Source organism: Mauremys reevesii, linkage group 24, assembly GCF_016161935.1.
Source record: "Mauremys reevesii isolate NIE-2019 linkage group 24, ASM1616193v1, whole genome shotgun sequence".
Lineage (NCBI taxonomy): Eukaryota > Metazoa > Chordata > Testudines > Geoemydidae > Mauremys > Mauremys reevesii.
Window position 1 is genome coordinate 12669715 of NC_052646.1, and position 138150 is coordinate 12807864.

Here is a 138150-nt window from a genome sequence, read left to right on the forward strand (position 1 = left end):
ATCCCTCGGCCTCTGTAGAGTGTACCTGCGAGAACAGCAGAGGGGCAGGAGGAGCCCCCACAAACCCAGGCATAGGGTGCAGGTGCAGCTGGCCACCGGTGTCCCTATAAAGTGCAGCTCCCATTACAGCTTTGCCCTCGAACGGCCCCATCTCACTCCCTTCTGCCCTGTCCCCTGCCCTGCCCTGTCTCGGGGGCACCTTTGGCCATTGCTTCTGAAAAGGGGCTAGTGCTTTTGGGGTGCCAATGCCTGACACCCCAAAGAGGCCCTGTGTCCAGGAAGCGCCAAGCTCCCCCCCAAAAAAACTCAGGGGTCTCATTAAGACATCTGGGCACCTGGAAACCTTGGATCAAATTCACGAGGACTGTGGGAGGAGAAGAGTAGCTAAGTGCATCTTTTAAAAAGCTTCTGTGTGGGGGCCCAGACTCCTGGGTTCTTTCCCTGGCCCTGGGAGGGCAGTGGGGTCTAGTGGTTAGAGAAGGGGGTGGCTGGGAGCCAGGACTCCTGGGTTCTCTCCCTGGCACTGGGAGGGGAGCAGGGCCCAGTGCTTGCTCCGTATGTGCAATGCTGCACTGAGCACTCACCTCGGCACACAGGAGTTTGAGGGGAGCTCTCCTGGGGAGGGAGAGGGTACTGGGGGGGTCTTAGGATGCACTGGAGGGAGAGGATCCCTGCGCTGGCTCCCAGTCAACCCCCCCAATCCGGAGCAGCCCACTCCCCCCCCTGAGCTCTCTGGTGGGGCTGCCTCTTTCATGTACCGAACCCGCGCTGGCGTCGCTGCCTTTGTTGTGGGAGCAGAGCCAGGGGTTGGAGGGGTGGTGGGGACAGACACTTTCTCATGCACTTGAGAGACCTGGGAGCTCACTTCCCCCCCCTCAACTTCCTGCCTCGCAGACAACAAAGCGAAAACCCCAAACCCCACAGCGCTGTGCTGCAGAGGCCCTGCCCCCTGTGGCCTGGGCTCACGGCACCCCCCAGCCAGTCCAGGCCCTGCTCCCCCTTGAGATGAGTTCACAGCCCCCCTAGCTGGCCCAGGCCCTGCCCCCGCAGTCCGGGCTCACGCACCCACCCCCGGCTGGCCCAGGCCCTGCCCCCCGCAAGATGGGCTCACGGCCCCCCCGGCCGGCCCAGGCCCTGCCCCCCGCGAGATGGGCTCATGGCCCCCGGCCGGCCCAGGCCCTGCCCCCCGCGAGAGGGGCTCACGGCCCACGCCCAGGCCCTGGCCCCCACGCCCCGCCCCCCGGCCGGCCCAGGCCCTGGCCCCGCAGGCCGGTCTCACCCCCACCCCAGATGGCTCAGGCCCTGCCCCACGTGGGACAGGCAGGTTCACTGCCCCCCCTCAGCCAGCCCAGGCCTGGCTCACGGCCCCCTCAGCCGGCCCAGGCCCTGCCCCACACAGGACAGGCTAACGCCTCCCCCCCAATCTGGCTCAGGACCTGCCCCCCTTGGGAATGGCTCACGACCCTGCCCGATCCCCCTAGCTGGCCCAGGCCCACCCCCACGCCCACTCCCACCCCCCACTGAGACCCTGCTCCTGCCAATCTCCCCCTTCTATCTGCCCCTCTGCCCTGCGCTCCCGCCATCTCCTCTCCCAACACACTCTCCTGCCAGTCCCCACACCAATGCCCCCAACTCCTGCAAGGCCGCCACCTCTTCCCCGCAACCCCCAGCAACCCTCTGCCCTCCCCCACAACCGTCCCCCTCCATACACCCCTCCTGCCAGCCCCTTCCTCCAGGCACAGTCCCGACCAGGGCTGGCAAGAGGGGAGGGGAACGAGGGACAAATGTAGCCCCCAAATGTCTGTGTAACTAAAGTGAAATGGGAGGGAGAAGGGGTCCAAATTCCTCTCAACAGGCGTGTTCCCGCCATCCCTGACCATTGGGTCTGTGACCTTGGTGGCCATCATGTGCAGTCCCACCCCCTCTGCCCCACACACACTCCCACCATCCCTGAGCATTGGGTCTGAGATCCCGGCAGCCATCTTTTGCTGCCCCCCTCACCACACACACTCCCGCCATCCCTGAGCATTGGGTCTGTGACCCTGGCGGCCATTTTCTACAGTCCCCCTCACCCGTGCACGCTCCCGCCATCCCTGAGCATTGGGTCTGAGAGCCCGGTGGCCATCCTGTGCAGCCCCCCTCTCCACGCATACTCCTGCCATCACTGAGCATTGGGTCTGAGAGCCTGGCGGCCATCTTGTGCAGCCCCCCTCTCCACACATACTCCTGCCATCCCTGAGCATTGGGTCTGAGAGCCTGGCGGCCATCTTGTGCAGCCCATCCCCACTGATGATCTCCCTCTCCCCTTGTCGCCAGGAGGAAGAGCCCTGCGTCTGATGGAGGAGCTGACCCCCGACCGGCAGCGCCCCTGAGCCCCGTGGCAGGGAGATGGCGCGGCGGGTCAGGCTGCACAGCCCCTCGCACCCGGACCTGCTGCTGCACCGGGCCAGTGAGCTGAGGCATGTGCGGGCCCTGTGCGATGTGTTGGTGCGCGTGGGCCAGCAGGACTTCCCGGCCCACAGCTTGGTGCTGGCCTGCGCCAGCCGCACCCTGGCCCGGCTCCTCCTGCCACAGGGCCCCAGAAAGCTCTGCAATCTGGACTTCCTTGCGCCTGCCACCTTCAAGCACGCTCTGGACTTTGCCTACACCGGCAGCCTTGAGGTGGCACCTGAGGAGCTCGCCAGCCTCCTGGCCACTGCCCGGGATCTGGAGATGGAAGAGCTGGAGCAGGCGTGCCTCAGGGCACTGGGGACTGGAGGCCCTGATGGGACTGGCATTGGCGACAGGGCTGGCGGCCATGACTCAGTTGGCGTTGGGGACAGGACTGGTGGCTATGATGGGGTTGCCATTGGTGACAAGCCTGGTGGCCATGGTGGAGTTGGTGACAGGACTGGTGGCCATGACGGGGTTGCCATTGGCGACAGGGCTGATGGCCCTGACGAAGTGGGCATTGGCAACAGGACTAGCGGCCATGATGGAGTTGGCATTGGTGATTGGGCTGGTGGCCATGACAGGGTTGCCATTGACGACGGGGCTGGTGGCCATGATGGAGTTGTCATTGGTGACAGGGCTGGCAGCCATGACGGGGTTGGTGCCCAAGATGCGAGGAAGGAGACAGCGGATGGGATGTCCCATATGAAGTCACCAGGCAACCACGACCTAGTTTTATTGGCCGATGGGCCCTGCCTGGCCCTGGGTAGGCCAGACAGTAAGGGGAGCCAAATCCAAGATGGCAGCTTGGCACCCAGTTGGGTCCTGTTTGAACAGTCCTCCCTCAAGCCGCGGGAAAGCGTCATCACAGCTACGGCCCGGACACTGCCTCAGGAGCACTGCGCCCATCCCTGGCCGCCAGAGGCGCTCTGGGGGCCAGAGGGGGTGGTTTCTGGCTACCAGCCCTGCCCACCATTGCTCAGCTACCAGCTGCAGTCACTGCCTTCGCCCTTGGGCAACCTGGGGCCTGGGCACATGGCCCTCTCGGCATCGGTGGGTTTCCATGGCTACGTCCGACCCTTCCCCTGCGGGCTGGAGATGGGGAAGCCGGGCACCCCCAGTGGGATCACAGGCAGAGAGAAGCAACTGGAAGACCAGAGGTGAGCGGGGTGGGGGTGGGAGAGAAGCCATAGGTGATGGGAGTGGGTGGAGGGAGGCTGGGAGCAGGACTCCTGGGTTCTATCCCTGGCTGGCCCTGGGAGTGGAGTTGGGTCTAGTGAGTTAGAGCAGAGTGGGCTAGGAGCCAAGACTCTGGGGTTCTATCCCCAGTTCTGGGAGGGGGGTGGGGTCTAGTGGATTAGAGCAGGAGAGGGCTGGGAGCCAAGACTCCTGGGTTTTATCCCTGGAAGGGGAGTGGTTCCTAGTGGTTAGAGCAGGGGGGCTGCGAGCCCGGGGGGGGGGGATGATTCAGGCCATGAGGCTGCTGCTTTCCCTTCCCCTGTGGCTCCGGGGTGTACTGGCTCTCGGCCGTGGGTCCTATTCTGTGGGAACTGGGCATGTCACTCATTTCCTGCCTGGTCTCCTTGGGGCACCCTCCCGAAGGCAGGCATGGCAGGTGCTGTTGCAGCTCTGAGCAGGGCACCAGGGGCAGGCATGGACCAGCCAGAGGCTGCTCCTCGCTGGCGCCAGGCCAGCTGGATTAACCCTGGAGTAGGGGCACTGCAGCCTGGGGGTGCTGAGGGGAGGGAAAGCATTGTTTATGGGGGGAGCTCCTGAGTACCTCAGCCCTGGCCTGGCGCTGTGGGGGGAAATCCCCTGATCTCTCTGGTTTGCAGTTATGCCGGTCACGGTTCAGGGTCCCCCGCACTCCCAGTGACGCACAGACCCTGAGCCCAGCAGGTTCCTGCCCCAGAGAGCGGCGGAGCCCGAGATGAAACAGGTCCCATGGGAGGGGGTGGACGGGTGACTCGCCTGTGGGGTTTCCCCCAGCCGGCCCCACACCCACACGCCCGACTTCAAAGGGCTGAGTTGTTCCTAGATGACACATTCTTCCACCCCACCACCCCAGAGCCGTTCACATTTTCCTCTAGGCCAAATTACCTTAATTCGGAGGGTGAGGAAGTGAAGGGGTATCAGGGGGCTGTAGGGGTGGATCGGGGGAAGGGGGGACATGGGGTGTAGGGGTGGATCTAGGTGCGGGCAGTGGGGATATGAGGTTTAGGAGTGGATCGGGGCAGGGGGCTACGGGGTGTCGGGGTGGATCTCAGAGGATCAGAGGGGGATATGGGGTGTGGGGTTGGATCTGGGTGGGGCCAGGAGCTATGGGGGTAGGGGTGGATCAGGGACAGGTGGCTATGGGGTACAGGGTTGGATTGGGAGGGCAGGGGAGCTACTGTAGGGGTGGATCTGGGAGTAGCAGGGGGACATGAGGTGTAGGGTTGGTTTGGGGACCAGGGGGATATGGGGTTTAGTGGTGGATTAGGGCAGGGGGCTATGGGGTGCTGGGGTGGATCTGAGTGGGGGTAGTGGGAGATATGGGGTGTAGGGGTGGATCTGGGTGAAGCAGGGGGGATATGGGGTGAATCTATGTGGGGAAAGTGGGGGCAGTGGGAGAGATGGTGTGTAGGGGTGGATCAGGGAGCCGGGGATATGGGGTTTAGGGGTGGATCGGGCAGGGGGCTATGGGGTGTAGGGTCAATCTGGGTGGGAGCAGTGGGGGCAGTGGGAGATATAGGGTGTAGGAGTGGATTGGGGATCAGGGGGGATATGGGGTGTTGGGGTGGATCTGGGAGGAGCCGGGGGGAGATGGGGTGTAGGGGTGGATCTGGGAGGAGCAGGGGATATGGGGTGTAGGGGTGGATCTAGGTGTGGGCAGGGGAAATGGGGTGTAGGGGTGGATCTAGGTGTAGGCAGGGAGGGATATGGGTGTAGGGGTGGATTGGGGCAGAGGGGCTATTGTTGTAGGGGTCGATTGGGGGGTGGGGGGATATGGGTTGTGGGGGTGGATCTCAGGGTGCATATGGGGGCTGGACATTGGGCAGCCCCAGTTCACAGCTTCCTAGACCCAGAGGTTGTAAGATCAGAAGGGCTCATTGTGATCATGCTCTGCCCTCCTAGAGCCTCGCCCCGCACCCGCCTGTACCGACCCACAGCCTCTGGCTGAGCAGCTGCCGTGGTTTGAAGATGTGAACCTTTCACCCTGTGTGGGGCACACAGGGGGCCGGGGATCGCGCGGCGGCTCTTTCCTGTTTCCAGCCATGGGGCAGGATGCATGTACATTGCACACAGGGTACTGTGTGCCCTTCCCCCGCCCAGCCCTGCCCCAGCCCCTCGCCGTGGGACCAGCCCCCTCGCCCCGCACAGCGCCCCAGCCTGCACCCCTGTCACTTGGGCCGGGTCCCGAAGGGATGCCTGCTTTCTGGGCTGAATGGGTCTGGTTTCAGTTTCCAGCCTTCCATGGGGCAGGTCTTCCTCTGACGACCCAATTATTAGTGAGCCGTGCCCGTCGGCATGCACAGACTGCAGCCAAGTCGCCCCTCAACCTGCCCTGTGTGTAGCTAAATTGATCCCATGCCTGGAGTCTCTCCTCTCAGGCTCTTCTCCGACCCCCCTCCAATTTATCTACATCTCTTCTGGAAGGCTCCAGGGCTGGCCACAGGGTCCCAGCTGCACTCACACCAGGGCCAAGTATAGAAGTCAAACAGTCTCTGGGCTTCTTCTCCAGATTCCCCTGTTTATAGACGCCAGAGTCGCCTCTTTTGGAGCTGTCCCCCACTGACATTCTGTGGTCCCTGGTGGATAGACTGACATTTAGCCGTATTAAAACGCAGAGTGTTTGCTTGTGCCCTGTTTCCCAAGCCACCCCGATCGCGCTGAATCGGTGACATGCCCTCTTCGGTATTTCCCATTCTTCCAATTTTTGTGTAATCAGATACTTTATCAGGGATGATTTTATGTTTTCTTCCAGGCTGTTAAAGATGTTAAATAGCACAGGGCCAAGAGCATTTAGGATTCTTTTTTGTTCCCAATATACTTTAAAAACTCCTTCTCATTGTCCTTCTCTCCGCTGGCCACAGAGTGCGTCTGGCATCCTTTTGCTTCCCTTATCCAGTTTCTACAATACCAATCTTCTGAGTGATAGTCATTGCTCTCCACTCCCTCCTTTTCCCATTTGCTATGTATTCCCTTTTTGTGTTTTAGAGCCACTTGCACTTCCCCTGTAAGCTAGGTTGGTTTCAGAACTGGCCATTCTCTAGCTTGGCTTTCCTGGCACCTAGTAAAAGTGTTCTCAAACAATTCCTAAGGGTCATTCACATTTTTCTGCTGAAATCCTGTCTCCCAGCTATGATTTGTTGGTGCATGGAGCCCTCTAGTGCCCAGCTAGGGCAGGCACCGCGTTGCTCAGCCCTGAGCTCAGAGCTGGGCATCAGCTGGGGTTGTGGGGGTGTCATGGATGTGCAGAATTGGGGCCGTGCCCCAGGTTTGGAACAGTTCCTCGGTGGAGCCCCTACGATGTGCCAGACCCCCAAAGGGGCTCACGTCCTTCTGCCACATGGCCTCAGCGCCTCTAGGCTGCACCTCGGGCCCTTCTGCTTCACCCCATTCAGCATGGCCAATGGAGCCCGACTCACTGGAGGGCCTTGTCCACTCTGCCAGGACTGATGCCAGCTCCTGTGCCCCCCATCATGCACCTTCCCTCTTCTGAGGTCTCTGCCCAGCTCCCCTGCGGTGAGGTGGGGAAATCCCAGCTCCTCTGGGTCATGGGCTGGCTGGGGGCTACATCCTGGTGATCAGTTTTGCAGCTAAGTATCAGAGGGGTAGCCGTGTTAGTCTGGATCTGTAAAAGCAACAAAGAATCCTGTGGCACCTTATAGACTAACAGACGTTTTGCAGCATGAGCTTTCGTGGGTGAATACCCACTTCTTCGGATGCAAGTGATTCTTGCATCCGAAGAAGTGGGTATTCACCCACGAAAGCTCATGCTGCAAAACGTCTGTTAGTCTATAAGGTGCCACAGGATTCTTTGTTAGTTTTGCAGCTGTCTTTTTCAATTTCCCATTGACATGGGGTCGGTGAGTCCATTTTCATGACCTTGTTAACGACCCATCGCAGCTCAGCCGGCCAGGTGACACTTACAGCTTTGTCACCCAGCCTGCCCTGAGAGCAAAAACAGACCTTTACCCCACACCGGGCAGTCATGCACAGGGGAAACTGAGGCACACATAGAGGTCATAAAAATATTACGACAATTGCCACGTTGTCACAGGGGCCTGCTCCCCACATCTCTTCTTCTGCTGAGCAGTGCCCCTGGCCCGGCAGCTCCCCAGGGTTCGACTGCCACAGTGCTGTGTGTCTAGCACGTGCGTGTTGGGCCTGCATTACCCAGACAGGTGGGAATGGGTGCCTCTCAGCCCTGGCCTCCAGGGTTCCAGCTACCTGCATCCACCAAAACCAGCTGCAGCAAGAGTTCTAGAGCCCCAGTGAGCCAAGTACAGGTCTGTCACACCTTACGTGCATTTAACATGCGTGATTTCAGCTTTACGCGGTTGGCAAAAACAAAAACAAAAAGAGAAAAATAACAATTTAAATACTGTTTCTGTAGTGCGGGCAATTCCGCCCGCCATTCAACTCAATGTAATTTTGACTATACGCGGTTTTCACTTTACGAGCTAACCGTGGAACGGAACCCCCGCGTAAGATGAGACAGACCTGTAGATGTAGCGGGCCAGGCAGCAGGGTGCAGGCAGTCTGGGTGTGGTGCCTGGTGGGGTTCTAGATCATGCAGGAACAGCAGGGTTGCATTCTAGAGCACCACACAACTGGAGAGTGTTCTAGAGTCACAGGAGTGACTGGGTTCTAGAATGCTTCAGCATGTTGATGTCCCCATTCTGGAGGAAAATGCATGGCTGGGTGGGTTCTAGAGTGTCACAGACTCACAGATCGTGCCCACTCTTGGCCCCGTACGGTCCGTGGGGGGAACCCCCTTCAGTGTGACGATTCTTCTCAGGGGTCCACTCTCTCTTGGGGGTTAAGCCCCTCCACCTCTCAGAGCCTTAGAACACCTGTTTCTCGCTGTGGGCCCCCTCAGGGAGTCCACTCACTCTGGACCCCCGGAGCCTCCACTCCCCAAAGGGAATAATGCCCCCCTGATCTCTAGCCCGGAGCGACTCTCAATAAACTGGAGGGTTTATTGAGCATCTGAACACAACACAGGAAACTCTCAGGGCCTCAGGCCTGGCCTCCCTCAGCACAGGACATCCCAGTCTCCCCTGCATCCAGGTGGGCTCTGCCTGCTCCCCCTCTCCAGCCCAGAGCCCCCCTGCTTCCCAGCTGGGCATCCGATATCACCTCCCCCAAGCCCCGCCTCTGTCCATTGTCGGCTCTCCAGGTAAACAGGGTCACCGTGGCCTCCTCTCCTCTTTTCTGTCCTCTGGCCCCCTCTGGCTGGACCTGGCTAGGTCACTGGGGTCCTCTCTTCACAGTCCATTGTCCTCCCACTGGCCAGAACCAGCTGTGACTCCTGAGCTGGGCCTCCAGGTCACCATGTCGCCAGGTCACCAGTCACTGGGGTATCCATTCTCCAGGCCATTGGCCGGGGTCCCAAGTTCCCTCTCAGGTCCTCTGTAACAACAACTCCCTCTCCCATCACCTTGTTAAACCAGTAACACCCAGGGAAACTGAGTCCCACCCCCTCTGCATGCAAACCATTGGAAAAACAAGGAAAAAACAAGACAGTCCCCCACTTCATCACATCGAGCCACTCTGATCATCTGCTGGGAGGTTCTAGAGTGTTCCCTGGTGGTACTGACAGGTGGATTCTCATGTGGATGGTGCTGGGGGGGCAGCAATCTAGAGTGATACATGCAGCCAAGTTCTAGAAGTATGTGGTTATTAGAGTAAGAATTGGAGGTGTCTGGGTTGTGGAATGGCGTGTTCCAGGCACGGCCAGGTTCTGTGGCATATGGTGAGAGCAGCTGGGTTCCAAATCATTTGATGGGGGCTGCAAGATTCTAGGAGGATGGGGATTTGCAGGGTGAACTGTAGGGGGCTGCCAGATTCTAGAGGGATGGGGACTTACAGGGCTAGCTGTGGGGCTGCTGGGTTCTAGGGGGATGGGGATCTACAGGTTGAACTGTGGGAGCTGCCAGTTTCTAGGGGGATGGGATCTGCAGGGTGAACTGTGGGGGGTGTGGGCTGCTGGGTTTTAAGGGGAAGGGATTTGCAGGGTGAACTGTGTGGGGCTGCTGGGTTTTAGGGGGATGAGGACCTACAAGGTGAACTGTGAGGGCTGCTGGGTTCTATGGGAATGGGATCTGCAGGGTGAACTATGGGAGTGTCATGGACTCAAAGGTAGTACCCACACTTGGCCCCATAACGTCCCTGGGGGGAACCCCCTTCAGTGTGACAGCCCTTCCCGGGGGTGCACTCTCTCTCGGGGTTTAAGCCCCTCTGCCTCCTGGAACCGCACCTCTCTGAGCCTTGCATGCCTGTCTCTCACCGTGGGCCCCCTCAGGGAGTCCACTTGCTCTGGACCTTCAGGGCCTCCACTCCCAGAGGGAATAATGCCCCCCTGCTCTCTAGACCAGAGCGACTCTCAGCCAGCGTAAAACAGGAGGGTTTATTGAGCGTCTGAACACAGCACAGGAAACTCTCAGGCCCTATGGCCTGGCCTTCCTCAGCACAGGACATCTAAGTCTCTCCTGCATCCCGGTAGGCTCTGCCTGCTCTCTCGCTCCAGTTCAGAGCCCCTGAGCTTTCCAGCTGGGCATCCCGGCCCCAACAGCTCCTCCCCGTCCTTTGTCTTCTGTCCAGGTAAACAGGTCGCTGGGGCCCTCTCTCTTCAGTCCTTTGTTCCCCTCTGGCTGGAACTGGCTGGTCAGGTCACCAGGGCCCGCTCTCCTCAGCTCTTTGTCCTCCCACTGGCCAGAACCAGCTGACTGCCAAGCTGGGGTGGGCCTCTTAGTCACCAGGTCACTGGTTGTTAGGGTTCCCCAGCTCCAGGCTGTTGTTCAGGGGTCCTGGCTGATAGGCGAGGTCACCCCTGGTCCTCTGCAACAACAAACCCTCTCCCACCACCTTGTTAAACATGCAGCACACAGGGAAACTGAGGCACGCACACATTATTAATGTAAAACACTACAAAAATCCTCAACTTCTCCAGGGTGAACTGTGGGGGGCTTGCTGGGTTCTAGGGGGATGGGGTCCTGTAGGGTGAACTGAAGGGGCTGCTGGGTTGTCGGGGGATGGGATCTGCAGGATGAACTGTGGAGGGCCTTTGGGTACTCAGGGATGGGGATCTGCAGGGTGAACTGTGGGGGGCTGCCGGGGTCTAGGGGGATGGGGACCTGCAGGGTGAACTGTGGGGGGCTGCTGGATTTTAGAGGGACAAGATCTGCAGGGTGAACTGTGGGGGGCTGCCAGGTTCTAGGGGGATGGGGAACTGCAGGGTGAACTGTGGGGGGCTGCCGGGTTCCAGTGTGATGGGATCTTCAGGGTGAACTGTGGGGGTGTCATGGACTCAAAGGTCATGCCCACTCTTGGCCCCGTATGGTTCGTGGGGGGAACCCCCTTCGGTGTGACAGCCCTTCTCGGGGGTGCACTCTCTCTCAGGGGTTAAGCATGGAGACCTGCAGGGGATGGTGCACATTTGGGTTTTATATCTGGCACCCAGCTCCCTCCATGCTGCGAGCTGCGGTTTTCGAGCTCAGGGACACACCCACGCCCCAGGGCAGCTGGTACATGTATAAACAGCCCTGGAGCTGCGGCACGACTGCCTGCCGGCACGCACCAGCCGTAACCAGAGAGAGGGGGGTCCAGAGAGAGGGGTGGGAGCTCCCAGTGCTTGGCTGGAGCAAGACTGTCGCCTGTGGCTCAGGGCAGCGGTCGCGATGGGGCGATGGAGGGGGTCCCGGATACACAGGATCGGGGCCGTGCCCCAGCTTTTAACCTGTCCCTTGGATGAACTCATCAGCATCCCAGCCCCCCTCGGGTGGTCCCTGCCCCAGGCCCAGCCCTGCCCCTAAGTCTGGGGCTTTGCCCCAGGCCGTTCCCGTTCCCCCCACCCCAACCCCCCATGCTTAGCCCTGGGCCAGGGTCTCAGGGAGTCCTCTGGCTGTGGGGGGTTTCCATTGTGTTCTCAGCTTGTCCATCACTATGGGTCAGCTGGGCCAGCCCTTGAACGACCCCACCCCATGGCATCTCCTGCCTGCTCCGAGCGCGGACTTAACCCTTCAGCTCCTGCTTGGGAGCAATGGGACACGCACTTTGTCACAGAGGACCAGAGCAGTGGGAGGTTGGGGGGCGATAGGGGTCAGAGCAGTGGGGGGCTGGAGGATGATGGGATTCAGAGCGGTGGGGGGTCGGGAGGAACAGGGCCTGGATCCTGTCCCAAAGAGACACAGTCATCCCACAACAGGAGGCCACAGCTGATATCTTGGAGAACCCCAACTACCAGCCAACTCTGAACCCGTCGCTTCCTGGGCCCCCACTGCTCTGGGACACATGGTCCTCCCAGGTCTGGCTAATGGCACAAATATCATCGATGTCGGCTAGGGTAAAATTCTCCATCCCCCTAAGTAACTGATCCACCTGGCGCTGGTGCCTTGAGCCTGAAAGGTAGGACCAGGGACTTCTACAGCCCCAGAGGGGTGACAAAAGCAGGTTTCAACCTGGCATCTGGATCCAAAGGCACCTGCCAGTAGCCTTTGGTGAAATCCTTGGTCATGGGGTACCGAGTCCCCCACAACTTGTCTAGGATCTCATGAGGCCTAGGCATGGGCAGGCACCAGACATGGTGATGGCACTGAGCTTCCGATAGGCCACACAGAATCAGATTGACCCATCTTTCCTGGGGACCAGCAGCATGGGAGAGGCCCCCTGGGATTGTGGATGGCTGGATCACCCCAAAAGCCAGCATGTCTCTGACCTCTCCCTCCAGGGCCTGGGCTTTGTTCCCAGTTACTCTGAATGGGGCACACCTGATGGGAGGGCCGTCTCCACTCAGTGGATGGCTCAGTTAGTGACCCCGGGACAGTTGGAAAACAGCTGTTGGTACGAATGCAGCATCTCTCTGATCTCTGCCTGCTGGGCAGGGGTTAGCAGGACAGAGAGGCATATTGATTCCAGCAAGGGGCTGGCTCCTGTCTCAGGGAAGAGACCCACCAGGGGATCTTCCCCCTTCTCCAATTGGCCACACATGGCCAGTACCAGCCTCTCCCTGTCACAATACGGCTCCATCATGTTGACCTGGTACCCTCGGTGGCTGTGAGCCCACCACATCGTTTTCCTCATTCAGCTGCTGGATGACCTTGAAGGGCCCGTCCCAAGCAGCTTGCAGCTTATTCTTCCTCACTGAGATGAGAACCCTCACCTAGTCCCCGGTGCCATAGGCTGAGTGGTCGTATGAGACCTTCTGCCTCCCTTGGGCCCTGGCTAGGTTCTCCCTGGCCAGACCCATGAACTCAGCGAGCTTTTCCTAGAAAGTCAGTACATGCTCCACCACTGAATCTCCATCGGGGGAGCCTTCCCCACCCATTCATCCCTCACCAAGACCAGGGCCACCTTCTGAAAAGGCTCCTCTATGACAAGCAGGTGTCTCAAGGCTGCTTTACCCTTGCCCCAGGCTTTTTGCACCTCTGGACAAGGCAGGCCTGGTTGGCAGCTGTCCCGCCCTGGCTGTGGTTCCCCACATTCAGCTGGTGTCATGGATCCCGCTGGGCTCAGCTTCGCCCCTGCTGTCCTAGTGAGGGCAGGCAATGAGCCCTCTGCTTTGCTCACAGCATGAGAGCCAGCGTAAGCCACCTCCCGCCATGCAGGGCGTGGGAAGTATCTCTGCCCCACTCAGCTCCAGGGCACTGGTTACAGACAGGCAGGTATCCTGAGCCTAGCAGCTCCTCCTCCCTGCCAGCCAGGTCATTTGCATTTTTACTGACCACTTCAGTCTCAGCCGATTGGTTCCCTGGATTCAAATTCAAATCCTCGGCCGTTACAGGAGCAGGGGCTGGATCCTGTCCCAAAGAGACATAGTCATCCCCCATAGGCAGGGCGAGGGGCTTCATCCCTGGGACCTTCACCCTGGTCACAGCCCCTCAGCACCTGGTGAGGCTGCACCACCCGGGACCTGACAACCGTTCTCTCTGTCCCAGGGTCTCGCCACCCCAGGAATGTCTCCCCATTGACCACCACCTTCCACTGCACTGGGGATTCAAGGGGCCTGAGTAGGGTGACCAGATCGCAAGAGTGAAATATCAGGACACATTGGGCGAGCGGGGGCGGGCGGGGACGACACAGACAGACACAGGTGCACAGCCCCAACTGGAGCCAGAGGCACACTGGTCCGCCTGGCTCTGTGCTACCAGCGTGCCCCTTGCTGTTGGGGGTGGGCCCATGCTGCACCACACAGCTCCCCCGTCCAGCGCCCCCTGGATCCACTATGCCCAGAGCCCCCTACAACCCTTCCACCACAGATGCACAGTGCTGTGCACATACACCCAGCGCCCCCTGCCCACAGCCCCACCACAGCTGCCCAGCACCCCACACAGAACCCCCCACTCGCTAGTTACCCAATACACACAGATTTCCCCTCCCTCCCTTCCTTCCTCCCTCCCAGTGCCCTTCCCCACAGCCCTACCACAACTACCCAGTGCCCCACACGGACCCACACTGCCCAGTGCCCTGACACACACAGATCTGCCCCACTGCCCAGCACCCCCCAACAGGCCCCCACTGTCTAGCACCCCAAAACACACAAACCTCCCCACTGCCCAGCGCCCTCCACACCCTCACAGCCCAGCGCGCCACACACACCTCCCAGACACTCACTCCACCACTCACCAGCCCTGCCGGAGGTCTCTGGCTCCTAGGGTCAGAGCAGTGAGGGGAGTCTCCAGACTCTCCACGTGCTGCACCCGCCACAAGCGCGAGCTCCGTGGCTCCCATTGGCTGGGAAAAGCACCAATGGGAGTTGCCGGAGCCACGGAGCGGGGCTTGCAGGCGCCAGCAGCACGCAGAGCCCCCCACCCTAAGAGCCAGAGGGACCTGCCAGGGGGCGAGGTGGGGAGTCCCGGCACGGCTCATCTGGGCAGCTCCCATCCTGGGAAGCATCCGGCAGGCTGCTGGCTCCTAGAGTGGCAGGTTGGGTCTGGTGGAGGGGACAGAGGCTCTCTGCCTGGTCCCGGCGCCTGCAGGCCCCGCCCCTGCAGCACATGGCACTCCTGCCGGCGGGCGGAGGCGGGAGCTGCCCCAGGAAGTGGTGAGCGGCGGCGCCATGGGTGTGGTGCTGTGGCTGCAGTCGGACGGTCCCCGATACGGGGACAAAGGGCGTCCTGACCGCTGTAAGGTCGGGACACGGGACAAGTCCCCTAAAATCGGGACTGTCCTGGTAATATCGGGACGTCTGGTTACCCTAGGCCTGAGCCCAGGAGAGTCCATGCAGACATATATGCTGGGGCCAGGAGTGGGAGCCAGTTGGCCACCCCACCCATCTGGCTAAACAGCTCTATGGCCTTGGGACCCAGGAAGGGGACTATAGACACCGGAGCCTTTCTGCAGGGCCAGCCTGGTTCCAACTGCCAACCTCCCAAAGGCATTTATCTCTCCCCCCTCCTTAACCTGGGGCAGCGATTTAGTGTCGAGGTTCCCTGCAGAATTGGCACCTCAGGGTCCATCCCCACTCACCCCTGGATGGGTCCCTCTGCCTCTCAGCTCAGTCACATCGCCAGTTCCTGCTGCCTGTCTCTCCTGCTGTTCTGCTTCACGGCTTCCATGTCTCTCATGGTCCTCCGAGTCCTTCGATCTCAGCTCCAATTCCATCCGTCTCAGATCCTGGTGGAGACCCCCTGGTGTCGGGGACAGGGGTCTCCGGAACACCCAGCTGCTCCCAGCCTCTCTTGGGCCCCCAGCTGGGTCAGCAACCAGTGTGGGCCCTGGGGCGGTCTGGCTGCTCCCAGCCTCTCTCATGGCCCCAGCTGAGTCAATATCTGGCTCCTCAGAGCCACCCTCCTCTTTCAACTGAGCAGTCAGCTGTGCCTTAGTGAACTTTCCAATATGCAGCCCTCTCTCTGCACAGCTCTACAATCTCCTTCTTAAGGAGATGGTTATAGGCCTTCTCTGAGATGTTCCCAGGTGGTCACGGACTCACAGGCCTGTGGTCTCTCAGCTCCCATGATTCCTGGGAGGAACCCCCTCAGTGCGACAGCCCTTCTCGGGGGTCCACTCTCTCTCGGGATTTCAGCTGTAGGCTCCTCTGCCTCCTGGAACCTCACCTCTTGGACCCTTCAGCACGCCTGTCTCTCGCTAATCCCCCTTCGTTTTAGTGCTCCCCAGTCACTTACTGCAGGATGCTCTGTCCACTGGGTGCAGTTTATCCCACTTCTTCCACCAGTTATCATGGAGTCACTGGGTGATGCTCTGGAACTACTCCCTACGAAGCCAGTCAGGACTCTGGGGGAGCCTCCTCTCTCTGAGCAGACTGTCTCCAGGGCAAGAAGCTTACACAATGAGGAGGTCAGAATGGTTGGGGGCAATGGGAGTCAGAGCAGGGGGCTCGGGGGTGATGGGTCAGAGCAGTGGGAGGTTAGGGGGCAAAGGGGGGTTGGGGGCGATGGGGGTCAGAGCAGTGGGGAGGCCAGGGGGCGATGGGGTCAGAGCCATGTGAGGCTAGGGGATTGTGATGTTCCCCTCTGGGGTATCTGGACCGGTGATCTGCTAGGTCACGCTAATCCTTGACTCTGGGAGCCAGCCAGCCCTGCTCTGCTGTGAGAACCCCACTCCTGGGCTGTTCACGTACAGCCTCTGGCATGTCAGCTGCTCCTTGGCTTGTGCAACCGAATGACACTAGCCAATGTCTCCGGTCCCAGACACAACCCTAGGAAACACCTTCTTGCAGTGTCCAGTTATGCCCACTGGAGGCTGCAAGCTTATATCATTAGTTTGTCAATTTAACTAGGAAATTGATATGTCCCAGGCTTGTTATCCCAAGGGGAGTCTCTGACACGCTTCAGCCCAAACACACTGTTTAGTCTGCCTGAAGCAAACAGATTTATTAACTCCAAAGATAGATTTTAAGTGATTATAAGTCAAAACATAACAAGTCAGATTTGGTCAAATGAAATAAAAGCAAAACGCGCTCTAAGCTGCTCTTAACACTTCCAGTGCCCTTACAAACATAGATGCTTCTCCCCACAGGCTGGCTGGTTGCCCTTCAGCCAGGCTCTCCCCTTTGATCCCCCTTTGATCAGTCGCTTGGTGTGGTGTCTGTAGATGTAGGTGGAAGAGAGAGGAAGAGCCTGGCAAACATCCCTCCCTTTTCTCATGTCCTTTCTTCCCTCTTGGCTTCGCCCCCCCTCCACCTCATCGCCGTCCCAAACAGGCCGAAGGAAGGAGGTGACTCCCTTGAGAGTCCAACAGATCCTTTGTTGCTGCCTAGGCCAGTGTCCTTTGTTCCTTGAGGCTGGGCTGGGTTTGTCCCATACCTGCCCTGATGAGGTGTGAACTGCCCCTCTGCTCTTGGGGAGTTTTTGCCTGGGCTTGCCCTAAGCCATGAGGACACATTTTCAGCCTCATAACTACATACATGAAATTATAACCTATAACCTGTAACCGTACTGTAACATCACCGTAACAACCATGCCCAGTGCATCAGGAGCCTTCCAAAGACACCCGACATGACAAGCTTTGCACTGGATACCACACAATCCTGTTATAAAGATAAGCCGGGGGGTGTAGGGTGTTGCCCTGAGGTACAGAGCGTCACAGGAGCAATGGGGTCAGAGCTGGGGGGGGGGGGCTGGAGGTGATGGGGGGCTTTGAATGGAGATTCTGCCTGTTCCCATCCTGAGCCCTGTGGGTCATTTGCCATTTAACCCCTTGTTTCCCTCTGCTCAGGCTGCTGGCGGTTCCAGCCAAGTACTCGGGGTACGACCTCTGCCCCCAGCGGGGCCCAGATGCCCAGCACCTCCCACTGCTCTGCCACCCACGTAAGGAATCCCCTGTCCCCCCGCCCGCCTTGCTGTGCCACCCACATAAGGACCCCACCCTGTCCCCGCCCGCCGTGCGGGGCCACCCACATAAGGACCCCCACCCTGTCCCCCACTGTGCCACCCACATATGGACCTCCATCCTGCATCCCCGCTGTGCCACCCATGTAAGGACCCCACCCTGTCCCCACAGTGCCACCCACATAAGGTCCCCCGCCCTCTCCCTCAGTGTGCCACCCACATACGGACCCCCATCCTGCACCCCCGCTGTGCCACCCATGTATGGACCCCCACTGTGCCACTCACATAAGGACTCCCTGCCCCCATTGTGCCACTCCTGTACTGACCCCAGACCCTGCCCCCACTGTGCCACTCATATATGTGCCCCTCTGCCCCCGTGCCACCCACATATGGACCCCCCCCTCATTGTGCCACCCAGGTATGGACCCTGCCAACTGCCCCACCCTGCCCGTCTCCTCCCACTAGCAGCTCCTGGACCCTGACCCCAACGACCCACTGCCCCATTACCTCCCCCCGCCCTTCCCCCGCCCTTGCCCCTCACTGGCTCTACTGGGTCCCCCCCGACCTCACAGCCACCCTCCTGCCCTTGTCTCCTGAGTCCTCCAGCCCCACCCCAACTATCCCCTCTCCTCCGAGATCCTTGACCCCACCCTCGCTGCCCCTCCCCCAGTCTGCCCCACACCCCATCTGACAGTCGCTCCATCTCCCCAGGGCCCCAGTCGCTCCCGCTCCCCCGGTTCCGGGCCCAGCAGAGCTGTGACAAGGACCTGCCGCCTCTGAGCACAGCGCCCCCTGGAGGTGAGAGGGGCGGGAGGAGGGAGACCTGGGGCACTGACAGTGGGGGGGTCCCTGAGCTATGTCAGTGGGGGGGACCTTAGGGGGCAGGGACAGTGGTAGAGAGACCCTGGGGGGCAGGGACAGCGGGGGTGGGGGGTGCCCCAGGGGCAGGAACAGCGGGGCACCAGGGAGGCAGGTCTCCGCCCTGGGCAGAGGCGAGGAGGTGGATGTTTCGGTTGTTTCTACTGGGCACGTTGTTATTGTAGGGTCACCCGAGAGCAGTGGGGCTGGAAGACCCGGGTTGCATGGGCCCATAGGTCTGATTGGGGGGGGTGGAGGGTGGGAGCCAGCTGGGCTCACTGGGGAGGGACTGGTGGGGAGGGCTGGGCCCATCTTTGAGCTGTGTCTCTCCTGCTCCTCCCCAGAGCCAGCCACGGCGGCGTCAACCACGCTGTACTTGATGTACGGCCCACGGTGCCCCCCACGGGCCCTGCCGGCTGGCGCCTGGAGCTACATCTGCCAGCTGTGCCAGCGGCGGTTCCCCAGCCAGACGGCGCTGCGCAGACACAGCTGCAGCCACATGGGTACGGCCTGGGCCATGAGTGCTCTGCCCCTCCCCCATCCAGCTGGCACCCCTCACTCCCGATTCGCAGCCCCTGCTCCCCCAGCCCTGCCCCCACCCCCAACCCATCCAGCCGATGCCCCTCACTCCTGACCCACAACCCTTGCTCTCCCAGCCCCCCTCACTCCTGACCTGCAGCCCCTGCTCTCCCAGCCCCCCAATCCAGCCAGCGCCCCTCACTCCCGACCTGCAGCCCCTGCTCTCCCAATCCTGCCCTTCCCCCATCCCATTGGTGCCCCTCACTCCTGACCCATACCCCTGCTCCTCCAGCCCTACCCCCACCCTCTGCCTGTCCAGCCGGTGCCCCTCACTCCCGACCTGCAGGCCTGACCCTGGTGCCGTCCCTGCAGGCCAGCGGCTGTTGGAGCGGGAGTTCTGTGCCCGTGGGTTCCAGGCCGAGGCTGGGCTGCGGGGGCCCCGGCGGGCGTCCCCAGGTGAGAAGCCCTATGAGTGCGGCGAGTGCAGCAAGCGCTTCACCCTCAAGCACCAGATGGAGACGCACTATCGGGTGCACACTGGTGAGTGGGACCCCCCCAGCCACAGCGCTAGCCCCCCCACCCGGTGCGGGGTACCCCTCCCCCACTGGCATCAGCCCTCCCAGTGCCGTGTACCCTTCCTCCACGGGCGTCAGCCCCTCCCAGGGCTGTGTGCCCCTCTCCCATGGGCATCATCTCCCCCCACCAGTGCCGTGTGCCTCTCCCCCAGGGGCCTCAGCCCCTGGTGCTCCCTGGCTGTGTTGCACCCCTTCTAACTCCTGGGAACCGGGTACACGTACCTGCCTTGTGCCCCTGCAGGCTGGGGCATGGTTCCCACACCATCGCCCCCAGCCCTCCCCCCACTGGGAGTCGGGGGCACTCTGGTCCCCCCATCTCCCTGGGTCCTGCGGGGGCAGCCTTAATTTCTCCTGCCCCCAACCCTGCCATGGCCCTAACCCCTGTGCTGTCCCCAGGAAAGTGAGGCTGGGTCTGGGGGGGAGGGGCGGGCAGTGGGATAGGACTGGGGGAGGGGTGGGGAGCCAGGGCAGGGAAGGAGGTGGGAGGGGCTGGATACCCCCTCTCACAGCCCGTTGCCCCCTGCAGGCGAGAAGCCGTTCCAGTGCAAGCTCTGCCCCCAGCGCTCCCGTGACTACTCCGCCATGATCAAGCACCTGCGGACCCACGGTGGCGCCGCCCCCTATCGCTGCACCCTATGCCGCCAGTTCTGCCCCAGCCTGGCCGCCATGCAGAAGCACATGAAGGGCCATTGCCCCGAGGAGCTGCCCTCGGACTGGACGATCGAGACCACCTACCTCTACTCCTCCTCCACCTCCTCCTGAGCCGCCTGTGCTGGTGCAGGCACCGGGAGACTCATGCGTGGCACAGGGAGAGCGCGGAGACCAGCGTCGGCGTGGCAGACGGATCTGCAATGGTGCATGGCACAGGGAGGGCGCGGAGACCAGTGTCGGCGTGGCAGATGGATCCGCGATGGTGCATGGCACGGGGAGGGCGTGGGGACCAGCGTCGGCGTGGCAGACGGATCTGCAAGGGTGCGTGGCACAGGGAGAGTGCAGAGACCAGTGTCGGCGTGGCAGATGGATCCGCGATGGTGCATGGCACGGGGAGGGCGTGGGGACCAGCGTCGGTGTGGCAGACGGATCTGCAAGGGTGCGTGGCACAGGGAGAGTGCAGAGACCAGCGTCGGCGTGGCAGACGGATCTGCGATGGTGCGTGGCACGGGGAGGGTGTGGGGTGTAGCAGCACCTGGCATGGGGAGAGGGCACAGCTGGCCATGGCTGGACCTGCAGAACACAGATCCGTGGCTCGCTTTGCTGCCCGTCACACACAGCACGCCGGGAGCGCTGCCCGCTGGCTGGGAGTCATGCATGTGGCACGGGCACCATGGGCAGCTAGCTACTGAGGGCATGAACCTGCTGCAGGCCAGAGACGAGAGCCCACATGGAGTAGATCAGTCCCTGCTGTTCCCAGCTCACTCTGTAGGGGGGGCCGTATGTGTGCGGCCCCAACCTCTAACATCACCCTCAGCGTGGGGATGGGGAGACCCCAGTTATCGTGGGGGCGGGGGGTGTTAGGTGAACCCAGATCAGTGGGGACTCCTGCTGCTCAGTAGCTAACTGGGGGAGGGGGCATCTGTCAGCTTGGCAGGATCCCCTGCTCTACTTGGGGTCCCTACCCCAGATGGCCAGCAGAGAGCTGAGACTGGAGGGGAGGGATTCTGCCAGCCCCGGGCTGCAATGTCACAAGTGGCTGGGGAAGGGCCTGCCTTGATCACCACGGGTCACTCATTACCCAGCAGCGGGGTGGGACTCATTAGCCCGCAGGAATCCAGGCGACACTAAACTGTCCGGAGTCGCAAGCAGAGAACTGGGAAGTTATCCGGGGGGAGGGGGTGTAAGAACTGGCCCCAGGGCCAGGGACTGGAGAACTGGGGGGCGGGGAGGAATAGCTGGGGTTCATATGGCACTGCCCCTTCTATTCTGCCCCCCCCACCCCTTGGCCCGCTTTGAGTCCCCTGGCCCTGTGGATGCTGCACAGACCCCTCAAGAAGAGTGGGGTTCCCATTGCCATGGGCACTGCTCAGACCCCCCCATCACACTGGGCGCTGCACAAACACTGAGTCAGAGACGCTCCCTACCCCAAAGACCTTCCCGATCTGGACAGACGGAATCTCCCATTACTGGGGAAACCGAGGCTCAACGAGCCACAGCAACCGGAGTGCCTCACCTGCCAGTCCTTCATGTCCCGCTCTCGGCCTGGCTTTGCCAGCTGTGTTGCGGGGCCGATGGCCATTGCGTGTTGCATCCTGTCTCTTGCCCCTTTGTGACCGGGCCCCACAAGCCGTGTGTGGGGTGGGGTGGGGGCAGGGATCACATTTCCTATTAAACGTCTCAGGGATACTGAAGGTCTCTGTTATTTTCTGTTGATCACAAAAGTTCTGTCCCACCCCTGCCCGCAAGACCCTCTGTGGCGGCGCTTTAGACACGGGGCCTTCTCCCCCAGAAGCACCCATCTCCGGGAGTCCCGTGACTGCAGAGTCTCACAAATCCATTCAGACATCACTTCTCACCCACCGGGCAGTGGGTAATACAGCTGAGAAAGGTGCCCCATGGGGTCTCTGCTGTGTTTGTCCAGCACCCCGCACAGACTAGTTAAAAGGGGCATTTGTCATTTGTAGCGCGTGACGTCTCCAGTAAAAGAATGTTCTGCTACTGGGTGCAGGCCCTGCTGCCCCATCCCCTTACAGTGGGACCTCCTCAAGGAGAATCCCCAATGGCCATATGGGGCATATGACACATGGATCGGTGAGATGCCTACTGGCTGGACAACTACTGCAAAATCTGGGGCAGGGGCTGCTCGGCCCAGAACTACATTTCCCACAGTGCATTGCAACATCATGCAGCGCAATGCCTCCTGGGAGTTGAAACCTTTTATGCCCTTCAGCCCATGGGGTGGTAGTGATCAGTGTCTCAGAACTACATTTCCCATAGTGCCCTGGGCTAAGAGTGGGCAGGATGAGCCCAATGTATGCTGGGAGTTGTAGTCTAATTGCCACCCCCAGGCATTGTGAGTGGGAACTGAGGACTTAGGACAGCATTTCCCATGGTACATTGCTGCTGAGTCTGAATGGTGGGCACAGCTGTGCAGATACGGGACCTGCTGGGAGCTGACCTCGCGTTGCTGCATGGGGATGGAAAGGGAGCTGGGGCTGCATATCCCTTCATGCACTGCGTCTCCTACCTGGGCAATGCCTTCAGGGAGCTGTAGTCCTCTCCCCAGCAAAGTGCCATACAGGACTACAACTCCCATAGTGCATGGCGAAATCGCTGGACACCACCACCCCACACGCTTGGCAGCTGCAATGCCTGCTGGGAACTGTAGTCCCCCTCTATTGTCTGTGGATCGAGTTACATGGCGCCTCCCTCTCCAGACTCCATGCCCCATGGTGCCCTGGGGCCAGTGTGTGCCTCAATGCCTGCTGGGAATCGTAGTAACTTAATTACATCTTTCATGCGACAGGAAGAGAGGAGCTGGGGCCACCTATGCTAGGCTACAGGGTGTTTCTCCAAGTGGAGCAATGCCTTCCGGGAGCTGAAGTTTTCTCCCCTTCCTGCAGGCCAGAGAGGACTACAACTCCCATGGTGCATTGAAGAACAGCCCTCCCCCCATGGACTCCAATCCCCATGATGCAACGGAGTTTCTCTCTGAGGCTTTGTAGCGCCAATGCCTGCTGGGAGCTATTATTCATTCCATGTTGCACTCCTCCCCGCCTGGACTCCATCCCCCAGGGTGTCCGGCGGCCGGGCCAGGAGCGGCACCGCAATGCCTGATGGGGGCTGTAGTCCCCGCCCCGCTTTGGCCAATGGGCGCCACCCCCGCCCGGACTCCATTCCCCAGGTAGCCCCACGGCCGGCCCGGGCAGCAAGCGGAGCCGCAATGCTTGCTGGGGGCTGTAGTCCAGGCCCTGCTGCGGCCGATGGGCACCGCCCCCGCCCGGACTCCATCCCCCATGGTGCCCCGCGGCCGGGCCGGGCTGTTATTGCGGCGGCCCCGCCCCCCCCGGGCCAGGCCCCCCCCCAGCGATTAAAGATGGCGGCGGCGGCTGCGGCGGGCGGCGGTGGCTCCGCCTGGGCCCGGGGCCGCTTCCCCGGGCGGCCGGGCGGGGCCGCCCCTGCCCCGGGCCGGGCTGCGCGCGCGCCTGCCCCTGCGCGGCGGGTCCAGCGGGGACGGGCCCGGCCTGGGGACCCGGCGCTTCGGAGCCTTCTGGGCCTGGGCTGGAGCCTGCGCCGCCTGCAGGGCCTGTTGGGCGGGCAGCAGCGAGGAGGAGCCGGTGAGCGGTGGGGCTGGCTGGGGGAAGGGAGTTGGGCGGCTAGTTGGGGCGGGGTTGCAGGGCCTGAGGTGGGAACATGGGGGGTTGGGGCTGGGGAGCAGCTGAGCTTGGGCAAGGCTGGAGCTGCATCCTGGCGGAGATGAACGGGGCTGGGGGCTGATGGGCCTGGGGGTAGAAACTTGGTGGGGAGGGATCCGATAGGAAGGGAACTGGGCGTCTGGGAACTCATGGGGGGGGGGGGGCTGTGGGGAGAGGGCTGCAGCTGAGAGCCTGGGGTATAGTTGGGTGGGATGTGGCATGTAGGAGAGGTTGGGGGATGTGATGGGGCAGTAGGAGGTGGAGCTGGGGGGGAATGTTGGGGAAGCAGTTCGGTGGCTGGGACCCTGGGGTGCTGCTGGGGCAGGGGGTGTGAGCTGAGCCCCCAGGGTGGGGGGTTGGGTGAGGTTGTGCATTGGGGTGCTGGAACCCTAGGGCTGAGGGGGGACTGAACAGTTTCTGGAGGAACTGGGAAGTATAGGGAGAAGCTGCAGAGGGCATCCCTATGGGGAAAGGAGCTGGGGCCCCAGGGCTGGAGGTGTGGGGAAGGTTGAGGGGTGGGAGATCATGGAGGGTCTGTGACTCTGGGGCAGGGGCATCTTGGGGGTGAGCTGGGTGACCTGTGGGGGGTGGGTCCCTGTGGGAGGGGTATGTGCGGGTGCTGGTGGGGAGAGGGGAAAGTTAGGGGGCTTGGTGGACTCTCTAGAGCTGGGTTGAGGGGGCCCCTATGTGGGGCTGTGGCAGGGGCTGCTGTTTGTGGGGCTAGGGAGTTGTGGGGTGCAGCCCCCCAATGTGTAGAGGGGTTTGGCTGCTGCATGATAGGAGGTGGTACCTGGCCAGGGGAGCCCATCCTGAAGGAGTTGTGGGTGCCCCTTGCCTGAACAGTTCTGTCGGGCTGGGGTGGGGCAGACGAGGGTTGTTGGGGAGGAGCCCTGCCCCACATGGTGTGCGTTGGGCAGCAGGGGGCACACACAGTGCCCATCTCACCCTGGCTGACTGTAGCCAGCACTGGGCTCGGCTCATCCCGGCTTTTCCGTGCCCCCCTCTGGAGTTCGGCTTCAGAGTCTGGACAGCAACTTGCAACGCCACCCCCAGCAGCTTCCTGACCTGCCCCGGGCATGGCACCACTCGGAGCCCTCCCTGCACAGTCTGCCCTGGAGTCACATTTGGTTCCTTGTCTGCCCCCACCTCAGTGCATGGGCCCCTCTTTGTGGGCACATACAGATGGTCTCCCCCTCCAGGTGGGCCTGTGTGCAGTGAGGGGTGGGAGGTTCCCCTGTCCTGCGGAACCCCTGTGAACTGTGTGATGCTGGGGCTAATGGCCGGCCAGGTGCCTTTTTCGGGAGCGGGGTGAGTCTCTGGCCCCAGCGTTCTGGTCCCAGGCTCCTCCTGCCGAGGGCTAGTATGGCATGGATGGACTCTCGCTGTGGGCAGGCTGGCTGGTTTGGCTCTGACCTGGCTCCCCCATGCAGTGCAGCGTTGAGAGCCCTGCTGGCCGCAGTCTTGCACGTGGGGCAAGAGCTGCGCTGGAATCGGGAGTCGAACCCCCTGATTAGGGGACAGGCGGTTGGAGCACTGGCACTCTGGAGACCTGGGGTCCGGCCCCGGCTCTGTCACTGGCCTGCTCCCCCTCCATACCTCAGTTTCCCCACCTTTCTAAGGGGGCTGGTGACTCTGCCCTCACTGGAATGTGATTGAAGTTCATGGATGGAGATGTGGGGCTGGCCTAGCACATGGGGGGGTGGGGTCCTGGCCTGAACAGGCCCTTCTTTGCTAGATGCTGAATGTGCTGATCTCTGCCCTGGAGCCTGAGTCGTCACTGTTGTGGCTCTCCGTGTCCACTGGGCCCGGGAACTTGCCTTTCCTGTTTGCTCTGCGTCTCGCCTGGTCACGGGACTCCAGGAGCCCGGCCTTGGACAGAGGTGCCAGCCTTGCTTGAGTGGGCAGCGTTTGGGGCTGGGCCAGTTGCGGTGAGGGCAGGCAGCTGGCAGGGATCCCAGAGGGTGGGAGGGGGCCAGCGCTGGATCAGCCTGCCCTGCAGAATGGCTTGTCTGTCTTCTGTGGGTATGGGGGAGCTGGGTGCCCCCAGCCCACAGGCCTCGGGTTGCCCGGTTGCAGGGGCCTGCGGACAGGGGAGTGCAGCTGTCTTCTGCAGGGGTTGCTGAGAGATGAGACCCCTGACTTGCCTGGAGCTGCAGACTCCAGCAAAGGCACTTGGGATAAAGCCACTACAGACCTGGGGCCCAATTGGAGCCGGTGCCCCTAGAGGGGAAAGGTGCCATGACCCATTTCTTTCCCCCTGAGCCAGCCAGTCCCTGCCCTGGGGCCCGCTCAGAGTTGGAGCCCCCAGAGGAAAAGCTCCCCTGCTCTGTTCCCTGCTCCCGCTATTTCTTGGCTCCATTTCGCTGCAGTTCTGCCAGTGTGAGGTTGCTGGTTCCTGACCTAGCTGGGGATCTTTCAAGGGGCATGTGGAGGTGGCCACCAGTCTCCTGCCCCACCAGCAGAGGGGCTGGTTCTGTTTCCTCCCGGGGGGAGTTACCCATGTACCAGCAGGTGGTGTGGTCTCTTGGCACCCAACCCGAGGAGTTTGTCCAGCCGTAGCTTGGCCTTGTTCTCCTGTTGCCCAGTGAAACGCTGGATGCATCTGACCTCAGGCAGGCCCTGGCTCTTCCCCAGCACACAGGGGAATGTGGTCAGTGCTCTCCGCTGCTTGGGGTGGCATGTGGAGAGGGAGAGTCTGGTGGAATGAGCCTGCGCGATTGCGGCGTGGACCCAGCAGTCCCCATGCTGTGCGCCCTTGAGCTGGCAAAGCAGCCCATTGTGAAGTGCCCACAACAGAGGGGCAGCACCGCCTGGCTGGCAGAGAGGAGGGGGCACTGCTGTGCCGGGTTCACACGCCAGGGCTGCTTCTAGCTTCTCAACTTACCTAACCGCTGGGGCTAGTTGAGCTGAACCATGTTATGCTGGGATGGCTTGTCCCGCACTGAGATGCCGCCACCTCTGGGGCGGGGCAGCTGGAGAACAACCACACATAACTACATGAGGATGCCTTGTCCAGCACTGGACAATGAGATGCACTCACCTGTGGGAGACGCTGGGAAACAGCCACACAGGGATGGCTCATGTGGCGCTGAGATGGGGCACCTGGGGAACAGTCTCTCATTGCCCCTGCTGACATGTTGCTGCTTCTGGGGTGAGGTAGCTGGTGCGGCTACACGATGATGACACGCTCGTGTCTTTGGGTGCCTGCCATGCTCCACTGTGAAGGCAGCTGCATCTAGCGCTGGGTAAGCCTCCCTGTGTGGTGTGTTGTATGCAGCTGTTCCCCAGCTGCTCCGCCCTAGAGGCGGCTGCATCTTGGTGCTGCGGGAGCGTAATCCGTTAAGGCCCTTGCTATCCTTTGGGGCATCTATCAAAGCTGCTAGGGAATGGGCAACATTTCTCTTTAGGCAGAGTATGCTCCCACCCCCATGGCTAGTTGTATCCCCCCAGCATCCCCTGATCCCACATGGTCCTGGGTACAGTGGCATGGCAGCCGGTGTGTGCACAGCTAGGGGCAATGTGCCACCAATTCCCAGACTCCGTGTGTGACCTTGGCCGGTGCTGCGTCTCTCTGTGCCTCAGTTCCCCCCATATGCAGGGGATTGCACACTGGCTGGGGCAGGGCTGTCTCTTGGGTGCCTGTTGCGAGGGTCTTATGGACCGCGTCTCAGTGTGCAGTTAGGAAGCTGGGTGAGTCTGCGCAGGTACAGCAGGAAGCCAGCGAGCCAAAGTTACTTAGTGGTTAATGCTGGGTGGGCTCCACTGCCTGCCCCATTCGGGGGCTGCCGGGAGCACAGCGGCTCGGTCCAGCAGAGGGCTGCTGGAGGAGGGATTGGTCCCAGTGGCCTGTCCAGGCCTCACCCTGGTACGATCCCGCTGGCAATGAATGAGGTGCCTGCCCCATCTGGTGGCTTGAGGGAAGTCTGCCTCCCTGTGACGAGGAGCCCCCCACCCCATAGCTGTAGCATGGAGCTGACCGGGCTCATCTCGTCCCCCCCATGCTGGCCTGGCAGTGCCCCAGTGGCTCTTCCTGATCCTTCACTGTCTCATGGTTAGGCTGTGCCAGCCTCCCCGTCTGGGCGTTTGCTTCCAGCTGTGTGGCATGTCAGTAGGTGGGGCCTGGGGAGGGGGTGTGGGTGGGGCCTAAGGGGTGTGGGCATGGCCACCTCTAGTTCCTCCGAACAGGTGTGTTGGGTGGGGTCTAGGGGATATGGGTGGGGTCATCCTGGGGGGAAATGGGAGGGTGGGACCTGGGCCTATGTGTGGGCCTAGCTTGGTGCTGCTTGGAATAGGTCTGTGTAGCAAGGGGTGGCTGGAGCTTATGTTGGGGGCTGGAGCTTGGTACCCTCCATCTAACCACAGCCCCTTTCTGTTCCCCGCCCCTGCAGGAAGAGTTCCAGGGCTTCCCTCCCGATGAGCCTGTCTCCCAGAGTTCCTTGCGCGCCGCCCTGCGCTCCCAGAGAGGTGAGGGCACCGGCTGGCCTGACCCCATGCGGACGCCCCCTCGATCCAGCACTGGGGAGGTGTCAGCCCTGGCGACCCATGTCCCCAGCCTTCAGTCACATCTCCTGTGCCGTGCTTCTCCACGGGGCCCTTGGCTGTCTCTGCCTGCAGCGGGGCTGCTGCCTGGACGCTACCTCCATCCCGCAGGGGTCAGCCTCGCAGCACGAGGCCTTGCATGAACTCCGATCTTGTGCATTATAACAGTGTCTCTTGGGGGGAGGGAAAATAGCTCCCCCTACCTACCACCATAGGGTGGGCCCAGTTGCACCAGCCGTAGCTCATGCCAGCAGGGGATGGGGAATTGCTGTGTCGTCCCCCCCGTGTAACTGCGGCCCCACTGGGGTCTAGGTGCCAGCTTCGCCTAGCAGAGTTAACGTGGGTGTGGCTGTGGATAAACTGAGACTGTTCCCCACTGTGAACGTGCTTCTCTTCTGCCTGAAACTGCTTGGCCACACCAGCTTCCGGTGGTGCCCGGGACGCAGTGCTGGCTCCAGCCAGTGAACGTGGGAGTCACTTTGTCCAGTGCCCACAGCCCCTCTGCCAGCACCAGCTTTCTGGCTCTGTGTTTGCAGCATGTTTCCAACATGGAAGGGGAGGGAGAGATGCTGGACATACTGGGGCTCTGCCGCTGACTCCTGGCGTCACCCTGAGCAGCTCACAGCTTCTCCCTGGGCCGCAGTTTCCCCATCTGTGAAATGGGGATAATCCACCTCTGGCTGTTCAGACTGTGAGCTCTTTAGGCAGGGCCTGTCTTGCGCTGTGTCTGTGCAGCGCCCAGCACAGGGGGGCCCTGATCTCAGTGGGCAGGGACTGTCTCTGTGTGTCTGGGCAGTGGCCGGCATGCTGAGAGAACCTCGCTCTAACAGCTAGGGGGTGTCTGGGCAGTGCCTGGCACAATGAGGGGATCTCGTCTCAGTTAGGGTGCCCTGGTATGATGAGGGTCCAGTCTCTCTACTGCAGGGCACACAGTGCCACCCCTAGGGTAAGCCAGGTCTTGGTTGGGGTAATAGCTGCTGTCACCCCCCCCCCCCCCCCCCGGCATTGGGGGCCTGGGATGGAGTTGCCGCATGTTAACCACCCTTGCTAGCTGGCTGGCCGCTGTGCGGTGGTGCATGGGTGGGGTCTCCAGTCCACCCCCTCTCATTTCTCGTTGCAGGTGTGTCGCCACAAGCCAGCGGCAGGAAGAAGAGGGACGTGTCCTTGCTTGCGGCCCCCTCCCAGGCGCCGGCCACGCCGAGGAAGGGCGAGGCCCAGCGGGAGCGCATGGTCAGGGCCCTGGCCGAGCTGCTCCAGAGATCTAGGCCCCCGCCGGCCAAGCCCCCTCCAGGCGCCAGCCCCACCCAAGCCACCAGGACGCCTCCCAAGCAGGACCCAGGGCCCTCTGAGGCCATGCCCCCTTCCCCAGCCCCCGGCAGCCCCCCGAGGGGGAAGAGCCATGACCCCATGGTGCCCCACCGGCCGCGAGGCCGCCCTCGCGGCTCCTTCAAGAAGAAGCCGGGAGCCCCTCAGCGGGGTGCCAAGGCTCCCGGCGCTGCCCCAGCGCCCCCCAGGAAGAGCCAGCAGCCTGCCTCTGGTGCCAGCCTGAGCTCCCGGAGGAAGGGCCCTGGGCGTGGGCGGAAGAAATTGCCCCTGCTGCTCAAGTTTGTCTCCAAAGCAAAACGGCTGAAGTCGGGGCGGGTGGTGTTGGCCCGTGCCAGACTAAAGCCCCCCGTGGGCAGGAAGCAGGGCAGCAAGAGGAGGAAGAGCAGCCCACCAAGGAGGGGGGATGTTTTGCCGGGGGACTCCCCCACTCCCCCTGCCCCTGCTCCAGAGCAGCTGCCCCGTGAGGCACCAGCTGAGCCAGCCTCTCCGACCCAAGCCCGGTGGAAGCGCCGGAGACGGGCGCGGCGGCTGGCCTGGCGTGAGGGCGCCGTGGAGGAGAGGCCGGGGTCGCCCCCGTGTCCGGCCCAGGCAGAGGAGGAGTCAGCTGCCCCGGCATCCATCGCCCAGTCCACGCGGGCACAGTGTCTGAAGCGGGGGCGGGGCCGGCCGCCCCTCACCCCCAGTCAGCGGGCTGAGCGGGTGGCGGCTGCCCAGCGGGAGGGGGCTGGCACGGTGGGCGAGGAGCCCCCCGGGCACAAAGCCACCTTCCTGAAGAACATCCGCCAGTTCATCATGCCTGTGGTGAGCGCCCGCTCCTGCCGCCTCATCCGTCCTCCCCGGCGCTTCATGGACGAGCCCCCCCGACGAGCGCCCCGGGCCAAGGCCCCTGAAATGGAGGTGCTGCCCCGTGGGGAGCCCCCGGCCCCACAGCAAGCCCCTGGCCAGGAGGTGGCACCTGGCCAGCCCCCCCGCTCTCCTGACGAGTACCCCTCCCCCCTCTCATCACCCCCTCCTTCCCCTGGCCTCTCACCCCCAGCCTCCCCTCTCCCCAGCCTCCTCGGCAAGCGGCGCTCTATCCTGCGGGAGCCCACCTTCCGCTGGACCTCCCTCAGCACCTCGCCGCCTCTGCCCCCCGAGGCGGGCAAGTCCCTCTTCCAGCTGCCCCCTGAGGAGCCCCACCTCTTCCCGGCTGGCCCCCTCCTGGCCCCCTCCCCGCTGGCCAGGCGGCCCCCGCTGCTCCGGGCCCCTCAGTTCACCCCCAGCGAGGCCCACCTGAAGATTTATGAGTCTCTGACAGTGTCGGCTGAGGAGCCAGAGCCCGTGTGCCTCAGCGAGGCCGGGAAGGACCCCCCACTGTCCCCTGTGCCCCGGCCAGAGCCCCCCTCCCCCCACTACGAGCCCGTGATGACCCGCAGTGGCAAGCGGCTGCTGGGCCGAACCAACCACCTGACCCTGCCCCTCTTTGGGGAGCCCCCCCAGCACCTGCCTGTTCCCCCGGACACGGAGCTGATCAAGATGGAGGACGTGGACGCGCCAGGCGTGGTGCGTAAAGTGGCCATCCGCCGCGTGGCCTCACTGGCCAGCCATGAGTCCGAGGAGGAGGAGGGCTCAGGGTGTGAGGCTGAGGAGCAGGGAGCTGTGGCGCCCGCCCGGGAGGAGGCAGCACCAGCTGCACAGCCGGCCCAGCTGTCTGGCATGGACAAAGTCTACAGTCTGCTGACTCGCGCCAAGGTGCAGCTCTTCAAAATCGACCAGCAGCAGCTGCTCAGATTGGCCCCGGTGAGACAGAGCCCCCTGTTCGGGGGGCGGCACTGGGTGACGGGGGGATGGGTGGAGGGGGGCTGCATATGCTAGCCTGTCAGTCTGCCTTAATAACAGTGCTTCCCGTGAGGCCAGAAGGTGGGGTTGGGAGCCAGGACTCCTGGGTTCTCTTCCCAGCTCTGGGAGGGGAGTGGGGTCAAGTGGTTAGAGCAGGCGGTGCTGGGAGCCAGGACTCCTGGTTTCTTCTTCGAGTGCTTGCTGATGTCCATTCCAGTATGGGTGTGCACGTGTCGCATGCACTGTCGCTATAAGGCTTTTTGCCCCCTAATCACTAGTAGTGTCCGTTGGGTCGACTCTGGTGCCCCCTGGAGTGGTGCCTCCATGGTGCAGTTGGTAGGCACCTGCTGTCTCCTCAGTTGCTTTGTTCTAGACAGAAAGATCTCTCTTGCCCAGCAATAGATCCCCTCATGGGGGTCTTCCTGTAAATAGATTGTAGAACGTGTAAATAGCTTGTTAGCATAAGTATAACGCTAGTTAGTTTTTCCAGTGAGCACCCACCCTGGCCCCAGGGCAGAGTTCAAACAGTGTGCGGAGTGCCAGGCCCATGCCAGTTAGTGACCCTCACATGCACTGCTTGAAGTGCCCGGGAGAGGGTCTCATCCAGGGTAAGTGCCAGATCTGTAGGAACTTCAAACCAAGAACCCAAAATGAGAGAGAATCCATTGAAGTTCCTACTTACGGAGGCGGCACTCTGTCCCGCTTGAGAGCGGTGACTGGACCTGGCACTGAGCGCTCCCTTTCCCAGGTGCGCGCTGGCGTCCGGTTGGCTCCCCAGCATGCTTCTCTGGCACCCAAGAAATCTGCACCGATGACACAGCACTGTTCCCCATCACTGGGGCCGAAAAGAAGTCTGATTGGGGGCACTGGGGGATGAGTGAACTGTGGTGAACCACTGTAACCACCCGGCGGGGTGGGGGACCTGTCAAGTCCAGTACTGAGGAGCTCCCCATGTGGGCTGATCCAAGAAGAGGACGCAAACCTGGCAGCGCCAGAGGCGTATGGGGCAGTGCAAAATCTCTTACCCCTCCAGGTAGCGCTATCTCCAAACTGGGGGCCTACAAGGGACAAGACAGGCACTGCAGGGCCCAGCCTTAAGAGGGTAATCACCAGTCCTGGACAAGCCCGTGAAGATGGCGATGCACCACCCTCCATCTCGCTCATCGTTGGGGGACTCGGCACCCAGGCCATGCTTGCTGCAGCGACGCCTTGCCTAGATGCCGGTCTCATCCCTGGCATCTGGCCAGCAGTTGCAGCACCGCTTCTTGTCAAGGCAAAGTCATTTGGCGCCATCCTGGTCACCTAGCAGCCGGTCCTTGAGCTCCAAATCTCAGGCAGAGTCATGTGCCTTGCATGGGACCGGACCTTGGGCAGATCATACCCACCACAGGGACTTGTCCCACCAGCATGGGGTACTAGCCAATGGCAGATGCTGGACCCTTTGGCCGCGGATGGTCCAGGGCTCCCATGGGAGATGCTCCTTTTTGGCACTGTCAGAGACAAGGGCACCCCCTCCATCCCAGTTGGAAAGAGGATTGGTTCCTGGGGCAGCAATCAGGGGTCCTCAAGCCACATTGGCAGTTCACACGCTGTTCTCACTGGCACTAAACTTTTGTCTTTTGGGGTTTTTTAAACACCTCTGAAAGACAAAAGTTTTGTTGTTCAATTGCCAGTGTAGACATAGCCTAGGGCAGAATTTGCTGCCATGACTGAAGAGGGCAGGGCCATAGCCAAGACATCCCTCCAGCCGGCCCTAGACACGGATGCAGTGGCCTGGGTGATGGCTACTGAAGTTGTAATGAGAAGTTCCTGGCTTTGGTCATTGGGCCTCCCCCATGAAGTCCAGCAGACTGTTCAGGACCTCCCATTCAAAGGGCAGTCCTGACGCCCAGGTGCACAGCCTGAAAGATTCAAGGGGACCTTGAAATCATTGGGCTGCCCCATCCTGGAAACCTTATAAGCCACAGCCCATGGGCCGTTTTTACCAGTCCCACTAGCGGCAGGATTTCAGGCAACAGAGCAATAGGGGTTTCAGGAAGAGACCAGCCTCAATGTCTGCGCATGCGAAACAACTGTCAGGCAACAGACAAAGCTTTTGAGGGGGCACCTGAGGACAGGGCACCAGCCCAGTACCTGGATCTTGGCCTTATGTTTGTGGACCATTGTCCCACTTTTACCAGGCATGGGCCAACATCGCATCCAACTGGTGAGTGCTCTGCATGGCAAAAGTGGGATACGCCGTGCAGTTTTTCTTCCTCCATCCCTCTTCAGGGACCCTTCTCACAAAAATCTCCTGGCCCAGGAGGGTGCAGTTGCTCCTAAGGGCGGGGGCAGTGGTGGAGGTTCCCTGATCCCAAAGTCCAGGAGGGATCTCAGATCTATCCTAGACCTCAAACTTTAACAAGTTCTTAAAGAAGTTGAAGTTCCACATGGATCCAGGGGGCTGGTATGCCGCCCTTGACCTATAGCTCTCTTCTGGGGGCACAGAGATACCGTCGGTGTGTGGCAAACCAGAACCACTGTTAGTTCACAGTTCTGCCCCCCGGCCTCTCAGCTGCCCCAGGAGTGTTTACAGAATGCATGGTAGTGGGAGCAGCTTCTTCAGGAGGAGAGACGTGCAGGTCTGTTCCGACCTGGACAAGGGCTGGTGAGAGGTCAGTCCAAGGGGCTAGTGGGACAACCAGTGGAAATCGTTCTGTCCATTTTCAAGAGCCTGGGACTCCTGATTAATAAGCAGAAGTCCACCTTCATGCCCTTCCAGAGGGTAGAACTCATAGGAGCAATCCTTGACATGACAAGCAAGGGCCTCCCTACCGGAGAGCTGCTTTCAGGGCCATCTCAGCCCTCATACCAGGCCAGATAGCATACTCCACTGCTACAGCCAGGAGCTGCCTACAGCTCCTGGGGCACATGGCCTCCAGCACTCACTGTGGTGCAGCGTGCATGTCTCAGACTCCACCCTCTGCAGCTGTGGCTGGCGTCGGTGTACATTACCGGGTGTCACCCACTAGACAGTGGTCGCTCTTCCCCAGACGATGCTCAATGCCCTTCAGTGGTGGCTGGATCAAGACACTGTGTGTGCTGGGGTTCCCTTTGCAAGGCCCGCACCAACGGTCGAGCTGGTCACAGATGCCCCAGATATGGGGTGAGAGCCCACCTGGGGCCTCTCAGGACACAGGGTCTCTGGACAAAGGAGGAGGTTTGCCTGCATATCATTGTCAGGGAGTGAAGGGCAGTGCGCCTTGCCTGCCAAGCATTCTGCAGCAAGGGCAGATGTGCGTCAGTCCTCACAGACACCACAGCAATGTTCTATGTAAACAAGCAAAGGGGAACCCGATCCTCTCCCCTGTGCCTAAGGTGTTGAAACTCTGAGACTACTGCTTAGCCCACTCCATTCACCTGGAGGCTGCTTAGCTTCCAGGCTCGCAGGCCACCTGAGCAGGTCCTTCACCAGTCACCACCAGTGATCTCTCTGGCTGGACGTCCTGGAGGCTATTTTCCAGAAGTGGGGGTTTCCCCAGGTAGATCTGTCTACAACCAGAAGCAATAGGAAATAACCCAGTTCTGCTCATACCTGGGGCACAGCCTGGTCTCTCTCTGACACCTTCCATCTGCTATGGGGAGGCAGGTTCCTTCTACGCCTTTCCTCCCACACCGTCATCCACAAAGTGCTCCTCAGGGTCAAAAGGGACAAAGCCCCCGTGACTCTCCTAGCACTGGCATGGCCACGCCAGCATTGGTTCACAACCGTGCTGGACCTCTCGATAGATGCCCCAGTCGGTCTCCCAGTGTGGCCGGATCTGATCTCCCAGGGCCAAGGCCTCATGCAGTCTCTGCACTTTCTTCGTGGCTGAGCGAAATGGAGCTGGGCTGTTTGGCACTGGTCCAAGTGGTCCTTATGGGCAGTCGGCCAGAACGGCCTATCTAACATAATGGAAAAGGTTCTCACTCTGGTCACTTCAGAACGGGGTCCCCCTTCTGGAGGCCACACTCCCCTTTAGCCTGGACGACCTGCTCCATCTGAAGGGAGAAGGCCTGGCGGTCTTTTCCATCAGAGTCCACTGGGTGGCAATATTGGCATTCCCCCTCTGGTGAACAGCAGATCAGTTTTCTCCAACTCGATTAGCTCTCGGTTCTTAAAGAGCTTTGAGCGCCTGTATCCGCAGCCTCTGCTTCCCTGGGATCTCAACAGGGTCACTGTTTGAGCCACTATCAGCATGTCCCTTGATTGATTTATTCTGGAGGACCACCCTTCTGGTGGCCATCACCTCGGCCAGGAGGGTGTCAGATCTGGCCTTTCACCTCCGAGCCGCCCTACATGGTCATCTTCAGGGTCAAAGTCTGTGTGTCCTCACCCATCCTTCCTTCTGAAAGTGGTCTCCCATTTCCACAATAGTCAGGACATCTTCCAGTGTTCTGTCTTAAACCTCATGCTAATAAGCATGAACAGAGGCTGCACTCTCTGGACGTTAGACACAGGGCCGGCTGTACCATTTTTGCCGTCCAAGCAAAAAATAAAATAAAATAAAGCCGTTCGGACTGTGCCGCCCCAAGAATGGATGGAATGCCGCCCCTTAGCATGTGCCACCACAGGCACGTGCTTCCTGCGTTGGTGCCTGGAGCCGGCCCTGTTCAGTCGTGCTCAGGCCTTTTACATAGAAAGGACTAGACCCTTTTGAAAGTCCACTCAGTTATTCATTGCTGTTGCAGAAAGGACGAAAGGCAGCGTGGTCTTGGCATGGAGGATCTCCTGGATAATGTCCTGCATCTGCACGTGCTATGGCCTGGCGAAGGTGGCTCCCCCACGCTTAACAGCACACACCACACAGGCACACGCCTCACCAGCGGCGTTCATGGCTCATGCTCTGCAAGGTGGCGACTTGGTCCTCTGTCCACATGTTCATGGGCACTTTGCCCTTACCCCGCAGGCGAGGAACGATGCAGCCTTCAGGGCAGTGCTCCTTCACTCCGTCTCTCAGGAACTCCCACCCCACCCATTGATGGAATGCGTGGGATCCCCTGTGTTGGGATGGCGATGAGCAAGCACTCCAAGAAGAAGAGATGGTTACTAACCCTTCTGTAACTCCTGTTCTTCAAGATGTGTTGCTCACGTCCATCCCCCACCTGCCCACCTGCCCCTCTGTCGAAGTTGCTAGGTGCCTATCTACCCGTGCCGTGGAGGTGCTACTCCAGGGGGCACCAGAGCCCAGCTGACGGATATCACTAGGTGGGGAAAAGTCTTCCAGGCACGATGCGCACACACCCATGCTGGAAGCACTCGAAGAACCACTGTTACGGGAAGGTTAGTAACTGTCTCTCCCCAGCTCTGCAAGGGGGAGTGGATATGAGTAGTTAGAGAAGGGTGTGGGGGGGCTGGGTTCTGTCCCTAACTTTGGGAGGGGGAATAAGTAGGGGGGCGGGGGCTGGGAGCCAGGACTCCTGGGTTCTGTCCCCAGCTCTGGAAGGGGAGTGGCCTCTATTAGAGCATGGGTGACAGGGGTGAAGCTGGGAGCTAGGACTCCGTGGCTCTATCCACGGCTCTAGGAATCCTGGCTCCTAGACCCCACTCCTTTCCCAGAGCAGGGGAGAGAACCCAGCAGTGCTGGGTACCCCATGCCTTAACCAAGCTCCCCCAGAGCCAGGGAAAGGGGTGGGGGGCTGGGTCCCTGTAGCTCTGGCTGTGCCATCACAGCTGCGTCTGCCTGTCTCCTGCCTGCAGCCATCACCCAGCGTCAAATCGGAGGAGAGTGCAGAGGCTGTGCCAGGGGAGGCTGAGCCGGAGCTGGCCAGCACGGACAGGAATGAGACCAGGAAACTGGTATGCTGGGCTGGGAGCTGGATCACTGCCGCTGTGCGTGTGTGTGTGGGAGAGGCGAGGGGGGCACAGCGGTGGGGGGAGGATGTATTTTCTCCAGCCCTGCTCTGTGCACCCCCTCCCAGTGGTTGGGGAGTAGGGCAGCGGCTTGGCCCCGTGGTGCTCTTCCCCTGGCACCCACCCTGTCATGATGTCCCCGCAGGGCCAGGAGTCCCCAGTGCAGGGTCCCCGGATCAAGCACGTGTGCCGGCATGCGGCGGTGGCGCTGGGCCAGTCACGTGCCATGGTGCCCGAGGACGTGCCCCGCCTGAGCGCCCTGCCCCTGCGCGAGCGGGAGGAGATCGCTGCCTCGCCGGCCGCCGAGGGTGAGTATGGAGGCAGTGCCCACTCCTCCGGGGCAGAGCTGGGGCACGACCATCAGTGCTGGCCTTGAGGTGGCGCCAGGGAGTGCTGGGCTGCGTTGTGGGAGGGGGTGTGTCTGTGTGGGGCGGGTGGGGGCTGCACTATGGGGTGGCTTGGCAGGGTGTGTCATGCTGTGGGGGTGGGGTGGTAGGTCTCTAGGAGGGGGCTGCACTATGGGGTGGCTTGGCAGGGTGTGTCATGCTGTGGGGGTGGGGTGGTAGGTCTCTAGGAGGGGGCTGCACAATGGGGTTGCTTGGCAGGGTGTGTCATGCTGAGGGGGTGGGGTGGTAGGTCTCAGGAGGGGCTGCACTATGGGGTGGCTTGACAGGGTGTGTCATGCTGTGGGGGTGGGGTGGTAGGTCTCTAGGAGGGGGCTGCACTATGGGGTGGCTTGGCAGGGTGTGTCATGCTGTGGGGGTGGGGTGGGAAGGCTCGGGGAGGCTGCTGTGCTATGGGATGGCTTGGCAGGGTGTGTCATGCTGCAGGGGCAGGGTGGGAGGGCTCGGAGGGGGGCGCTGGGCTACAGGATGCTGTCCTGCAGGCAGCTCTATGCCCCACAGGGTGGGGCCGGGGTGCCCCATGGTAACCCCCCTGCCATCTCCCCCGCAGAGACCTCCTCGGCCTCAGAGAGTGAGGGCGGGCGAGCACGACGGGGGAAGGTGGAGCCAGTGGCAGTGAAAGCCCCGCCCCCCGTGCGCCGCCCCACCCCCCACCACCATCACTCAGGCAAGAAGAACCGCATGACCCGCTGCGGCAAGTGCAAGGGCTGCCTGAAGCTGCAGGACTGTGGGACCTGCGTCAACTGTCTGGACAAGCCCAAGTTCGGGGGACCCAACACCAAGAAACAGTGCTGTGTGTGAGTGTCCCCGGGGTGCGGGGCGGGGCACCCCGCTGCCAGCCTGGCTTTGGGCAGGGAGTAGGGCGTGGTGGTTAGAGCGGGGAGCTTGGGGCCAGGACTCCTGTGCCCTCCCCCTGACTGTGCCCCTGTGTGGCTTAAGGCAAGTCATGTCACCTGCCGGAGCTCCCTGTATACTGCCCCCACTCCCTCCGCGAGCTCCCCCACAGCGCTGTGTGAGTGCACTCGCTCCTCCGCGAGCTCCCCCACAGCGCTGTGTGAGTGCACTCGCTCCTCCGCGAGCTCCCCCACAGCGCTGTGTGAGTGCACTCGCTCCTCCGCGAGCTCCCCCACAGCGCTGTGTGAGTGCACTCGCTCCTCCGCGAGCTCCCCCACAGCGCTGTGTGAGTGCACTCGCTCCTCCGCGAGCTCCCCCACAGCGCTGTGTGAGTGCACTCGCTCCTCCGCTAGCTCCCTTCACATCACAGGTGATGGACGAAACGCCTCCCCCCTCCCTCCGCGAGCTCCCCCACAGCGCTGTGTGAGTGCACTCGCTCCTCCGCTAGCTCCCCCACAGCGCTGTGTGAGTGCACTCGCTCCTCCGCGAGCTCCCCCACAGCGCTGTGTGAGTGCACTCGCTCCTCCGCGAGCTCCCCCACAGCGCTGTGTGAGTGCACTCGCTCCTCCACTAGCGCCCTTCACATCACAGGTGATGGACGAAACGCCTCTCCCCTCCCTCCGCGAGCTCCCCCACAGCGCTGTGTGAGTGCACTCGCTCCTCCACTAGCTCCCTTCACATCACAGGTGATGGACGAAACGCCTGCCCCGTCCCCCGCGAGCTCCCCCACGGCACTGTGTGAGTGCACTCGCTCCTCCGCGAGCTCCCCCACAGCGCTGTGTGAGTGCACTCGCTCCTCCACTAGCGCCCTTCACATCACAGGTGATGGACGAAACGCCTCCCCGCGAGCTCCCCCACAGCGCTGTGTGAGTGCACTCGCTCCTCCACTAGCTCCCTTCACATCACAGGTGATGGACGAAACGCCTGCCCCGTCCCCCGCGAGCTCCCCCACGGCACTGTGTGAGTGCACTCGCTCCTCCGCTAGCTCCCTTCACATCACAGGTGATGGACGAAACACACACTCCCTGCGTGTTGCTGCTCCCTCCCGCACCCATGGCCCCCTCGCTCTGACCGGCTCTCTTTGCCCTGGCAGGTACCGCAAGTGCGATAAGATTGAGGCACGCAAGATGGAGCGGCTCTCCAAGAAAGGTAATTCAGTGCCGCCGCAGCCTGGTGGGGGTGGGCTGTCAGCCAGGACTCCTGGGTTCTGTTCCTGACTCTGCCAGTGTCTGAGTGGGTGGGTGAGATTCTGTGGCCTGCATTGTGCAGGAGGTCAAACTAGATAATCATAATGGTCCCTTCTGACCTTAAAGTCTATGAGTCTGAGGTCATGGGGCTTGCCTGTGTGCTGGAGACCCCCCCTACCCTGGGTTTGTATATTGAGTGCTGCAGGCAGTGTGTGTGTGTGGGGGAGGGGGGGTCCTTTCTCTTCCTGCCTGCTCTCATCTGGGGCCCATCACATCACAGGTGATGGACGATTCAACTACAGCAAAATTGCCATGGCAGAGCCTGGAGCTCACCCAGTCCCTCGAGGCTCTGAGCTGCATGTTCCAGAGACCTTCAGAGCTCCCCACCCTGCCCCCTGCAGCCCAGCACCCCTCTAGTTCTGCCCTGGAGCGTCTGGGCCTGCCCTCTGCAGCCCTGCACCCCCTAGCATCGCCCTGGGGCGTTGGGCCAGCCCTGCCCCTGCAGCACGGAACCCCCTAGTGCTGCCCTGGGGCACTGGGGCCAGCAGTGGCTTAGGGGAGAGCTCCCCCTACTGAGTGATTTTCCCCCCCCCCCTTCCCTTTGCCACAGTGTCCCTCCTCTGGCCCATAGCAACCCTCTTGAAAATCTCTGGGGTGTTCCTGTCTGACCGCTGGAGCCGGGGGCATTGGGGAGCAGCCTGCATGCCCTCCCCCAGCTGTGGGCCACTCTGAATCTAGAAGCTGTCCTTGCAGAACTCCTGGATTCGGTGGATAGTGGTGCGGGGGGGGAGTTGGAATGGAGCTGCAGCTCTCACTTGCTGCCTCCTTGCTAGATCGCCAGTGTCGTCTTCATGTGTTTTGCAGAGAGGCCCCTGTCCCCTTCAGGAGGGACACCCCCTTGTTCTGCATATGTCTAACCTCCCTGGTTAGCTCCATTCCTCCGACCCCATCCGGGAAAGGCTCCGAGGTTGCAAGTAGCAAGGGCTGCAGTGGCATCTCATTAGAGTTCAGAGTTAACGCAATGACAATTGTGGGGTAGTAGTTAAGGTTCAGGGTTAACACAACCCGAGGTTGCCAGTCTATATAATGGACTTGTTAGGGTTCAGAGCGAACACATCAGCAAGGTTGACACGTTGATTAAGGTTCAGAGTTAACATAGTGTTGAAGTTGATGCACCTTCCTTAAGGTTCTGAGAGAACTTGCTGGCAAGGATGGCGCATGAGTGGCCAGTAAGGGTTGGGGTTTACCTGGCCACGTGCGCCACACAATCCTTGTGGTGAAAGGCCCTGGGCACCCCGGCCCTGTGGCACTGCTGGGCCCAGGGATGCTGCATGTCTTCACCAGGGCATGGCTGCTGAGCTCGGAAATGGCTGGGAAACTTCCCAGGGTGAAACTCACCCCTGGGTGTTTGCTCTGAGGCCAGGGATTGCTGAGCTTGGGGAGGCAGCGTGGCCTAGCGGATACAGCCCCGGGCTGGGACTGAGGAGACCTCTGCTCTGTTCCCAGCTCTGCCACTGGCTTGGTGGGTGAGCGGGTAAGTTATCGCCCCGTGCCTCAGTTTCCCCACTGTGTGGGGTGCTTTGAGCTCTGTGAATGGGGGCGCTGGAGGAGAGCACGGTGTTCTTCTCAGTGCTGCTGGGACCCCCCCCCCTTAGATGCAGCAGGCCCCTACAATCTAAGCAGGCAGAGTGGCACCTGGCCTGCCAGGGGAGGGGGCAGCTTCCAAGCTTGGGCAGGGTCTGTGGGCGCTGCACCTGACCCACCCTGCTGTGGGTAGCCCAGCTCTCCCCACCCGTCCTGTGGCTGAGGAGGGAAACCAGCCCAGCCCCCCCGCCCTGTCCTTTGTCCTCCCTTCCTGCCCCCCCAGCTCACCCAGAGCCGGCCCCTGGGCAGGGGGCAGAGCCCAGCTCCATGGGGCAACAGCAAGCAGGACGGGGGGTTTCTTTCCAGCACGGTGGGGCAGGGAGAGCTGGGGGGCAGGAGGAGGCTGCAAGCAGGTACCTGGGGGGGAGCTGGGGAGGGGGCCTGAGCTGGGGGGCAGACAGGCTGCTCTGTGCTGCTGCCAGTGGGGGAAGGCTCAAGGCCTGTGCATGTGGGTCCCAGCCCCTTGGGTAGGGGAGGAATGGGGGCTGCATGTACGTGGGGAGGGGGAGATCTGTGTGTGGTTGTGAGCCATGTATGGCTTGGGGGGAGAGACAGAATGGGTGGGGTGGAGTCTGGTGCTGGGTGTGTAAGTGGGGGAGGGGGAGCCCTGGGGTGTATATTGATGGGACGGGGGAGGGGAGCCCTGCAGGGCGTTGGGTGGGGGGGAAGCTGTTCACAGAACCAGACCTGCTCCAGCAATAGGCTGGGAGCCAGGACTCCTGTGTTCTATTCCCCCTCCCCCCCCACCCACTTCCCCATGTGGAGCCCCTGCCCCCTCTGTGCTCTGTCTGCAGATCACAGGCTCCTGGGGCAGGGCCCATCCCTACAGCATCTGGGTCAGTGTTTGGGGTGGGAGTGTGTGTACAGAGCCCAATGGGGTGGGTGTGATCTCTGGCCCCAGCCCAGCATGCCGAGCGTTGGCATGAGCCGGGGGGTCGGAGGTGGGTGATGAGAGCAGCCACAGTGGGACAGTTCAGGAGGCCGCTGTGTATGTGGTGCTCAGTGGGGCGGACGGGTCTGCGACCTGCTGTAGGGCCAAGGCTCTGACAGGCAGGGGGCCTGCTGCAGCATTGCTGAGTATCAGCGTCTCTCGACAGGTTGCCCGGCGTTGGGGCTTGTCTGTGTCTCTGAGCCGCTCCCATGGCGCATGGGGCCCGTGTCTGTGTGTTTTGGTTGCCCCCTGTGGTTTGTGTGGTTGTGGGGCTGGTGGGGGCTGTGTCTCTTGGCCACCCTGTGGTGGGACTGGCGCCTGCAGGTCACACAGACAGTGCCATGGCCGCCCACGGGTCGCATGGCGGTGGGGCTGGTGGCTCCATGGGGCTGGCGGTGCCATGGGCCCCATGTCTCAGTGTCTCTCTGCCGCCTGCAGGTCGCACGGTGGTGAAGCCGGTGATGGCGCGGGACTCGGAGGACTCACAGGAGGAATTCCCGGCACCCTGGGAGCTGATGCTGGGGGCGACGGAGACAGCAGAGCAGGAGGCCCTGCTGCAGCGCAAGTCAGCCCGGCGCTGTGTCAAGCAGAGACCCTCCTATGACATCTTTGAGTCCACGGACGACTCGGATGCCGAGCCCCGGCCCGGCTCTGCCACGCCCCGCAGGAAGCCCTCCCGCGACTCGGGTGAGCTGCCCTGCTGGGACCTCTGTCCCCCCTGCACCTGAGCTGGCTCCCCCCTCCACCGCGTGGGGGCCGGTTCCCCTCTCCCTGTGCCTGGTTGCTGGTTTCCCTGGCTCTGGGCTGCAGAGGGGCCAGGGCCTGGGAGGTGGCTGTGCCAGCGGGTGGGGCTGGGGCTGGTTGGCCCTCTAACAATTTCTTTGCCCCCCCAGACCTGCTCCCCATGGAGGCGGAGGAGCAGAGCCGGCCACGGAGAACGCCGCTGCAGCCTGTCGTGCAGCTCAAGGCAAGGAGGAGGCTGGAGAAGGTGAGGTGGCCCCAGGCATGGAGTGGGCAGTGTGTGGGTTCGATGCACCTAGGCCCCAGCACTGGAAGGACCCAGGCCCAGAGCAGAGGGAGAGGAGCTTGCATGAGGCCCAGGGATCCCAGTCCTGCCACAATCATGGCTAGTTGTGGGTGGGCAGGCAGGGGTCTGCCAGGATGGAGAACCCCACGTTGTTCCATCCAGGCCTCTCTCTGGCTGGTTCTAGGACCTGTGGCCTGTTCTCCGCCCTCTGAGCCAGCCACTCTCCTGTCTTGTGGCTGGATCAGGGCCAGCGCCCCCCAGAGTGGAAAGGCCCCGTATCCCTTTCCCCAGCCCTATGGCCCAGCCAGTCCCCTGCCCTGGAGTCAGATGGGTGCTGGTGCCCCCTAGAGGGTGCAGGTCCCCTGCCTCTTCCCCCCGCCCTCCACTGACTCTCTGCTCCCCCCAGGACACACTCTCCTCTGGCTCATTCCCTTCCTTCCCCAACGGCTGGAACGGGAAGCAGAAATCCACTGACGGCGTCCACCGGCTGCGCGTTGACTTCAAGGTGAGGGGGCAGCACTCCCTGGTCCCCAGCGTTGGCCAGAATCCGCACCCAGCTTGGCCCTGCTGCGGGAGGGGGGTCGGCCCTGGCTCCACAACACAGAGCGAGCCTCCAGCCCCCTCCCCTTGAGGTGCTGAGGACACAGAGCAGCTCAGTCCCACATGGGTGATGGGGCAAAGGCATTAAACCCCTTTCTGCTGCCAGTGCCCCCTCGGCCGGGCGGGGCTGAAGGAGGAGCTGGCAGGGGACTGTTTGGGGAGTGGAGGTGATCAGGCCGCTCTGGGAGTTGGCAGGGTGCCACCCCCTCCCTCAGGTGTCCAGAGGGTTGCCACGCCCTGCCCAATAGCTGTTCCTCACCCCATGGCTGCATCGGGGGTGGGGAGGCTGGTCCCTGTGCTGCCAGGGCCCTCTGAGCTGGGGGGCACTGCTGAGCCATGGGATCGGCATTGGGGAGTGTGGGTGAAATCTTTGGCCTTTGCCCCACGGTGTGACCGTCCGGGATCCGGTGGGGTGGGTGGGTCCAGAGCGTGGCATGGCTCCGTGCCCCTGGCTGCTGTCCCAGCCTGTGTCTGTCTCCGTGGTCCCAGCCAGGCGTCTGGGCAGGGCGAGAGGCTCTCAGCTGTGGGGTGGCCACTCTCTTGCAGGAGGACTGTGACTTGGAGAATGTGTGGCTGATGGGGGGGCTCAGCATCCTGACCTCCGTGCCTGTCACTGCCCAGCTCATGTGCCTGCTCTGCGCCAGCAAGGGCTTCCACGAGGTGAGCACGTGGGGCCCGGATGCCGGGGTTCTCTCCCTGCTCTGGGGGCAGGGGGTCTAGTGGGTAGAGCAGGCGGGGGGTGCTGGGTTCCCCCCCCACTCTGGAGTTGGGGGGGTTTAGTAGTTGGGGTGGGGGAGAGGGCTGGGTAGAGCAGGCAGGGGGTGCTGGGTTCCCTCCCGCTCTAGAGTTGGGGGGGGTTAGTAGTTGGGGTGGGGGAGAGGGCTGGGAGACCAGGCCCTGGGGGCAGGGGGACTGGAAGCCAGGTCTCTTGGGTTCCCTCCCGGTCTGAGTGGAGCCATCTCATCGGCCCGTCCCCTCCCCAGCTGGTGTTCTGCCAGGTTTGCTGCGACCCCTTCCACGTGTTCTGCCTGGAGGAGGACGAGCAGCCGCAGCGGGAGCAGGAGGAGAATTGGTGCTGTCGCCGCTGCAAATTCTGCCATGTGTGCGGGCGCAAGAACAAGGTCTCCAAGGTAGGTGCCCTGGAAGAGGTTGAGGCCCTTCCTTCCAGGCAGCGTTAGCCTGTACCCCAGGCCGGGCACTAGGGGGCACTGTGCTGCAGGGAGCAGGGCAGGAGCTCTCCCTGGTGGTCAGGGCTGGCCCCGATGCCCCAGACCGGGCACTAGGGGGCACTGTGCTGCAGGGAGCAGGGCAGGGGCTCTCCCTGGCGGTCAGGGCTGGCCCCGATGCCCCAGGCCGGGCACTAGGGGGCACTGTGCTGCAGGGGGTGGGGCAGGGGCTCTCCCTGGCGGTCAGGGCTGGCCCCGATGCCCCAGGCCGGGCACTAGGGGGCACTGTGCTGCAGGGAGCAGGGCAGGGGCTCTCCCTGGCAGTCAGGGCTGGCCCCAATGCCCCAGACCGGGCACTAGGGGGCACTGTGCTGCAGGGGGTGAGGCAGGGGCTCTCCCTGGTGGTCAGGGCTGGCCCCAATGCCCCAGGCCGGGCACTAGGGGGCACTGTGCTGCAGGGGGTGGGGCAGGAGCTCTCCCTGGCAGTCAGGGCTGGCCCCAATGCCCCAGACCGGGCACTAGGGGGCACTGTGCTGCAGGGGACTGGGCAGGGGCTCTCCCTGGTGGTCAGGGCTGGCCCCAATGCCCCAGGCCGGGCACTAGGGGGCACTGTGCTGCAGGGGGTGGGGCAGGGGCTCTCACTGGTGGTCAGGGCTGGCCCCAATTCCCCAGGCCGGGCACTAGGGGACTGGGCAGGAGCTCTCCCTGGCAGTCAGGGCTGGCCCCAATGCCCCAGGCTGGGCACTAGGGGGCACTGTGCTGCAGGGGACTGGGCAGGAGCTCTCCCTGGCAGTCAGGGCTGGCTCTGATACCCTGTGCTGTGCACCCACCACCTGAATCCTCTGGGTTCGTAGAGGCCTTTGCCGCCAAAAGCCAGGTGTGAGGCCGTTAGTCCCCACTCGGGTGATTCCATTCTGCTCCCTGAAATCACCCACATTGGCAGTGTGGCTGGGGCTCTGCTTTGGTTCCTGCCCAAACCTGGAAATGCCGGGCATCTGGGAATTCCCGGCAGGGCCATGTCTCAGTGCCGGACGAGGGGGCCCTGGGTGACCAGCCCCCTTCCTCACCCCAGAGGCAGCTGCATCTCAGCGCTGGCCATCCCGGGGTGGGGGGGTGAATGGGAGGGGGTGGAATCCATCTCTCTCTCACACCTGCCTTCTCCTTTCTGCCTGTCACAGCCACTGCTGGAGTGTGAGCGCTGCCGCAACTGCTACCACCCAGCCTGCCTGGGCCCCAACTACCCGAGCAAGCCCATCCGCAAGAAGCGGGGCTGGGTGAGCACAGGGGCAGGGCCATGCCGGGGTGGGAGGATGGGGGTGGGGTCTATCCTGGGATTGGTGGGGGGAGGGGTTGGGGGGGGAGCGGTTCCCCCCACACTAATGCTCTTGTTGGCTCCTAGATCTGCTCTGCCTGCATCCGCTGCAAGAGCTGTGGGGCTGCCCCAGGGAAGAACTGGGACACGGAGTGGTCCCATGATTACAGCCTCTGCCCCCCCTGCTCCCTGCTCTATGACAAAGGTGTGTGGGGTGGGGAATGGGGCATGGGGCCTTTCCCCTCTAGGTGACACGGGCTCCCATCCAGCCCCAGGGCAGGGACTGACCGGCTCAGGGGGGCAGGGAATGGGGCACGGGGCCTTTCCCCTCTAGGTGACATGGGCTCCCATCCAGGCCCAGGGCGGGGACTGACTGGCTCAGGGGGGTGGGGAATGGGGCGTGGGGCCTTTCCCCTCTAGGTGACACGGGCTCCCAACCAGCCCCAGGGGGGGGACTGACTGGCTCAGGGGGGCAGGGAATGGGGCACGGGGCCTTTCCCCTCCAGAGGACACAGGCTCCCATCCAGCCCCAGAGAGTGGACTGACTGGCTCAGGGGGGCAGGGAATGGGGCACGGGGCCTTTCCCTCTAGGTGACACAGGCTCCCATCCAGCCCCAGAGAGAGGACTGACTGGCTCAGGGGGGCAGGGAATGGGGCACGGGGCCTTTCCCCTCTAGGTGACACAGGCTCCCATCCAGGCCCAGGGTGGGGACTGACTGGCTCGGGAATGGGGCAGAGGGCAGGATGCTGGCTCAGGGTGTGGAATGGGACCTGGGACCTGTTCCCTCTGAGGGTGCTGGCTCCTTGTGCAGCACTAACCCCTCTGCCCCCCAGGTAACTACTGCCCCATCTGCTCTCACTGCTACGAGGACAACGACTACGAGAGCAAGATGATGCAATGCGCTAAGTGCGAGCACTGGGTTCACGCCAAATGCGAGGGGCTCTCAGGTCAGTCTTTGGACTTGCCCCGCGAGCTGTGCTGGGTCTCGGGGCTGGCCCTGCCGGTTAGGGAGCGCCCAGCCCCCTTTGGCACAGCACCCCCTAGTGTGTTCCCTCAGGATCTGCCGCACACCCCTTTTGCCTTGGGCTGCCATCTAAGCCTGGCCCTGCTTCACTGGCCATGGCTGGCCCATGCGCTCCCTGCCCCAGGGATGGGAGGCTGCGTGGGGCTGGGGCTGCCTGACCTGCTCTGCTCTCTCTCCAGACGAGGACTATGAGATCTTGTCCAGCCTGCCAGAGAGCGTGGTCTACACCTGCCGGCCCTGCTCTGGCAGCGACAAGGCCAAGTGGCGGGACGTCCTCACCTCGGAGCTGCGCAAGGGGCTGCGCAATGTGCTGCAGGGGATGCTGGCCTCCCAGCACGCCGAGCCCCTGCTGCAGTGTGCCCAGGTACGGCCCTGCTCCCGGAGCCAGGAGAGACCTCGGCCCCTGGCTCCCAGCGTCTCCCCCCCATTCCCCTCCCAGCACGCCGAGCCCCTGCTGCAGTGGGCCCAGGTACGGCCCTGCTCCCGGAGCCAGGAGAGACCTCGGCCCCTGGCTCCCAGCTCCTCCCCCTGCTCCAACCCACCAGTCCCCATTCCCCTTCCAGCACCCCTGGAATCTACAAGTCCCCTTACCCCTCCCAGCGAGGGGGGGAGTTAGAACCCAGGTGTCCTGGCTCCTAGCCCTCCTTTCCTGTTAGTCCATGTTCTGGCAGTGACACTGGCTGGGAGCTGATTGTGGGGGCGTGTGTTTCTGGGTGCCAGGCACACAGGGCCCATGCCAGGCGGATCAGTCTCAGCCTGTGCGGGGAGATCCTGGTCTGGGGCAGGGAACAGACTCTGGGGGGAGCCAGCAACCTGTGGCTTTCCGGGGTGCTGACGCCCGTCTCCCCGCAGTGCTGCCCAGACGACGGCGTGAAGGTGCACCGGCGGCCCTGCAACCTGCGCACCGTCAGCAAGCTCTTCGAACAGGGCCACTACAGCTCCGTGGTGAGGGGGCCGGGGGCCGTGCGGGGCACAGATGGAGCCCTAGGGATGGGGGCACGGGAGGTGGGGGACAGAGCAGTGCAGGGGGGCGCGGAGGCGGTGGTGGGTAGGGCGGGGCAGTGGTTAGGCCCTGCCCCCATGGTCACTCTCCCCCCAGCACGCGTTCAGCGAGGACGTGGTGGGCATCCTGCTGCAGCACCTGGAGGAGCGTGAGGGCCTCGAGGAGGAGCAGGGGGCTCCCTCCGTCAAGGCGCTCTACATTGAGGTACCACAGGGGAGCACCGGGGCACGCAGGGGGTGCTGCCCATGGCATGCACCCAGCATGGCCCCCCCGTGGGTCTGGCTGGGGCAGCAGCGGTGGGCAGGGCCCCGGGGGGGTGGATGCTGGGCGGGGGGGCAGGGCCCCGGGGGGGTGGATGCTGGGTGGGGCGGATGCTGGGTGGGTGGGCAGGGCCCGGGGTGGATGCTGGGTGGGTGGGGGCAGCAGCGGTGGGCAGGGCCCGGGGTGGATGCTGGGCGGGGCAGGGCCCCGGGGGTGGATGCTGGGTGGGTGGGGGCAGCAGCGGGGCAGGGCCCGGGGTGGATGCTGGGTGGGTGGGGCAGCAGCGGGGGCAGGGCCCGGGGTGGATGCTGGGTGGGTGGGGCAGCAGCGGGGGCAGGGCCCCGGGGGGGTGGATGCTGGGCGGGGGCAGCAGCGGTGGGCAGGGCCCCGGGGGGGTGGATGCTGGGCGGAGGGGGGCACCAGCGGGGGGCCGGGCCCCGGGGGGGGGGATGCTGGGCGGGGCAGGGCCCGGGGGTGGATGCTGGGCGGGGGCAGCAGCGGTGGGCAGGGCCCGGGGTGGATGCTGGGCGGGGGCAGCAGCGGTGGGCAGGGCCCTGGGGTGGATGCTGGGCGGGGGGCAGGGCCCCAGGGGGGGTGGATGCTGGGCGGAGTGGGGCAGCAGCGGTGGCCAGGGCCCCGGGGGGGTGGCTGGAGGACCCTGTGGATGTGGCAAGCCCTCACCACTCAGCTCTCTCCCGCAGCTCATGGCGCGCTCATTCAGCTGGTTCAATGCACAGGACGCCAAGTGCTGGCAGCGGCGCAGCTGCCTCCCCAAGTGAGTACCAGGGGGGAGGGGTATGGGCAGCAGGGACATTGTGGGGTTCTGGGAGGGCTTGCGGGACTCCCGGGACCCCGGCTCCCCTGCCGTCACGCTGTTACTCTGCCCCCCCAGTGGCATGCTGCCCGACGCCGTGCTGCCCCCCTCCTCCGATCACATGTATGCACAGTGGCGCCGGCCCGAGGAGCCCAGTGCCACCGAGAACGGCCAGCTGGCACCCGGAGCCATGGGCACCAGTGAGTACAGGGGAGCTGGGAGCCAGGACTCCTGGGTTCTGTCCCTGGCTCTGGGAGAGGAGTGGGGTCTGGTGGGTTACAGTAGGGGCTGGGAGCCAGAACTCCTGTGTGCTCTCCACAGCTCTGGGAGGGGAGTGGGGTCTAGTGGTTAGAGCGGGCGGGTGGGGTGGGGGGTGTGGGGCTGGGAGCCAGGACTCCTGGGTTCTGTCCCTAGCTCTGGGAGAGGAGTGGGGTCTGGTGGGTTAGACTGGGGGAGTGGGGGCTGGGAGTTGGGCCAGCTGCTGGGTGGGTAGGGGGTGTGGGGGAAGGAACTCAGTGATCCCTCTCCATGTGTGTTGCTAGGGCCTCTCTCCTACCCCCACACCCCCTCCGTGCCATCGGGTCTCCGCCCCCAGCAGCTCTCACCCCCTCTCCCTGCAGGTGGGAAGGGCCAGGAGGTGGTGCTGGCGAAGCAGGGGCTGGGCAGCGGTGCTGAGGACAAGCGTCAGTGCGCCCTGTGCCTTCAGTACGGGGACGCCCCCTCCAAGGTAAGGCCTGGCCTGTGCCAGGGCTGGAGGAGTCGTCAGCCCTTGAACGCACGGCCTTGGGCCAGTGGGGATCCAAGGGAGCGTGGCATGTGGGGCTTGGACACCTGGGTTCAGTCCCCTGCTCGGGGTGGGGGGGGTGGGGGCTAATGGTTAAAGCAGCAAGGGCTGGGAGCCAAGACTCCTCCAGTGGTGACCTGGGACAGAACCCAGTTTTTGCCCTTTGCTCCCCCTGCTGGCTGGTGATGCTGCCCCGTCCCCCCTCACTCCCCTCCCCTCCCCAGGATGCGGGGCGGCTCCTGTACATCGGCCAGAACGAGTGGACCCATGTCAACTGCGCCATCTGGTCGGCCGAGGTCTTTGAGGAGAACGACGGGTCCCTGAAGAACGTGCACGCCGCCGTGGTGCGGGGGCGCCAGATGGTGAGGGGGCAGGTCCCTGCAGGAAGGGGGTCGGCCCTGGCGGGGTGAGGGGGCAGAGCTGAGGTGCTGGCAGGGGTATGGCCTAGGGGGAGCAGGAGTCTCTGCCTTTGGGGTGAGGACTGTGGCTCTCCCATTGAGGTGGGTGATGGGGCCTGTCTGCTGAGGGGGTGCGATTGGGGTGGAGGGGGGTGACGCCTTCAGGGGTGGGGCCTGTCTCCTGGTAGGGGTGGGGCTGAGGGTCTGGGCCTGTCTGCCACTGTGAGGGGGGGGCAGAGCTGAAGCTGCGTGTGTGTGTGTGGGGGTGGGGAGGAGCGGGGCTGAGGCCAGTGGGGGCAGGGCCTGTCTGCCACTAGGGGGGGCGGGCTGTGGCCAGGGGGGGCTGTTTGCCCTCTGCACTGGCACAGGCCAGGCTGCGAGCACTGCCCCCTTACCCCCCTGTGCCCCCAGCGCTGCGAGCACTGCCAGCGCACTGGCGCCACGGTGGGCTGCTGCCTGTCGGCCTGTCTCAGCAATTACCACTTCATGTGCGCCCGCCTGCGCTGCTGCACCTTCCAGGAGGACAAGAAGGTTTTCTGCCAGAAGCACACGGACCTGCTGGATGGGACGGTGAGGGATCATGCCGGGGCCCTGTGGGGCGGGGCTATGGGTTGCAAGCCAGGTGGGTTGGGCTATGGGGCGCTACCCCCACTGGAGATTGAGGGCTGGGGCCCCATGGTGTGTTTGGGGGGGTCCCTATGGCCAGGTTGGCCCGGGGGGGGGTCCCCACTAAGCTGCTCCCAGGCAGGGGCGCACCACTGACCCGTCTCCCCGCCCACCCCAGGAGATCGTCACCGAGGACGGGTTCGACGTGCTGCGCCGGGTCTATGTGGACTTTGAGGGCATCAGCTTCAAGAGGAAATTCATGGTTGGCCTCGAACCCGACACTGTCAACATGATGATCGGTGAGTGCCAGGGGGCTTCTCTCTTCTAGGGGGCGCCGGCTCCACAGCGGAGGACGGGCTGACTGGGGGTGGGGTGGGGAATGGGGCATGTGGCCTCCGCCTCCATGAGGCTCCAGCTCCCATCTGGCCCCAGGTGCATGCAGACGCCCTCACCTTGTCTCCTATTCTAGGTTCCATCAAGATTGACAGTCTGGGGCTGCTGACGGACCTGTCGGAGTGCGAGGGACGTCTCTTCCCTGTTGGCTACCAGTGAGTGTCTGGCCCCCTGGCGCGGGGCTCCCCCGACTCCCTGCCATGCGGGGTGTGTGCTACAGGGGTGGACCCCTCCTACCCTGGGGCTGCCTGTGTACCCCACCCCAATTTCCAGCCCCCCATTCCCCTCTTTGGGGGGGGCCAAGCGGGAAGCTGGGGCCATGCTGGAGCAGCCAGGGGAGGGTTGAACTAGCAGCACGAGGGAAGGGTGGCGAGGACGTCTATGGTCCTGACCTGCCAACGTGGAGACCCGTCTGGCCGCTCCTGCTGGGAGCACAGGCATCCAGCCCGTGGGACGGTGCCCTGGCAGGGGCATTGAACTCACTGGCTGCACCATCCAGGAGGGGGCAACCAGTGGGAGAAGTGGCCAGGGCATGGTGCAGCAACCTGGGCCGCCACCTTTCGGGGAGGTGCTTTAGCCAGACACCTGTGGCTGGGCTTGGCACGAGGTCGCCAGCTTGTGTTGGTCCCAGAGCTCAGGTGGCTCTGGGCAGTGCCAGGGCCTCCATGGCCATGCCCTGACAGCTGACCAGCTGCCCTCTCCTGCCAGGTGTACCCGGCTGTACTGGAGCACGGTAGATGCCCGGAGGCGCTGCTGGTACAAGTGCCGAATCCTGGAGTGCCGGCCCCAGCTGAGCCAGAAGGAGCCAGACCTGCTGGGGGGGCAGGAGGAGAACCGGACCATCGCGCACAGTCCTGCCACAGGTGAGGGGTGGGGGGGGGGAGCTGACCCTGTTGGGGTTGAGTGGGGAGGCATTCTGCCACCACACAAGGGAGCTCTGTGGGCCCTGCACAAGCCAGGCCTGTTCTGGGCCAGGCACTCCCTTCCTTGGGGGCGGGGCTGTCCTTGGTGCACCAGCCCCTATGTCCTACCTGGGAGCCGTCCTCTCACCCTGGCAGAGGATAAAAGACCCACTGCTGCTGCAGATAGAGGAGACTCCTTTCAGCTCAAAGTGCGGCGTTATGTGCAGCTGTTTCCCAGCAGCCCTGCCCCAGAGGTGGCTGCATCTCCATGCCAGGCACATGTACCGGCGCTGTCTCTAGGGCCGTGCAGTCGGGGCTCCCCACTCTAGCTAGCGTGTTGTTGTCTTTGCTCCCATTTCAGATGCTCACCTCGGGGACCCACACCTCCTGGGCGCAGCACCTGCCATGCTGGCACCAGAGTGCCACTCACCTTCCCGCAACCCGGGGCCCCTGCCTCCCCCTGAGTCGGCCACCGCCTCTGTGCCCCGCTCCCTGGCTGGAGCCCGCATCAAAGTGCCCAACTACTCGCCGACGCGCCGGCCCCTGGCCGGGGTCTCCTCCCGGCCGCTGCCGTCACCCAGTAAGTGCCCGTTGCCTGGCCGTGAGGGGCAGGGCCAGCTGCCCTATGGCGGGAGGGAGAAGGGTGCGCTGCTGCTCGTGGCCCAGCCTCTCAAATGATTCTGGGAGGCAAACGGGGTGTGTGTGTGGGGGGGGGGGGAGGAGGTTGTGGCCCAGGGGATTCTGGGATGCTCTGTGTGGGGTTTGTGATGAGGTGGGTTTTGTGGGCCAGGGGGTTGAGAGACTTTCTGGAGGCTGGTGGTCTGATCCTGTCTGGGAGGGGCATGCGGGGGTCCCCCCCCGCCCCCACCTGGTGCCAGCATCTCACCCCTTGTCTCCCCTCCCAGGCAGCACGTCGTCCATGGCCCATCACATCCTGACAGTGGGTGACCCGGACTTCACACCACTGCGCCGCCCCCGGCGCCACAGCCCCCTCTCACCGCGCCCGCCCCCCCGCCGGGCCCCCTCCCCCCCACGCCCCGCCAGGACTCGGCCGCTGGGCCCCATCTCTCTCAGGGCAGGAGCCGCTCCCCCAGGGAGCAGCCCGCAGCACCCGCCTACCTCAGCCAGGCCCGGCCCACCTACCTCCCCCCCGGCGCTGCCCCCCGAACTGGCCTTCGACGAGCTCAATGTCTCGGACCTGGAGTTCGACGACAGCCTGCTGGACGAGACCTTCCACGAGGGGGGCGAGGGGCGGGGGCCCTGCTCCTCGCCTGGCCTGCCCCTGGCCGGCCCCAGCGACGAAGACGAGGAGGAGGAAGGGGCCGGGGGCACCGGGCGCTACTTCCACTTCCCCCGCAGAGTGGTGACACGGGAGTTGGACCTGGCGCCGTTCCCACTGGACCTGCCGCTGCCCCACATCGACCAGCTGGATGGGGTGGATGATGGGGAGGGCGAGGGGCGGGGTGCCAATGGCAAGCGGGTGGAGCCAGGGGCGGAGCAGGGGTCGGCCGGCCCTGCCCCCCCACCTGAGGACCTGCCCTCAGAGATCGTGGACTTTGTGCTGAAGAACCTGGGTGAGGGCAAGGCCCCGGAGCCCAGCGTGAATGGCAGCGAGGCAGGCCCCGCGCCTGAGCCGGCCCGTGCCTTGGGCTGGGTGCCAGGCAGCCCGGGCGTCCGGGTGCTGGGCCCCGAGGCCCCTGCCCCCCCCAAGCCTGGCTCCAAGGTCATTCTGGTCAACAAGCTGGGACAGGTGTTTGTCAAGATGCAGGGTGGGGAGGAGGCGCCGGCGGGGGGCGGCCTGGAGGGGCCGGGCGCCCCTGCCAAGCCAGGCCCAGCTCTGCCCCCGCAACCCGCAGCCAGCCTGGGCACAGTGATCTTCCGTGCCGCGGCCCCGCTCGGCGTGGCCAGGAGCCCAGTGCCCACCTGGACCATCCGAGCGCCGGTTCTCAGCATGGTGCCCATGGTGAATGTGCTGCAGCCGTCAGGTGCTGGGGGGCAGCTCACCCTGGGCCCCTCGGCCCTGGTCACGCCCTCGCTGGGACTGTCTCAGCCCTGTCTGCTGCAGCGCCTGGCCCTCAACTCAGGTCTGCTCCACCTGCCTGTCCCCCCGCCCCAGCCGCACCCCCACCAGTTCCCCAGCAGTGCCAAGAGGGTTTCTGCTGTCGCTGGTGCCCCCCCCAAGAGGCCCAAGCTGGAGGAAGATGAGGAGCCGCTGCCCCCTGCGTCGCCAGCTGGTGCCCCCGACAGCCAGAGCAGGAACGGCTTCGCCAGCCCCCCGCAGGGCCCTGGGTAGGTGACCCCACCTGCCGAGCTGTGGGGAGCAGTGCATGCTGGGACACAGCTGCCCAGTGCATGTCTCCCTGTAAGGGCGTGTCAGCTGTGTCATGGGGTGCCTCAGCCCTGACCCCCAAAGCTCTGCTGTTGCCCCTCAATCTCAACCCACAGCCCCCTCCTGTCCCACCCCTGGGCTCCCCACAACCTGCCCCGCTCTGCCAGGGCCCCATAGTCCCAACCCACAGCCCCCTCCTGTCCCACCCCTGGGCTCCCCACAACCTGCCCTGCTCTGCCAGGGCCCCACAGCTGCCACTGCCTGCCTCCTAAACCCCCTGCTGTGCTGGTGTTGCAGGCCCGGCCGGGTGCGGATGAAGACTCCCTCGGTGAAGAGCGTCCTGGAGCTGGTGGCGCGGAAGGAGCAGGCGGAGCTGAGCGATGGGGGCAGCACAGGGTGAGTGTGAGCCTTGCCGGCCCCCCACCCTGTCCCACCTTCCTGGCCGGTGGGTCAACTGTGCTGAGCTCCCTCTGCCTGCCCACTGCAGGTCACCCTCAGATCCCTCCCTGGCCCCGGAGTGCAGCCCCCGCATGCCGGATCCCAGCCTGGAGCCTCTGCCGGAGCCCACGTGGCATCGCTACACAGGTATCGCCCGGGCGGGCAGCATGGGGCTGTGCCACGAGGAGCAAGGCAGAGGGAGGGGGTGCTGTGGGGTGGTTGGGGCATCATGCCATGCCCTGAGGGGGTTTGGGGGATGCTGTGCTGCAGGGCTTGGCTGGGGGGCAGAGTGGGGCCTGGGATTGGAGCAGGGTGCCCGTCCCTCATTGTGGGAGGTGTCGTCATGGAGACATGAGCCAGGGCCAGCTGTCCTCTGCCCTGCCCCATCCTCACTCTCTGCCCCCAGGGGAGCTGTCGAGCTCTGATGAGGACACCCTGTACTGCGAGGATAAGGAGAACGAGGTGCCACCCAAGAGCCAGCCGCACCTACGTTTTGAGATCAGCAGCGAGGATGGGCTCAGCGTGCAGGCGGACAGTATCGATGGTATGGGGGTGGGTGGCCGCATGGGACACGGGACTTTTCCCCTCCAGGGGGTGCTGGCTCTGAGCAGTCCCTAAGGGAGAGGACTGGCTGGCTCGGGGGAGGGAGGGGCAGGGCATGGGGCTGGGGGAGTGCCAGGCAGCCCAGGGGCTCATGCTCTCTCCTGCTCTCCCTCCAGGTGCCTGGAAGGCTGTGATTGAGAAAGTGCAGGAGGCACGAGCCAACGCCCGCCTCAAGCACCTGTCATTTGCTGGTGAGTGTGGGGAGCCTTGGCCTGGGGTCTTGTGGGCTAGAGCAGGGGGGGCTGGGAGCCAGGACTCCTGGGTTCTCTCCCTGGTTCTGGGCAGGAGTGGGGCTTGTGGTTAGAGCGGGGGTGGGGGAAAGGGCCCGGGAGCCAGGACTCCTGGGGGAGGGGGTGGGGCTCATGGCCATGCTGGTCTCTGATGCCTGGAGGGGTCTCCCCAGGCATGAATGGGGTGCGTCTGCTGGGCATGCACCACGATGCCGTCACCTTCCTGGTGGAGCAGCTGCACGGAGCCAAGTCCTGCCACAAGTACAAGTTCCGCTACCACCAGCATGAGGAGGAGGAGGAACCGCTGCCCCTGAACCCCAGTGGCTGCGCCCGTGCCGAGGTCTACGTCAGGTGGGGCAGAGACGTGTACCTGAGTGGGGCAGGTCCAGTCACGGGGGGGCGGGGGAGATCCAGCCTGGTGTGAGGATGCTGTTGGGAGTGGGGCTGGAGACCTGGCCATTAGGAGGGTGAGGTGTCTGTCAGGAATGGGATGGGGGTCGGTGGGGGGTGCAGGGTTAATCCAGGCAGGGATGTGGGTGGGAATAGGGGAGGGGTCAATGGTGCTTTAATCCTGCCCTCCCGCCCCCCTGCCAGGAAATGCACCTTTGACATGTTCAACTTCCTGGCGTCGCAGCACCGCACACTGCCCGAGGGCGGCACCTATGATGAGGAGGAGGATGAGGTGCAGCTGAAATCCACCAGGTAATGGTGCAGGGAGCCAGGATGCCTGGGTTCCCTCCCGGGCTGGGGGGCTGGGAGCCAGGACTCCTGGGTTCTGAACCCAGGCAGGTTCAGTTCTGATCCGCTGTCTCCTGCTCTCCCCAGACGAGCCACCAGCCTGGAGCTGCCCATGGCCATGCGCTTCCGGCACCTCAAGAGAACCTCCAAGGAGGCTGTGGGCGTGTACAGGTAATGGCCCCTCCCCCCCAGCACCCCCAGCCAATCCCAAGCCCTGGCATATGGCCCCGCTCTTACACGGCATGTACAGGGGGGTAGAAATGGGCAGCTGGTGCCCCACTCACCCTGCTGTTTGCCCTGGGGACGCTCGCTGCTTGTCTCGCGCTGCCTGCCCCGCTCCGTGGGGCACTTCCCTGTGGCGCTCGGCTAGTGCTGCCTGCCCCCCCACCCCATGTGCTGCTGTGATCCCAGGCCTGGCCCCGGCGCTGACCCTGTGCCCCCCCAGGTCGGCCATCCACGGGCGCGGGCTGTTCTGCAAACGCACCATCGATGCGGGCGAGATGGTCATCGAGTACTCGGGCATCGTCATCCGCTCAGTGCTGACCGACAAGCGCGAGAAGTACTACGATGGCAAGGTGCGAAAGGCTCCATCTGGGGGTGGGGGTTGGTGGTGCTGGGGGAGCAGGAGGGGGACTGCTGGGGGGCTGGTCCGTAGGGGAGCTGCTCTGTGGGGTCGGGGCTGGGGGTTGAAGGGAGTGGGTTGCCAGCTTGTGGGGTTGCTGGGGCTGGTTGTTGGCGGGGGGGGCTGGAGCCGCGGGGCGGGGTTACTGGGGCGGGTCACAGGCTTGGGGGAGGAGCAGCCGGTGAGTTGGGTTGCTGCCTCGGGGTGGGGCGTTGCTGGGGGCAGGAGAGGGTCAGCTGGGTGGGGGCTGGTGGCTTGGGGTGGGGAGGGAGGAGCGGCCCGGGGTTGCTGGGGCTGGGTTGCTGGCTCGGGGATCAGGAGGGGTTGCTGCAGGGGCAGGAGACAGGTGGCTGGTGGCCAGGGGTGGGGAGGAGCAGCCCAGGGGTTGCTGGGGCTGGGTTGCTGGATCAGGAGATGGGTGGCTGGTGGCCGGGGGGTTGCTGGGGCTGGGTTGTCGGCTCGGGGGATCAGGAGGGGTTGCTGCAGGGAGCAGGAGAGGGGTGGCCGGGGAGTGTGGAGGAGCGGCCGGGGGGTTGCTGGGGCTGGGTTGCCGGATCGGGGGATCAGGAAGGGTTGCTGCAGGGGGCAGTGGAGGGGTGGCCGGGGGATTGCTGGCACTGGGTTGCTGGATCGGGGGATCAGGAGATGGGTGGCTGGTGCATGTGGAGGAGCGGCCGGGAGGTTGCTGGGGCTGGGTTGCCGGCTCAGGAGGGGTTGCTGCAGGGGGCAGGAGAGGGGTGGCCGGGGTGTGTGGAGGAGTGGCCGGGAGGTTGCTGGCTCAGGGGATCAGGAGGGGTTGCTAGAGGGGTGGCTGGGGAGGGCTGCTGGGGGCAGGAGGGGGGTGGCTGGGTGGAGGCTGGTGGCCGGGGGGGGTTGCTGGCTTGGAGGCCCAGCAGCGGCCATGGGGTGCCCCGTGACCCATCCCCTCCCCACCCCACCCCGCAGGGCATCGGCTGCTACATGTTCCGCATTGACGACTTCGACGTGGTGGACGCCACGATGCACGGCAACGCCGCCCGCTTCATCAACCACTCGTGCGAGCCCAACTGCTACTCGCGCGTCATTCACGTGGAGGGGCAGAAGCACATCGTGATCTTCGCCCTGCGGCGCATCTTCCGCGGCGAGGAGCTCACCTACGACTACAAGTTCCCCATCGAGGACGCTGGCTCCAAGCTGCCCTGCAACTGCGGGGCCAAGCGCTGCCGCCGGTTCCTCAACTAGCGCCCACTGCTCTACCTGGGGCGCCCACCTTGGGGAGCTGGGCTCAGCCCCCTCCAGAGCCCCCTGATTTCCTGCTACCTCCCCCCCATCCTCCCCTCTGCCAGGCCCCCAGCAGCCCAGTGCTGGGCTTTTGTGGGGCCAGGGAGCCCAGCTGCTCAATCCCCCAGACACTGGCCTGGGGAGGAAGGGCCCCTAGCGTCGGTGCTGGGGGCAGGGCCCGGTGCCCTAGACTCCTCCGCTGTGATCTCCCCCTTCCCCCCCCAACCCCTGGTTCCAGGGCAGCTTGTGGCTCCTGCCCCTTTCCTGGGCGGGGAGGAGCAAGACTTGACTTGGGGCAGGCCCCTTGGGGAACAGGGTCTTGCCCCTTTTTCAGAGCCCCCCATGTGGGCTGGGCTAGTGGGGTTTGAGCACGACCCCCCTGCTGAGCTGCACTAGCAGAGGCACGAGGTGTGTGTGTGTGTATGTGGGGGGGGGGGTGAGTTTGCCCAGCCCCCACCTCCTGAGTCTGGACTCCCAGCTCCGGCCTGGGGGCTGCTTTCCTTTTTGTATGGGGAGGGTATGAGTGGGGGGCGGGGGGCCAGGGCAGGCCCCCCTGCGGCCCCCCAACCCTGTAGATATTTGTACAGATGTTTCTAAACCTGTTTATTTTCTATGCACTTTTTTATTTAAAGCGGTGAGTCGGCCCTGTGCCCCCCGGCCCCGCCCCGTTGGTATAATTTTAAATAAAAGGCCATTTTCACATGCTGTGCTCTTCCTCGGGTCAGTGCCAGGGGAAGGGGGGAAATGGGCTCTGTGGAGAGGTTGAGGGGGGGTCTGGGCACACTGCCCCCTGCTGGGAAAGGCCTGCCCCAGCTCCTACCCCTGTGCTGCAGAAGTGCCTCCTCTTTTCCATCAGCTCAGGCCTGGGGCAGCCATAGCTCCCTGCTGCTTCCCCAGCCGCCACCTCCTGGCTCTGGCCTGTCACCACCTGTTACCCCAGGAGCAGGCTGCTGGCCGAGGGGGGTGCTCTGCGCCTGTAGGACCTATTCCCATTCCTCCCTAGTCTCCCGCCTCCAGGCAGAGTTCCACTGGGCAGCGCCCGCCGACTCCCTAGCAGGGGCGGCTCTACCTTTTTGGCCGCCCCAAGCAGTCATGCGCGGGAGGCGCCCCGGAGCCGCGGGAGCAGCGGACCTCCCGCGGGCATGACTGCAGAGGGACCGCTGGTCCCGCGTGGCTCGGCTGGACCTCCCGTGGCTGCGGACGGTTCGCGGCTCTGGCGGCTCCGCTTGAGCTGCTGCAGTCATGCCTGCGGCAGGTCCACTCGTCCCGGGGCTCCGGTGGACCTCCCACAGGCATGACTGCGGCAGGTCCGCCGGCCCAGCCTGCTGCCTCCCCCCCCACCCCCACCCCCCGGCGGCAGGGGACGGGTCGCTCCTCGGCTCGCAGTGGCAGGATGAGCTGGGGCCCCAGCCTTTTGCCGCCCCCTAGATTTTGCCGCCCTAGGCACCGGCACCGGCTTGTTTTGCTGGTGCCTAGAGCCGCCCCTGCTCCCTAGACACCTTCCGGGTGTGTGCCTGCTGCTCGGGCCAGGTTCATTGCAGGGACTGGCCCCATGTGGCATTATGTGCAGCTGTTCCCCACTCCAGAGGTGGCTGCATCTCGGTACTGGGTGAGCTGTCCCCCTGGCTTGCTGCAGTGTGGCAGTTACCAGCTGCTCCTGTCCTGCATCAGTCAGTCACTGTCTCCTGGGCTGGGGGTGGTGTCAAGGTCTCCACTGTGGCTTTGGTGCCTCCTGCTGCCCTTTGATGTGACTGGCTGCACCATGGGCTCTGAGACTAGGTGGGGGAGGGCAGCCCCTCAACCCTCCTCCAGTGGGGGGGCCAGGCCTGCTCTAACAGCTGCCCCCAGCCACCTGGCAACTCAGGGGTCCTGGTCTTCACTCTAACTACACTCCTTGATGGTTCTTGGTGTGTTACTCCCCCCCGCCCCCCTCGGGGGAGGCTAGCAGTGGAGAACCCAGCTGCCCAGGAGGATAGATGGGATATGAGGTGGCACAGCTAGAGTGGAGGGCACTGTGAACAAGGTCCTGGCTCGTTTCCTTCCTGTGGGTGGTAGGGGGGGTTGCATGTCAGTCCAGGCATGCACCTCACACCCCCACCTGCACCCCCTCCAGCACCTGTAGGGCATCCTTGCGCCCCATGGCAGCCAGCAGCCCAGCCAGCTGCCCCAGCGTGGCATCAGGCTGGCGGGCAGCCACTGTCTCTAGGGTGGCACGCAGGGGGCTGCGCGTGCTGCGCAGGGAATAGGCATAGTCAGTCCAGGTGGCTGAGAGGCCGTAGCGGGCAGCCAGGTGCCGGGTACCTGCCCCGGCCTTGCCTTCAGGGTCCAGCAGCATGATCAGCTCCTCCAGCACATCCGGGTTATCTAGCAGGTGCTGCAGTGGTGCCCCCCACCGGCCTGTGGGGCACAGAGCAGGGGTGATTAGGACGGTGGGTGTAGGCATGGCTGGTGGGGGAAGGGAGCCATACGTACCTGCATGGCCAGTGGTGGGTGCTTTGATGCCAGATGTCTCCTCTGCACTCTGGGGGCAAAGCAGCAGATTGGGCTTAGCCATGGAGCTGGAGGCTGAGGGGGCAGAAGGAGGAGGTGAGGGTTGGGGCCCTGGACCCCCAGCCCAAGGGGAGCACTGAGCATCTGCTCATGGGGCGGAGCTTCACTGCCCCATCTGCTGTCCAAGGAGCCCCCCGCCCACCCCACGGGGCTAGGCCCCACCGCCTGGCCAAGAAGCATTGCCCCTGACATTGGGGCTTCTAGTGCTTAGAGCAGCCCTTCCCTGGGGGCAGGCCCCTCCCACTCTTCCAAGGCGCTCTGCCCAGAACAGAGCAGACCCTGCCCCTGCCCTCCCACTCTCTGCCTCAGGAGTTCAATGAAAGTGGGAGGGGGGGATGGGGGAGGAGCCTGATGGGCAGTGGGTGGGACCTGCTCTCTGGGGGGGGCTCTCAGCTGGGGGAGGAGCTTGATGGAGTTGGGGGTCTATTTAGGGTGACCAGACAGCAAGTGTGAAAAATCAGGATGGGGGTGGGGGGTAATAGGAGCCTATATAAGAAAAAGACCCAAACATTAGGACTGTCCCTATAAAATCGGGGCATGGGGTCAGCCTAGGTCTAGTCCAGCACTGGCAGAAGGGGGGCAGTGGGGCAGGGCAGCCGTGGGGCTGGCTGGCTACTCACCCTGGCGGGGGCACCAGCCACGCTTTGTCCAGACAAGGAGGGCGAAGGACCCAGTCAGCAGCACCAGAAGCAGCAGCAGCAGCGTCAGAAGAGCGACATACCCGCCATAGCCTGCAAATGGGGGCGGCAGTGGGTCACGGGGACAGCGCCCGGCTACTCTGGCCTTGGCCAGCAGGGGGCACTGTGGGACGAGCTCCCCGTGCCTCCAGCCCCGGTCTGGCCCAGCAGGGGGCGCTGCAGACTCCACGTACCTGCCGTGTCGCTGCAGGATTCGGGCGCTCCAGGGGTCCCAGAGGCGGGGGTAGAAGCAGAGCCCGGGGCGCGGCCAGAGCCCCCCGGTCCCTCTGCAGACGGAAGCCAAGTGGGGGACGTGGGGGAGGCCCCAGGCCAGCACGGCGGGAGGGAGGCAGAAGACTCGGCGCCGGGAGCCTGAAAGGCAGAGCCAGGCAAGAGGGCATGAGCCCATCTGCCACCCCCGCCCAAGTCCGAATAGAACCCAGGAGTCCTGGCTCCGCCCTCCCCCCACTGACGCTGCCCCCTCCCCCCCCCCCGCACCTACCTCCGTTGGTCTGTCGCAGTCGATGTCAGCCCGGACCGCAGGGTGACACTGCTCGGTGGGGAAGCAGCACCGAGGCCGGCACCTCCCATCCGGCCCCCGCTGCTGCCTGCGGAGCCGAGAGCAGCCTTGTCAAACAGGGCAATGAGCAGCGTCCCCCACCCCCCGTGTAGAGAACCCAGGTGTCCTGGTGCCCAGCCCCTCAGCTCTCTAACCACTAGACCCCACTCCCCTCCCAGGCCCAGGGATTGAACCCAGCACCCTGACTCCCAGCCCCTGCTCTAGCCAAGGTGGGTCCATGCCGTACCCGGGGGGGCAGCACCGGGCGTCCTGCAGGCGGGTGCAGGGGCTGAGCTCGGCGCCCGGCGGGCACTGGGAGCAGGGCTGGCACAGCAGGAATCGCCCATCGTTGAAGGATTTGGAGGGACACTCCTGGGTGGGAGATGCGAAGCGGCCGCCTGTGTCCCTCATGCCGCAGTTCACGGTGAACTCCAGTCCTGGGGAGACCGTGGAGTGAGTCAGAGCCCCCGCCCCATGGCATCGTGCCCCACACCCTGCGCCCCACAGCACACACCCCAGGGTCCCCAGCAGAACACCTGCCCCACAGCACAGTGCCCCCTACAGAGCCCCCTGCCCTGCTCTCTGCAGCAAGACACCCCCGCGCACCCTGGGGCCCCCTGCTGACCACCTGCCCCACACCGCAGCGCTCCCTACCAGGCCCCCCATCCCACAGCATGTCGCCCCCTGGTGAGCCCCCCGCCTGCAGCATGGTGCCCCCCGGTGAGCCCCCCGCCCTGCAGTATGGCGCCCCCGGTGAGCCCCCCGCCTGCAGCATGGCGCCCCCTGGTGAGCCCCCCGCCCTGCAGTATGGCGCCCCCGGTGAGCCCCCCGCCTGCAGCATGGCGCCCCCTGGTGAGCCCCCCGCCTGCAGCATGGCGCCCCTGGTGAGCCCCCCGCCCTGCAGTATGGCGCCCCCGGGGAGCCCCCGGCCCGGCCGCATGGCGCCCCCGGTGAGCCCCCCGCCCAGCAGCATGGCGCCCCTGCTGAGCCCCCGCCTGCAGCATGGCGCCCGGTGAGCCCCCCGCCCTGCAGCATGGCGCCCCCGGTGAGCCCCCCGCCCTGCAGCATGGTGCCCCCTGCTGAGCCCTCTCTGCCCCCCCGCCCCCACTCACCGTGCAGTGGGACTTTGTGTGCGTAGCCGGTCTCACAGGGGACGCAGGCCTGGGCCTGCAGGTGCCAGTACTGCAGGTGGCTGCACTTGCTGGACCGGGAGCTCTGGGCCCTCGTGCAGGCGCCGGGGGGCAGCAGGGCGCTGGGCAGGAGGCAGAGCAGCAGGGGCAGCAGCATGGCAAGGACCGTGTGTGTGTGTTGGGGGGAGGGCTGGGAAGTGCTGGGACCTGGGAGAGGGGAGAACATGGGGAGGGGGGATGTGGGGTTCACCTACAACCCCCCCACATCTTCCAGCTCACCCCAACCCCCCGCCCCCATGCTCCAGGGGCGTAACCCCCACATCCCAGCTACTCCCTCCTCCAGCCGCAGCCCCGGCCCTACTGATACCCCGCCCCCAGCTGACCCTGAGCCCAACCACATCCAGGTCCTTAAATCCCCATTCTCCACCCCACCCCCTGCCAGCTGCCTGTAACCCCCCAGCTCCCGTCAACCCTCCCCACCTGTACTCCTTCCCCACAGGCCCCCTGGCTGCTTCAGCCCCTCACCCCACTAATCATACCCCTCCCCCTAGCTCACCCCTTTGGCCAGTACCCCTTCCCCACACACCCTCCCTACCAGCCCCAGCTGTCCCCCAGGCTCTCACCCCGGCCCAGCGTGTGTATCCTCCGTCCTGCTGTGCCCCACGGTCGTCTGGGCTGGCAAGTTGCACGCGTGTTTGCTTCGCTGCTCACCTCTGTAAGGCATGAGAACTCCGTGGTGCTGCCCCCCCTCAGCCGGCCCCCCCATTTCCCGTCTCCACCCTGCACACTTCCTGCCATCCTGAAAACCAGCAGTCAGCTGAGGCAGATATAACCAGTCAACTCAGCACTCCCAACCGCATGGGGATTACCCAGACATGGGTGCTGGGGAATGGCTGTTTGTAACACCGGACGGGACAGCGCCCCTGGTGCTGCGATGCAGCCACATCTGGAGTGGGGCAGCCAGGGAACAGCCACACATAACACCACATGCTTGCCCAGGCCTAGGATGACCAGACAGCAAGTGTGAAAAATCGTGACGGGGTAATAGGAGCTTATATAAGCAAAAGCCCCCAAAATCGGGACTGTCCCTATAAAATCGGAACATCTGGTCACCCTACCTGGCACTGAGCTGCAGCCAGGTCTGGGTCAGGGTAACTTGGGAACAGCTGCACATAACACCGCATGGGGATGGCTCACCGGGTGCGGAGACATGGCCAGCTCTGAGGCTCTTGCAGCTGATGAATCTAGACAAAATACAGCGGCTGAGAGTGCAGGAAAAGACAGTGACATTAAATGCCACAGCGTTCAGGATGTGTGGGCAGGACTGAGAACTGGTGAGCTGGTTCTTGGTAGAATGACGTTCACGGAGTGGAAAGCTTTCACTCCTGGGGGTGGTACTGTGCAGCTGTTCCCCGCCCTCAGAGGTGGCTGCGTCTCAGTGTCAGGGACTCGAACCCCGACAATCTGCACTGGGACTCTAACCCAGGCAACCTTGACCCTACTCAACGGGTAGGTGGATGTTGCTGGATTTCTACGAGCTTCAGCTGGTTCACAGAACTCGCCTTATCGCCGACGCAGAGATCAGATTACCAGGCAAGGCTCCTCTAAACCAGAGGATGTGCGCTGCGTTGCCTCAGAGTCTGATCCCCCGCCGGAGAGTCAGACAAAGTCCCGGCGGAGTCGCCAAAGATGTTGGGGACTTTAACCCCGACAGCAAAATTCGTTGTCTGATCACAGAGAGACAGGCAACACCAGCAAGGTCCGATCTAAAAGCTCTTTATTGACAAGTGCACGCGTCAGTAAAGAGCAACGCGTCTCCAGTGAGAACCAGCCTCTCTTTACAGCTTAGCATTAGCCTATATAGACAGTTTTATTACGTCATACATCACTCACTTGAGCAAAACCCACCCCCCTTTATTTAACAACATAAAACTAGACACTTTTAATATACACACATGCCTAGACTTTATGTCTACAACTTTAGATTATTAATTATATCTTAACAAAACCCCAAAAGTTAGAAATACAGGGGAGTTTTAAACAAACCTATAACTCAACCAGAGAGTTAAAATCTGAACCGTGGGATGCTAGAGTTTCTTATCAGTTCTTCAAACACTGTCCTTAGCACAGCTGATGCTATGCCAGGAATGCAATCCCTGGCTTATCTCACGTTTTCCAGGGCTTTGTGAAACAATGCTGCTTCTCAGTACTTTTCCACTCTGGGATTACCCAGAAACCTGTGTTAGCCTGACTTCAGTCAGGTTGGCATAACTGGTTTTGTGCTACATCTTTATTCAGGCCTAACATCAGTGTCGGGCAAGCTGTCCCTGTGTGGCGTTGTGTGTGGCTGTTCCCTGGCTGCCCCACCCCAGAGGTGGCTGACCTCAGCATTGGGCCCACCATCCGCCTGTGTCTGTTACAGTTCCTGGGGGGGGAGAAAAGCTTTTTACCATCAGAATTTGGGATGCAGTTTATGGGGCAGGTGCAGAGGGAACATTTTTTGTCTTTTGGGCTCAGTTCATTCCAAATCGCGCCATTGCGTGGGAGCTGAAAAAGCCAGAAGCTTCTTTTTCCTCTTTCTGTGAATCCCAAGCAGTCAGGAGAAGCTGAGAGCTACAAGGTCTGCAAAGCCACAAGGCCAGCGTTCAACAGGGGTTTAAGAATTGAAAGGTGCAGCTAGTCGCCTCGTGGGAATTTCAGATTCCCAAGTTAAGTTTGTGATGTTGGCTGTGCCAGATGCCCGTCCATGCCCAGGCTGCAGGCATTAGCTAAGACCTAACAGACTCGTAGCTGAAGCCCAGACCAGGTCACCTGTATGCTAGTTTCGCTCAGAATAGGTATTAGTCTAATGAGAATGGATTTAGTGTTTAGACTCTATGACATGCTTGTAAATTGCTGCCTGCGTTCAGCTCACTTGCAATGTCGGTATTCCCAGCGAGAAGGAAAGATGTGAGTTTTGCTTTAAAACGCTGAAAACGTTTTGCAATGCGAAGGATTGTCCCACCGGAGACCTGCTCTGTGCAGGGAAGCTCGGCTGGGGGCTTAGAGTCTGAATGAAGGAAATCAAACAAAGTCACAGGAACAATTTACATCTGGGCTGCTTGACCTGGAACAGGGCCAGAGGCTGTAGCTGAAGCCAGAGATCCCAGGGGGGTCTGCCCCAAAGGACAGATCACTGCAACCTCAGTCACTCTTCAGCTCAGATGCTAACTCAGCAGTGTGTGTCGCTTGTTAGGAGCATGTAACGTAAATAGAGTAGAGACTAAACAATCATAATCTTGCTTCTGGCTTTGCTTTTAAACAGGCTAAATAAGCAAGAGCATGTAAGTGAAAGCACAAGGCTGCACCCCGCCCTCGCCTTCCCCCCACGGCTGGTAGCCTTGAAGATAAGGGGCTAATGGAGCAAGGGGTTGCAATGGTTACCAGGTAGCTGGAGGGGAGGGGAGGGGACAGGGCCGGCTCCAGACCCCAGCGTGCCAAGCGCGGGCTTGGGGCGGCGTCCCGCGGGATGGCGGCAGGCGGCTCCGGTGGACCTCCCGCAGACGTGCCTGCAGAGGGTCTGCTGGTCCCGCAGCTTCGGTGGAGCATCCGCAGACGTGCCTGCGGGAGGTCCACCGGAGCCGCGGGACCGGCGACCGCCAGAGTGCCCCCCGCGGCGTGCCGCCCTGCTTGGGGCAGCGAAATTGCTAGAGCCGCCCCTGGGAGGGGTGGGTGTAAGGAAGAGACGTGGAGTCTGCAGAGGAGTGCCCTTACCCCTCCCATCAGGTACGAAAGAGGCGGGCTCATCGACCCCCGACTCAGGACCCCCCAGAATGGAACCTGACCATGGACTGGAAGGGGTGGGCCCAGGGGACGAGCACAACAAGTATAATGAAGTTTGCCAAGAAGAGTGGGGGAAGAGGGAGCGCGTTGGCGTTTGGAGCTAGGGGTTAGGAGAAGAAGAGGGCTCTATCGGCGTAGAGAGCTGTAGTGGGGGGAGGGGAAGAGGAAAACTCTGTCGGGGTATAGACCTGTAGCTGGGGGAGGGGAAGAGGAAACCTCTGTCCGCGTATAGACCTGTAGCTGGGGGAGGGGAAGAGGAAACCTCTGTCTGCATATAGACCTGTAGTGGGGGGAGGGGAAGAGGATAACTCTCTGGGGATGTAGAAATGCCCAACTGGTGCTTGCTTGTGTAGCCCCAATAAACCCATCGACGTGCCTGCAGGCTGCACTCTGGAGTGTCACTTTCCAGCGAGCTGTGTCTGGGAACTGAGGGAGGAGGGAGCTGGACCCCTGCCAACATAGCCCTGCTTGCTTTAACTTGTAACTAACTCGTATTCCTAAGTAATAGCTGGCTGATCCTGTAACAAACTACAGGCCTCGTCTCGGGGGGAAGATCTAGGCCAGTTGTTTTCAACCTTTTTTTCATCTCCAGACCCCTAAAAAAAGTTCAAATGGCGGCGCGGCCCCTTTGGCTAGTCTGCGGCCCATGTGGGGTCCGCGGCCACAGGCTGAAAACCGTTGCTCTAGGCTCCCATGGATCTGGGCTGCGTGGTCTCTTGGACTGGACGCGACCTGACCGTGTCAGTGATCACTGATCACTACGTCCAGCTTGTCTGGGGGGCGAGCTGGACTGGAGAGCCCAAGGGGACTGTCTGGGACTCGATGGTGAGACGGGTGCCGTGGTCCAGGCACAGGGAAATCTAATTACAGCTCCTGCAGTCACTATGTGCAGTTCACACTTACTGCAGCAGGTCCTTTTAAAGGCCAAAGGTTTTGATTCACGTCTGACTCCAGCCTATTGAAAGGCGTTTTCTTGAAGAAAGAAGAAACCCTTGAAAAATATCGTGTTTGCGCCTCGCTGCTGGAACTGCCCTTGCTACTCCCGGGGGGGATTCGGCACCAAAAAATTAAAAATTCTTCACAATATTTTAAAATTCTGCATATAAAATTATGCATAACACAATATAATCACACCAGGTTCCATTATTTTTCGTCATTTGTTTCAAAATACCCGTCAGCAAGGATGTGTGTAACAAGACTTGCATCTTTTTTGTTGTCTGTAATGTTTTTTGAGAAATAGATTCCTTATTAGGCATATTAATACAGAACGCTGAGTAATTTTTCATTTAAACTACACCACAGAACCGTATTTCCCACCTCCCTCCGACACAGGGCAAAGGCTTGGGGGAGTCAGGGGTAACGGAGGAGCTGAGGGAGAGGGAAGTAAATTGCTGGGAAGAAGCCTGGGTGTGAACTTGGGAGGAGTTTTTTGGGGGGTGCAGGGAGGGACTGTTAGGGAGCTTCCCCCAGACAGACCCTGGCTGACCCCTACCCTCTCCCATTCAGTAAGGCACATCTGCCCCTGTCCCCATGTGTCCCTCCACCCCCACTCAGACACCCACTGCCCCCATCCCCAAGTGGCCCTGCACACCCCCCCCACTGTCCCTATGTGGCTTTGTCCCCCCTCCCCCTCCCTGTGTCTCTGTCTCCCCACCCAGCCGCAGGGCCGGCTTTAGGCCGGTTCGCCCGATTCCCGTGAATTGGGCCCTGCGCCTACGAGGGCCCCACAGCGTCTGGAAGAGGGGCCCTGCAAGGGAAGGAAGGACCCTTCAACCGATTGAGCTGCCGTCAAATTGCCGCCGCTGTCTTCGGCGGCAGCTCAATTGCTGCTGCTGGCTTCAGCGGCAGCTCTTTTGAATCGGGCCCCGCACGTCCTAAAGCCGGCCCTGCCCAGCCACTCCCGTCCCTATGTAGCTCTGCACACCTCCCTCCCCAGCATGGCCCTGCGCCTCCACTCCCACTGAGCTCCTGCCCCACTCTGTCCTCCCCCCACTAGCCCTTGTGAGCCCATCTGACGCCCAGCACCCCACGCTGTGTCTCCCCATAGCTCCGTCTTCTGGCCTGACAGGCACCGTGGAGAAGGCAGCTGCTTATTCTTCCTCCACTGGTCGGGAGCTGCAGCTTTGCCCTAGCGCCACAGTGCCCTCTGGTGGGCAAAAGTCAGAACTGCAGCAACAATTCAGCAGAAGCTTTTTTCCGCTCAAAAAATTAAAAATCTGCAGGACTCGTTAATTATGAGCACACGCAGTAGCGCAGAATTCCCCCAGGAGTAACTTGGCAGCATAACACGAGCCCAGCGTAAAAAGTGTGGATGCAGAAACAAGGAAACGCAGCCGGTCGGTTTTCTAACATCGTTAAAAAGGTCAAAGTTCAGACGCTGATTCCCTGGTTGTGCCGCTCTACAGCTGGGTCAATAACCGGGCATGGAGATGGGCAGCATCCTGCTTAGCCAAAGGAAGCGCCAGGTTCGGCGGGAAGGTCGGATGTACCTGCAAGACGACATTTTACAGGAACGAACCTCATTTTGGGAACGGAACTCAACAGGACAAATGCAAAGCAAGACTCAGTTCCCCTCCTGTGCTCCCTGCAACACAGCACCCCTCCCACGCTGCTGTGTGGTATGCCCCTCCCCCTCCCAGCACAGCACCCCTCCCACGCTGCTGTGTGGTATGCCCCCTCCCCCTCCCAGCACAGCACCCCTCCCACGCTGCTGTGTGGTATGCCCCCTCCCCCTCCCAGCACAGCACCCCTCCCACGCTGCTGTGTGGTATGCCCCTCCCCCTCCCAGCACAGCACCCTCCCACGCTGCTGTGTGGTATGCCCTCCTCCCAGCACAGCACCCTCCCACGCTGCTGTGTGGTATGCCCTCCCCTCCCAGCACAGCACCCCTCCCACGCTGCTGTGTGGTATGCCCCTCCCCCTCCCAGCACAGCACCCCTCCCACGCTGCTGTGTGGTATGCCCTCCCCCCCCCTCCCAGCACAGCAACCCCACCCTGCTGTGTGGTATGCCCTCCCCTCCCAGCACAGCACCCCGCCCTGCTGTGTGGTATGGCCCCTCCAGCACAGCACCCCGCCCTGCTGTGTGGTATTCTCCCCAGCACAGCACCCCGCCCTGCTGTGTGGTATGGCCCCTCCAGCACAGCACCCCGCCCTGCTGTGTGGTATGCCCCCAGCAGAGCACCCCCGCCCTGCTGTGTGGTATTCCCCGCCCCAGCACAGCACCCCTGCCCTGCTATGTGGTATGCCCCCAGCACAGCACCCCTCCCACCTGTGTGGTAGGCCCTCCTCCCCTCCCAGCACAGCACCCCGCCCTGCAATGTGGTATGCCCTCCCCGCCCCAGCACAGCACCCCCACCCTGCTGTGTGGTATGGCCCCTCCAGCACAGCACCCCCATCCTGCTATGTGGTATGCCCCCAGCACAGCACCCCCACCCTGCTGTGTGGTATGCCCTCCCCAGCACAGCACCCCGCCCTGCTGTGTGGTATGGCCCTCCAGCACAGCACCCCTGCCCTGCTGTGTGGTATGCTCCCCAGCAGAGCACCCCGCCCTGCTGTGTGGTATTCCCCTGCCCCAGCACAGCACCCCTGCCCTGCTATGTGGTATGCCCCCAGCACAGCACCCTGCCCTGCTGTGTGGTATGCCCCCACCCCAGCACCCCTGCCCTGCTATGTGGTATGCCCCCAGCACAGCACCCCCTCCCACCTGTGTGGTAGGCCCTCCTCCCCCTCCCAGCACAGCACCCCCCGCCCTGCAATGTGGTATGCCCTCCCCCGCCCCCAGCACAGCACCCCCACCCTGCGGTGTGGTATGGCCCCTCCAGCACAGCACCCCCATCCTGCTATGTGGTATGCCCCCAGCACAGCACCCCACCCTGCTGTGTGGTATGCCCCTACCCCAGCACAGCACCCCGCCCGCTATGTGGTATGCCCCCAGCACAGCACCCCCATCCTGCTATGTGGTATGCCCCCAGCACAGCACCCCCACCCTGCTGTGTGGTATGCCCCCAACCCCAGCACAGCACCCCGCCCCGCTATGTGGTATGCCCCCAGCACAGCACCCCGCCCTGCTGTGTGGTATGCCCCCTGCCCAGCACAGCACCTCCGCCCTGCTATGTGGTATGGCTCCACCACCCCACTCCCCAGCACAGCACCCCGCTCTGCTGTGTGGTATGCCCCCAGCACAGCACCCCTGCCCTGCAGCATGGCCACCCCACCCCACTCCCAACACAGTGCCCCTGCCCTGCTGTGTAGTATGGCCCCATCCCCAGCAGAGCGCCCCTGCCCTGCAGCATCACCCCACCCCCAGCACAGCACCCCACCCTGCTGTGTGGTATGGCTCCACCACCCCACTCCCCAGCACAGCGCCCCTGCCCTGCAGCATCGCTCCCCACCCCAGCACAGCACCCCACCCTGCTGTGTGGTATGACGCCCCCCCCCCGGCCCTGCAGCACGGCCCCTCACCCTGCTTCCCGCAGCACAGCACCCCCCACTCCACTCCCTGCAGCACAGCGTGCCCTGTTCTGCCCCCCAGCTCACAGCACAGTGCCCTCTGCCAAGCCCCCTGACCAGCTTCCGCAGCACAGTGCCCCCCACACCGCTGCCCTGCAGCATGGCGCCCCTGCCATTCCCCCACCCCATGGCACGGCCCCCCCGCACCTCACTCCCTGCAGCATGGTGCCCCTGCCATGCCTCCAACCCCGCAGCATGGTGCCCCAACCCTGCTCGCTGCAGCACAGCACCCCCTACTGGTCCCCTGCCCCGCTCCCCATGGCACGGCGCCTCCTGCTGCCAATCGATGTAGTCCCTAGTTCATGCTGCACCCAGAGGGAATGAGACAGGGGTGGGGTGGATCATGTCTAGTTTATTCCAGCTCTCATCATTACATCCCACACGGGGGGAGGGACAACGTTCAGACCGTCACTCCCTGAGCAGTCCTCCCCGGATGCCTGGGTCCTACCGACTCCACAGCCGGGGAGAGGCCCCCCCAGTACACTCATGGGCTACGCAGGGTTACACTAGCAGAATGTAAATAGAGAGGGGCCTTAGGGATCCCCAAACCCTCCCACCGTGGGGACTCCAGCAGCTGCACTTCTGCTGGGTCTAGGGCAGGTCAGGTGACCTGGTGGCTGGGCAGGGCTAGGTGAGGCAAGGAGCCTGGGGAGGGGTCAGAAGCGTCCATAGCGATGGTCAGGCGAGCGCTGGCGTTTCTTGCCACGGGGCCGGTCGTGGGAACGCGATGGGGATGGGGCCCTGGGAGAGAGAACAGAGTCAGCATGGCCATGGCCGGACCCCAGGGGGCGCTGCGTCACCCACCCGGGCCCAGCCTCCCAGGGGGTGCTGCATCCTCCCCTGGCCCCCCAGGGGGCGCTGTGTCACCCCCCAGCCCCTAGAGCTCCCCCAGCCCCCCAGGGTTTGCTGTGTCATCCCCCTTCCCTCCTGAGCTCCCCCTGGGGGGCACTGCACCCAGCCCCTATACCTCCCCCCTGCATCATCATTCACCCAGCACCCCTGACCCCTGCTACTCATTCTGCCCCAGCACCCCCCGACCTCATTTGTACAGCCCAGGGACTTCCCTACCCTGCCCCCCCAGGACTCCCACGCCTCCCCTCCCCCAGGACAGCAGCTGCCCCCACCCTCCAGTCATCCCCCAGGGGCCCAGCCCCCTGCCCCCACTCACTGCCGCCGGCGGCTCCGCCCGTAGAGCTGCCGGCGCAGCTCCCGGGATATGGGCCGCAGGTGCATGAAGTTGCAGAACCCTCCGCGCGTGCACTCCCTGGGGGGCAGAGAGCAAGGGGGTGATAATCGGTGATGCGGGCACCTCATGGCAGCTGGTGCTGGCCAGGGGGCACTGACCATGAAGGGTTAACGGGGCCAGGGTACCTGGCAGGTACCTGCCGGGGGAGAGGAATCCCCAAGGCTCTACGTTCCCTCTAAGCTGCGCGGCCACACAGCTGCCTATCAAGTGCCGCGCAGGCACTTAGGGCTGTGGTGGGGAGAGAAGCCTCTCCCCAAAGGCCAGTCCTGCCACGGCACCCCTCCCCCGGCCCAGTCCTGAGCCTGCCCGCCCTTCCCCCGGCCCTGACCCAGCCCCAAACCTGCCGGCACCCGGGGACAGGTGCCTTCCCTAGCCCTGACCCAGCCCCGAACCTGCTGCAGCCGTGGGACAGGCGCCACTCCCCAAGCCCAGTCCTGAACCTGCCCACCCCTCCCCCGGCCCCGACCCCGACCCCGACCCAGCCCAGCCCTGAACCTGCCACAGCCGGGGGACAGGTGCCATCCCCAGCCCAGCCCAGCCCCGAACCTGCCGAGGCTGAGGGACAGGCGCCCCGGCCCTGCCCGGCCTGGACCTGCTGTGGCTGGGGGAGAGGCGCCTCTCCTCCCCAGCCCAGGTGCTGCTGAGGGGAGAAAGAGATGGGGTGAGGGGGGAGTCCTCTCTCCCCACTTTCACCCCAGTGCACCCCAAAGCCCTCATCTCCAGCTCCACCCCAAAGCCCACACCTCCAGCCGGATCCCTCACCCCCCTGCATCCCAACCCTCCCAACTCCCACACTCCAAATGCCTTGGGGGAGGGATAGCTCCGTGGTTTGAGCATTGGCCTGCTAAACCCAGGCTTGTGAGTTCAATCCTTAAGGAGATAAAAATCTGTCTGGGAATTGGTCCTGCTTTGAGCAGGGGGTTGGACTAGATACCTCCTGAGGTCCCTTCCAACCCTGAGCTTCTATGATTTCTATGACCTGAGCCCTCTCCCACACTCTGAATCCCTTGACTCCAGCCTGCAACATGAATTTTGTTAGCTGCACCAACACGGAGGTGATGTGTCACAAAATTCATTCCGCACATGTGTGGGAAAAATTCAAGGGAACACTGCCAAGGGTTAATGGGGTCCAGCCGCCCAGTGGGTACTTGCTGGGAAGGGGAGGTCCCCGAGGGGTTAAGCAGACCAGGAAGCCTGGTGGGTACTGGCCTGGGGAGAGGGGGGTCCCTGAGGGGTTAGAGGGCTAGCGTGACCAGCAAGTAGCTTCCTGGGGAGAGGTGATCCTGAGGGATCGTGGGTCCAGGGCGCCCAGTGGGTACTGGCCAGAAAGGGGGATCCCTGAGGGGTTAATGAGGACAGAGTCCCAGAGGTGCCATCCCTGTGCCCAGTCACTTACCCCATCTCGTACTGGCGGCAGCAGGACTCGCGGAAGTCGGTGACCGGGGACAGCTCGGCCCGCACGGCCTGGCCATTGAACCAGCGATTGTTCAGCTCCCCCACGGCCCGCTCGGCGTCCTCCTCCCGCCGGAACTGGGGAGGAACGAGTCAAAAGGGCCTGCCTCTGGGGAGCGCTGGCCCCCATCTGGCCCCAGGGCAGGTTCTGGCTGGCTCGGGGGGGAGGGGGGGAGGAATGGGGCACAAGGCCTTTTCCCTCTACTGGGCGCTGGCCCCAATCTGGCTCCAGGGCAGGTATTGGCTGGCTCGGGGGTGGGGGGGGAGGAATGGGGCACAGGGCCTTTCCCCTCTACTGGGCGCTAGCCCCAATCTGGCCCCAGGGCAGGTATTGGCTGGCTGGGGGGGGGCGCTGGGGGTTACCTTGACATAGACGTTGCCGACCAGGTGGTCCCCAAGGTTGTCACAAACGTTCATCTCCTCGATCTCCCCATACTTCTCCTCCAGCTCTGTGAAGACCTCCTGGCGCAGGGACAGAATGAGCTTCATGGGGCAAATACCCAGTAACACTGCACAGGGTTGGCTAGCCTGGCCCTCGGATGCAGCCACCTCTGGGGCAGGGCAGCTGGGGAACAGCCACACATAATGCTGCACAGGGATGGCTCGCCTGGCCCTGGGATGCAGCCACCTCTGGGGCAGGGCAGCTGGGGAACAACCACAGAGTGATACCACATAAGGCTGGCTTGCCTGATGTGAGATGCAGTCACTATTTCTGGCTTCTATTCCCAGCTCGGGAAGGGGAGAGGAGGGGAGTTTTGTGGTTGTGGAGTAGGGGAACCTGGGAACCAGGACTCCTGGGTTCTATCCTAGCTTGCTTTCAGTGACTTACCTCAAAGAAATTGTCATAATGCTCCTGCACTTCCACATCGCTGACATGACCTGGAAGAGAGAGACATAGACTCACGGCTGCCGGACAATGGACAAGCTGCATTCGGTGCCCCCTGTGCCTCCTGTTGCCAGGAGTGAGGGGCGTCTCCAGAGGCCATGAGCTTCCTCACAAGCAAGGCGGTGCCCAGGAGCATGGACAGAGACCCGACCAGGGCGTTAAGGGACGGGAAGGGCTGGGAGGCTGTGCACTTCCCCAGACAGTGTCCCATGCAGCTGGGCCAGGAGGGGGTAGCGGGTACTCACAGTGTGAGCCGTCTGCCGACTGGGCCGTATTCTGGGGGTTCCGATACAGATTCAGCAGCACGATGGTCTACAAACGGAGATGCAGACATAGTAAGGTGTCCGTGTACCCAGCTGCCCCCCGCCCAACGGTGGCTGCATCCCAGCAGCAGGTGAGCGGTCCCCATGTGGTGTTATGTATGTCTGTTCCCCGCCTGCCCCACCCCAGAGGTGGCTGCATCCGGATCCCCCAGACGCTGCGCCCCGGAGCCCCACGGCCAGGCTCACCTGGCTGAAGGTGGGTCTGTTGTGGAGGCGGGAACACCTGTCTCCGTGACGACAAGCCCCGATCTTAAAGTAAAAAGAGCAGTTAACCCTGGAAAAGGGCCAGAGATGTTTAGTGAGCAAGGGGCTGGTGGTGCCAGCGATCCCCAGAGTGCCTGGGACCCAGGAGTCCTGACTCCCAACCCCCACCTCCCTCCCAGAGCCAGGGAGAGAACCCAGGAGTCCGGACTCCCAACCCCCACGTCCCTCCAAGACCTCTTCCCTGAGCTAAGGAGAGAACCCAGGGGTCCCAACTCCCAACCCCCCGAGCCAGGGAGAGAACCCAGGCGTCCTGGTCATCTGACCTTTGCCCCCCTCCCCCCTCACTTGTCTTTCTCGGTGCCGAAGATGGAGGCCAGGTACTCGGCCATCTTCCCTCTTCCACCCGCCCCGGGGCACGCTGGGAGTTGTAGTCCCCACCCCAATAGACCCCCCTCGACAGACTCGGCGGCTTGGCTTGTACTGAGCATGCGCACCCGGACCGAGCAAGCTCAGTAACACCAGCTGAAGCCGCTGCCCTCGCTCTGCCCTTACTTGCCCGCTGCTCAGGGCTCCACTGTGCAGGGCACCCCCCAACCATGGTGCCCTGGGCAGGCCGGTCACCCACCCTTAAGGCATGTTTCTTTTGGTAACAAGCATGGCGGGGGGGGGGGCGGGTTCCAGTTCCAGTGCCCCAGCTGAGACACACCATCACAGTGTTTTAAGCAATCTGAAAATGTTTTTGTTGCAGCCCATGCATCTGGGTCCTCACAACGCTACGGGTAGTGCACCCTGGGCCCGTGAACATCCCCACCATAGGTGCCGACTCCATGCCCAGAGCACCCATGGGGAAAAATTAGTGGGTGCTCTGCACCCACTGGCAGCCAAGCTCCCCATCCCCATGCACCACATCCCCACTCCTCTGCAGTTTGGCAGCATGCTGGGAGGGAGGAGGAGCAGGAACATGGCACTCTCAGGAGGTGGGGAAGAGGCAGGGATTTGTGAAAGGAATTGGAATGGGGCAGAGAGTGGTTGAGCACCCACTGTTGAGAGCAGAAGTTGGCACATATGATCCCCACTGTAACATCAGGAAGGTGAGGGAGACAACACTGAGTCTGGAAGTGCAGCTCTCCTGAGAACACATGTAACACAGTCACTGACAGACCCCAGTTGTCATCAGGCAGGATTGAACCTGGAGCCTCTGGAGCTTAGTGCATGAGCCTCTTTGCATGAGCTAAAAGCCAGTTGGCTATTAGCAAAGGCTGTAGAGCAGACTCATTTTATCTCGCTCTTTCTCTGTAAGTCAGCAGTCCTCAAATTGGGGATCAGGACCCCTTGGGGAGTCATGAGGTTATTACAGGGGGGGTTGCGAGCTGTCAGCCTCCACCCCAAACCCCACTTTGCATCCAACATTTATAATGATGTTAAATACCTAAAAATGTGTATTTAATGTATAAGGGGAGTCACACTCAGAGGATTGCTGTGTGAAAGGGGTCACCAGTACAAAAGCTTGAGAACCACTGTGCTAAGTGGTCTCAGTGCCCGTAGATGGGACAAAGCACACACCCAGGTGGTGTGGGGTTACACACATACAGCAGAACTGCAGAGTTATGGACACCACAGGAAGGGAGCGGGAGGGGTTCATAACTCTGGTTCTTTCAAAAGTTTATAACTGAACATTGGCCTAATGCAGCTCTGTTTATTATGCAGAAGTAACCATCTTCATTTAAGTATCAGAGGGGTGGCCGTGTTAGTCTGGATCTGCAAAAGCAGCAAAGAGTCCTGTGGCACCTTATAGACTAACAGACGTATTGGCGCATGAGCTTTCGTGGGTGAATACTCACTTCATCAGATGCATGTCATCATCCGACAAAGTGGGTATTCACCCTCGAAAGCTCATGCTCCAATACGTCTGTTAGTCTATAAGGTGCCACAGGACTCTTTGCTGCTTTTACATCTTCATTTAAATGAAACAAGCGCAGGCAGTTTCCTTACCTCGTCAAGTCTTTTTTTAAATTTGCCCTTTATTTTTCAGTAGTTTGCGTTTAACACAGCACTGTACGGATTGGCTTTTTTTTGTGGTCTCTGCTGCTGCAGGTTGCATATTGCTGGTTCCCACTGAGGTGTGTGGTTGACTGATCAGTTCGTAACTCTGACATTCAAGTGTAGGTTTACATCATGTGTGGGCAGTGAGCAGGCTGAGGCTGAGATCAGAGGAATCTTCACAGTTAAAGGCCAAATTTTCCCTCCTGAGCTCAATCCTAACCCACAGCTGGCAGCCCCCTGCTAGCCCAGCCCAGGACTCCTCCCCCCAGCTCTGTTGGTGCCCCTCACTCCAGACCCACAGTCCACTGCTATCCCAGTCCTGGGCTTCATCCCCCACCCCTAGCTTTGTTGAAGGCCCACAATCCTGACCCACAGCCCTCTGCTGTCCAGCCCTGGGTTCCCTCCACAGCTCTGCCAGTGCCCCCAAAAGCCTGACTGAGCTCCGTCTCCATTCATTTCAGGGGCTGGAGTCCTGCTCTAATCCTGTGCCATTGACAGGGGATGTGGGGTGATGCTGAGTCACAGGAACGTTGAGGCCTGTTGCTGACAGAGTCTCACTGCACCCCCCAGCCTGATCCCAGCCAAGGCCATCACAGAGTGGGCTGGGGCCCAGCTGTGAGCGCTGGGCTCTGGGGCTGGCTGGGGCCTGGCAGGGAATGCAGAAGAGGGATTTGTGGGGAAGGATAGTGTGTGGAGCCCGGGGGGGGGGGGGTGTCACAGGAGGGCAGGTCTGAGGGGGGAGCTGAGGGCATGTTCAAGCAGATGGGTACCTGTGAGGGTGCAGCAATGGTTGGGTTTTGTTGGCAGGCTGTGATAACACTGTCTGCAGAGCCCAGCTGGGTGCAAAGAGAAGCCAGGGAGAGCTCTCCAAAGGCAGGGGTGTTAGTCTAGGGGGGTGAGAACAGGTGTGAGGACCCAGAAGAGCCTGGTTTTTGAAGCAAAGAGAAGAAAACAGGATTTTAGAACCAGAACGGGCTGGGCTGTTCTGAGAGACAGAGCAAAGCCCTGCTGGGGTTTCATTCAGGAAACTTCCAAGGGACATCTGGTGACTTTCCTTTAACTGTCTGCTCCAGGAGCCATTTGGTGCTCATGGAGCAGAGATTTCTGGGGAATCCCTCAGTCCTGCAAACCAGCCAGAATTCGCAAGGTCCCAGTGCAGAGACAGCCTATGCCAACTAGATCACCAACACTCACTGGCCAGAGGACCAGCTATTCTGTTCCCACTTGTTTTTGTTGCACCAACAGCAGGGGCGGCTCTAGGAATTTGGCCGCCCCAAGCACGGCGGCATGCCGCAGGGGGCGCGCTGCCGGTCCTGCGGCTCCGGGGGACCTCTTGCAGACGCGCCTGCGGAGGATGCGCTGGGAGGGCGGCAGGCGGCTCCGGCGGACCTTCTGCAGTCATGCCTGCGGGAGGTCCACCCGAGCTGCGGGACCAGCGAACCCTCCACAGTCATGCCTGCAGGAGGTCCCCTGGTCCCGCGGCTCTGGTGGACCTCCCGCAGGCATGACTGCGGAAGGTCCGCCGGAGCCGCCTGCCGCCCTGCTGGCAAAATGCCGCCCCAAGCGCACGCTTGGCGCGCTGGAGTCTGGAGCCGGCCCTGACCAACAGTCCCTTCCTGCCAGGGAATCTCCCATCTCACAGCAGCATCAGGCACTGCAAGCAGGTGACCTGGCAGGAGCCTAGCGATGGTCGGCTGTATCTATTTGGGGGTTCAGTTGCAGGCTTGGAGGTCTGCCTCTAGTCCTCAGGTGTACTGGGCAAACTTGTCTGTCTCTTGTGGTGTTTGATATGCCTTGAAGGGCTCGCGGCCCATCCCCATTTTTTTTTCCTGCGGTGAACAAGCTGCTGCCAGGACCCTGGGCTGGGACGCAGTGGAGAGGGAGGGCCTGTGTCCCCCTGCCACCCAACTCAGGTGGCCGTCTCCCCCCTCCCAGGCCTTGGAGGCTTGGGCCTACTGTTATTGCTCAGCCCTGCGTGAAGGCCTGAGCCCCTGACTCATTGCTGCCCCGCCCTGACTCAGGGTCTGGGCCTATTTCTGTTGTACCGCTGTGGCTCAGCCCCTGCCTGAGCCCCTGACTCATTGTTTCCCCACCCAGACCCAGGGCCTGGGCTTACGGTGCTTATTCCAGTTAACACAAGGGCCGCCAGGAAAGACTCCTGCGGCCGGACTAATTCCCCAAACCTCAGCAGTGTGCAGTGAGCCGGTGTGGCTCCCCTCCGCCCCGGAGAGGTGCTGGCCGGGGCTCGACCCTCCACAGGCAGATTCCTCAGGCATTCCGGTTCTTGTATCACCACCAAAAACACTGGATTCAGAGATCAGGGGTTCTTTACAACCAGTCTAATCAAATAATAGGTTCTTCTGATGCCAAAGGACCAGCCACACCCCCAGGTCAATACATAATTTAGATCTTACCCCAAAATGATGCTGATGCCAATCCTTTAGTATCTATGTAAGCAGAGTCAGGATGAGCCCTACCCTGACATCTGGTGGTACATTATGAGGAGTGGGCAAAGGAATTTTAGGAATGTGCATTTGCATTGGTAAACCCACTCCACTTAGCATAACACACAGCAGCATGGGAAGGTTATTTTCACACTGTGGAATCCCCAATTTCTTTGTTATTGGGGCAGGAAGGAAAAAAAGGGGCTGTTACCTTAATTATGTGAATGAGGAACTATGAGACTGCTTTATGACAGAAATAACTCAACCTACATTAAATAGTACTTGCCAGACAAGGGACAGGGGTTCCAAAACCCAGTGAAGGGAGAGAGGCTGGGGACTGGTGTGTGTGTACCTGATGGTATGGGCCCCTTTTGAGGGCCTGGAACACCAATTGCACTTCCTCCTCTCTCCACTGTTAAAGAGCAGAGCTAATTTTGAATCTTTTAGAAGTCCATCTAGAGGCTGCTGACCTGAATTCACGTTGGGCCATGTGGCAATGGGGCTCTCCTACTACAAGTTGAAATCACTAAAAGAGCTAAGCTTACTAAGCTAAGATCACTGAGTGCTGTGTTAAGTGGTAGGAGAGCCTAAAGATCTATCACCAAGCAGCTGGCAGAGCGGAGCAGTTTGCAGCACGTTGGAGCAGCCCATGGAACAGTGAGCAGTGTGGAGCGGTTTGTGGGGGACGGCTGACGTGGTTCACGGGTCTGCTGGAGGAGCGGCACAGCTGGTGGAGTGGAGCCAGTCGTGGTGAAGGCTGCAGCAGAACTCCACGGAGAAGCGGGGCAGTCGGCCCTGGCCCACGTAAGGTGTCCCTAGCACCCTGTGTGTGCCCCCCCCCATTTCCACCCAGGCTGGGGGGGGGTAAAACTCTGCAGATAAACTTTTGAACTCTGGGGTGGCACTGACCGGAGACTGAGACTTTTGGGTTGTTGGACTTTGGGGTGATTGGACTTAAGACCCTAAGGACAGTGCCAAATGTACTTGGAGGGGGGTTTTGCTTATGGTTTGTGTATAGTCCTGTTTGTGGTGTCTCTCCAACGTGATGCCACATTGTTTCCCTCCTTTATTAAAAGGATTTTGCTACACTCAGACTTCGTGCTTGCGAGTGGGAAGTATTGCCTCCTAGAGGCGCCCGGGGGGGTGGTAGGTAATTGTCCCAGGTCACTGGGTGGGGGCTCGAGCCGGTTTTGCATTGTGTTATTGAAACGGAACCCCTGGATACTGAACCCGGCCCTTGTTGCTGCCAACTCAGAGGGGCAGAAGGGTTACATTTTTGGGGGCTCGTCCGGGATCCCTGGGTCAGTACCCCTCGCAAGCACCTGTTGAGTGTTCCACTGTATTGGGAAACAATTGTCTTTATATTTTGAGGAATTACTGTTTGTATAATGGCTAATATGTCGGATTTGTTGGGCCCCAGTCCTGCAGCCCCTAGCTCAGGGGCGGCAGCCTCAGCCAATGATTGGGCACAAGCACTGGGGCATATATTGGAAAAGATTGTGTTGGCCTATGCTACGTCAAACTCTTGTCGTAAGTTAAGGTTATTTGCTGGGGAAGAGGAGTTTGAACCCTGGTTGGAGCATACCACTGAAATGCTGCGGGAGTGGGCCGTACCTGATGTAGAAAAGCGAAGGTGTCTAATAGAGAGCCTTAGTGGCCCAGCATTAGATGTGCTTCGCACCCTGAAGCTCATTGACCCTAAGGTCAGTGTGAAGGACTGCCTAGAGGCCCTTGATAATACCTTTGGGAGCGTAGAGAGCCCTGAAGACAGTTACTGTAAATTCCTTGATTCCCGACAGGAAAGGGGTGAGAAAATTTCAGCCTATATACAGAGGCTGGAGAGACTGCTTCAGAGAGCTGTTATAAGGGGAGCAGTGACTGCTGAGCAGATGGATCAGACCAGACTGGCTCAAGTTGTAAGAGGGACTCGGTATCAGAACCCGATCCTACTTCATCTCCGACTAAGAGAACGGCAGGATCATCCCCCAAGTTACTCCCAGCTGATAAAGGAGGTCAGGGAAGAGGAAGAAAGGCAGGCTGCCAGCGAGTGTTGGGAAGCCCAAACATTGGAACCAGCCAGCACAACGCCACTGCAAATGGCCAGTGTACTGATGGTGAGCACTACAGAGGAACTTGCCCAACAAATGCAGGTCCTGACAGAACGGATAGCTGAGCTGCAAAGCACCGTTGACCGAGCTAAGATTTCCAGAAATAAGGAGCTTCAGACTGTGACAATGGAGAAGTCAGTATCTAGAGCCACTGTCCCACCCGGCGAAGGGGAAAGGGCAATTCTTTTGCTATCGGTGTGGCCAGGATGGGCACAGTGCTACTAACTGCCATAAGGAAGAGAACCCCTCCTTAGTGTACGAAAAGCTGAGGAGCAGTTGGGAGAGACCCAGTAGCGGCCGGAAGGTCTGGGGACAGAGACCACCTAGACCTACAGGATTTGAAGATTCCCCCAAAAGAGACCGTCCAGCTGGGATCCCTGCAGGACTGATAGGGCCGCGAGCAAAGGTCATGGTGAGGATTGAAGGGGTGGAGTGTAAAGCCGTGCTTGACACTGGATCTCAAGTGACTATTATATTTCAGTCATTCTACCAACAGATGCTTAGGCACCTGCCTATACAGCCACTGACTGGCATTGGTCTGTGTGGCCTCAGCATGGATGAATACCCCTACCAAGGGTATGTCATAGTGCACCTGGAATTCCCAAAGGAGGTTGCTGGGGTAACGGAAGAGGTAGACACAGCTGCCTTAATATGCCCTGACCCTAAAGGGACCTCTGATGTGTCTGTGCTGATAGGGACCAACTCCAGTCTCTTCAAGGTGCTCGCGGATTACTGCAGACGACGGGCTGGGGACCAGTACCTGAGTACCCTGATGATCCATACGCTTTGTGCTGAAGCCTATAGGAAGATTGAGAGTGCTAAAACGGAGACATCTGAGCTACCGATTGGGGCACTAAAGTACATGGGCACAACCCCCTTAGTAGTGCCCGCAAGGACAGAGCAAGAGGTGCTTGTCATGAGTACCAGGCTAAAAGGCAGTAAAGGGACATTAGCAATGATAGAGCAGCCAGTTGAAGGAGAGCTCCCGAAAGGAGTGCTGGTCCCCAGTGGAGTCATAACCCTACCTGCTGAAGCCCAGGAAAAGGTGACTATACTGATTGCTAATGAAACAAGTCGAGATGTTGTTGTAAAGCAAGGACAAAAGATAGCAGACCTCTTCGAGCCTGAATCAATTGTGAAACCCCAGTGTGAGACTCAAGTTCCGACAATAGACCCAGCAAAGTTTGACTTTGGAGATTCACCATTGTCGGAGGAGTGGAAAGATCGTCTGAGGAGAAAACTTTGTAAAAGACCCAAGGTGTTCTCACTGCATGAGTGGGATGTGGGATGTGCAAAAGGAGTAGAGCACAACATCAGACTACATGACTCCCGACCTTTCCGAGAGAGATCTAGGAGGCTTGCTCTCTCCGAGATGGAAGATGTGCGACAACATCTTCAAGAGCTGGCTGCAAATGGCATCATTACAGAGTCCCGCAGCTCATACGCCTCACCCATTGTGGTGGTCCGTAAAAAGAATGGGAAAATCCGGATGTGTATTGACTACCGCACCCTGAACCTCCGTACAGTGGTTGATCAGTACACAATGCCTCGAGTCCAAGATGCTTTAGACTGTTTACTGGGAAGCCAGTGGTTCTCTGTGTTGGATCTTCGGAGTGGATACTACCAGATCCCTCTGGGTGAAGAAGATAAGGAGAAGACAGCCTTCATCTGCCCATTAGGGTTTTATCAGTTCAAACGCATGCCCCAAGGGATTTCTGGAGCACCTGCCACATTTCAACGTCTTATGGAGAAAGTTGTGGGAGACATAAATTTACTGCAAGTGTTAGTTTATTTGAATGACCTGATTGTGTTTGGAAGAACTTTGGAAGAGCATGAAGAAAGACTTCTTAAAGTGCTTGATAGGTTGGAGGATTATGGTTTGAAGCTTTCAATTGACAAATGCCAGTTCTGCAGGACCTCAGTGAAGTATGTGGGCCACATCGTGTCCCAAGAGGGTGTGAGTACTGATCCTGATAAAATAGAAGCACTCACTACATGGCCACGTCCAAGCAACTACAGAGAACTCAAGACTTTCCTTGGGTTTAGTGGCTACTACCGCAGATTTGTAAAAAACTATGCTACAATTGTAAAACCCCTCAATGATCTTACCAGGGGATATCAGTCCAGCAAGAACAAATCTAAGACCAGGAATAAAAGGCCTTCCGTGCAGAGACACTATGGCCCCTTCGAACCCTTTGGGCCACGATGGAATGAGAGATGTGAAAAGGCTTTTCGAGAAATCATTACTTGCCTAACTCATGCCCCTGTCCTAGTCTTTGCTGACCCAAACAAACCATTTATCCTGCATACAGATGCCAGTTTGGAGGGTCTGGGAGCAGTACTGTACCAGGAGGCGGAAGGCACGCGTAAACCTGTAGCCTTTGCCAGCCGAGGACTGTCTGATAGTGAAACACGCTATCCCACCCACAAGCTGGAGTTCTTGGCCTTAAAATGGGCCATCACTGAGAAATTTCGAGACTACTTGTATGGTGCTCAGTTCCAGGTGTGGACAGACAACAACCCACTGACTTATGTGTTAACAAGTGCTAAACTGGATGCTACAGGGCAAAGATGGGTGGCCGCTTTGGCTAGCTATGACTTCAGCATTCAATACCGATCAGGGAGAAGCAATGTAGATGCAAATGCATTGTCCAGGCGTCCACAAGCACCAGGAGTTGCTGTGATACCCACGGATGGAGTGAGAGCTATTTGCAGTGTGAGTCGCCGAGAGCCAGAGGCCCATGAGAGCCTTCATGGATGCGTTGCTGAAGCTTTGGGACTGCCCCCTGAATGCGTGCCTTCTGCTTCAGTGAACTATATTGCTTTGGACCAATCTCCCTTGCCCGTGCTCAATGCGGCTGACTGGCAGGAAGCCCAGCTGCAAGATATTGACATTCGTGATACGCTACTTGCCAAAAGGGAGGGGCGAGGCCCAGCTGCGGTTGTCCCACCTACCCCAAAGGGCAAACTACTATTGAGAGAATGAACCAAGCTAAAACTGATTCAGGGAGTGCTACACCGTGTGACCACAGACCCTCTACAAAGGCAACGAAACCAACTAGTGCTGCCAAAAGAGTACAGAGGCCTGGCCATGAGGGCCCTGCATGATGACTTTGGACATTTAGGGATGGAAAGGACCCTGGAACTTATCCGAAGTAGGTTCTATTGGCCCCGGATGGCTAAAGATGTTCGCAGGAAATGTGAGACCTGCGCTCGATGTGTTCAAAGGAAAACTCTGCCCACGAGGGCTGCATATCTGAAGAACATTACCAGCAACAAACCTCTGGAGCTGGTTTGCATTGATTTCTTGTCTTTAGAAGTGGACAAGAGGAATATTGGGAACATTCTGGTCGTGACCGACCATTATACGCGATATGCGCAGGCATATCCCACACGTGATCAAAGGGCCACCACTGTCGCTCGGGTACTTTGGGAAAAATATTTCTCAGTTTATGAATTCCCAGCCCGGATACACTCGGATCAGGGACGAGACTTTGAGAGTCACCTTCTGAAGGAGGTGCTGAAAATAGCAGGAATTAAAAAGTCGAGGACAACGCCTTATCACCCGCAGGGTGACCCTCAGCCAGAGAGGTTCAACCGAACCCTGTTGGATATGTTAGGGACTTTGCGGCCAGAGCAGAAGGCAACCTGAAGCCAACATGTTGCATTTCTGGTGCACGCCTACAACGCCACCAAGAATAATGCTACGGGAGTCACCCCATATCTCTTGATGTTTGGGCGAGAACCAAGATTACCCATAGACCTGTGCTTTGGTGTATCAGAGGATGGCGATAGCTATGAAACCCATCAGCAATATGTATCCCGACTACAAGAAAAGCTGCGGGATGCTTACCACTTAGCTGCATCTGCAGCTCAGAAGAATGCAGATCGTAACAAACATCGATATGATGCTAGAGTACGTCCGCAAGAGCTCCAGCCAGGGGACAGAGTCCTGCTGCGAAATTTGGGTATTGCTGGCAAACACAAGATAGCTGACAGATGGAAGGCAATACCTTACTTGGTGATGGAAAAGCTAGGAGACCTGCCGGTCTACAAGATCAAACCTGAAGAGGGTCCAGGGCAGACAAAGACCGTGCATAGAAACCTTTTGCTCCCGGTGGGGGAATTGGTAGGCAGCCCTTATAAGATGGGCCACAACAGGGCAATTGGGCAGAACGAAGGTGCTGTACCAAAGCCACTTCCCAACGTGAACAGCCAGCCTCCTGCAGCTAACCTACCCCTACTCAGCACATCTGAGAGTGAATCTGAGGAGAAAGACACAACCATGGTGTATCCTAGAATGAAGACAAAATTGCAGTCTCGATCAGCTAAATCAAAAAAGACTACCTCCTCTTCCGCCCTAAACCCTATGGCAGAAGTATTTAGGCCCATTCCTGACACTCCTAAGCCACTGGTGGAACCCCCATGTAATGACTTACACAGATTATTGGACAGTGGCGACATACAGATGGAAGATGTCCCAAGCACCTTCGATCCTCCACGGTTAGAACTAGAAATGCAGGGGCCTATGCCAGTATCTGAGGGGAACTCACAGGAAACCTCCCCATCCGTCACTCAAAAGGATGTCCCCCCTACCACAGCAACAGAGTTTCTTCATAGGCGAGACAGAGTAATAAGACCAGTGAAACGGCTAACTTACGATGCACCTGGGGTAATTAGTAAGGAGCCAATACCTTTAGCACACAGGTTTGTGAAAGCTAAAGTGGGCTATCTGAGGCCCTTTGAAGGGGACCAGTAAGTTGGTATAGTAGGAAATGTAATTTGTCGGGACGACAAATTCTCGGCTGGGGGGAGGATGTAAGCAGAGTCAGGATGAGCCCTACCCTGACATCTGGTGGTACATTATGAGGAGTGGGCAAAGGAATTTTAGGAATGTGCATTTGCATTGGTAAACCCACTCCACTTAGCATAACACACAGCAGCATGGGAAGGTTATTTTCACACTGTGGAATCCCCAATTTCTTTGTTATTGGGGCAGGAAGGAAAAAAAGGGGCTGTTACCTTAATTATGTGAATGAGGAACTATGAGACTGCTTTATGACAGAAATAACTCAACCTACATTAAATAGTACTTGCCAGACAAGGGACAGGGGTTCCAAAACCCAGTAAAGGGAAAGAGGCTGGGGACTGGTGTGTGTACCTGATGGTATGGGCCCCTTTTGAGGGCCTGGAACACCAATTGCACTTCCTCCTCTCTCCACTGTTAAAGAGCAGAGCTAATTTTGAATCTTTTAGAAGTCCATCTAGAGGCTGCTGACCTGAATTCACGTTGGGCCATGTGGCAATGGGGCTCTCCTACTACAAGTTGAAATCACTAAAAGAGCTAAGCTTACTAAGCTAAGATCACTGAGTGCTGTGTTAAGTGGTAGAAGAGCCTAAAGATCTATCACCAAGCAGCTGGCAGAGCGGAGCAGTTTGCAGCACGTTGGAGCAGCCCATGGAACAGTGAGCAGTGTGGAGCGGTTTGTGGGGGACGGCTAACGTGGTTCACGGGTCTGCTGGAGGAGCGGCACAGCTGGTGGAGTGGAGCCAGTCGTGGTAAAGGCTGCAGCAGAACTCCACGGAGAAGCGGGGCAGTCGGCCCTGGCCCACGTAAGGTGTCCCTAGCACCCTGTGTGTGCCCCCCCCCATTTCCACCCAGGCTGGGGGGGGGGGTAAAACTCTGCAGATAAACTTTTAAACTCTGGGGTGGCACTGACCGGAGACTGAGACTTTTGGGTTGTTGAACTTTGGGGTGATTGGACTTAAGACCCTAAGGACAGTGCCAAATGTACTTGGAGGGGGGTTTTGCTTATGGTTTGTGTATAGTCCTGTTTGTGGTGTCTCTCCAACGTGATGCCACATTGTTTCCCTCCTTTATTAAAAGAATTTTGCTACACTCAGACTTCGTGCTTGCGAGTGGGAAAGTATTGCCTCCTAGAGGCGCCCGGGGGGGTGGTAGGTAATTGTCCCAGGTCACTGGGTGGGGGCTCGAGCCGGTTTTGCATTGTGTTATTGAAACGGAACCCCTGGATACTGAACCCGGCCCTTGTTGCTGCCAACTCAGAGGGGCAGAAGGGTTACATCTACAATCTAAACATTTTATAAACAGAAAGAACGGTGAGTTAAAATGGGTTAAAGGAATCGATTGCACACAGTAGTGGCAAAGTTCTTGGTTCAGGCTTGTAGCAGTGATGGAATAAACTGCTGGCTTAAGTCAAGTCTCTGGAGAACATCCCCTGCTGGGATGGGTCATTCGGTCCTTTGTTCAGAGCTTCAGTTTGTAGCAAAGTTGCTCCAGAGGTAAGAAGCAGGATTGAAGACAAAATGGGGACGATGCAGCTGCCTTTTCTAGTCTCTTGCCATGCGGCCTGTGCTTCCTTGGTTCCAGACACAACCTGCCCAGCACATGGCTTGGAAGCCTTAGGGCAGTGCTTTAACGTGGCGTGTGTAGTCGCGGCATAGCCCACCTCCATGAGGGGAATCCCAGTGCCGCTCCCAGCACTGGTGCAGTCTTCACTGGCACTTCACAGTGCTGAAACTTGCAGCGCTCAGGGGGGTGTATATATATATTTCATTCCTCTGAGTGAGACAGTTGCAGCACTGTAGAGTTCTGTCCATAGGCATACACCTTATCTCAAGGGACATCTGCCTTCTCTCAATGGGTCAGTTGTGTAGCTTGTGTCCTTAATGGGCCATCAAGCAGTGCTGATACCAAACTGTCTGGGGTGTCACCCAGAAGCAGAGCACAAGTTTGAAATACAGACATACATACATATGTATAACTCATAATACAAAGGTGATATAAACAAGATGATCATATCTGACAAATTAGAACATTTTTGTAGATATCTTACATGGCATATATGGCTGATACTGCTCTCCCAGCGGGGGATAGCGGTGGTCACTCAATTAGGGTGAACTGCAAAGCATGGGGCAGACAATCCCCATAAAGCTGGTGGATATTCCAATACTTCACATACAAAAATGATACATGCATACAGATAGCATAATCCTAACCAGCAAAACATAACCTTTCCATAGACACATCACTCAACAACCTTTGTATAATATTTGCTGCAAATATATAACAGTGGCTGCAACAAGGAGCTATATGGTCATATTTTAATCAGATAATGTCACAGTGCAATACACAGGGAAATTGAGGCACACAGTATTTGCGAGAAACAGTAAGACTCACACAGGCCCACGTACAACATAATGAGGAGGAAAAACCCACTTTGTCACAGTGCTGTGTTAACTGGTAGGAGCAGGCGGCCAACGGAGGTGTGTGCGCCTGGCAGGGCGGCTGGTGGAGTGGAGTGTTGAGTGAGTTCCTGGACACAACTGAGAGTGGGGTGTGGAGAGAAGGGAGGGGCATGTTAAAGGAACTTTTGGTTGCTGGATTTAAGAACCTGAGGCAAAAGGAGACTGCCCAGTGTAATCTGGGGTGGGTCCTTTGCTCATGGCTTTGTTTATGAATCCTGCTTGTGGCGTTTCCCCAAATTAATGCGGGTGACTTCCCTCCTTTTATTAAAAGTTTCTTTGCTACAGTCAGACTCTGCTTGCAAGAGGGGAAGTATCGCCTCTAGAGGCACCCATGGGGTGGTGTGTAATTTTCCCAGGTTACTGGGTGGGGGATCGAGCTGGTTTTGTGTTGTATTGTTGAAAAGAAACCCCTAGATATTGAACCTGGCCCTGGTTGCTGCCGGCTCGACCTGGCATAAGGGTTGCACTTACGCCCCTCCTTCATGCTCTGTAGTCTCTCAGTAACTGGTGGGTACGTGCTGGAAGTGTGATTTGTGGATGGCTAGAAAATGGAGTACAGATCTTGCTTCCAACACCACTGTTACGTTTCTCAGGGTTATCTCCTTCAGTGAGAGGCATCTTTCTTGTGGCAGCTAGGTGTCAGATCCCTGACACTGCCAAACACTCTCCTCTGGGCTATTCCATCCCTGTCTTTACCTGGCTGGTTAACAATAGGTGTACCCCAAGTTCCTTTGAATCATTACTGTGTGATATCCAGCCCCTAACACTGGCCACTCCCAGAAATACCAGATCCTCTGCACCCAAAGGAGCAGTATGCCCCGGTTTATCAGTTTTTCCTTAAACCACTGCTCTTGCAAACCACGTAGCACTTGTGAGCTCTCCCAATAACTCAGAATAGGGGTTATGTAAGAGAGAATAAAGATCCAACTAGAATTGAGTGGTGGAAACAAGTGGTTACAATACAAACACAAAACCTGAACCAGGTTAACACTAATCAGCCATTAGCTTTCCTCTCCAATCAAGTAGATTTTCCCTCCCACACATTCAGGCTTTTGTAGAGCAGGCTGATTTCAGACAAATCAGGATGCAGGGGTTCATGAATGGGCTCCCTCTAACCCCCCACACTTCTCAAGGGGTTTCCTTCTGTTACCCTAAAAACCCTCTTTTGTTTCTATTCACAGCCAGGGCCAAGTGCAGTTTGTTGCAATGCTCCTTTTGCACCTTTGAGTGGTTTCAACTAATTGAATGGGAAATCAACCGAGGTAACTGCAAGCCTTAGTCGCATGAGGGTGACAACTTCCCCGTGCCCAAATGGGCCATCACGGAGACATACTGGTGACCAATTGTGACGAAGTGGGAATTTTCTGTAATATTTTTATGATGCCTGTGTACCTCAGTTTCCCCTATATTATGCATGGCTACTGTGATAAATGAAGTGTGGGGGAGCTCCCTTTTATAGACATCCAGTTAGCTATAAAATCCCTCTTAGTAGTTATTCTCTACTTGCTTTACCTGTAAAGGGTTAAAAAATCTCCCAGCCTAGGTAAAAGGAAAGGAGTGGGCACCTGACCAAAAGAGCCAATGGGAAGGCTAGAACTTCTTAAAATTGGGGGAAAAAACTTCCCCTTTGTTTGTCTGTTGTTCTTGGGGAGAAGCAGAGACCGGGCTGCAGCGATGCTGTAAGAAGCTTTGGGCCAGGTATGAAAAATCATCTGACTCATACCTAGAAACTACTCGCTTAAACCCCCCAGATATGTAAGTGGATCAGGAAATGTCTAGGAAGATGCGATTAGGTTTATTTCTTTATGACTTGTGGACTCCTCTGTGCTAACCCCAAATCTTTTGTTTTGCTTGTAACTTTTAAGCTGGACCTCAAGAAGGTTATTCTTGATGCTGAATTTTTGTAAGTGGGTTTTTAAAATCTAGTAATAGCCCAGGGTTTTAAATGTATTTCCTTTCTTTTTGTTTTTAATAAAATTTACCTTTTTTAAGAACAGGATTGGATTTCTGTGTCCTAAGAGGTTTGTGCACATGTTGTTCAATTAGCTGGTGGCAACCGCTGATTTTGTGTTCTTTCTCAGCTCGTGTGTGTGTGTGTGTGTGTGTGTGTGTGTGAGAGAGAGAGAGAAAGGCTTGAGGGTGCCCCACAGGAAGGAATTCCCAAGTGCGCCTTCCTGAGTTCTCAAGGGGTTTTTGCACTTGGGTGGTAGCAGCATTTACCCATCCAAGGTTGGAGAAAAGCTGTACCCTTGGGAGTCTAATACAAGCCTGGAGTGGCCAGTGTTAATTTTTAGAATCCTTGTGGGCCCCATTTCTGCACGTGGAGTGCCAGAGTAGGGAATCAGCCTTGACATGCTGGCAAAGGTGGGATCATTTTGAACCAGAAAGGATTTTAAAAGGACCCATTTTTCCTTCTGGCAGCCTGCAAAGCCAGGGAGTCCAACAAGCAGTTTATTAATTATTATTATTATTTATTTTATTTTCTCTTTCTAGCTTTGTGGCAATGAAATAGCTAGGCTAGAGTAGGGCAGCCTGCGCATGAGATTGCGGTCGGGCACCGAAACCCTAGAGCACCCAGTCTTCCCAAAGCATCTCGCCACGGAGAAGACAGGACCAGACACCCAACTCCATGATGGAAATGCAGGGAGGGGATGCGGGAATGGAGACTTCCCAGGAGGGAAGGGTCAGCCCTCCCCCACCTGAGATCCCGGTGTCAGGATGGAGAGATGCCCTTAACCCAGGCCGAGTTCTAACTGTGGAAGAAAGGAATTTTTTCTTGGAGGCAGAAGCGGAGGAAAGGAGAGAGGCGAAGTGCTTGGAGGTGAAATGCTTGGAAGCAGAAATGGAGCTGAAGTGCTTAGAGCTGGAAAAGGCTAAGCTGGCTCAATCCGGTAGCACTAACAGTCCTTCTCTAGGTACTGCTCCCCATTCTAAGAAATTCCCCACCTACAAGGTAGGCAATGATAAAGAGGCCTTCTTAGAAAATTTTGAAAGGGCCTGCCTTGGGTACAGCATCCCTCCAGACCAGGTGGAGCTGAGGCAACAACTCAGTGGACCCTTAGCAGGGGTGGCAGCTGAAATGCCTAAAGAACCCATGAACAAGTATGAACCTTTTAAAGAAAAGGCCAGAATTAGGATGGGGCTAACACCCGAGCATGCCTGTCAGCAGTTCAGAGCCCTAAGGTGGAAACCAGATGTGGCATTTCCCTTCACACCTACCGCATTGTAAAAAATTGGGATGCCTGGATATCAGGAGCAAGTGTTAAGTCTCTGGAAGATCTGTCTCTCCTAATACAAATGGAGCAGTTCTTAGACGGTCTTCTTGAGGAAATAGAAAGGTACATCCTAGATGGGAAGCCCAAAATTGTAATCGAGGCAAGGGAGATCAGATCCAAATGGGTGGAGGTGGTGGTGAAGAAGAAAGCTAGTAGCAGTTGGTGCAGATACCAGAAGGGGCAACCTGAAAACACCCCACCATCAGGGTCAGCCCAAGGCCCCACTTCACAAGGAGGAACCCTCCACACAGCCAGGGAGACCCCAGACACCCTCTTGTCCCACCATCCTACTCTCCAGTCACCTACCTTGCCCCAGCCCACAGTCAGCTGGGTGATGCTTTAAATGTGATGAGCTGGGTCATGTGAAGGCCAGCTGCCCCAAGAGCACCAGCTGACTGCAACTCATCACCCCGGAGTCCCAATGAGAGGCTTCATGCCCAGATGCCTCGCAGATACCCCCAGAGGGAAGGGAAACAGTGAGTGTGGGCAGGAGGAAGATTACTGCATGGAGGGATACTGGAGCACAGGTATCAGCTATCTACCAATCCCTAGTGGACCCCAAATTCATCGACTGAGAGGCCCAAGTGATGGTGAAACTCTTTAAAGCCATTCACAATTGACGGAGACACCCCCATCACCTACATTGCTTCCAGAGGGACCAAGCCCAGTGTGATGGGTTTGGTCACAGAGACCCCCTTGGGACTGTCATCTGATGTGCTGAAACTACCTCTGAGCCATCTTGGGACTCCAGAATCCTGTCTTGTTGAGCCAGACACGCAAGCCTGCTGCAACACAGACCCAGGGTCTGAACCATGCCCCCAAAGCTGCAGACTTAACTGAAAACAGCTCAGCAAGTACTCCTGTCTCCAGCACCCAGACCCACCCAGCTCCCAATGAGATCCAAACCCCAAATAAATCTGTTTTACTCTGTATAAAGCTTATACAGGCTAAACTCATAAATTGTCCGCCCTCTATAACACTGATAGAGAGATATGCACAGCTGTTTGCTCCTTCTCCCTCTGGGTTAATTAATAAACAAAAGTGATTTTATTAAGTATAAAAAGTAGGGTTCTAAGTTGTTCCAAGTAATAACAGACAGAACAAAGTAAATTACCAAGCAAAATAAAACAAAACACACAAGTCTAAGTGTAATACAGATGCTCTCCGACTTATGCAAGTCAAATTTTATGTATGCCAGGAACCTGACAATTACCCCCCCACACACACCAAAAAAGCTTCCGGAACTTTCTGTAAGTGCAGATTTGTGTAAATCGGGTTTGCGTAACCCAGGGAGCGTCTATACATTAAGAAACTGAATACAGGTAGACTAGACTCCTTCCTAGTCTGGGCCAATCCTTTCCCCGTTATTGTTAGTTCCAGCTCAGGCGGTAACTAGGGGATTTCTCATGACTGGCAGCTCCCTTTGTTCTGTTCCACCCCCTTTTATATCTTTGGCACACGGGGGGAATCCTTTGTCTCTTTCTGGGTTCCCACCCCTCCTTCTAAATGGAAAAGCACCAGGTTTAAGATGGATTCCAATATCATGTGACACGTTCACATGTCCTGTGAGACTTCATTACTCACTGGCTGGTACCCAGGAAGGCTTACAAGTAAACAGAGCTATTTACAACCAATTATCCTAGTTAATGGGCGCCATCAAGGTTCCAAGCCACCATTAATGGCCCACACATGGCCCACAATGGCCCATAGTTACAATAGGACTTCACAGTAATACTTCATATTTCTAGCTTTAGATACAAAAATGATACATACAAATAGGATGAACAGACTCAGTAGATTATAAGCTTTGTAATGATACCTTACAAGAGAACTTTTTGCATGAAGCTTATTCCAGTTACATTATATTCACACTCATTAGCATATTTCCACAAAACATATGGAGTGCAACGTCGCACCCAAGTCCACAACCCAGTGAGGAACTAATGTCTCCAGCATCAAGGGAGCAGTTCCAGGCAGAGCAGGAAGCACATGAAAGCCTCAAGGGCTTTCCCGTTTTGCTGTAAATAGCTTTGTCGTCAGTATATCCCCCAGCAAAGTTTGCCCTTGGCAATGCCTGCTTCCTCTGTTTCGTGGGAACCACAAGCGCTCGTCTGACTACCAGTGACACGTGCATCACAGGCAGGGCCGGCTCCAGACCCCAGCGCGCCAAGCAGGCGTGTGGGGCGGCATTGTCCCGGCAGGGCGGCATTTGGCTCCGGCGGACCTTCCGCAGTCATGCCTGCGGGAGGTCCACCGGAGCCCCGGGACGAGCGGACCTGCCGCAGGCATGACTGCGGAGGGTCCCCTCTTCCCGCGGCTCCGCTTGAGCTCCCGCAGGCATGACTGTGGCGGGTGCGCTGGTCCCGCGGCTCGGACGGAGCTCCCGCAGGCATGCCTGCGGATGCTCCACCGGAGCCGCGGGACCAGCGCACCCACCGCAGACACTTCTGCCCCGGCTGCGGGACCGGGGAAGGGCGGCGAGCGCGCCGCCCTGCTTGGGGTGGCGTAATTTCTAGAGCCGCCCCTGATCACTGGAGTGCCTCCTGGTGGCTGCGTCTGTGGATTAGCTCTGCCAGGTCCGATGCCTCCTACTCAGCCCGTGCGGAAGCCCTCTTGCTCTCTAGGAGTCGCAGTGCTTCCTCTTTGTGGCTTAGTCGGCCAGGTCACTATACAGTTTTCCCTTGCCAGGGTATCACTGGACCAGCTGTCTGGGTGCTATCCAAGCAGTCTTCTGATTCAAGACCCTGCCACTTTCCTAGTGGCTGGCAGGGGAACCCAGGACCACCTGCTCCTCCGGGTTCCAGCCCACCCCAGGTCTGCACTGTCCCAAACCTTGCTGGCATTTCCCTGGGCTTCTTCCTACTCCTGCCTCTGCAGCCCCCCATGCTGCAGCCCCTTCGCAGTCATTTCCTGGCTTCATACAAGCCCACCGCCCCCAGATGGATTCCACCTTCAATTAGTCCTTGTCAATCTAGCCTAAATCTCTCCCCAGGTGCTGCTAGGTTCATTGGCCCATTTCTTAGCCACCTTTGCCCCCTCATACTGCCCTGGCCTTCTAAGAGACCCGTTCTCTATACAACAGATTTTTATCCCAGGTCACTCTTTGCCGCCCCCCCGCCCCAGTATTCACACCATACACTCTACTGCAATTATGTTTTTCCTGAATATGCCTTGTAAGGCACCACTGGAAAATGAACAGCACCCTGATCATGAATATCATTGTAAAATGTGAGCGTTAGCCTCATATGTGAAGTTATGAAGTAATTACTCCACCAGGGATGTCCAAGGCAAAGGAATATGGGTTGGCCTCAATTTACCGATTAGCCAGAAGCCAAGCTATTAGGCAAACCAGAGCGGGGTCCTATAAAGGTAGCCAGCCAGTCAGGCAGCGGCATAGACAGCTGCAGCTGCACAGCAGCCAGTAAACAGAACTGTAAACGGGAGTTTCAGTGGAAGTTTACTGGGGGAGTTTGTGGGGGAGACTTAGAGACCTAGGCAGAGGAACTGACAGGCTAGTGAAGGGAGTGGGTGGTGGTCTGCCAGTGTTCTGGTGCCTGTTGGGGGTTTGTTTTGGTTTGTGTTTCTTGGACTAACAGGTTTTAGGTGGGAAGGCTATGACCGATAGAGAGGCAGCAGTGAAAGACACAATGAAGATGACTGGATGTGGAAGCTGCGGCATGTATATGATCCTGGAGGGGGTACCTGAAAAGAGTTTTGTCTGCATGAAGAGCCAACTGATAGAGCTGATGGAAGAAAAGATCCGAGGACTGGAGATGCAGGTGGAAACTCTGGTGGAGTTTAGAAGGGGGTTGAGCGGATGATGGAGCAAAGACATGAGGAGGCTGAAGGGATAAGCTCAGACTTGCAGATGGAAGCAGGACCAAAGAATTCTGAGGGGAGACTGCTGGGTGAGGAAAGTGGACAGTGGAAGCATGTGACTAAGAGAACCAGGCAGAGGAAAAGACGGGCCAGTGAAGGAGAAATAGAGCTCAGGAACAGGTTTGCAGAGTTGGAAAATGAAGAAGGGGCACAGCAGGTGGTCGCTGAAGGTGAGAGGGCAAGGAAGAAGAGAAGAGCAGCTAGTCCTACAGGAAGAGGGGAAGAGTCAATGGAGACAACACCAAATATGAGCCCCAGGAGGATACAGGATGGGTTGCGGAGGATTGCAAGGGTGAATAGGAATCGAGAGGACTTGCAGCCAGTGGGAGCAGGGGATAGACTGGAGAATCACACTGTCACCAGGAAAAGGCAGGTCTACGTGATTGGGGACTCCTTACTGAGAAGAATAGACAGGCCTGTAACCACAGCTGATCCGGAGAACAGAAGGATGTGCTGTCTGCCGGGTGCTAAGACACGCGATGTGGACCTGAGGCTGAAAAGGATCCTAACATGAGCGGGAAAGAATCCGCTGATTGTCCTTCATGTGGGAATGAATGATACGGCTAGATTCTCACTGGAACGTATCAAGGGAGACTATGCCAGAATGGGGAAGACGCTTAAGGAAATCGAGGCTCAGGTGATCTTTAGTGGGATTTTGCCTGTTCCTAGAGAAGGGCAACAAAGGTGTGACAAGATTATGGCGATCAACAGATGGCTCAGGCAGTGGTGCTATAAGGAGGGCTTTGGGATGTATGGCCACTGGGAAGCATTCATGGACAGAGGACTGTTCTCTCGGGATGGACTTCACCTGAGTAAGGAGGGAAATAGACTTCTAGGATGGAGGCTGGCACAACTGATTAAGAGAGCTTTAAACTAGGAATTCGGGGGAGATGGTTGGGAGATGTCCAGGTAGTCTCCAGCCGGAATTTAACATTGAGAGGGAAGAAAACAAAGTAAGAGAGGATACAGCCGTGGGCAGGAGAATGGACATAAGGAGGAAGGGTAGTGTAGATACCAATCTAATAGGTGATAGTGGTGGTAGAATGTCTGTGCCTAACCGGGTAAAGAATGTCAATGAAGCCAAACGGCAAAAATTAAGATGTCTGTACACTAATGTGAGGAGCCTAGGTAACAAAATGGAGGAACTAGAGCTACTGGTGCAGGAAGTGAAACCGGATATTATAGGGATAACAGAAACATGGTGGAATAGTAGTCATGACTGGAGTACGGTATTGAAGGCTATGTGCTGTTTAGGAAAGACAGAAATAAAGGCAAAGGTGGTGGAGTAGCATTGTATGTCAATGATGAGGTTAACTGTAAAGAAATAAGAAGGGATGGCCTGGATAAGACAGAGTCTGTCTGGGCAAAAATCACATTGGAAAAGAAAGCTACTAGAGCCTCCCCTGAGATAGTGCTTGGGGTGTGCTACAGACCGCCGGGATCTGATTTGGATATAGATAGAGACCTCTTTAATGTTTTTAATGAAGTAAACACTAATGGGAATTGTGTGATCATGGGAGACTTTAACTTTCCAGATATAGACTGGAGGACAAGTGCTAGTAACAATAATAGGGCTCAGATTTTTCTGGATGTGATAGCTGATGGATTTCTTCACCAAGCAGTTGAAGAACCAACAAGAGGGGATCTGCTAATAAAGTTTGCAGATGACACAAAGCTGGGAGGTATTGCTAACACAGAGAAGGACCGGGATATCATACAGGAAGATCTGGATGACCTTGTAAACTGGAGTAATAGTAATAGGATGAAATTTAATGGTGAAAAGTGCAAGGTCATGCATTTAGGGAGTAATAACAAGAATTTTAGTTATAAGTTGGAAGTAACAGAGGAGGAGAAGGACCTCGGAGTATTGGTTGATCACAGGATGACTGTGAGCCGCCAATGTGATATGGTCATTAAAAAAGCTAATGCAGTTTTAGGATGCTTCAGGCGAGGTATTTCCAGCAAAGATAAGGAGGTGTTAGTACCGTTATATAAGGCACTGGTGAGACCTCATCTGGAATACTGTGTGCAATTCTGGTCTCCCATGTTTAAGAAGGATGAATTCAAACTGGAACAGGTTCAGAGACGGGCTACTAACATGATCCGAGGAATGGAAAACCTGTCTTATGAAAGGAGACTCAAAGAGCTTGGCTTGTTTAGCCTAACCAAAAGAAGGTTGAGAGGGGATATGATTGCTCTTTATAAATATATCAGAGAGATTAATATTAGGGAGGGAGAGGAATTATTTAAGCTTAGTACCAATGTGGACACAAGAACAAATGGATATAAAGTGGACACTAGGAAGTTTAGACTTGAAATTAGATGAAGGTTTCTAATCATTAGAGGAGTGAAGTTCTGGAACAGCCTTCCAAGGGGAGTAGTGGGGGCAAAAGACATATCTGGCTTTAAGACTAAGCCTGATAAGTTTATGGAGGGGATGGTATGATGGGATAGCCTAATTTTGGCAATTAATTTGGCAATTGATCTTTGATTATCAGCAGGTAAGTATGCCCAGTGGTCTGTGATGGGATGTTAGATGGGATGGGATCCGAGTTACTACAGAGAATTCTTTCCTGGGTGCTGGCTGGTGAGTCTTGCCCACATGCTTAGGGTTTAACTGATCGCCATATTTGGGGTTGCGAAGGAATTTTCCTCCAGGGCAGATTGACAGAGTCCCTGGGGAGTTTTCGCCTTCCTCTGCAGCATGGGGCATGGGTCACTTGCTGGAGGATTCTCTGCAGCTTGAAGTCTTCAAACCACAATTTGAGGACTTCAATAACTCAGACATAGGTTAGGGGTTTGTTACAGGAGTGGGTGGGTGAGATTCTGTGGCCTGCGTTGTGCAGGAGGTCAGACTAGATGATCATAATGGTCCCTTCTGACCTTAAGTCTATGAGTCTATGAGTCTATGGGTATAGTCCCCATATAGACAATGCTTGGTTGATGGAAGAATTCTGCCTTTGGCATAGCTACTGCCTCTTAGGGAGGTGGATTATGTACACTGACGGGAAAACTCCCATTGGCGTAGGTAGTGTCTACACTGAAGCACTATAGCTGCGCTGCTGTAGCATTGTAAGTGCAGACAAGTCCAGAGAATTAACCTGGCTCCTGCATCTCAAGAGACACAGGAAGCACAGTCTCCAAGGTGCCTTCCTAACTTTGAGAACAAAGGCAATTCTCTGGGAATATACGGAACAGAGACTCTGTCTTTACCTTTCACCTAAGAAGATAAGGGAAGCCCAGTGCCTCGTACTTCTGTGGAAGGCCCTGCCTGACAGACAGTCACTCATGATGGACCAAGAGTAATTGTGAGTGAAACCATCTTAACCAAAGAACGGGCCTTGCTAAAGTAAGTTATAGACTTTTCAATGCACGTTTTCACTTTTATTTTCTTATGACCATCTCCACCTTCATTTGTGTTTCCTCGGTGCCACTGAACCAAGTCTTTTTGTTAATCAACTTGTCATATTTTAGTCTAAACCAACCCAGTGCTGCCTTGGAATGGGAGTGATTGTTAATTCCAGTCAACATGGCAAGCTGCTGGGGACTGTCTCTTTAAAGGAGCAAATGAACCTTGTTATTTCTCTGAGGGGTTTGGCCACTTCGGGGTTGATTGGGCCAAGAAGAATTTGGGACTGGAAGAGTGGTGAGGTCACCCGCAAAGCTGGTGGAAAATAGGGTGGGGCTGTGGTGTTGCCAGCAGGCTGCTGGGGTCAGGAGTGCTGAATCAGGGCAGCATACAACACAGGCACTCAGGATACTGGCATGCTTGTCTTCTGGCTGTTGTGTGTGGACTCTGTGTCACAGCACCCCAAAGCATGACACCTACAGCTCTCAGGGAGAGAGCATCCACTTTCCCAGTGGCTAGTTCCCTGAATTGGGCCTGAGATCCATCCCTCTGCTGGTCTCAAGTAGCAGTGGGGGAGGTCTAGGTTGGATATTAGGAAAAACTATTTCATTAAGAGGGTGGAGAAGCACTGGAACGGGTTACCTAGGGAGGTGGTGGAATCTTCTTCCCTTAGAGGTTTTTAAGGCCTGGCTTGACAAAGCCCTGGCTGGGATGATTTAGTTGGGGTTGGTCCTACTTTGAGCAGGGGGTTGGACTAGATGACCTCCTGAGGTCTCTTCCACCCTCAATCTTCTACGAGACTATGAATTCTTCTAAATTCCTTGCTGTGCTCCAACGCTTCAAGGGGTTCTGTTTCAAAGCTGGGGCTTCACCCTTCATCTTTCTGCTCCTCAGCCTTGAAGCATTCAGCAGTCACATCATTCCTGTCACAGATTCATAGAGTCCACGGTCAGAAGGGTCCACTGTGGTCATCTAGGCCAACCTCTTGTACAGCACAGGACAAAGAACTGCTCCCAGATAACCCCTATAGCAGGTCTTTCAGAAACATCACCTATCGAGTTAAAATTGTCACTGATGGCGAATCCACAACCACCCTTGGGAAATCGTTCCAATGACTAATTACTCACCGTTACAAATTTCCACCTTAGTTCCAATCTTTATTTGTTGAGCTTCAACTTCCAGCCATTGGATCATGTTAGACTGAAGAGCCCACTATTAAATATTTGTTCCCCATGTAGGTACTACAATCGAGTCACCCCTAAGCCTTCTTTTTGTTAAGCTAACTAGAGTGAGCGCATTGAGTCCATCGCTATAAGGGAGGTTTTCAATCACTGCCCCTGTTAGGACGTTTATTTACTATCGCAGGCCATGGCTATACCTGCTTCGTGACTGTGCCCTGATGTACCTGGGGCATCCCTCACTGAAAATGTCAATGACAGGGCAGACTGCAAAAAGGAGAGCAGATTCTCCCAAGACGAGTGGGTCACACTGAAATTAAACACCCCAACCAGTCACAGACTGTGCTCCTGATCCCCCACACTGGTTATTGAGAAGCTGAAAAAAGAAATCACCCAGCCCCCTTCATTGCATTCCAGTTCTCTGGCTCCCAGTCAGCACATGGGTCCAGTACAGTGAGGAGTTATTTAAAAATTCTGTTCACCTATACAAAATGTTCTTCTGAACCCCAAAAGGCCAGCCACATTATCAGGTCAATATTAGTTTGGATCTTACCCAAAATATCACACTGCCAGCCAATTCTTTAGTGCCTAAAACTAAAGGTTTATTATAAAGAAAAAAGAAAGAAGAAGAAGAGTGTTGTTAAATGGTAAAGCAATCACATACATACAGCGACTTCAAAGTCCATATTACAGATTCTTTGCAGTGCTGGTGAGTTTGCTGGCTTGAAAGTCCCTCTGGAACACATCCACAGGTTGGATGGGTCATTCAATTCTTTTTTCAGAGCTTCGTTGGTAGAAAAGTCACTCCAGTTGATGACCCTTGCTTGGCCATTAAACAGGCTAGGCAGTGCTGATGCCAGTCTGTCTGGGGGTGTCACCCAGAAACACAGCATAAGTTTGAAATACAAATATACCCTACATATCTATAATTCATAATACAAAGGTGATACAAACATATAAACAAGTTTATCATACTTGGCAGTTCATAACATTTTCACTCACACCTTACATGGCATATCTAGCAGGATTCATTGCAATTTTATAATATTAGTATTAATAATAATAATAATCATATAAAGTGTCTCACAATTCCATACAGCATCACTGTGACCATGAGCTCATTTTTCTGCTGATTTGCAGCCAGCTTTTCTCTTTGGTTGTGTGTGACCATAAAAGCAATATTGGCATCTATTGTCAAGTTATTACCCCCAAGAATACCTACATGCATTGTGTCTGATGATCCAACTTCAACCAGACTTGAATCCTCAGGCTGTTTCATGTCTACACGAGACCGAGAGATCTCGGACAACGTGCCCTCAGTGCCGATTGGAGACAACCCCCTGCAGGGGAGAACTGTCTTTAGCTCTATTAAATTGGACTGAACCATGGTAAACTGAGACCCGGCGTTTCTCCACCCCCATCAACCTCTGTAGTACGGTATCAAAGAAATTGAAAGGGACCTCGAGAAGTTTTCAAGTCCAATTCCCTGTGCCGAGGTGTGACCAGGTAAACCCAGACCAGCCCCGACCAGGTGTTTGTCCAACCTGTTGTTAAAAACCTCCAGTGACAGGGATACCACAACCTCCCTTGGAAGCCTATCCCAGAGCACAACTCCCCATAGAGTTGGAAAGTTTTTCCTGATGTCTAACCTCAATCTCCCTTGCTGCAGATTATGCCCATTACTACTTGTCCATGTTTATGACCCTGTACCTAACCACTAACGTTGTGCTGTTACCTACTGCGTATATAAGGGTTAAATTGCTTCCCCTGGAATAGGCTGAGGCATAGTAGCAGGTTGCCTGGCCTGACATGAGACATTAAACACATGGGGCGATGCCTCAGTCTTTGGATGATAGGATTAGGGAGGTAAATAAATCATCATACTGGAAACCAAATGTTTTTGCTAACCAAGGTAAGTAAATAGGTCAGTAAGCGACAAGACAGAATGTCTGAGCTAGCTAAGATAAGAAGGAGAACTCCCAGGGAAATATTTACTGTGAACAAATTCACAATGGACAAGATAAATTAGGAATGTAGAGATGAGGTAAAGAGTAGGTCGAACTTGGACAATATGTGCCCAGAGCATGCTGCACAGGGATTGGTTCCTACAAAGTAACCAACCCAAGCCAAGAATGTGTGATGCAATATGAGATGTGTAAATGTATTTAAAGGGAGAGAGTTTCTGTGTAACTTGGGAGCAGTGACGTGCCCACCATCCACCCCACCTGTGTTTGCCTCCCACCTGCACATCGCAGGTCACAGAATGTCACCCACACATCTGGGAATCTCTGGCTGAGGGATTCAAGTCCTCAAATCTTGATTTAAGGACTTCAAGTTAGAGGGTCTCCACCATTTACTCCAGCAAATGGCCTGTGCCCCATGCTGCAGAGGAAAGCAAAAGCACCCCCAGAGTCTCTGCCAATCTGATCTGGGGGAAACTCTTTTTTATAAAGGTCGATCATGCCAGACAAACCTGTTCTCTTTTCTATAGCTGCATATTTCCCATCTGCCTTCCCACCATCCTGCCCTCCTTTGGGACAACTTTCCCTGGGCTTTCCTCTCTTGACCCAGTCACCCTGAATCTCTTTTCCAAGGAATTAACAGCTCTCTGCTCCCTGATGCCTCTCTGGCACATTGGCCAGTTCAGCTGCCTCCACCACTGGGGCAGGTTCTTTATAGAGTGTCCACCTTGAACTCTGATGGACAACCATTCCACAACTGCTCCGGATCACCCCGGTGCAATGCCTTTTCCCAAGTGTCTGCTTTGTGCCCTGACTGCTGGTGCTCTAAACACTCCTCCAGTGTGGGGAGCAAATATTTAGTAACGGGCTCTTCCATCGGGCAGAGGAAGGTCTAACACCATCCGCCGGCTGGAAGTGGAAGAAGCTTCATGAAGTCAGACTGTAACTGAGGTCTAAATTTTGAACAGCGAGGGGAATGAATCATTGACACCATTTCCCCAGGGGCGTGGTGGATTCTCCATCACTGGCCATTTTTAACTCCCGGTTGGATGCTTTGCTAACAGATCTGCTCAAGGGATTATTGTGGGGCAGGTCTCTGGCCTGTGTTATCCAGGAGGTCAGACTAGATGGTCACAATGCTCCCTTCTGGCCTTGGACTTCGTGACCCTATGAATCTGCCTCCTGGCACAAGTTTTCCCTCCTTATTCGATGCATTTCCCTGAATTTCCTTCTACGATGCCCGGGGTCAGTGTGATACTGCTTTTCACCATCCTTTGGTGCATCTACCTATTGTTCCATCCGTCATCCACTGCTCTCTCTTTCTCTCCCTCTCTCTCTATCTATTCAGAGAGCAGGACGGGGGCTGAGTAGGGGGCTTCAGGCTGCAGAGAGCAGGGCAGTGGGGGCTCAGAAGGAGACTGTCTATTTAGCCACATGCAAAGAGAAATGGCTAACTAACTAAGATGTAGGTGGGAGAAAAATAACGACACAGAAGCAAATCCAAAGCCTTTGCCAGAAGCGTTTATTGATTCATAGATTCTTAGAGCGCTTTCAGTTGAATTCAGGATTCTCCTTCACTTACTGTCCCAAAGTGTTGCTGTGCATCTGTGTGTTAAACACCTGTTGCACCCCACCCCAGAGGAGGCTGCATCTCAGCGCTGGGCGAGCCATCCCCGTGCGGCTGTTCCCAGCTGCCCCACCCTAGAGGTGGCTGCATCTCAGTGCTGGGCTAAGCATCCCTGTGAAGCGTCGCTGTGTGGCTGTTCGCCAGCTGCCTCCCCAGAGGTGGCTGCATCTCAGTGGCAGGTAAAGTGACCTCAACATAAATAATTTGCATAACACTTTGAGACAAAAAGGGGCTTGGTAATATTAGTAAAAAACACGGAGAGTTTTGAAATCAGGCATTAATTTGCATCTAGACTAAGATCTTCAGCTGGTGGAAATCCATTGCTGGGTCTACGCCGATTGACAGCAGCTGAGGACATCCACCGCCATAGCGTTTAAACAGCATCTCTGCATTGCAAGCAATCCACAAAGTCAGCTGCTCTGCACAGGGATCTAGGGAAGGGAATTTAGTGCTTGTGCTAAGCTGGGATCCGTTGTGTCTTAGAGCCTGGTGGATTTCCAGAGGGTGACCTGAATCCTTAGAGGGCTTCAGAAATTCGTATCTCAGTCGTAATCTAAAAATAAAATAAAAAAGGGTGTGTGTGGGGGAGGTTAAATAAAGCAACCACTTAACTTCCTCTTCATTTGAGAGTCAAAATTCTGCTATTCCAAAAATACAGGGCTAGATGGGCCCATGTGTCTGAAGTGGGGCCGTGATGGAGGGATACTGGGCCCATTGATCTGATCTGGGGTGGCGATGGGGGTTGGGGGAACAATATCAGGGTAGATGGGCCCATGGATGGCAGGTGAAGGTGGGATATCAGGTTAGATGGGCCCATTGATCTGATCTGGGGCAGGGAATACCAATCTGGGACACGGGCCCCTTAGCTCCTTTGGACCCAGACTCTTGGTTCTGCTCTGCCCCACGTACCATCCTGGGGGTTCTCGGAGAATCTCCAGTAGCTGAGGACCTCGCCGATGTTGTCCAGGACTGTCCCGTCGGGCAGGCGCAGGTCGTCGGCGCTGTTCCCATTGTAGTTCCCGCAGGCGGCTTGCACCTTCCTGGCTAGCTTCCCATCAATTCTCACCGTCACATCCCCACTGGTGCTGAAGAGAACCCGCAGTGCCGAGCCCTGGGCCACGGTCACCATGTTCCCTGCCCGGCTCACTGACACGGCTCTGGAGGGCCTGGCTGGGAGCCGCACAGGGCGCCCATTCACCTGGAACATACAAATGGAGAGGTCACTGCCAGAGATGCCAGAGAGACAAAGAGAGGGGATAGAGAAATACCTCAGACTGAGGAAAGAGGGTCTGCGTCGGGTGGGTACAGAGACAGACATTGTAAGTGCCAGGGATGGAGGATGGATGGACAGACATTGCAGATGGCATGGATGGATCGACACTGTAAGTGCCAGGGATGGATTGATGGATGGATGGATGGATACACCAGGTACAATAGACAGACGGATGGATAGACAGATGCTATAAGTGTTATGGATGGATGGAAGAGTGGCTGGACATTGTAGGTGGCATGGATGGATGGATGGAAGGATGGACATTGTACATGGCATGGATGGATGGTGATGGGAGATACAATAGATGGATGGTTAGATGGATGGACAGATGCTATTGACGGATGGATGGATGGACAATGTAGGTGATATGGCAGATGGATGGACAGACACTGTAGGGGCAATAGGCAGACAGACTGACAGGCCCCCAGTGGCACCTCCCCAGCATTTCCCCTTACCAAGACTCTGCCATTGCGGTTGACCAGGATGGTGAGCTTGTGAAAGTAGACGGTGACGGCCGTCACTCTGGGTGCACGGCACTTTTTGCAGGTCTGGAACTCTACTACCACCCGGAACCAGCTGGCAGCCCTGGTGTCGATGAGCGAGGAGATCTCATAGGTGCCATCCAGGGGCACCTTCCCTGAGACTCCATCGTAAGAGGTGAAGACATCGCCTCGGGTGATGGTGCAGTTCCCGTCCCGTCTCACGCAGCCCCATCGGCCTTGGTTCAGCTCGCAGAGCTCTCCCGCTGGGCACTGGAATGACTGGCACACCACCCCTCCTCTTGGGATGCACCTGCACCGCTGCCGGCACCGTGGTGTGAGCACCCTCTCACCTGGCTGCCAGGAGAGACAGACACATGGTCGGACAGAGAGCAGACTCCGGGGTTCTATCTCCAGCTCTGGGAGGTGGGTGGGGACTGGTGCTTACAGTGGGAGAGAGGGGGCTAGGAGCCAGGAGTCCTGGGTTCTGGGAGGGGAGTGGGGTCTAGTGGGTTAGATCATGGGGGCTGGGAGTCAGGACTCCTGGGTTCTAACCCCAGCTCTGGGAATATCCAGAATGGAATGTTACATCCTTTCTGATTTCATAGTAGCAGATTCAGACTGAAGGATTCCAACGTTAGGGTATTTTGAGCTATCCATCCCCATTCACACCCCTCCATCCATCTCCCCACAGCCCCCTATCTCTCTCTGTTCCCCCCTCACACATCCAGTCCTGTGCTGAACCCCTGGTTCCCCAGCTCTGTGTGGGGCAGCTGTGGATTCTCATTTGGGTCCTTCTCTGCCTCCAGATGCCTACCGCGCTGGGCTGGCCCTGTCGGGCGAGGGCTCACCTTGTAGTACCTGCCCTTGCGGAAGCAGTGGCAGTGCCGAATGGAGACGCACTCGTTGCCGGCCCAGAAATAGCCTTTGTTGCACTGGCACCCTTCAGCGCAGATCTTGGGGCACTTGGTGATGTTGGCCACTCCTTTGCAGCCGCTGGAGCAGGGGTTGGCACAGAGTTTGTAATGGCTGTTGGCTGGGCAGGTCATGGCTAGAAGGGAAGAGAGGGGAATGGAGAGGGTTAGTGCATAGAGGAGGGATGGGGAGGGAATGGAACAGTGGGGAGAAGGGGTTTTATAAGAGTGTCCTCTTTCTGCTACTCTTGGATGAATGGGTGGATGGATGGACAGATGCTGCTGATGGATGGAAGATGGAGGAGGGGATGGACGGAGATACTGAGGATGGATGGATGAAGGAAAGCAGTAGTGGAGATATTGCAGATGGATGGATGGGTATACTGCTAGATGGATGGAGGCAGGAATGGATGGATGAATGGATAGACAAAGATACTGCTGATGGATGAAAGGAGGAAGGGATGAATGGATGGACAGAGATACTGCTCATGGATGGATGGACACAAATATTGCTGATGGATGGAGGGATGGCTGGCTAAACGGAGATACTGCTGATGAAGGAATGACAGAGATACTGTAGATTGATGGATAGATGGACAGACAGAGATACTAGGATGGATGGAGGAAGGGATGGATGGATGGATGGACAGATTCTGCTGATGTATGGATGGAGTTACTGTGGATGGATGGATGCGTGGATGCAGATACTGCTGATGGATGGATGGATGGATGGATGGTCAGAGACTGCAGATGGATGGATGGAGGTATGGATGGGTGGACAGCTACTGTGGTTGGAAGGACAGAGATATTTCAAATAAAGGGATAGATGGATGAATTGGTGGATAAATGGAAAGAAAGCTATTGTGGGTGGCTAGCTGGATGTATACTGCAAAAGGATGAGGAGAGAGATATCATGGATGGTGGAATGGATACTGTGAATGGATGGGTGGATAAATACCTTGGATGGAAGGATCTGTGGAGAGATAGATCCTGAGCAGGGATGGAGGGACTGAGAGAGAGATTTCAAACAGGTGGATGGATGAATGTGGAGGGAAGGATACTGAGGAAGGATGGATGGACGGTTGGGTAGAGATATAGATATTGTTAGTAGATGAATGCTGTGGATGGAGTGGAAGGAGAGAGAAATAGATTCTGAAGACAGCTGGATGCTGTGAATGGATGGACCAAGAAAGAGGTGGATGGAGGGATGCAGAGACAAGCTGTGACGAAGTTGGGGATTTTTGTAGTGTTTTACATGAATAGTGTGAGTGTGCCTCAGTTTCCCTGTGTGTTGCATGTTTAACAAGGTGATGGGAGAGGGTTTGTTGTTGCAGAGGACCAGGGGTGACCTCATCTATCAGCCAGGACCCCTGAACAACAGCCTGGAGCTGGGGAACCCTAACAACCAGTGACCTGGTGACTAAGAGGCCCACCCCAGCTTGGCAGTCAGCTGGTTCAGGCCAGTGGGAGGACAAAGGGCTGAGGCTGGTGACCTGACCAACCAGTTCCAGCCAGAGGGGAACAAAGAACTGAAGAGAGAGGGACCCAGCGACCTATTTACCTGGACAGAAGAGAAAGGACAGGGGAGGAGCTGTTGGGGCTGGTGATATCCGATGCCCAGCTGGACTGGAGAAAGAGAGAGCAGGCAGAGCCCACCTGGATGCAGGGGAGACTTAGATGTCCTGTGCTGAATGAGGCCAGGCCTGAGGCCCTGAGAGTTTCCTGTGCTGGGTTCAGATGCTCAATAAACCCTCCTGTTTTACGCTGGCTGAGAGTCGCTCCGGGCTAGAGATCAGGGGGGCATTATTCCCTCTGGAAGTGGAGGCCCCGGGAGTCCAGAGCAAGTGGGGGCCCACGGTGAGAAACAGATGTGCTAAGGCTCAGAGAGGTGGAGGGGCTTAACCCGAGAGAGAGAGTGCACCCCCGAGAAGGGCTGCCACACTGAAGGGGGTTTCCCGCAGAGACCGTACGGGGCCAAGAATGGGCCCGACCTGTGAGTCCGTGACACAAGCAGAGGGATATCGAGGAGGTTTCAGCCACAGGCAACACTTACGGCAGAACTTCTTGGTCCTCCAGGGCTTGATTTTGACACCAGCGGCCTGGCAGGCAGTGACGTAGCTGTGGATAGACCTGCACATCAGCCGCCGGTTCCCCCCAGCTTTACACAAGTCGTGCACGCAGTTGTTGAAGAAGACGGTGGGGTTGAGGGTGGAGTAGCAGGTGCTGAAGGGCCCATAGGGTGCCCGGATGATGCCGCAGTAGTTGTTGTGGACGTAGCTTGCCTTCCGGGACTCCTGGCAGGCAGGGCAGACCAGACTGGCACAGCCGTGGTCACACACCGCCCCGGGGACTCTCACCCTCCAGGAGACACCCAAGTCCCGCAGGTCTCGGGCCAGGTGGCCGTTGGGCCGCAGGAGATCGTCGTGTGGTTTGCCATTGTAGTTGCCACACAGGCCGCAGGTCTGGCTACGGTAGCTCTTGGGCACAGTGATGGCCAAATAGTAGTTCAGGTCAAAGGAGATGTGCAGGCCAAATTTGGTGCGCAACACCACATTGGCACCATGATAGTAAACACGCACCAAGCCGCTCTCCAGCTGGAAGGGAAGGTAGTAGGAGATGCCATTCACCTGGGGCAGGGGAGAGGAGAGAGTGGGTTTAATAGGAACTGTGGCATTTACTGTATAAGGCAGCTACTGCCTATGATAGGCCCCCTTACATATCCTTCCATCCATCCCATTCCCATTCCCCTTGTCCATCCATCCATCCACCTTTTCTGTCCACCCACCCCGCTTTGGCTGTCCAGCCATCTACCTTCTCCATCCCATCCCCCTTGTCCGTCCACCCATCCACCTTATCCATCTTGCCACCAATTCACCCACTCACCTTATCCATCCATCCATCCATCCACCAGTATCCACCCACCCAATGAGCTGTATCCATTCATCCACTAAAATCCATTTATGCATCTCCTTATCCACCCATTAATCCACCCACCTATTCACCAGTCTAGTATCTATCTCTCCACCCTTCTCTCTCTGCATCCCCTTATCCTTCCACCCATCACCCTCCTGCATCCCTCCATCCCTCTTCTCCATTTCCCCATCCCGCCTTTCCCCCATGCCCTGCCACCTTTGGCAGCCAATCAGAGACAGAGGCTCCCCAGGAGCGCTGTGTGCACTCTTACCAGGACAATGCCGTTCCTGTTCCGCACCAATGTGAATGTGCGTCTGTAGACGATGATGGACACAGTGTTGGTGACAGCAGCCTTGCTCCTGCCCAGCCGTTCATTCTTCACATGGATGGCAAAGGAGGGCAGGTAGCCCTTTCGGACACAGCTCTTGGCAAGGACGTAGGTGCAGTTGCCTTGAAAATCGAAGGGGAAGCCATCGAAGGTCAGGTAGTGGGGGTCACCAGCAGCATGACATGTGCCAGCCCTGGGCACCACTGGGTGGCACTTCTGGATGCCGTCGACTACCCGGCACTCCTCATTGGGGCCGCAGGAGAAATGGTGGCATTCCACGATCCCGCCTGCCTGGCATGAACACTTCTGCTTGCAGAAGCCGTTGGGGTAGAAGGTCTCGCCCGGCTTGTAGTAGAAGCCCCGGTGGACGCAGCCGCACTGGGAGAGGGGGACGCACTGATCACCGCTCAGCACAAAGCCTTCGTTGCACACGCAGCCCTCCCGGCACTTGCTGGGACAGCGGGTTGGGACGTAGAGACTGCGGCAGGTGGCCGGACAGCTGCTGGAGCACATCTCGTAGTGGCTGTTCTGGGGGCAGGGTGGCCCTACGAGGAATATCAGAAGGATGTGGACGTCCCAGCTTCCTAGTGCTGACTATGACCCCTATTCCCGTGATCCTCCCCTCATCCCCTCTATGCTCCCAAACCCCCTTCCCCTCTTTTCCATCCCCCAACAGCCCATCCCCTCCTCCCACATGTCCCTGCCCCTATCCCACCCAACCAGAAACTGGAGAGAGGACCTGCCTCTTGGATCCCACCCCATCCCTGGACGACTGGGACCGTGAAAGTGTCACCAGCTGGCTTGTCCGTGGGAATGTATTTATACAGAGTGCCCAGTGGGAATCAAACCTGGGACCCTTGGATCTAAAAGCACGAGCCCCAGGGATGGGGGAAGAGATGACACACCATGCAGTGGGCACACTCACGGCAGAATTTGTTGGTCCTCCACTCATAGACCTTGGCACCAGCTGCTTGGCAGGCCGCAGCATAGCAGGCGAGGATGTGGCAGACCACAGTCTGGTTGTCCTTGTGGGAGCAGCGGTCGAAGATGCAGTCTTTGAAGTACCCCTCTGGGTTCACCTTGATGTGGCACTTCTTGAATGGGCCATCCCTGATCAGGAGGAGCCCGCACTCTTTCTTGCTCTTCCTATGCTGCTTCTCCACCCTCGCTATGTCCATGCAGTCTTCCTTCTCCATCTCCATGCAGCCTGGGATGTCCCGGGCCTTCCAGCTCCTCCCAAAGTCCGATGGGGTGGGCGCCGGCAGCAGGTTGCTCATGGTCATGTCATTGTCATCTTCCCCATCAAAATTGCCACACAGGCCACACACTGAGCGGCCATAGGTGGCTGGCACCTTCACCCGGATGTGGTTCTGGCCATCAAAGGTCACGGTTAGGCCAAAGTCCGTCTTCACTACTATGTCCCAGCCCCGGTGATAGGCCGAGATCTTGTCATAGTCAATATTGTAGGGGAGGTTGATCTGCAGGCCGTTCAGCTGTGGAGGGCAGCAGTGGGATACGAGGGGAGAGAGAATACTGCAGGATTAAAACTGATCTCTGGCCATGGAAATGTCTTTAGCCCAGGAGAAAACACCCATCAGTGTCTAGGTGAATACAGATCCCGCTCAGTGGGGACAGGACTGAGACTGGAACATCTTGTACATCTTTGACTCTCAGAGCCTAATCCAGAGTCCTTAGTATTTAGTCAGTAGTTTTTATTAATTACTCATGATTCATTCCTTATTCAGGAGTTACTCATTCCCTACACACTACCTACTTATTCCTTACCCCTTAGTAACTAGCCCCAGGCTAGTTTTTGGCCTGAGGGCCACATCTGGGTATGGGAATTGTATGGCAGGCCATGAATGCTCACAAAATTAACAATTCATGTTCAAACAAGGACATAAGAACGGCCCTACTGGGTCAGACCAAAGGTCCATCTAGCCCAGAATCCTGTCTTCTGACAGTGGCCAGTGCCAAGTACCCAGAGGGAATGAACAGAACAGGTAATCATCAAGTGATCCATCCCCTATCACTCATTCCCAGCTTCTGGCAAACAGAAGCTAGGGACACCATCCCTGCCCATCCTGGCTAATAGCCATTGATGGACGTATCCTCCATGAATTGATCTAGATCTTTTTTGAACCCTGTTATGGTCTTGGCCTTCACAACATCCTCTGGCAAGGAGTTCCACAGACTGACTGTGTGTTGTGTGAAGAAATACTTTCTTTTATTTGTTTTGAACCTGTTGCCTATTAATATCATTTGGTGACCCATAGTTCTTGTGTTATGAGATGTAGTAAACAACACTTCCTTATCTTAACAACACAAGATTGTTTCAAAATCAACACTATTAAAATAATTCTGTTGAACAAGGCGCTGTTAGAAAATTACATTACTGAGCTGTTTGTTGATTACTCACTCCTTACTCAGTAGTTACTCATTCCCTACTAAGAAGTTATAACTTCCTTGCTCCTTACTCAGTATTTGTGCCTTATGCATTCCTTACTCAGTATTCACTACTTACTAAGAAGTTATACCTTCATCAGTGTTTATGCCTTACATTGTACTTACTCACCTCTAACTCTGTAGTTACTACTTCCTTTCTCCTTATTCTGTACTTACTCATTCTTTCTCAGTATTTACTTGCTATTTACTCATTCATTATTCATGACTTACTCATTCCCTACTAGTTGCTCAGTAGTAAATTAATTTCTTGATCCTCAGCCAGTATTTATTCACTTCCTCACTCCTTACTCAACACCTGTTCCTTATTTAGTAGCTACTCATTACATATTCCTTACCCACTACTTATTCAATACTTATTAGTTACTCGCTAATAACTCCTTATTCATTCCTTACTCAGTAGTTTCTCTTTACTCATTCTTTATTCTGTATTTACTCACTCTTTACTGGATAGTACTCCTTGATGTCAAAAGAAGGTGCCTGCATCTGTGCAGCTGCATGCAGCAACTGCACACTTACCCTGCAATGACTGGTGACCAGGGCTGGCTCCATGGGTTTTGCCGCCCCAAGCAGCCAAAAAAAAAAAAAAAAAGCCGCGATCGCGATCTGCGGCAATTCAGCAGGAGGTCCTTCGCTCCGAGCGGGAGTGAGGGACCCTCTGCCAAATTGTCGCCGAACACCTGAAAGTGCCGCCCTGCTCCGGAGTTGCCGCCCCAAGCACCTGCTTGATAAGCTGGTGCCTGGAGCCGGCCCTGCTGGTGACTTACCCTGCAGTGACTGCACACTTACCCGGACCTTTCCGTGGATAATGACAAGCTTCACGCCGTAGACATGGATCTCTACCACCTTGGTGCCAGAGCCACTCTGGCTGCCCTTCCTCTGGTACTGCACCAGGACCTGGAACTTCACCAGGCTGGAGTTCTTGTGGCACAAGCCAGCCAGGAGGTAGACACAAGTTCCACGGAAGTCATAGTGCAGCCCATCGAAGGTGATGTAGTGTGACTCCCCCAGGGCAGAGCAGGTTCCGTAGCGGGTGGGGTAGCAGCTCCGGATGCCGTTGGCCACCCGGCACTCCTCACCCTCCTGGCACCGGGAGAGCTGGCAGGTGACCTTCCTGCTGTGCAGGTTGCACTGGCACTTCTGCCGGCACTTCTTATCTCCCCAGAAATGCTCTCCGGGGGTGTAGAGACGCCCCTTGTGGATGCAGCCGCAGCGCCCCTTGGGGATGCACTGACCCCCGTCCAGCATGTAGCCCTGCTTGCACTGGCAGGTCTCCATGCAGGGCAAGCGGCACTTGTCCAGGGATGCAAAGTTGTTACACGTGGCAGGGCAGGCGGAGCCACAGAGCTGGTACTGGCTGTTCTCTGGGCAGGGCAGAGCTGTCAAAGGGAAAGGACACCAGCGTCAGTGGTTACTTCTCCAAAACAAAGCCATGGCCACTGGAGTCTCAGCTGCATTATACAGGAGCCACAGGGTCTCCTCCTGCTGTGCAGACACAGGCCTGGGCCTCCTGAACTAAAGGGGAATCACTCTCTGTTGACAACAGTATGGGGGATATGACACACAGCTGTTCAAATCTGATTCCATCCAGAAGTGGGTGTGGGCACACACACACACAGACCAGATGCAACACATCCTGCGAGAGGTGGTAGTTATTACTCATGCACACTGCAGACAGTATATTCATCCATCCAACCAGTTACAGTCCATCTCCATCCACAGCATACATCTAACCGCCCTTCTGCAATATCTATCCATCCATCTTCCATATCTCCCCATCCATTTGCGGTATCTATCATCCATCCCTCAGTCTATCCAGGTATCTTCCATTTGTCTCTATCTATGTGTTCACCTCTCCATCCATCCATGGTATCCACCCATCAATTTAATAGATGTCTGTCCATATATGCATCTACTCTGACTATCCACCCTTCTGCAGGACCTATACCTACCCTTCCATCCGGACATTTACACCACATTCCATCATATTGGGACCCAGAGCCCCATGCTGCTGGAAACCCAACAAAATGCATCCATTGGACAGAACACCCATGTCCTCAGCCCTTCCCCACGCTCCCAGCACTCAATGATATGGCTGCCCATGGCCCCATCTCCTCTTATTACTCACGGCAGCCAGCCTGCTTTCTCCAGTCTTTCACCACTGCGCCCTCCCGCTGGCAGGCATCCGCGTAAGTCTTGAGCGCCCGGCACAGGATCTGCTTGTAGCCATCGTAGGTGCAGAGGTCGGCCACGCAATCATCCAGGAAGGCTTTGGGGTTGATCAGGGCATGGCAACGCCGGAAGGGGCCATTTTGGGCTGTCTTGGTGATCAGACCACAGTAGGCCTCTCCGCGGTAGCGCCTCACCAACTCCGGCGAGCAGCCCCAGCACTTCCCCTTGCAGCCATGCTGGCACTGTCTGTCACCATCCTCCACCTTCCAGCTCTTGCCAAACTTCACGGCATTGGCGGCAGGGTGCCCCGAGGGGGTGAGGAAGTCATCACTGGGGTCCCCGTTGTAGTTGCCACACAGGCCACACAGCTGGCCCAGGAAGGCCTTGGTGACCTTGACCACCAGGTAGTAGTTCCAGTCGTAGTAGACCTTCAGGCCGAACTCGGCCTCCACGACCAGCTGGCCTCCTCGTTGGTGGAGCCAGAGCTTCCCGTCGTGCAGGGAGACGGGCAGGCGGGTCCGCTGGCCGTTCACCTGGGGAGGGTTAAGGGAACAGCCTCCATCAAGCTAAATGCCAAACACCAGGCTGAGGGGAAGAGCAGCCTTGTGGCTAAGGCCTTGGCTGGGGTCTTTGGAAACCTGAGTTCAAGTCCCACCGGTGCCACTTGGGCTCTCCCTCAGCATTGGTTTGGGAGCTGGGCTAGGCCTCAGCAGTGTTGATTCCTGGTTCTGTCCCTTGGACTAGGGTGGGATTTTTTCCCACCACCCTTTACAAGGGATCTGGATGCCAACTTCCCCTGGAACCAGGCAGCCTACCCGGCAGAACTCGGCCATAATCTCCCAGTGCAGTGCCAGGACCTCCTCCACTGGGGCATCTAGGCCCCTCACAAGCATTAACAGATCACAACCCCTGGGAGGGAGAACAGGGCCATTATCCACAGAATACAGGGATCAAACAGAGGATCTGTGGCACAGCAGGGAATTGTAAACCCAGGTCTTCTACCCTATAGGCTAGTGCTGCAACTTCCTCCTATTCCTGTTCAGCTTGTGAGGTCTTGGGGTCAGGGAGTGTCTCACGCTGAGTCTGGGCAGTGCCCGGCACAACAGAGCCCTGATCTCAGCTGAGGCAGGGCCTGTCTCGTGCTGTGAGTCTGGGCAGCGCCTGGCACAACGGGGCCCTGATCTCAGCTGGGGCAGGGTCTGTCTCTCGCTGTGTGTCTGGGAAGCACCTGGCACATCAGGGGCAGGGACTGTGTCCTGCTCTGTCTGGGCAGTGCCTGACACAACAGGGCTCCAACCTCAGCTGGGGCAGGGATTGTGTCTTGCTCTGTCTGGGCAGCACCTGGCAAAAAAGGGTGGCCACTGGATGCGTCTGATCCACTCTGTTGTAGTCAGTGGACCTGATTCTCCACTTGCACACAAAGGTGTAACTCCCTTAGCTCCACTGGAGTCACTCTGGATTTACACCGGGTGAGTGAGAGGTGACTTAGCCCCGCTGACCCCAGCGGCCTGGCTGTGGGTGGCACTGAGTTCCTTACCCTGGCGAGCCCGTACTCGTATTTGACCATGGTGATGTTGTAGTGGTAGGCCTTGACGGTGACCTGGCTGACAAAGGAGACCCGCGTGTTGTCGCGCTTCTGGCTCTTGGCGATGATGTGGAAGGCAGGGATCTTGGGCTTATGGCGGCAGGTCTTGACCACAGTGTAGCTGCAGGTGCCGTGGAAGTCGTAGCTGTGCCCATCGAAGGTGTGGTAGTGGGGGTGGCCTGAGGCCCAGCAGACAGGCTGGGAGTGCGATGCCAGGACGCACTGGGGCCAACCACCTGCCACCTCGCACACCATCCCTTTGCTGCACTGGACAGTGTCGCAGGACTTGTGGGTTGGCACGCACTTGGGCCAGCCATTCACCACCTGGCACAAGGTGCCCGGTTTGCAATACACACCATCACAGGAGGGTTTTTTTGGCATGCACTTGGGCCATCCATTCACCATCTGGCACACTGTTCCTGGTTTGCAACGGATGCTGGCACAGGAGGGTTTCCTTGGCACGCACTGGGGCCAACCATCCACCATCTGACACAAGGTATCCGGTGTGCAGAGGATGGTTTCACAGGAGGGTTTCTTTGGCACACACTGGGGCCAGCCATTCACAATATGGCACACAGTACCTGGTTTGCAATGGATGCTGTTGCAGGAGAGCTTCTTTGGCACACACAGAGGCCAGCTGTCCACCATCTGGCACACGGTGCCCGGTTTGCAATGCACACTGTCACAGGAGGGTTTCTTTGGCACGCACTTGGGCCAGCCGCCCACCATCCGGCACATAGTACCCGGTTTGCAACGGATGCCATCACAGGAGGGTTTCCTTGGCACACACTGGGGCCAACCGTCTACCATCTGACACAAAGTATCTGGTTTGCAACGGATGTTCTCACAGGAGGGTTTCTTTTGCACGCATTTGGGCCAACCGTCCAGTATCCGGCACATGGTACCTGGTTTGCAATGGATGCCATCACAGGAGGGCTTCCTTGGCATGCACTTGGGCCAGCCATCCACCATCTGGCACACGGTGCCCGGTTTGCAGGCAGTTTCAGCACAAGATGGCGGAGACAATGGGGCAGCTCTGAAAAATCGCATACACTTGGGCCAGCCATCTATGGACTTACACACAGTCCCTTCCTTGCAATGTACTCCGTCGCAGGCCGGTGGGGTGTGCACACACTCTGGCTGGCCATTCACCAGTTTGCACACAGTGCCCTCTTTGCACTTGAAGTGGTGGCAGGATGGCACTGGGACACAACTGGGCCAGCCGTGAACGATCTCGCACACAGTCCCCGGAGGGCACTGGAAATTCAGGCAGGATGGTGGCACGGGAACACACCTGGGGCCATCTTTCCCCATCTCGCACATGGTCCCTTCTTGGCACAAAAAGGCAGCACATGATAAAGGCGGGGAGGAGACACACATGGGCCAGCCCTGAAGCATCTCACACACCATGCCCTCTTTGCAATGAGTGTTCTGACAGGACGGCACAGGGAGGCAGTTGGGCCAGCCGTTTACCATCTTGCATGCTGCTCCTTCTTTGCACTGGATTTCTTTGCAGGATGGTGGGATGTGGACACACTTAGGCCAACCATCGTCAAGCTTGCACACAGTCCCCTCTTTGCAGCGGGTGTTCTTGCAGGATGGCACAGGGACACACCTAGGCGAGCCATCTACCATGCTGCAAAAAGTCCCCTTTTCGCAGTGGGTGTTTTGGCAGGATGGCACAGGGACACACCTGGGCCAGCCGTCTGTATCCTTGCACACAGTCCCCTTTTTGCATTGGCTGTTCTGGCAGGACGGCACAGGGACACACCTAGGTGAGCCATCTACTACGCTGCAAAAAGTCCCCTTTTTGCAATGGGTGTTTTGGCAGGATGGCACAGGGACACACTTGGGCCAGCCGTCTATGATCTGGCACCTGGTTCCCTTTTTGCACTGGATGTTCTGGCAAGACGGCACAGGGACACACCTGGGCCAGCCATTTACTATGCTGCAAAAAGTCCCCTTTTCGCAGTGGGTGTTCTGGCAGGATGGCACAGGGATGCACTTGGGCCAGCCGTCTATATCTTTGCACACAGTCCCTTTTTTGCAGTGGGTGTTATGGCAGGATGGCACAGGGATGCACTTGGGCCAGCCGTCTATATCTTTGCACACAGTCCCCTTTTTGCAGTGGGTGTTATGGCAGGTCGGCACAGGGACACACTTGGGCCAGCCGTCTATGATCTGGCACACAGTGCCCTTTTTGCAGTGGGTGTTCTGGCAGGATGGCATGGGGACACACCTAGGCGAGCCATCTACTATGCTGCAAAAAGTCCCCTTTTTGCAGTGGGTGTTCTGGCAGGATGGCACAGGGACACACTTGGGCCAGCCGTCTGTATCTTTGCACACTGTGCCCTTTTTGCAGTGGGTGTTATGGCAGGTCGGCACAGGGATGCACTTGGGCCAGCCGTCTATATCTTTGCACACTGTGCCCTTTTTGCAGTGGGTGTTCTGGCAGGATGGCACAGGGATGCACTTGGGCCAGCCGTCTATATCTTTGCACACAGTCCCCTTTTTGCAGTGGGTGTTATGGCAGGATGGCACAGGGATGCACTTGGGCCAGCCGTCTATATCTTTGCACACTGTGCCCTTTTTGCAGTGGGTGTTATGGCAGGATGGCACGGGGATGCACTTGGGCCAGCCGTCTATATCTTTGCACACTGTCCCCTTTTTGCAGTGGGTGTTATGGCAGGTCGGCACAGGGATGCACTTGGGCCAGCCGTCTATATCTTTGCACACTGTGCCCTTTTTGCAGTGGGTGTTATGGCAGGATGGCACAGGGACACACTTGGGCCAGCCATCTATATCTTTGCACACAGTGCCCTTTTTGCAGTGGGTGTTATGGCAGGTCGGCACAGGGATGCACTTGGGCCAGCCGTCTATATCTTTGCACACTGTGCCCTTTTTGCAGTGGGTGTTATGGCAGGATGGCACAGGGATGCACTTGGGCCAGCCGTCTATATCTTTGCACACAGTGCCCTTTTTGCAGTGGGTGTTATGGCAGGATGGCACAGGGATGCACTTGGGCCAGCCGTCTATATCTTTGCACACTGTGCCCTTTTTGCAGTGGGTGTTCTGGCAGGATGGCACAGGGATGCACTTGGGCCAGCCGTCTATATCTTTGCACACTGTGCCCTTTTTGCAGTGGGTGTTCTGGCAGGATGGCACAGGGATGCACTTGGGCCAGCCGTCTATATCTTTGCACACTGTGCCCTTTTCGCAGTGGGTGTTATGGCAGGATGGCACAGGGATGCACTTGGGCCAGCCGTCTATATCTTTGCACACAGTCCCCTTTTTGCAGTGGGTGTTATGGCAGGTCGGCACAGGGATGCACTTGGGCCAGCCGTCTATATCTTTGCACACAGTCCCCTTTTTGCAGTGGGTGTTCTGGCAGGTCGGCACAGGGATGCACTTGGGCCAGCCGTCTATATCTTTGCACACAGTCCCCTTTTTGCAGTGGGTGTTCTGGCAGGATGGCATGGGGACGCACATAGGTGAGCCATCTACTATGCTGCAAAATGTCCCCTTTTTGCAGTGGGTGTTATGGCAGGATGGCACAGGGATGCACTTGGGCCAGCCGTCTATGATCTGGCACACAGTGCCCTTTTTGCAGTGGGTGTTCTGGCAGGTCGGCACAGGGACACACTTGGGCCAGCCGTCTATGATCTGGCACACAGTGCCCTTTTTGCATTGGGTGTTCTGGCAGGATGGCATGGGGACACACATAGGTGAACCATCTACTATGGTGCAAAATGTCCCCTTTTTGCAGTGGGTGTTCTGGCAGGATGGCACAGGGATGCACTTGGGCCAGCCATCTATATCTTTGCACACTGTGCCCTTTTTGCAGTGGGTGTTCTGGCAGGATGGCACAGGGATGCACTTGGGCCAGCCGTCTATATCTTTGCACACTGTGCCCTTTTTGCAGTGGGTGTTCTGGCAGGTCGGCACAGGGATGCACTTGGGCCAGCCGTCTATATCTTTGCACACTGTGCCCTTTTTGCAGTGGGTGTTCTGGCAGGATGGCACAGGGATGCACTTGGGCCAGCCATCTACAACCTGGCACACGGTCCCCTTTTTGCAATGTGTGTTCTGACAGGATGGCACAGGGATGCACTTGGGCCATCCATCTATGATTTGGCACATGGTACCCTTTTTGCAATGAGTATTATGGCAGGATGGCACAGGGACACACTTGGGCCATCCATCCATGACCTGGCACACGGTGCCCTCTTTGCAGAGTGTGTCATGGCAGGATGGCACAGGGATGCACTTGGGCCAGCCATATATCATGTGGCACACTGTGCCTTTTTTGCAGTGGGTGTTCTGGCAGGATGGCACAGGGACGCACTTGGGCCAGCCGTCTATATCTTTGCATACTGTGCCCTTTTTGCAGTGGGTGTTCTGGCAGGATGGCACAGGGACGCACTTGGGCCAGCCATCTATATCTTTGCATACTGTGCCCTTTTTGCAGTGGGTGTTCTGGCAGGATGGCACAGGGATGCACTTGGGCCAGCCATCTATATCTTTGCACACTGTACCCTTTTTGCAGTGGGTGTTCTGGCAGGATGGCAGAGGGACACACTTGGGCCAGCCGTCTATATCTTTGCACACTGTGCCCTTTTTGCAGTGGGTGTTCTGGCAGGATGGCACAGGAACACATTTAGGCCAGCCATCTATGATTTTGCACACTGTCCCTTCCTTGCAATGTGTGTTCTGGCAGGATGGTACAGGGATGCATTTGGGCCCACTGTCTGCCATCTGGCAAAAGGTCCCGTCCTTGCAATGGGTGTTCTGGCAGGATGGCACAGGGACACAGCTGGGCCAGCCATTCTGAAGTTTGCACACAGTCCCCTGTTTGCATTTGATATGATGGCAGGACAGCAGGTTTGGGACGCACCTGGGCCAGCCATGTACAATATTGCAAGTAGTCCCTTCTTTGCAGTGCACTGATTTGCAGGTTCGAAAGTCAGGGATGCAATCTGGCTCTCCATTCTTGTCAATGCACTGGTACCCCCTTCGGCACTGCACACCACTGCAGGGATCTGGGTGCTTGGGATGCTCGGAACTCACAGCTGAGGAAGAAAAATACACACATGTAATTGAAAAGGCCACCGTGGAAGAATCCACTCATGCTCAGGGCAAGACCTGCCACTTGGGTGGTATCTAGTGAGAGCTGGAAACGAAGCTGGTTTCTGCAAACAGCAGTGTGAGACAGGATGGCACAAGTACCCACCTGGGTCAGCCATCTATCGCATTGCACATAGGCAGCCTGCATCTGTCCCCATTAGTTGACTCTAATTAAGCCTGTGTGTCTGTCACGGAGGTCATGGGAGCATGAGTGATACATCTAATACGCAGGGGAAGGCTGTGCCTCCCCAAACACCCCCGCGTTGCCCTGCCCACGTTCTGTCCGGAGGTCCCTTCTTGCTGTTTGTTGGCCCCAGCCCAGGCAGGCTGCTCCTCTTCCAGGAAGGGAAGCCTGCTGGGGCTGGGGCTTGGGCGGCTGGGACTTGGAGTAGCTGAGGGTGCCCAGTGTTGGGAGGGCCCCTGGCACTGGGCCACCCAGTGCTCCAGGGCTGGGAGGGAGCTGGGGGGGGGGCACATGCTACCCGCCTGCCCAGTGCGCTGTGGCTGGGGGCTGCGCAGTGTCTGGTGCTCTGGGGCTGGGGGCGGGGTGGGCTGCCGGCCCAGTGCTTTGGGGTTGGGGGAAGTGCATGCCCACGCTTTGCTCAGCATTCCGGGCCTGGGGGCCACCTGCCTGTCCAGTGATCCAGGGCTTGGGGTTGCAGAGGGTGTGTCTGGGCTTGGGAGGAAGGAGGAGGGAGGGACGGGGCCTCAGGTGGGAAGGGGTGGGCCAGGCCGGGGGCTAGCCTCCCCAAGCCACTGGTTCACCCACCGCCCACGCACGCAAGTCATGGATTTCGTGACTTTCCGTGACCTCTGTGACTTCTGCAGCCAGTGTGTCTGGCTAAGGGGCTGCCTGAGCCGGGCAACCTCTGGGCCAGCAGCAACAGCAGTTTGGGTGTGGGAGGGGGCTCAGGGCTGGGCAGGGTTGTTGGGGTGCAAGGCGGCACTTACCTGGTGTGGGGGAAGAAGCTCCCTGGCTCCCACCGGCATGTCTCTGTAGCTCCTAGGCGGAGGAGCCAGAGGCCTCCGCGCACTGCCCACGCCCGCAAGTGCTGCCCCCACAGCTCCCATTGGCTGTGCTTCCCGGCCAATGGGAGCTGTGGAACTGCCGCTTGTGGTGGGAGCATGCGGATCCCCCCTGGCTTCCTCTCCCCTGAGGATCATCAGGGTCATCAGTGGGAGCCAGGAAGTTCTCCCCCTCAGGTAAGCATTGCCCCCACCCCAACACCCTGCCCCAGCCCTGAGCCCCCTCTCCCCCCAGCACCTGTGGGGTCCTGGGTCGTGTGCCACTGCCCGTCCCCCACCAGCACCAGTGGGGGTCCCGGGCCACCCCTGCCCAGCACCCGAGGCCCCTGGCCCAAGTTTTATTTAGGGGTATATAGTAAAAGTCATGGACAGGTCACGGGGTATGACTCTTTGTTTACTGCCCGTGACCTGTCCATGATTTTTACTAAAAATACCCATGACTAAAATGCAGCCTTAACGCCAATATGTAATACATCACGGGGCTAAATGTCTGGGAGGGGGAAGATCTATGAAACTGAAGGAGAACATCGGCACAAGAACCAGTGTGGAGAAACTGGCCATAGCTGGAAATTTTAACCACTAAAGGAGAGAGGCTGTGGAACAGCCTCTCACTAGGAATTGTGGGGGCTGTGATCCAGGAATTTCTTGATTCCAGCTGGTGGTGGTGGTGGGGGGAGGAGGGGCTAGAGTTTCACAGTCAGAGGTATGCACATACCAAAAGGTGGCATGTGAGGACTCTACCAAGACCCCCAAAACCACTGGTCATCTTAGTTGTTGCGAAACGTACGTATGGATCATGTTTAAGGAATAACGTATCTGTGCTGAAAATGATGTTCTGAAAGCCTGTGAAATACGGCAGGGCCCCATGTTATGAAAGAATTGGACTTGACATAATTCGGTTGTGTATTGAGCCACCATTACCTGGAAGTGAGAACACCATGGAGTCAGGAATAATTTGGCCTTTGTCTAAGTAGAGCAGACAAAACAGCTGCACAGATTCAGTGTTGCTACCAAGGATAGATAAAGTAACAGATTCACAGGAAAGGAAGGGAATGTGGATTGCTAACCCTGAATCTGGGTGTCTCTGACTATGAGTCAGGGGCGGCTCTAGTAATTTCGCCGCCCCAAGCACGGCGGCACGCCGTGGGGGGTGCTCTGGCGGTCGCCGGTCCCGCGGCTCCAGTGGACCTCCTGCAGATGTGCCTGCGGAGGGTCCGCTGCTCCCATGGCTCCGGTGGAGCATCCGCAGGCACGCCTGCGGGACGTCCACCGGAGCCGCGGGACCAGCGGAACCCTCCGCAGGCACGCCTGCGGGAGGTCCACCGGAGCTGCCTGCCGCCCTCCCGGCAACAGGCAGAGAGCCCCCTGCGGCATGCCGTCCCAAGCGCGCGCTTGGCGCGCTGGGGTCTGGAGCCGGCCCTGCTATGAGTGCTTTTGTTTGGAAGTTGCTTTACTGATAAGTAGAATTATTAGTTACTTTTGGTGTTGCTAGGGAAATTGTAAACCTATTAGGGGTTATTATAAGTTATGTGCTTGGCTTTGAACAACTGATACAAAGATTAGAGTGTGTACTTGGGAGAAGTTTGGAGAGAGATTTCAACAAGCTAGGATACTGGCTTCCAACTCCGTAGCGGCTAGGAGGAAGGCTGGCCACTGGAAACTTGCTGCTTTAGACCCAATAAAAACAAGGATTTGGGAGTGAAAGCACTTTTGTGTGTACCAATCATTTATCAGATGGAGGAGCTGTGTCCCCAGGGATTTATGTCCTGAAACTGCCTGGGAAACAAAGATTACCATAGTTTTGGGTTCAGAAAACCCTGGGTAACACCAAGAGGGCAATAAACATGCTTCTTTCTCTCCAGCTGGCCATTATTGGATTGGGGCTTGTCCGCTTGTCACAGACCCAGCTGAGTGCTAATCAAAAGATTGTGGAATCAACAGGAAAGAGGCACACAGGAAAGTCATGAGTAAAGACAATGGTTTTGGGGGCTATGACCCTGATACACTCTGGATCTTTTCCACTGGAGAGGCAAGCTGACAGCATGTCCTGTCTTGGGAATGGAAAATCACAGCCAAGTGTGTCTTTAAGATGCTGGCAGGATTTTGGGTAAGCTTTGCCCTTTGAGACACAACAGTAACTAATTCATAGATTCATAGATTCCAAGGCCAGATGGGACAATTGAGACCATCTAATCTGAACTCCTGTGTCACACACACCAGAGAGTTACCCTCAAATAATACCTAGAGTAGATCTGTTAGAAAAACATCCAATCTTGAGTTAAAAATTGTCACCGATGGAGAATCTGCCATGCCCCTTGGTAAGCTGTTCCCATGGTTAATTATTCTCACTGTCAAGAATTTACCCTTATTTCCAGTCTGAATCTGTTTAGCTTCAGCTTCTAGCTGCTGGATTGTGTCAGACCTTTCTCTGCTAGATTGAAGAGCCCATTATTAAATATTTGTTTCCCATGTAGGTACTTATAGATGGCAATCAGATCACCCCTTAACCTTCTCTGTGTTAAGTGAAATGGATTGAGCTCTTTGAGTCTATCACTATAATGCATGTTTACTAATCCTTTAATCATTCTCGTGGCTCTTCTCTGAACCCTCTCCAGTTTATCAACCTCCTTCTTGCAAAGTGGGCTCCAGGACTGGATGCAGGATTCCAGCATCGATCACACTACAGCCAAATACAGAAGTACAATAACCTCTCTGCCCCTACTCAGGATTCCCCCACTTATGCATCCCAGGATCGCATTAGCACTTTTGGCCACAGCATCACACTGGGAGCCAGGGTTTAGCTGATTATCCTCCAGGATAAGTAAGTCTAGTTACGCAAGTCTGAAATGTGTGTTAGGTTTTTATTTTATATGTAACCATCTGTTTCCAATATTTCTACTTGCTGTCATTTGAATTTCAGTGCTTTGTTAAATAAATTTGTTTCCACTATAAACATATCTATGTGCTGTTTGCAGCGTTGGTCCCAGGATATGAAAGAGAGAAGCTGGATGAAGCACTATCTTTGATTGCACCAACTTCTGGTGGGGGAAAACACAAGATTTTGAGCTTCCCAGAGCAGAAGATGAACTCTGTGAAGCTCAAGAGTGTCTCGTCCACCAACAGAAGTTGGTCCTGTGAAAGGTACTACATTACCCACTATGCCTCATAGACTTTAAGGTCAGAAGGGACCATCGTGATCATCTAATCTGACCTCCTGCACGCTGCAGCTGAGAGAACCTCACCCACCCACTCCTGTAACTGACCCCTAACTTCTGGCCTCAAATCATGTTTAAAGACTTCAAGTGACAGAGAATCCACCATTGACTCTAGTTCAAAGCAGCAAGTGACCCATGCCTCATGCTGCAGAGGAAGGCGAAAACCCCTCAGAGTCTCTGCCAATGTGACCTGGGGGAAAATTCCTTCCTGACCCCAAGTCTGGTGATCAGTTAGACCCTGATCATGTGGGTGAGACCCACCAGCCAGACACCTGGGAAATAATTCTCTGTTGTAACTCAGAGCCCTCCCCATCTAGTGTCCCATCACTGGCTGTTGGAGATTTTGCTGCTAGCAGTCACCAATGGGCTCCATGCCATTGTGAGCAGTCTCATCACACCATCTCCTCCATAAACGTATCAAGCTCACTCAGGCTTGAAGCCAATTACGTTTTTTGCCCCCACTGCTCCCCTTGGGAGGCTGCTCCAGAACTTCACTTCAAACCTTTGCCTAATTTCAAGCCTAAACTTTCTGATGGCCAGTTGATATCCCTTTGCTCTGTGTCTGTTTCACATGTAAGTGCTGTGTGTTCCGTGGGGGCAGTGATGGGTAAACTGGGGTGTGCTGGGGAGCACCTGGGGGAGCACGGGGACGCTCGGCAGACTTGGGGGTTGGTGTGTCCTGTTGCTGATTGAAGAGAGGCAGTGGGGCCGGCATAGGCTGAGAAGAGGGTTCTTGCGTTGCCCACAGCTGGGGGAGTCGGGGAGCTGGCCTATGGCCAGGGACGATGTGTAACTCTTGATGGTGGTGGGGCACAATTCTGGGGTGGCACATAACCACCCCACACGTTGCCTCTGGGCTGAGGAGCAGCAGCAGAGCCAGGAGCGCCAGGACAGTGGTGAGCGAGCACCCTGGGAGCATCTCATGCAGACGGGCTCCATGGGCAGGGGCCAGCTCCAAGGGTCCGGCATGGGGCTCCTTTGGGGGAGAGGCAAGAGGTGTGCTGCCCGCCCTGTCTGAGAAGCGCACGGCCATGCAGAGGCGGCCTGGCTCAGGGAGCAGGGCAGGGAGGGCTGCCGGGCAGCCAGTCAGCATCCCATTTCCTACAATGCGGAGGCCAGGGGCCTGAGTGGGCTGGGTGGCTCCCACCAGCTTCTGATCTGCCAGCTCCTGGCAGGAGGTGACGGTTTTGGGGCAGACCCCTCAGTTTGAAAACTACTGTGCTAAATGGAAGGCAGAAATCTGCGGGGGAGGCATGTGACCTGGTGTGCCCCCCTCCCCCACACATTTCCTCTGCCTAGGGCAGGCATCATTTAATTCGTTTCAGAGAGATATTGACAAATTTATGAGTGGGACTGCACGATGGGGCTTCTTGTCATGGTGGAGGGCAGGGTTCGGCAGCATTGGGGGGTCCCTTCTGGTTTATGTCTGATGTTCCTAGACTCTCATGCTTCAGGGCTTCAGACAGTCACCTGCAGGGGTCAGGAAGGGATCCACCCCCATCTCTATTCTGGGTTATGATTTTTCTCCTGCCTCTGAAGCACTGGGGGCAGCCACGAGGGGACACCAGGCCATGTGGGCCAGGGCTCTGCAGCGGCACCCAGCTTTCTGTCCTTGGGGTTGCTTGGCTGGCTGGTTCTCACCCACATGCTCAGGGTCTGGCTGATCACCATAGGTGGGCTCAAGAAGGCATTCCCCTCCCCCTCCCAGCTCAGATTGGCAGGGATCTTGGGGGATTTTTTACCTTCCTCTACAGTGTGTGTGTGTGTGGGGGTGTGTGGGTCACTTGCCAGGTTATCTGCATATTTCTCACTTAATCATTGCCCTGCTATTGCAGGGGCCTTGGGCACCGGTGGACCTTGGTTCCTCCTATTCTCTGCCTGTGGTACATCGTAGTCCCGTCTCCTGTGAGGTGTAACTTTGGTCTCATTTTGGTGATTGGGTTGAGTGTGGGGGTGCTGGGGGATGTTGGGGGATTGTGATGTACAGGTGGTGAGGTACCCCCCTATGGCTCCAGGATTCTCTATATCAGTGGCTCTCAACCTCTCCAGTCTACTGTACCCCTTTCAGGAGTCTGATTTGTCTTCCAAGTTTCACCTCACTTAAAAACTACTTGCAGACATAAAAATACGAAACGGTCACAGACACACTAGTACTGAAAAATTGCTTCCTTTCTCATTTTTACCATATCATTATAAATAGGGCTGTCGATTAATCACAGTTAACTCAGGTGATTAACTCACAAAAATTAATCATGATTCATTGCAGTTTTAATTGCACTGCTAAACAACAGAATACCAAGTGAAAGTATTCAATATTTTTGGATGTTCTTCTACATTTTCAAATACAGCAAAAGCACTGTTATTCGGCATGTTGGAGGAATGGGGGGTGCCGGTAAGTCAATAATTCCGGTTAACTAAGAGGGATGGAGTTTGGGTGTGGGAGGGGGCTGAGGCGCAGGAGGGGGTGTGGGGCATGGGCTCTAGGAGGGAGTTTGGGGGTGGGAGGGGGCTCAGGGTACGGGGTTGGGGTGTGGGAGGGGTTTCAGGGTGCCAGATCCAGGTGGCGCTCACCTCGGGCGGCTCCCCGCAAGCAGCGACATGTCCCTGCTGCTCCTAGGTGACGTGGCTTCCTGGCCAATGGGAGCTGCGGAGACAGCGCTCGGGGAGGGGGCAGTGCATGGAGCACCCATGGCCATTCCTCCGCCCAGGAGCAGCAGGGACATGTCACCACTTCTGGGGAGCCACGCAGAGCAGGTAGGGAGCCCCGCACCAACTGGACTTTTAATGGATATCAGAAATGCTGATTTCTAGAGCTTTCCAGTTGGTAAAGTGCCAGATAGCACAGCTTTTACTGTATATTGATTTCAGTTACAACACAGAATGTAAGTGTACGCTGCTTACTTTATATTATTTGTGATTCCAAATATTTGCACTGTAAAAGAAATAGTATTTTTCAATTCACCTCAAACACCTCTACCTCGATATAACGCTGTCCTCAGGAGCCAAAAAATCTTACTGCGTTATAGGTGGAACCGTGTTATATCAAACTTGCTTTGATCCATCGGAGTGTGCAGCCCCCCTCCCCCCCCGGAGCACTGCTTTACCGCATTATATCTGAATTTGTGTTATATCGGTCGCGTTATATCGGGGTAGAGGTATACAAGTACTGTAGTGCAATCTCTTTATCGTGAAAGTGCAACTTACAAATGTAGATTTTTTGTTACATAACTGCCCTCAAAACCAAAACAGTGTAAAACCTATAAATCCACTCAGTCCTTCTTCTTGTTCAGCCAGTCGGTAAGACAAACACGTTTGTTTACATTTATGGGAGTGTAGTGGGGTGGTCACCCGCTCCGGCCTCAAAGGGCTTAAAACAGCCCAGGAGAGGGCTGAGGCTGGGAGCAAGCAGTTCCCAGGCTGATTGGGGAAGCAGGCTCAGCTGTGGCCACGCCCCAATCAGGGCTCAGCAGGCCCTTATAAGAGGGTAGTGGGCCAGGAGCAGAGTCAGTCTCTCTCTGTCTCTAGAGGGAGAAGGGCCTGGCTGCTGGGAAGCTGAACAGGGTACCTGAGTGGGGCAGGGCTGGGGAATAGGGCAAGGGAGCTGGGGAGCTCCCGCCCAGAAAAGCCCCAGGCTGCGCCTTGTCAAAGGCCAGAAAGGTACTAGAGTGCAGACAGGGTAGGCAGAGGCAGTTGGTCCAAACCCCCCTTGCCTGTGATGAGTGGCTTGTACACTGCAGTCTGCCCCAGTGAGCGGGGGCTAGGTGGTGACTGGCAGTAGCCGAAGACTGAGGCGAGGTGGGGATAGTGGGTGGGGGTTCCCCTGGGTGGGGAGACCCAGAGAGCGGGTGTACTGCCAGGACAAGGGGCACCGGGTCCGGGAGGGACACGGGGGCCAGTGGCAGTGAGGCACTAGCCTGCAGAGGGTGCTCTGGGTCAAAAGAACTAAGTCCCAGGATGACCGACAGGAGGTGCTGCAGGGGGGAGTCTCGCCCCTGTTACACGATGGTGGAGAATGTGGGCATAGGCGGTTCGCCCCGATACAAGGGGCATGGGAAGGATGGTGGGACTATTGGACTAAAATGAACAGGGATGATAGATCCCGGATACACTGGGGTTTTCTATGGGGAGACCCCGGGTGTTGTCCCTGGGTGGGCCCCGAGGTCAGCGCCCTGGTGGAAGGGGGCTAATGACCTGCAGGGGGGCCGGAGACCCAGAATGGACTGTGGGAGGTGCAATGGGCCCTCCATAGGCAGATGTCCCAGCTGGCGGAGGAGCAGCAGGCCCTGACAAAGCTCCTCCGGAGGGAGTTCAGGAGGAACTACCGAGGGCCAGGGGAGGAGCCCAGTGCCAGGGCTAGGAGGCCTGGTGCGGAACGGAAGACGTGTTACACCTGTGCCAGGCATAGGCATTTAAGATGGGACTGTCCCTATTGGGGTGGAGGCAGGGCGCTGCGGCCGAAGCAGGGACAAGGACAGGTCCTTAGGACAGTCTGCTGGGTGAGGGAACCCGGGCGGCTGCTGACCTGTTGGGCCTGTGGGCGACAGGGCCGCATGCAGTGGACATGCCCAGGCTTGACGCGAAAGGTCCACGTCAGTCCTGGCAAAAGGATGGAACTCCAAATGGACCAGGAGAAGCCCCGGGCAGCACGGGGGAACTGAGAGGCGGCCAGAGGAGGTGCCAGTGGGCCCAGAAGGGCCAAAGCTGGAGAAGATAGTAACCAGGATGGAGGGGACCCCGAAGGAGGTCGGGACCCAGACCATTGCTGGGCAGGTCGCCAGTACAGAAACCCAGACTGAGTGGGCACAGCATGAGGCTGCGGCCCAAGTGGTCCAGGAACAAGAGGCGAAATGGACCCAGACCCTGAAGGAAGAGGGCCTGGGGGACCCTGGCCTGAGGGCACAGCTCGAAGCGGCGGAGCTGGCCCGTTGGAAGGCCGAGGCGCAGGCCCGGGAGATAGCCTGAGGCTGGGAGGCCTCGGAGAGGAAGCGTGCGGGACTGGAGGGGTGGCCCTGGAGGGCTAATTTCAGGAAGCCCAGACCAAGAGGCCCCCCTTCCCCCATGGGTGGGGTTTTGAGGGGTGTGTGTGTGGGTGTGGCAGGGTGGTCACCCGCTCCGGCCTCAAAGGGCTTAAAACAGCCCAGGAGAGGGCTGTGGCTGGGAGCAAGCAGTTCCCAGGCTGATTGGGGAAGCAGGCTCAGCTGTGGCCACGCCCCAATCAGGCCTCAGCAGGCCCTTATAAGAGGGTAGTGGGCCAGGAGCAGAGTCAGTCTCTCTCCGTCTCTAGCGCAGAGGTCGGCAACCTTTCCAAAGCGGTGTGCCGAGTCTTCATTGATTCACTCTAATATAAGGTTTTGCGTGCCAGTCATACATTTCAACGCTTTTAGAAGGTCTCTTTCTATAAGTCTATAATATAGAACTAAACTATTGTGGTATGTAAAGTAAATAAGGTTTTTAAAATATTTAAGAAGCTTCATTTAAAATTAAATTAAAATGCAGAGCCCCCTGGGCCAGTGGCCAGGACCCAGGTAGTGTGAGTGCCACTGAAAATCAGCTCGTGTGCCGCCTTCGGCACATGTGCCATAGGTTGCCTTCCCCATGCTCTAGAGGGAGAAGGGCCTGGCTGCTGGGAAGCTGAACAGGGTACCTGAGTGGGGCAGGGCTGGGGAATAGGGCAAGGGAGCTGGGGAGCTCCTGCCTGGAAAAGCCCCAGGCTGCGGCCTTGTCAAAGGCCAGAAAGGTACTAGGATGCAAGGGTGCAGCCCAGGATAGGCAGAGGCAGTTGGTCCAAACCCCCCCTTGCCTGTGATGAGTGGCTTGTACACTGCAGTCTGCCCCAGTGAGCGGGGGCTAGGTGGTGACTGGCAGTAGCCGAAGACTGAGGCGAGGTGGGGATAGTAGGTGAGGGTTCCCCTGGGTGAGGAGACCGAGCGAGTGGGTGTACTGCCAGGGGGCAGCGCCCAAGGACAAGGGGCACCGGGTCCGGGAGGGACACAGGGGCCAGTGGCAGCGAGGCAGCAGCCTGCAGAGGGCGCTCTGGGTCAAAAGAGCTAATTCCCAGGACGACCGACAGGAGGCGCCGCAGGGGCGAGTCTCGCCCCCGTTACAGGGAGATAATGTTGCTCACTTCTTATTTACAATGTCACTTGAAAGCGAGAACAGGCGTTCACATGGCACTTTTGTAACTGGTGTTGCAAGGTATTTATGTGCCAGATATGCTAAACATTCATATGCCCCTTCATGCTTCTACCACCATTCCACAGGACATGCTTCCAGGGGTGGCAGGTTTGTATAATTTTTGGTGGTGCCCAGAATGGGTTCAAGTCCCACGTGCGTGCCACCCCTCCCCCCCGTAAGCCGATATCTATCTATCTATTTATCTCATATTTTAATGGACTGGAAACAGTAAGCATTTAACACTTTCCCTATATTGAACAATGTGGGGTGGGGGGTGAGGGCTAAGGTAGAGGGGTTGGGGTGTGGGGTATGAGGGCTCTGGCTGCGGGTGAGGGGTTTGGGGTGTGAGGGGGCTCAGGACTAGGGAAGAGGGTTGGGGTGAGGGCTGCAGGGTGGGCAAGGGATGAGGGGTTCACGGTGCAGGAGGGGGCTCAGGGCTAGGGCAGAGAGTTGGGGTGTGGGGTGTGTGTGGGCTCTGGCTGGGGCAGGGCTGGGGATGAGGAGTTTGGGGTGCAGGCAGGCTGTCCCAGGGCTGGGGCCAGAGAGGACTCCACAGTCCCCTCAACCCTCTCCCCCGCAGCAGCACACTCACCCAGCACTGGCACTGCACATGCTACTAGAGGCTGGGCCCCTCTCAGGTCCAGGAAGCCCCTCGCCCAGGGCTGGCTTTAGGAAGTGCAGGGCCCGATTTGAATAGTTTTGACGGGGCCCTAGCAAGGATGACTCACCCGGTGGCACTCGGGGTCTTCGCTCTGGGTTTTAAGCCGCCGAAGTGAAGGACCCGCTGCCGAAGATCCGGAGTGCCGCCAGGTGAGTAAAAATTAAAAAGGCGCTCTTCTTTAGGGCGCAGGGCCCTCTTAGGCACCGGCCCTGCCCTCGCCTCCCCTGTGGTGGATGCCAGGGAAGGGGTGGGAGGGCTACCATCATGTGCGTGCCTCTTCCCCTCCTCCCTCTGCAGGCTGCGGCGGTGCCACCACCTCAGCCTGCTGCCGGCACCGGTCCCTTTTGTAGCCAGCAGCAGCAGCAGCTGGCGAGGGAACGCAGCGCGGAGCAGCAGGGCAGCTGCCCAGTGCCCCGGGATGCTCCAGGGGAGGCGCGCAGGGGTGGCAGGTGGGGCCAGGAGATGCTCCAGGGGAGGCATGCGGGGCAGCAAGCAGGGCCAGGGGAGAGACCTGGCCCCAAACATTGGTGGAGCCAGGCTCCTGTGACCTGAATTTGCTGGAGCACGGGCACCACAGGCCCATTTAACTTGCTGCAGATGCTTCCATGCTGATGACGCTCATTAAAAAAATCATGCGTTAATGAAATTTGTGACTGAACTCCTTGGTGGAGAATTAGATGTCCCCTGCTCTGTTTTACTCGCATTCTGCCATATATTTAATGTTAAAGCAGTTTTAGATGATGACTCAGCACGTTTGTTTCAAGAACACTTTAACTGCAGATTTGACAAAAGGCAGAAGGTACTAATATGAGCTTTCTAAAGATAGCTACAGCACTCGACCCAAGCTTTAAGAATCTGAAGTGCTTTCCGAAATCTGAGAGGGAGGAGGGGTGGAGCATGCTTTCAGAAGTCTTAAAAGAGCAACACTCTGATGCAGAAAACTACAGAACCTGAACCACCAAAAAATATATATATATATAATCAACCTTCTGCTGGTGGCATCTGACTCAGATGATGAAAATGAACATGCGTTGGTCCACACTGCTTTGGATCGTTGTCAAGCAGAACCCAGCAGCAGCATGGACACATGTCCCCTGGAATGGTGGTTGAAGCATGAAGGGATATATGTATCTTTACGTGTCTGGCACATAAATACCTTGCAATGCTGGCTACAACAGTGCCATGTGAAGGGCCTGGTCTCACTTTCAGGTGACACTGAAACAAGAAGCAGGCAGCACTGTCTCCTGGAAATGTAAACAAGCTTGTTTGTCTGAGCGATTGGCTGAAGTAGGACTGAGCGGACCTGTAGGCGCTAAAGTTTTACATTGTTTTATTTTTGAGTGCAGTCATTTTTTATCCATAATTCTACATTTGTAAGGTCAACGTTCATGACAAAGATTGCACTACACTACTTGTATTAGATGAATTGAAAAATACGATTTCTTTTGTTTTTTACAGTGCAAATATTTGTAATAAATATAAAATGAGCATGGTACACTTTGTATTCTGTGTTGTAATTGAAATCAGTATATTTGAAAATGTAGAAAACATCCAAAAATATTTAAATGGTATTCTATTATTAACAGGGTGATTAATCATGATTAATTTTTTTAACTGCTTGGCAGCCCTAATTATAAAATAAACCAATTGGAATATAAATACTGTACTTCCATTTCAGTGTATAGCATATAGAGTGGCATAAACAAGTCATTGTCTGTATGAAATTTTAGTTTGTACCGACTTCGCTAATACTTTTTATGTAGCCTGTTGTAAAATTAGGTAAATATCTAGATGAGTTGATGTGTCCCCTGGAAGACCTCTGCGTACCCCCAGGGGTACATGTACCCCAGGTTGAGAACCACTGCTCCATATGATCCTAAACTGGAGTCACTCTCTTTGACAGCAGATGGGTTATGTTTTTACTGGTGTGGCGCCCACTGAGATCCAGAGGCAATGGAGGGCAAAAAGGGAGGCTGAGGGAAGGCAGGAGAATGTGTGTGGGGGAGGACATATGGACGGCCATATTGGGTCAGACCCATGGCCCATCTAGCTCAGCATCCTGACAGTGGCCAGTGCCAGATGCTTCAGAGGGAATGAATAGACCAGGCAATCATGGAGTGATCCATCCTGTCCTCCACACCTGGCTTCTGGCAGGCTGAGGAAAGTGACAGCTGAAGCATGGTGTTGCATCCCTGACTCTCTTGGCTAATAGCCATTGACGGACCGTAGCACATTCCTTTTTGAACCCAGTTATACTTTTGGCCTCCACAACATCCCCTGGCAATGAATTCCACCTGCTGTCCCCTCAGCTTCCCTCCTGCCCCCACAACCCCCTGCTCCCCCCTCAACCAATTGTGCATTGTGTGAAAAAATACTTCCTTTTGTTTGTTTTAAACCTGCTGCTAAGTAATTTAATCAGGTGACCCAGGCTCTTGTGTTACATGAAGAGATAAATAAATGACACTTCCTGATTTACTTTCTCTGTACCATTTGTGATTTTATAAACCTCAATCATATTCCATCCCCGCCCCAGTCGTCTCTTTTCCAAGCTGAAAAGTCCCAATCTTATTAATCTCTCTTCATATAGAAGCTGTTCCAAACCCCTCATAATTTCTGCTGCCCAGCTCTGTACTTTTTCCAATTCTATTTCTAATATGTCTTTTCAGAGATGGGGTGACCAGAACTGCACAGAGAATTCCAGGTGTGGGTGGACCATGGACTTATATAGTGGCATTCTATTTACTGTCCCTTTTTTCCTAACATGCTGTTAATTCTTTTGACTGCTGCTCCACATTGAGTGGACGTTTTCAGAGAACTATCCATAGTGACTCCAAGATCTTTCTTGAGCGGTAACAGCTAATTTAGACCCCATCATTTTATATGTATAATTGGGAGTATGTTTTCCAATGTGCATTATTTTGCATTTATCAACACTGAATTTCATCTGCCATTTTGTTGCCCAGTCACCCAGTTTTGTGAGATCCCTTTGTAACTCTTCACAGTCTGCTTTGGACTCAACTATCTTGAGTAATTTTGTATCGTCTTCAAACTTGACCACCTCACTGTTTACTCCTTTTTCCAGATCATTTATGAGTATGAGTTCTTAGATTTTATGAGTTCATAGATTCTAGGACTGGAAGGGACCTCGAGATGTCATTGAGTCCAGTCCCCTGCCCTCATGGCAGGACCAAATACTGTCTAGACCATCCCTGACAGACATTTATCTAACCTACTCTTAACTATCTCCAGAGATGGAGATTCCACACCCTCCTTAGGCAGTTTATTCCAGTGTTTAACCACCCTGACAGTTAGGAACTTTTTCCTAATGTCCAGTTGCTGCAGTTTAAGCCCATTGCTTCTTGTTAGAGGCTAAGGTGAACAAGTAGTTAGTTTGAGCTCATTTTGTGCCTTTGCCTTTCTAATCTTGCCCCTGCATTCCTGTGTTGTTTGCCTATATTCATCCTTTGTAATCTGTCCTAGTTTCCATTTTTTATATGACTCCTTTTTATTTTTAGATCATGCAAGATTTTGTGGTTAAGCCAAGGTGGTCTTTTGCCACATTTTCTATCTTTCCCAGAAGAATAGCTTGCTTTTGGGCCTTTAATACTGTCCCTTTGAAAAACTGCCAACTCTCCTCAGTTGTTTTTCCCCTCAGTCTTGATTCCCATGGGACCTTACCTATCAGCTCTCTGAGTTTCCCAAAATCCACCTTCCTGAAATCCATTGTCTCTATTTTGCTGTACTCCCTTCTACCCTTCCTTAGAATTGCAAACTCTATGATTTCATGATCACTTTCACCCAGTAATCATGATCACTCCCTCCAGGGGTCACTCCCTCCATGATCACTCCCTCCAGGGGTCCCAGTACAGGGGTCCCCTGGAGGGAGACACCATTATTTACCTCTCTCCATACTGAAAACTTCCTACTCTTTGTTTCCTGTCTTTTATCCCGTTCCTGATCCATGAGAGGACCTCTTATCCCATGACTCCTTATTTTGCTTAAGAGCCTTTAGTGAGGCACCTTATTAAAGGCTTTCTGAAAGTCCAAGTACACTATAGCCGCTGGATCACCCTTGTGCACACATTTGTTGGCCCCCTCGAAGAATTCTAGGAGATTGGTGAGGCATGATTTCCCTTTACAAAAGCCCTGTTGACTCTCCTCCACAAAAATTGTGTTCATCTACGTGTCTGACAATTCTGTCCTTTACTATAGTTTCAACCAACTTGCCTGCTACTGAAGTCAGGCTTACCGACCTGTAAATGCCAGGGTTGCCTCTGAAGTCTCTTAAATAATCAGTGTTACCTTAGCTATCCGCCAGTCATCTTGTACAAAGGCTGATTTAAGCAATAGGTTACATACCACAGTTATTAATTCTGCAATTTCATAGTTGAGTTCCTTCAAAACTCTTGGGTGAATCCTATCAGGTCCTGGTGACTTATCAATTTGTTCCAAAACCTCTTCTATTGACACTTCAATCT

General features: G+C 57.8%; 5 protein-coding genes across 7 annotated transcripts; 2 read left to right on the top strand and 3 right to left on the bottom strand.

Moving 5' to 3' along the window:
* The first annotated feature begins 2332 nt into the window (after nt 1–2332).
* Nucleotides 2333–20836, top strand: ZBTB32 (zinc finger and BTB domain containing 32). Its single transcript, XM_039513247.1, has 6 exons — nt 2333–3590; nt 17314–17405; nt 18138–18224; nt 18629–18787; nt 19176–19343; nt 19905–20836. The coding sequence occupies exons 1-6, from the start codon at nt 2389–2391 to the stop codon at nt 20138–20140; spliced, it is 1944 nt and encodes a 647-aa protein (XP_039369181.1). The 5' UTR covers nt 2333–2388; the 3' UTR covers nt 20141–20836.
* A 2647-nt stretch (nt 20837–23483) lies between these two features.
* KMT2B (lysine methyltransferase 2B) lies at nt 23484–59555 on the top strand. Of its 2 annotated transcripts, none has more exons than XM_039512746.1 (37): nt 23484–23649; nt 28116–28191; nt 29387–31371; nt 37130–37228; nt 37428–37590; nt 38237–38483; nt 39674–39729; nt 42781–43029; nt 43236–43330; nt 43776–43874; nt 44516–44629; nt 44953–45099; nt 46314–46409; nt 46535–46652; nt 47282–47395; nt 47652–47836; nt 48325–48417; nt 48572–48679; nt 49438–49511; nt 49629–49750; nt 50093–50277; nt 50559–50696; nt 51144–51302; nt 51517–51637; nt 51808–51886; nt 52440–52594; nt 52995–53213; nt 53539–54922; nt 55260–55358; nt 55450–55547; nt 55807–55944; nt 56120–56194; nt 56407–56584; nt 56828–56935; nt 57059–57142; nt 57417–57546; nt 58539–59555. In XM_039512746.1, exons 3-37 carry the CDS (start codon nt 29494–29496, stop codon nt 58812–58814), a joined length of 7683 nt encoding a protein of 2560 aa, XP_039368680.1. In that variant the 5' UTR covers nt 23484–23649; nt 28116–28191; nt 29387–29493; the 3' UTR covers nt 58815–59555. The 2 variants fall into 2 exon arrangements, with proteins under 2 accessions (XP_039368680.1, XP_039368681.1); XM_039512747.1 differs by having other exon boundaries at nt 50171–50277; nt 58539–58814.
* A 1025-nt stretch (nt 59556–60580) lies between these two features.
* Nucleotides 60581–65125, bottom strand: IGFLR1 (IGF like family receptor 1). The gene is made up of 8 exons (XM_039512248.1): nt 64393–65125; nt 63752–63976; nt 62887–63076; nt 62583–62688; nt 62275–62452; nt 62024–62134; nt 61326–61418; nt 60581–61250 (listed from the first exon to the last, which is right to left on the bottom strand). The coding sequence occupies exons 1-8, from the start codon at nt 64565–64567 to the stop codon at nt 60940–60942; spliced, it is 1389 nt and encodes a 462-aa protein (XP_039368182.1). The 5' UTR covers nt 64568–65125; the 3' UTR covers nt 60581–60939.
* A 7308-nt stretch (nt 65126–72433) lies between these two features.
* On the bottom strand, nt 72434–76637 carry U2AF1L4 (U2 small nuclear RNA auxiliary factor 1 like 4). 2 transcript variants are annotated; one of them, XM_039512180.1, is made up of 8 exons: nt 76558–76637; nt 76195–76282; nt 75931–75997; nt 75629–75678; nt 75163–75261; nt 74744–74877; nt 73270–73365; nt 72434–72842 (listed from the first exon to the last, which is right to left on the bottom strand). In XM_039512180.1, the coding sequence occupies exons 1-8, from the start codon at nt 76599–76601 to the stop codon at nt 72758–72760; spliced, it is 663 nt and encodes a 220-aa protein (XP_039368114.1). In that variant the 5' UTR covers nt 76602–76637; the 3' UTR covers nt 72434–72757. The 2 variants fall into 2 exon arrangements, with proteins under 2 accessions (XP_039368114.1, XP_039368115.1); XM_039512181.1 differs by lacking the exon at nt 73270–73365.
* A 29250-nt stretch (nt 76638–105887) lies between these two features.
* LOC120390516 (IgGFc-binding protein-like) lies at nt 105888–122715 on the bottom strand. The gene is made up of 11 exons (XM_039513248.1): nt 122703–122715; nt 117425–122541; nt 115844–116420; nt 114505–115094; nt 112178–112745; nt 111196–111797; nt 110065–110638; nt 107949–108148; nt 107074–107454; nt 106255–106543; nt 105888–105898 (listed from the first exon to the last, which is right to left on the bottom strand). The coding sequence occupies exons 1-11, from the start codon at nt 122713–122715 to the stop codon at nt 105888–105890; spliced, it is 8922 nt and encodes a 2973-aa protein (XP_039369182.1).
* Between the last annotated feature and the right edge of the window lie 15435 nt (nt 122716–138150).

Bases quoted from the DNA above. Each gene is read 5' to 3' on its own strand.
- ZBTB32 (XM_039513247.1), top strand. From the start codon at position 2,389: ATGGCGCGGCGGGTCAGGCTGCACAGCCCCTCGCACCCGGACCTGCTG. The intron at 3,591-17,313 runs GTGAGCGGGGTG...CCCTCTGCTCAG, and splicing joins AAGCAACTGGAAGACCAGAG to GCTGCTGGCGGTTCCAGCCA. The intron at 19,344-19,904 runs GTGAGTGGGACC...TGCCCCCTGCAG, and splicing joins GCACTATCGGGTGCACACTG to GCGAGAAGCCGTTCCAGTGC.
- KMT2B (XM_039512746.1), top strand. From the start codon at position 29,494: ATGGTCAGGGCCCTGGCCGAGCTGCTCCAGAGATCTAGGCCCCCGCCG. The intron at 48,680-49,437 runs GTACCACAGGGG...TCTCTCCCGCAG, and splicing joins TCAAGGCGCTCTACATTGAG to CTCATGGCGCGCTCATTCAG. The intron at 55,548-55,806 runs GTATCGCCCGGG...CTCTGCCCCCAG, and splicing joins CACGTGGCATCGCTACACAG to GGGAGCTGTCGAGCTCTGAT.
- IGFLR1 (XM_039512248.1), bottom strand. From the start codon at position 64,567: ATGGCAGGAAGTGTGCAGGGTGGAGACGGGAAATGGGGGGGCCGGCTG. The intron at 63,077-63,751 runs GTGAGTGGGGGC...CGGTCTCCCCAG, and splicing joins ACACAAAGTCCCACTGCACG to GACTGGAGTTCACCGTGAAC. The intron at 61,251-61,325 runs GTACGTATGGCT...TGTGCCCCACAG, and splicing joins ACCCACCACTGGCCATGCAG to GCCGGTGGGGGGCACCACTG.
- U2AF1L4 (XM_039512180.1), bottom strand. From the start codon at position 76,601: ATGGCCGAGTACCTGGCCTCCATCTTCGGCACCGAGAAAGACAA. The intron at 74,878-75,162 runs GTAACCCCCAGC...GTTCCTCCCCAG, and splicing joins TCGGCAACGTCTATGTCAAG to TTCCGGCGGGAGGAGGACGC. The intron at 73,366-74,743 runs GTAAGTGACTGG...TCTGCCCCCCAG, and splicing joins TGCCGCCAGTACGAGATGGG to GGAGTGCACGCGCGGAGGGT.
- LOC120390516 (XM_039513248.1), bottom strand. The intron at 115,095-115,843 runs GTGAGTAATAAG...TCCCTTTGACAG, and splicing joins GAGAAAGCAGGCTGGCTGCC to CTCTGCCCTGCCCAGAGAAC. The intron at 106,544-107,073 runs GTAAGGGGAAAT...TGTATGTTCCAG, and splicing joins ACCGCAATGGCAGAGTCTTG to GTGAATGGGCGCCCTGTGCG.